The following is a 143,279-nucleotide window of genomic DNA, read 5'->3' as shown; positions in this document are numbered from 1 at the left end:
TCCCTGGAGCAGACTTTGAGATTATACAGTCTTGAGCCACTTCGGTTTGCTCTTCCCGTGAGCTTCCTGTTCCTGCTACCTCATCTGCTCTTGCTCTTATGCCTCCCTGCTGTGATTGGCCCTCATCCCTCCGGAACCCTAAGTTTCCAAATACGTTGTTCTTTCTATGAATGCCTTGCTCACGGTATTTCATCACAGCGGCAGAAAGGTAACCAACACCACCTTCATTTTATTAATCTCTGTCCTACTCTTTATTGCTTCTTTCTATCTTCTATTTTGAGTTTGGTCATAGCCTTTTCTTTATGGCCAGTAATTCAATAACTCCCCTAGAAACACAAATTGCCTTGCCTACTTTATGATGCAATCAGCTGTACACTTTTTACCTGCGCCTTGAACATTCCCAGCACTGATAAAAATATTTAAGTTGTTGCCCAAAACAACGAAAGGAATTAGACACAGACTTGGGACAATTTCCTTCAGTTTTTATATAAACCCCATGCACTGATAACCTTGCTATGAACACTTTGTATTGCTGTCTGCCGTGAATGTGCACCACAGACCCCTCTGTCTATAAGTTCTGATGGTAGATGCAAGAGTGTCCAACTCATGGGCCACAAGAGGTGGAACATAGCTATGAACGCAACCGAAAATTGGAAACTTACTTAAAACATGAGAGCCTCTGTGTGTGTGTGTGTGTGTGTGTGTGTGTGTGTGTGTGTGTGTGTGTTTTCGACTGTGTGGTTCTTGAGAAAGCAAACTTGTAGATTTGTAGATGACACTGTTATCTTATAATGTCAAGGAAAAAAAAGTCCCTTACAAAAACTCCCCAGCCATAGGTATGGATAAAATGAAACATCACACTACAGCCCACACCACCTGAACTGCTTCTCCAACATTTTCTCTATCTCAGAAAAGGAAATCACCAACTCCTGGGCATTTCCCTGTCCTCAGGAGACATCCCTGACCCATGGCTCCTTGACTTGTCCTCCCCCTCCCCATCACTAGGAAAGACCTAGTATTAATGTTACCACAAAGGAGCAGAAACTCTGTGCTGGGCAGGTAACACTTGGATGAATGGATGGGGGTACAGTCCTTTCCTCTAAACAGGGGCTCCTCAGCCTCTCCTGCCTGTGCCTACCCTGGGGAAAGGGAGCCAGGAAGCTCAGCTCCCAGCACCGAAGCCTCCTTAGTTGTTGTTGCCTGAGGCCTTGACAACTACTGCAGCCGCTAGAGGCCTGGTGGGGTCTGCAAACTCCTGGTCTTGGATGGTATTTCCCAGGTCATAACCTCCTGGATCAAGCAAAGCCACACAGAGAGCACCGTATCTATTGGCATACTTGTATGCTATGCTATGCTATGCTATGCTATGCTATGCTATGCTATGCTATACATACACACACACACATATATATCATACATTTGTGCATATATATCAGGATATACATATACACACATACACACACATACACACACACACACACACACACACACACACACACACACACACACACACACAGAGTATAGCTTTCCGTTGGGCCCTAGGACCAACTCTTCCTAGGAACTGCGATAAAATAAGTATGTCCCAATTGGCTAGCATTTTGGCTGAAGGTCAGAAGCAGAGGGCAGGCAATGTAACTGGAGTGAGGCCACCTAGTGGTGGCCACAAGCTATGAAACGGAGCTCATCTGTTACTTGGCAGATCCTTAGGAGCCTGCTAGGCCAGTTGAGGAAAGAAAAACCAAATGGGTGCCTGAAGCTCTCCTCTTCCACAGTCCCTGGACTAGTTCATCTGTGAAAAATGCCCGGAGATGGCTTTAAGCCACCTCTTAGCTACCTCCCACATGGAGCACTGCCACCAGGAACAGCAAAGCCAGCACAAACTAAGCTATCATTAGATATTTCAGGACTCTGAGGAGCTGTAATTACCCAGCAGATCTCCAGGAGGCCCCCAAAGTATAAATAATGAGCTTAGGTTTCAGCTTCCTCCTGCGCTCTGCCTCTATCCTGGTCAAAAGACTGCACACAGCAAACACCCAGAGAACCAGCTCTCTAGGGTGCTTACAAACACAGATTTTTAACATTTTTATTACATTTTATACGAGTGGGTGAGGAGCACACGTATGTCATAGCATACATGTGGAGACCAGAGGACAATTTTTAGGCGCTAAGTCTCTACTTTCTACCATTTGGGGTCTGGGTGATTGGACTCAGGTCATCGAGCTAAACAGCAAGCCATCTCGCTGGCCTCAAACACAGACGCTTCGATGTGTGTAATGTAATGAATGCTTCAAGATTATTACGGCAGCACACTAATTGCCCTGTCCCTCTATTTTCAACCCTGGGACCATATTGGGACTGGGTATTGGTAATGAGTGAGGGAGAGGTCGGGGACTGCAGGTAGCTACTGGACATCTGACTTAAATAGGACAGAAAAAAATTAGTGATTTTTCGAGCTTGGTCAGGAAGCCAGTAGACACGAGGAGGAAATCGGTAAGAGAGATAAAGCCACAAAGGTCAAGTGAGGTCATCTGGTGTCTTGTAAGCTGCAGAAAGTATTTGGGTGTAATGCCGAGGACAGACAGCTGTCACCCCAAAGGGAAGGCAGAGCAGGGAGCAGGTTTGAGTTTGAGGTTCAGGAAGACTATCTCGTCCTCTTGGGGGGTTGGGGTGGGGTAGACAAGGGTGAAGAAAGAGAAGAGCTTGACTTGAGCAAGGACAATACCAAGATAGGCCTGGGACGGCTGTGACAGCCTCACCTGGGGAATGGAAATGGCTAGAGAGAAAAATGCCGGGATAGGAGACTCACCCCCCCACTCAATAGCCAAAATGAGAGCAGCTAAGTTCCTCCCCTCTCTCACTGAATGTCCCCCACCCTGAGCAGAGTCCCATTTAAGCTCCACCACCTAGAGTCGGCCTCAATAAAGGAGAACTAACTACAATCCCCAGACAGCATAAGAATGAAGTCTGCAAAGCCAGCTAGCTCCAGAGAGCACAGCAGCCACCTGTGGCTGGCACGGGGGAGCCTAATCACAGGTCTGCTTTCCTCAACTGCAAGGCTCTTTCTTTGGGAAGAAAGACTTGAAGGTCCAGCCCTAATTCTCCCTGCCCTGCCCTTCCTCTCTGGTGCCTCTTTTTCCATTACTCTTTTTTAAATGAAAGCACTTCTCTGGACTCTAATGAAACCTATCTGTAAATCACCCTGCATCCTTTTGGAAGTGAGATTGATGTCAGTGACTCTACTTAGAAGTGACTCTAGCCCATTTGTGTAAACGGAATTCTACAGCAACCAGGGGTTTTCTTTCCCGCCACTTGATAGCTTTGCATATTCATGACTTCATAGAGTGGAGGCAGGCTGGGGCAGAACAGGTAGCTTAGGACTCTGTGACCCTATCTGGTTGGGGCAGTACACACCACCCATTTATAATCCTGCACAAGGAAGCCGACCGAGTTCCCTCGACTGCACACACACACACACACACACACTAAACAATGAACCTAAAAACCTCAGAACCCTCTTGTCCCCCACCCCTAACCCACATCAGGTACACATGCTCTCATCTCTGAACAATAGTATAAATTTCCTTGCCCCTTGTAACAAGCAAATTTAGACAGTATTCAGGTGTATTCCCAACATATTCCGCTATGAAATACAGAAGGACAAATCAGTCAATCCAGCTTGAACTGGTTTGTCGTGCATTCACAGTAAGACAAGTTGTGCCGTCTACAAAACTTTGAGGGTGAATCCTCTATTTACCATTGTATGACTATGTTATACATAATTAGGCATGCCTTTGGTTAAAATCAGATGCATTATGGGATAGGACATGTACGGTAGAAAAATACTGTATGATCTCATCTATCAATCAAAATAGAGAACTTCCCAAACTGCACCCTTTAATATCCAGCCTCTCCTCCTCTTGATCCCCTTAAAAGGAAACTCTTGAGTCTCTCATGCATGTGGCCTGCCTGCACTCCAGACAGAATATTCCTCTATAATCTGTGTCAATGCTTTGCTCCTGACAAACTTATTTTGATTCTTTGCAAATCCATGTGAGCCCTCGTTTTCAAGTCAATCAGAGGAACCCAGGGCACCAGTGTGACTGCGGCCTGTTCCCACCTATCCAAGCATCCTAACCCTGTGTGTGGCCCCTCTGCTGCCTCAACTGTCCTGCTGGGATCCGTTCTGGCCATAGCTCTCACCAAACTCTGATCCCTCAAGTAGAGACCCACTTCAGAGCTTAGTCACCAGGAACACCGCCCAAGTGCCTGACTCACTACAAGGAGGCCAAGGCCTTCTTCATTCCTCTGGAGTCTCTGACTGCCTCATACCACAGCAGACATATCCCAGAATCCTCGGATCCCATAAAAGCACGTTTTGTATTTAACCTTTTAAAAACATGGCTAAGCCATGTAGACTCGTTGCCGTATCAAAACGTTCTTTCTACTCACATACAATATTTGTGTTTTCTCTTTTTGTAATTTTCTGTATTTTTTTCACAACTTGGAAACTTGCACAAAACTCTGGAAAGCTTGCGTTTGAAAGGCAAGATGAAAGGAAGGGTAGATGAAAGGCTCTTGCTAAGCCAAAACATAGACATCGACTACTCACGTGAGCATGAACGCATACATGCGTGTGCACACACATACACTCACACACACACACACACACACACACACACAAGTGCACACACACCTATGCAAGCACACAGGGATTCACATATGTGCATGTGATGGTTTGTATATGCTTGGCCCGGGGAGTGGCACTATTAGAAAGTATTGGAATAAGTGTGGTCTTTTGTGAATGTGTCACTGTGGGTGTGGGCTTTAAGACCCTCATCCTAGGGTTGGGGATTTAGCTCAGTGGTAGAGCGCTTGCCTAGGAAGCGCAAGGCCCTGGGTTCGGTCCCCAGCTCCAAAAAAAAAAAAAAAAAAAGAACCAAAAAAAAAAAAAAAGACCCTCATCCTAGCTGCCTGGAGGCCAGTATTCTGCTAGCAGCCTTCAGATGAAGATGTAGAACTCTCAGCTCCTCCTGCACCATGCCTGCCTGGATGCTGCCATGTGCCTTGATGTAAGCCAGCTCCAATTCAATGCTGTCCTTATAAGACTTGCCTTGGTCATGGTGTCTGTTCACAGCAGTAAAACCCTAAGACAGTGCACAAGTTGGCTTTGTTCTCTCGAATGACAAGGTCAGGTTTGTTCTCTGTCCCCTGTCTTCTATCTCTTTCCTTGACTCTGGCCTTGAACTTGAATCTCTAAACTGGAATTGGAGTTTGCAGGTCATACAGAGACGGCTCAGCACTTAAGAACACTTGCTGCTCTGGCAGAGAACCCAACTCAGGTGCCCACATCCACATGACAGCCCATAACCCTCCAGTGGCCTCTTCTGAACTTTGTGGGCACCAGGTACACACGGTGCACATGCATACATACATGTAGGCAAAACACTCACACATGGATAAAAATAAATCTTTTTAAAAAAGTAAACCAGAATCTGACTTGTTCCTTATCCTGAACCAATCATCTTAGGGCCTCTGGCCCAGCAAACTATTTTCCTCCCCCATCTGCAGAATCCAGCACCCTGGGTGAGTTGGGACAGCTGGGAGAGTGTCCCTTCCTATCTGAAAAGTGCGTGATTCACATGGAAAGAGCAGAAGGGTGGCTTTCTCAAAGCAGGTACACTGTGGGACACTATGGCTGATGACAGCTGTCCAGGACTCACTCCATAGTCACTGACAGCCACAAGCCAGACTCACCCCTTTCCTCATCCCAACTGCACTTCCTCCTGCTCCATTTCAAAGTCCTAGCACAGGGCAATGTGCACAAGACAATGGCCTATGGGGTCCTTAGGAGAGAGGGACCTTTGAGCCCTGAAGTGTCATTCCAGCTCCGACTGCCCTATCTGCAAAAATAAAGATGGCCGCCAGGGGGTGTGTGAAACCCACTATGGGACACTCGGTTAAAGTGTCATCACTGGCCTTGCTCAAAGATCCTCCCTGATAGTCAATCCTCTACCCTGCCCTTCCATTCCCCCAGCTCCAGTTTAACCCTTCCTATTCCATTAACCCTCTAGATCACTGTGTTCTAGCTCTCCTCCCTGCCATGACTCCTGACTAATTTTCTGACCTCCGTGGGTCAGATCGGGCACACACATCTGAAGAAACAAAGCTAACACGCACACTTGAGAAAAAACATGCAACATTGACAAAACATGCAACATTTGTCTCTCTGGGTCTAGGCTACCTCATTCAGAATGTTATTTTTCCAGCTTACATATGTAGTCCATGCATGGTTTCCATTTACATATGAATTTCCTAATTTCATTCTTCTTAACAGCTGAGTGATAGTCCATTGTGTAGGTGCAGCACATTTTCATTATCCATCCATGGAGTGGTGGACATCCAGGTTGTTTCTCATTCCTAGCTCTCATGACTAGAACAGCGGTGACATGGATGTAGTTCTCTGTAGTAGGGTACAGAGTCCCTTGGGTCTATTCTATTTCTAGCTTTTTGAGGAACTGCCACACTGGTTTCCATGGTGCTTGTACCAGTTTTCACTCCTGTCAGCAATGAATGAAATGTTCCCCTTAGTCATTCTGACTGGGTAAGATAAACCCTCAAAGTAGTTTTAATCTCCCAGATGGCTAAAGATACTAACGAGTTTTATTGTTGTTTGTTTGTTTTTTGTTTGTTTCAAGACCATCTGAATTTTATCTTTTGAGAGCTCTCAGTTTAATTCCACGTCCCATTTTTAAAACTTGGGTTGTTTGGTTTTTTAATGTTTACTTTTCTCAAGTAACTAATTTTAAAGCCCCTCTGGAACAGAGTGAGTGTCCAGGTCTCCAATTTGGCAAGATTCTTCTAGGACCTTTGCTTACCACATCAGTATGCTCAGATAGAAGTGTTTTCCAGACCTTAGAGAGTAACTTCAGCCAGGGACTTCCAGGGAAGGGTGTTGGAAAAGTCTGCAAACCTCTGCCTGCCCTGTGAAAACCTCAGCAGCCAGCTAAGTTTACTTGCAGCCTTGGAGGCATACAGGGGTGTAGGAGCCTGTGGCTAAAATCAAGAACTAAGCATGAAGAAAGGTCAGGAAAGGGCATGGGAAGGCAATTGGCAGAATCCTGGACAAACCCAGAATACCCTGGTTCCTGATGAGGTGAACTCCTCAGGACTGCATCACTGCAGTCCTTATCTGCATCCCTGTCCTTATCTGGCATCATAGAATGCTCTGGGCTGCTTCTGTGGTTGGGCTGTGAGTTTATGAAACATTCTGTCATACTAAGCATAAGTAACACACGATAAACATGACCTGTGTTGGACAGTGTAGACACTGTGGTGGTCTGAATGAGAATGGACCCCATAGGCTCATATATTTGAATGTGTGATCCACAATTGGTGAAGCCATTTGGCAAGGATTAGATGTGACTTTGTTGGAGGATATGTATCACTGGGGTGGGTTTTGAGGTTTCAAAAGCCATTCCCAGTTGTATTCTCCTCTGTCTCTCTGTTTCTCTTTGTCTCTATGTCTCTCTCTCCTGTCTCTGTCTCTCTGTCTCTGTCTGTCTCTCTCTCCTGTCTCTGTCTCTCTGTCTCTCTCTCTCTCCTCTCTGTCACTCTGTCTCTCTCTGTCTCTTTCCCTCCTCTCTCTCCTTACTCTGTCTCTCTGTCTCTCTCTCCCTTCTCTCCTCTCTCTCCTGTCTCTGTCTCTGTCTCTCTGTCTCTCTCTCTCCCTCCTCTCTCCTTTCCCCTCTCTTCTCTCCCTGTCTCTCTGTCTGTCTGTGTCTCTGTCTCTGTCTGTATCTCTCTCTCTCTTTCTCTCTCTCTCTCTCTCTCTCTCTCTCTCTCTCTCTCTCTCGTCCTTTCTGGGGACTTAGATGCTCCCTCCCTCTTGGCATGCCAACAAGCTCCCCCCCTGACCTAGAATTCTAGTGTCTTCCTAGCACTCTGTGGCTGAAGTCATCTCCATTCTTTAATTTAGGGCTACTGTTTAAAATCAGAAAAATGAATCCAGAGGAATTTGTGTGTGATTGTTAGACAACATCTCTACCATTAGTTCCCTTCTAGAATCTTCCCCTGAAGTCCCAGCCTTTGGGGAATCCTTCAACTCTGACCTCTGTATCCAAAACTTGGTAAGGCTTTTTGTTGAGTCCCTTATCCACCCCCACCCACCCATGTAGGACAGAGTAAAATGCACTTGAGGAAAAGTGGGGAAAATGTGGGGTTTAGTGTGTAGTGTTTTGGTTCTCAAGGGTCACACCCCTCAGTCCTCCTCTGTACTGGTTGTCCTCTGTGCCTTCATAACTCACTATGTAGGTGAGCATCTCCATGAACTCCTGATCTTCCTGTCTCCACCTATGTGTCCACACCCACTTTATGTTCTGCTGGGATCAAACCCAGGGCCTCGCTCATGCTCACCAAGCAGTCTATATCTTCAGCTCTGTTTTATATATTCTGTCCACCTTTTCTTGTTGCTTTTGGCGAGAGGATTGGTCTGACATGGTTTACCCATCATGGCCACAATGGGAAGTTTTCTTCAGTCTACTTCCTGTGCCAAGTTAGATCTGGCAAGGTGTAGAACCAATGGACCTGACTTCCGGGCTTCTTTTCCTTTCTTTAGAGTTTTGACCTTTTCATGAGTTGCAACGGAGACAGAGTGGTAAACCAGTTATCCCTCCCCTCCCACACACACACACACGAGAAACTCCATAACTAGACAGAGTATTTACACAACTGACCGTGAAGTCATTCATGCTCACCCTTGAGCAGGGAAGCACACAAAGTAATGGCGATGCTCATCAACATTTTGCTTTTGTTTTTAGCAGAGCAGATGTTTGTTTGGTTTTGGTTTGTTTTTGTTGTCACCGTTGTTGTTGCTGCTGCTTTGCCTGGGACTCTTACCAAACCATGACAGAGGGAAGCAGCCAGAAAAGAGCAGGGGTCTCAGGGAGCAGATAGGAGAGAGAAGAAGGAGAGTGTGCAGGAGGTGGCTGAAATACATTGGCAGGGAATCAAAGCAGAAGGAGCCGCCCTAAGGAACCCCACAAAGCTATGGAGGTCCACTTCAGACTTTTGTCTATGCTGCACACATGCACGTGCAATGTTCTGTGAATCTGTAAACTAAATGGAGATTTCAGAGGTCACACTGTGCTGTACCTGTTTAGATGAGCCAGAGAGGAAAGTCCTCCCTAACTTGCTGAACAACCTGAATGTTCCATTAAGACCTTAGGATGGGCTAAGGAGACAGCTCAACTGCTAAAGTCCCTGTCTGAAAGACACAGGGACCTGGGATTCAGTTCCCAGAATCCACATTTTAAAGGCTAGGCATTGTGTGTGCTTATAATGTCAGAACTGAGGAAGCAAAGGCAGGTGGATCCTTGGGGCTCAATAGCTCGCCAACCTAGACTACATGGCAAGTTCCATGCCGGTGATAAAAAAAAAATCAAATCAAGGCGTATAGGCTGGGTAGCTGGTTCACTGGCTAAGTGTGCTGACTGGTCTTTCAGAGGCTTTTCAGGTTCGATTCCCACCATAACCAAGATGGTTCACAATCCTTTCTAACTCCAGCTGCATGGGATCCGATGCCTTTGCCTGATCTCCACAGGCGCTACACGCACATGATGTACAAACACATGTGCAGACAGACACTCTTACATAAAATAATATGAAGAACTCTAAATCAAAAATTTACAGATTTATTTGTAAAGAATCGAGGTGTGTTACACCTGAGGAATGACGCTTGAGGTTAACCTCTGGCCTCCATGTGCACACAAGCATACACACATACACAGACCTGCACACACATGAACACACACACACACACACACACACACACACACACACACACACTTAGAAAGCTTACTTCAGACCATGAGTACCCTACCTTACAGTACCTTAGGCCTGGCCTAATAAAGTCCACAAACCAAATCTCAGTGGAACTAAATGGAGCTCCTTGTAAATGTGCTGTTCAGTGAAACACTATTCCTTAGAGGAGACGATAAACCCTGAATATAACAATAGCATGCTTACAGTTCTCATTTCCTGATCGCATACTATCAGGCATGTGAAGACACAGAATACAACAGATAACTAAGAGAGGAGACAGTGCACATTAGGTCCAGAGAACCAGATATGGACGTGCACCTGCACCGCTCCCTCAGTACTCAGGGGTTGGAGCAGGACGATCGGAAGTGTAAGGCCAGCCTCGGCTGGCTCACATAGACCCTGCCTTAAAGAAACAGAGATGGGATAGACAGCTTAGTAAGTGACATGTCTTCTGTGTAAGCATGAGGGCCTGAGGTTGGATCTCCAGAACTCACCAAGAAGCCAAGCATGGTAGTGCAGGCCAACAGCCCCAGGTTGGTTAGAGAAACGCAATGGCTAGCCAGCCAACTGGTACGTGAAGCTCAGTGGCGAACCAGGCTAGCCACTGACGAGCTTCAAGGAATAGGGAGAGCCCTTGCCTCCTCAAACAAAAGGTGGAGGGACTTGAGTGATGGTTCAGTGGTTAAGGGAGCTTCCAGAGAATCTGGACTACAATGCCAACATGAAGGATTACGGCTGCCCACAACTCAGGTTCTGAGGAATCCAATACCCTGTTCTGGCTTCTGCAGGCACTGGGGATTCATGTGCTGCACAGATACACATACACGCAACACACCCATATACATAAAATTTTAAAAAGCTAGGTGTAAGCCCGTTTAAGCCAGTAAACTAAAGGTGTAGGGGTGGGAAAAGGAGGCTCACGTGGGGCTCGTGGCTGATGGTCTAGCTCCAGCATTCAGTAAAATTATCCTGTCTCACATACATAAGACAGAAAGAGTGATAGATCAGAACACCAACACCCAATGTCCTACTCTGGCCTCTGTGGCCCATAAACATCATACACATACTCATATGTGAACTACACACACTCATACAGCTCTCTCTCTCTCTCTCTCTCTCTCTCTCTCTCTCTCTCTCTGTGTGTGTGTGTGTGTGTGTGTGTGTGAGAGAGAGAGAGAGAGAGAGAGAGACAGAGACAGAGACAGAGACAGAGAGAGACAGAGACAGAGACAGAGAGAGACAGAGAGAGACAGAGAGAGACAGAGAGAGACAGAGAGAAAGAGAGAGACAGAGAGAGACAGACAAAAAGAGAGAGAGATACAGGCATTTGCTACTGAAAATAGAATGGCCGGCATTAGATTTCGTGGAACCAGAAATGTTAGAGAAAGCTCTTTAAACCAGAGGGAAAAGGTATCTGATGGAAACTCAGTCCTAAAGAAAAGAACACAGGCTGCTCATACATCTAACGAAAATAGAAGACAGGTCTGATAGTTAATCTTGTCAGTTTGACGGGATTCAGAATCACTGTGTCTGTGAAGGATTGTCTAGATCAGGCCATTTGAGGTTCGGTAGGGTCCACTCTCATGGGCTGGGGTTCCTGAATAAAGAACAAGGAGCAAATGAGCTGCGGACCTGGATTCATCTCTCTGCTTCCTGACGGCGGGTGCAGAGGGCTGGCTGCCTCTGTTCCTGCCACTACACACCTTCCGCACCTTGACAGCGGCACCTTCCAGCTGCGAGTCAGACTAAGCCCTCCCTCCACTAAGGTGCTTTTGTCACAAGTCTTAAGTTACAAACACAACAAAAAACACCAGCACCCAGATACCAGCTCCAGAAATCACAGCTGTCAGAGGCTGGAGAACTGGCTCAGCAGTTCAGAGCACTCGGTGCTCTTCCAGAGGACCCAGGTTCAATTCCCAGCACCCATACGATAGCTCACAACTATCTGTGACCACACAGGCACCTCCACAGGCACCAGAAATACCCATGTGCACAGACATATATGCAGGAAAAAGGATTCTCCTTCAAAGGGAAGAGGGGCTGGAGAGATGGCTCAGTGGTTAGTACTGACTGTTCTTCCAGAGGTCCTGAGTTCAATTCCCAGCAACCACATGGTGGCTCATAACCATCTGTAATGGGATCTGATGCCCTCTTCTGGGGTGTCTGAAGACAGTAACAGTGTACTTATCTATACATATATATATATATATATATGTGTGTGTGTGTGTGTGTGTGTATAAGACGTATTTATGTATATTTATATAATATATATAATTTATATAAATATATTATTTGCATATATTTATATATTATAATATATATAAATAATCTTTAAAAAAGAATTCTCACTACAAGACTAAAATCTGTTTACTTATGTATTCCATGAGTTCCTATTTTTGGTGTTTGATAGTAGTGAGTTTTTGGTTGGTTTGTCTTCGTTTTGTATTTTAAGACAGGATCTTACTCTGTAACCCACAGAAATCCTTCTGCCTTGGCCTCCTGAACGATGGGATCACAGGTGGGCGTCACCACACCCCATTTATTAACCTTTTGTTGAATGTAGGCACCTGAGCTGTTTAGGAAACTGTCCGTGTTGTAATAATGTAAATATACGGTTATGGTTTACATGGGGAAAGTTCTCACATTCAAATGTTTAAGCACTTGTCTCCCAGTCGGTAACGCTGCTTTGAGGAGCTGCGGAACCTTTAGGACTGTGGCCTAGCTAGCAGAAGTGGGTCACTGGGAGTAGGTCTTAAACGTGATGCCCATTTCTGATTCTTACTGAGGCTTTCTGCTTCCTGATCTATTTTAGAGGGAAACAGCCCAGATCATCTACTCCCACCAACAGTGGAGCATCCCTAGCCACCATGCCTTCTTTCTCAAATTGTTCCTGTCAGATGTTTTGCTACAGCTTCAAGAAAAGTGATCTAAAAGGGTGAATCTTACATATACATGCACACACACACACACACACCCATGTGAGGCTCATTTTATACTCTGGAAAACTATAGATTACAACCCTTGTTCCACTGCTGTATAAATAACAGCAAACGACTTTGTGACAATTTCATACATGTGTGGATGCACTTTGATCACATTCGTCCCTGCACATGTCTCCTGCCCCCTTCTCACTCCTGCTGAACTCCTTCTTTCTTGCCAACTAGTGTCTTTCCTGTGTGTGACTCCGTGATTTCAACAATGGCATGAGCACCAGTAACGGGTTTTTTACTGAAGCGTATGCAGCACATGCCAGTGGCTGCATCACTGAAGAACAAGCTCCCAGTATCACAGTATATGCATCACCATCCCAAAACATAGGAGAGGGAGCATAGTGAGGAAATACTCAAACCAAAAACCAAGCTGGAGAAACTCCGAACTCTGCATCTCTGTATCTGATGTCAAAGTGATCTTCAGATCTCCAGCTCCTTTCTTTCTCCTGGGCTGGTCCCACTCCCTGTCAGCAGCAGCCCTCAGCAGGTGTCCTAGAGCTCTGGCGTCTCTAGCATCTTGGGGTCTCCAAGGCAACTTCAACCTCACAAATTCTTGTTCCAATGTCTGGGATTCATACATGATTTTCTGGGCTCCTCTAAAGGACTTGGGACACTTCTCTAGCTCAGTCCTCTATACCACTCCTGGCTCTGGTTGACTCCACTCCACTGCTGCCACTGCTTGTGGTATTCATCCCATGATACTGGCATATCCAGGATGCCAGGATCTTCCACTGCAAATACACTTCACCAATAGCTCCTCATAGGCTCTCTTCATGGTGCCAGTCCTCAACTCCCTTACATGACCCCTTCAGTCCTGGGCCATCAACTGCAACTGAGGCTGCACCTTCACCAATGGCCTTCCCTGACTTCTCACAGTGCCAAGCTTCAGCTTCTCTTCATGACTCCTTCATCCCTTCATGCCTTCAAAACCAGTACTACCTGGGTAATTCTTACATATTACCAAATATGGCTGCCATCACAATGTCTATCTCTGGAACACAGCTTCTCTCTGCTCTCAGAAAATACTTCTCAGATTTCACCTCAGTGATGCTTGTCTCTTCTTTTTTTTTTTTTTTTTTTTTTTTTTTTTTCGGAGCTGGGGACCGAACCCAGGGCCTTGTGCTTCCTAGGCAAGCGCTCTACCACTGAGCTAAATCCCCAACCCCGCTTGTGTCTTCTTAATCACCACTAATTTCTTAGCTCCAGCTCACCAGCATCAATTGTTCCAGTAGTTCCTTCTACTCATGACTCTAAATCCAGAGCCGCATGGCCTAAGGTGCTAAGTTCTGCTGCTTACTGGGACTAGAACATGACCCCTTATTCTATTACGTCATTGCCAGCTTCCTGTTTTCCACGATCTCCTTTAATGCCTAAACTTGGCTGTCCTGAAACTTGCTCTGTAGCCTGACTTTGAACTCCTGTTGGATTGAGCCCTGTACCACCATGCCTGCACCTAAGCTTTTCTTTACCTTTCACAAGGTTTTTATAAGTTCTGGACTGTAGTACATTCCAGATATAGTCAAGTTGACAACCAAGAATATCCATCTCAATGCATTCCTTTTCAATTTGACACATAATCATATCTCCTTATGTCCAATTGGAAACAATAACCAGGTCATAATAATGCCTAGTGTGGTATAACTATCTCTTGTTCAACTGGAAATGCATTAACAATAAGCTTAGCTGAGTGGGATCTTGCTCCGAGGTCACCACTCCCTTAATTCCATTTAATATCCTTGAACACAGGATTTAGCTCTATTTCACTTCCCGGTGCCCCTGTAATACTTGAACCATATACTTCATAGCTTTCCTTTCTAAGCTTGCTACGCTTGATCAAAATGCTCCCCATGAGAGTGAGCCACAGGGCAGAGTCTAAACTGGACTGTTGCAAGACTTCCTTTGTCAATGCAATTAATCTGGATCCCTTCACCTTAGCCTCAGGCAGACTCTCCAGGCAAGAACAAAAAGCAACCACATTCTTCACCAAAATATCCCAAGAACAGTCTCTAGACAACATGCTCAAATTCTTCTCCTCTGAAACCCCCACAGTTCAAATTACCCTCAGCACCACCGTTTTCCATGCTTCTATGAGCACTGTCCATTAGGTCCCATTTAAACCATTCCATTGCTTTCCAAAATTCCAAAACCTACATTCCTCCAAATAAAAGCATGGTCAGGCTTATCACAGCAAAACAGCAGTACCTGGTACCAACTTGTCTTAGTTAGGGCTTCATTACTGAAAAGAGACACCATGACCAAGGTAACTCCTATAAAGGAAAACATTTAATTGGGGATGGCTTACAGTTTCAGAGGTTCAGATCATTATTATCATGGTGGGAAGCATGGTACTGCGAAGACAAACATAGTGTCAGAAGAGCCAAGAGTTCTGCATCCTGATCTGACTCTCTTCTACAGGCAGCTAGGAGGCGGTTCTCTTCCTCATTTTGTAGAGCTTGAGCATAGGAGCCCTCAAAGCCCCCTTACACAATGATAATCCTCCTCCTCTTCCTCCTCTTCCTCCTCTTCCTCCTCTTCCTCCTCTTCCTCCTCTTCCTCCTCTTCCTCCTCTTCCTCCTCTTCCTCCTCCTCCTCCTCCTCCTCCTCCTCCTCCTCCTCCTCCTCCTCCTCCTCCTCCTCCTCTTCTTCTTCTTCTTCTTCTTCTTCTTCTTCTTCTTCTTCTTCTTCTTCTTCTTCTTCTTCTTCTTAACAAGATTACACCTCCTCCAATAAACCCACACCTCCTAATAGTGCAACTTCCCATGGGCCAAGTATATTCAAACCACTACACTGACCCCAGTAAGTTTGACCAGTTATGAGTCTTTATGGTAACTTCTAACCACTACAAGAATAGCTTTTTCTGACTTAGGTTGAGAGCAGCACTAAACTATGAGTATAAACAAATATTTAGAGGGCATTCAATAAGTATATCATGTTTAATTTGTCAAAATAACAGTTATAGCTTCTCTCTTAGGGTCTGTGACCTCCCTAGTCTTAGCCTTTGACCAGCTGACAATTTCCTCCTGTGCACGGAGGAATGGAGTTGATGCCTCCTGTAACAGTAGTACCACAATTGCAACAGTGGGCTTATCTTTCCTGGCAGTTCGGGTATATAGCATGCTAGGTCCACATCTAGGCAAGACTGTTGGTGCCTTTTTCTCCCAGATGCCTGAATAACACCTTCCTTAACTATGTATGTTATCCAGCAGGGAGAAAGATTTTTATCTGAATTCAAGCTTGATTTCTCAATGTTTTCAGTAATAGAGTCTTATCATCTAGCTGTAGTGGGTAACCAAGAACAATAGCAATAATCTGTATTATTTTGTGGGGGGAGGGTGCTGTAGGGATCTCCCTGGCCAGCAATTTCTTGAGAGGTATCCGATCCCTGGCACTAGGATTTTCATTTTTTTATGTCTTCTAGACTCAGCAGTATCTCCCTATGAGATGCACCTCTCAGAGGGCTTCACAGATTGGTATTCATCCTTGCTCAGGGCCAATGCTAATCTGTATCATCCAATCTTAGCATATGGGTTGATGAGGAGAACCCCGTAAGATGATTTGTTGAGCGAACTTCACTCTTTTTAATTTTCTGAATTAAATTCATGCTTCATCACTTACTGTGGACTCTTATCTACTTAGACATGTATGTTAATTATTTTAGATGTGTTGAATGCATACCTTGGAATCTATAGCACATCTCTTATTTGCTTTTTTTGCCCCATATGTACCTTTTCTATTGATTTTAGAGTCATCTTGTTAATCTCTTCCTTCCAAGTAAATTTTCATTGGAATTTCATTGAACAAATCCATTAATAAGATTTAAAATGTTGGGCTTTTTAGGAGCATGGCTTATGTTCAATATATTCTGTTTTCTTTTCAATCTATACATGTCAACATTCCTAGGCCTTTCATGGTCTCTAATTCATTTCTATGTTCCACTGTTATTGTGAGTAGTAAATTGTTTTGTTACATTTAACACTTTACATTTAACGTGTTACATTTTAACGTTTAATATGCACTTGTTTTGTGTGTATGTCTGAGTGAATTTCTATGCATATATACCGAACCCCTTTGAGATCAGAGGAGTCTGCTGGGTTCTCTGGAGCTGGAGTTACAGGTGGTTATGAGCTGTCATGTGGGTGCCGGGAACCACACCTAATTCCTCCGTAAGAGCAGCAAATGCTCTTCACTGCTGAACCACCACTCTAGCCCCTAGTCTCATCCCACTTAACGCTATCTAGGACTTGACAGTTTAAGAAGGCTACTGATACCTACATACATGTATAAATGTATCTCATTCTCCTCCACTCTTACCGATTCCTCATTCTTCACAACGGTTTTTCAACTGATTCTCCTGGACATTGTAGCCAGACAAACATTAACCTCTGCACAGAATGACCCTTTGTCTCTCTCTACTATTTGCTACTTGTTTCCCTTACTTAATTTTTATTATCTTATTATCTCTTATTTCTTCTTTTTATCTTTTTCCTAGTCATGACCTCCAGAGAAACACTGACCAATAGTGGTGGGAAGAACATTGTTTGGAATCTTTCCTAATGGAATTTTATAGACTGTTAAACCCAACACTGGATTTAGGGTTCTGATATTTATTCTCTGTCTCTCTGTCTCTCTCTCTGTCTCTCTCTCTGTCTCTCTCTCCTCCCTCCCCCCCCCCCGAGAATTTTTCCTACTCTGTGGTTTGTGAATAACTGGTAAATTTTTATCAAACATCTTTTGTGATAATCACTGAAGTCTAATAAATTAATAATTAGATTTAATGAGGCCCAGGCAGTTTTATTAATTCCAGAAAAACAATTTCCATGATGACAATTGTGCTTCCCTCTTGGCTACAGTCAGCAATTAGCTGGGCCGCCATTTCCTACAGGGGCTGACTGGTATTAGGACAGATTCTCATGAGGTACTGTGGAAGTGGTCCATCTCTCTCTGGCACTGGAACACCATGCTTCTCTGAAAGAGAATGCTTGTTCTCCTTCACTGGGCCAGCAGTACTTCATGCTCAACGCTTGATGTCACAGCCATTTGTAATTAACTTGTCTCAGTCCTGGACACAGCCACTTCTCAGAACTTGTGAATCCCAGAGTACTGCTGAGCCAGGCACTTTCCACATCCCATGCTTGTCAAGCCCAGACCTGGCACCTTCCCTTCCTTTTCCCTGAGGAGCACTTTCTTCTTTTACCCTCCATTCGTGAGTTCTTCCTTTACATTCTCACATTCTCTGACTTCCCATGTAGGAGAGCTGGGTGTGGTCCCTCTATCCCATATACAGGTCTACAGGTCTACCGTCCCATTAGGACAGTGACTTCCCACAGAGCATCCCATGCAGCCGGGCATCCTCTAGGGTGGGTTCAGGGCAAGTGAATATATCACTGTCCATGTTGGTGGGTATGGGAGCTGCTTCCCACACTTCACTGTTGAGCCCAGATAGGTCCAGAAATAGAGTTAGCCTTGGGAAGGAAAAGAAATGAAGGACTGTGAAGCTTCTTAAGCAACCAAGAGAACAGCCACCAGGACATGAGGCTGACTGATGGCCCTGCTCTACTGCACTCCAGTGGCCTCAGTTAACTTCACCCTCACAGGCTGGATCTAGCCTTTGCTACTCTAATCCCCATAGCCCCTTGCACCTGGATTCCCAGACCTCTGGGCCAGCTGGCAGCTGCTAGCCTCCAGCAGAATGGCTCTGCCCCATTTGCTAGACAACATGGGAGGTCAGGCTCCCACCAGATGGTCACAGTTGGGGTGTCCAGTGGCCAGACCCGGAGGCGAGGTCAGCCTTGAATAGTCCTCACCAGCCTGTGACTCAGTCAATACTGGATACCCTTAGTCAGAACACTTGACCAAGACTGATCAGCTACAGAGACAGAAAGGATAGGGCAGATGGCTGGGGATACAGCTTAGTTAGGGATACAGTTGGTAGCATGCCTGTCTAGCACACTTAGAACCCTGGGTTTGAGGTCCAGCACCGTAGAACCGTCATGGAGGCACATCTGTGACTCCAGCATGTCGGGGGTACAGGGAGGAAGGAGGAGGAAGACCTGAAGGTCATCCTTGGCTGAGCTGAGGCCAGCTGGGGCAACAAGAAACTCTGCCTCAGAAAGCTTAAACAATGTAAAGAAGAAAAGATGGGGCTGAGAGGTATGCTGGCGGTAGGCCAATGTCCATCGACCCCTCTGCCCTGTTAGCATCATGGCTCCACAACCCCTCCGTGGCAGGAAATGGAGGCCTCAAATATGCTAGTGAGAAATTCGTGGGCAATGGGGGTGTGAGACTCCATCCTGAGAAGAAGAGCCAGGAATTTTAATCTTTGCAATACTTTTTTCCAAGTGAGGCAATACAGTTGTGTGTGTCACAAAGGCTTAATTGTTCAACCCTCAGCCCTAGAACAGTGCCTGACACAGAAGGCTCAAAAATACCCATTGACGAAACGGACAAATCCTAAATTTCCTGTGCCATAATTCCGGAAATGGTATTTTCACATATCTCGTTTTTATTTTACTGGACGGATAGAAATAGAGACATGGCTTATAACATCCCCAGCCAGCCAAGGAGCCCCGGATGTCAGCTCCAGAGGTTGAGAAGAGTCGGGGGGGGAGGGGTCCTTGGGCTTGAGAATAGGTGTTCCTGGTCAGGACATGGCTGAATGTGTCCATAAATGAGTCGACAGAACAAAGCCACAGCTGTACAGCTGTGCTAGAGTCCAAAACTCAGAACAGCCATGAAGAGCAAGCAATGTGTCAGGCAGGAGAGAGTCACCGTGGCGCCATTGCCAGAACCTCAGCCCCTATTTCTTTGGTTAGCTCTGTACTTTGGCACTACCACAGGCACCACATGACAGGGTCTCTCTTTACTGGGTGGGGAAAGGAAAGACCGTGAATCCTTGCTTTCACCTGGGCGTGGGGATGGAAAGGCCATGGCTTAAAACATGGAGGACGGGGTTGGGGATTTAGCTCAGTGATAGAGCGCTTGCCTAGCAAGTGCAAGGCCCTGGGTTCGGTCCCCAGCTCCGAAAAGAAGAAAAGAAAAAAAAAACATGGAGGACATGGGGTGAACACATACCCCAGCTGCTCACCCAGGAGTTGATTTGTATCAGGAAGCATTTTTTTCCTCTCGAGGGTCAATGTAACTGGACTGGCAGAGGCCCAGGGCAGCAAAATATCCAGAGCAACTTGTCTGGGGTTGTTTCAAAATACCACAATTGCCTTTCATTATCAGCTTGACTAGATTTGGAACCACCCAGGAGACACACCTCCGGGCATGTCTGCAAGGGCAATTCCAGAGAGGTGGACCCCAGGGAGAGGAAAACACAGCTTGAGTGTGAGTCGCAGCGTCTCAGCGGCCAGGTGGAGTATGGAAAGGAACAGAGAGGAAGAAACAAGAATTTGAGGTGCAAGGTGAGCACCCGTGTTCATCCCTCCCTGCTTCATGACTGCTGAGGCATCAGGGCTGGTCCACCTCACCCTCCTGCCTTTCCACCTTCCTCGCCATGGTGTTCCGTAACCTCAGACTATGGTTTGGTTTGGTTTGTTTTCTTTTTTGGGAGGTGGGCAGGTTGTCAGGTATTTTATCATAGTAACGAAAGCAAACACAAAGCTAATACAGGGAGAATTATTGCCTTTGGAGCTGGGAGAGGCTGGGTGATCCCAGGCAGGGCGCCTGCATCCTTTGGTCTGAGTGACAATTGAACATACAAAAATGAGGGTCACCCTAAGGCAAGGGTGGAGCCTAGCGTCTTTTAAGACTCCTACCTCAAGTTCTCCGTTGCACAACATCCAATCACATGGGTTCCACCGCTGTGACTGACTGGCTGTGTTGTCACCTCCCTGTCAGGGCTGGCCTACCTCTGCCTTTCCCACCTGGTGCCACCCCTGTGTGAGATGCTATCCACCCCACACCCTTCTTCTCCCAGGCCTCAGGGCTGGGGCCTCATGGGCTCAGCTGGGTACACCTGTCCCCGCCCTGCCACCCAAGAGTCTCTTTGTTGGGTCCCAAAGCAGGCTGTTTTCCTCTGTGAAAACAGAATCAGAGCAGGTCTGACAAGGGTGACGGAGGTGCAGGTGGTGACTATAAGGACAGCTGAGACCCAGCTATATGTCAGCAGAACAGCTATTGGTAGGAAGGTCTATCCAGTGTCTGTGCTCCAAATCAACCACTTGAAACTATGTGAGCTTGGGGTGGCCCCTCACACCTCCCCCTAAATCTGTTTCCTGAAGAGCTTTGTATCTGTTTTTGCATCTGTCCTGGAACCTGGCTGGGGGCCAGTCACTCAGCCCCTGTTGGCAAAATCAGCTCCATTCCTGTTTGGCCCCTGGGAGACTGAGCCCCTCCAGAGCCTCCAAGATCTCAAACTCCTTAGAGATGGTACCTGGTACCTTAAACCCTAGCCTCTTGAGTTCCACTGACTGGGTCAAGGCTGGACACACAGGCCTGCTAAGTTGTTATTGAGGGATTGAATGGCACAAAACTGGAGCTGGAAAAGTCCCTTTGCCGAGGCCACGCCCTCCTCTGTGTTCTGTGGAACCAAACACAGCTTAAAGGCCAACTGAGCTGCACTCTCGGTAGAGCTGCGTTCCCCTTGGGCTTGCTGGGCGTAGATCCCAGCCCAGCTTACAGGCTGGATCTCTCCAGCCCTCCTTCATTTTTCATGTTTTCTGGCCCATCACTCTGGCTATGTCTACCCTGTGCAGTGTCCCCAGTTCCTGCCTAGGGCCTGACTTGGCTCCCTATCCCCATAATACTGACCTCCAATCCCTCGGAAGGTCCAAAGGGCCCTCCTGGGTGTGGCCTCCTGTCCTAGATGTGCACGGACTCACCAGCACCTGACCTCAATCACAGGTTACTGAGAGAACATGTCTTTGAGTGGCCAGAGGAAATATGTCCTGGAGCTGGAACAGACAGGACACAGAAATGGGACTTTTCCAGTTCTCTCCTCTGGTCACTGTCTGTGATCCTGCTGTGATCGGAATTGTGGATAGGGCATAACAAGGGGGGAAGACAAGCTACCAAGGATGCAGACCTAGGCTAACAACTCACAGCAGCTGGGGCTGTTGTGGGGAGGGTTCAAGGGGGAAAGGAAGAACTGGCTCTTGAAAGAGGGACATACTGGCTCTGAGGAGCTGAGCAGGAGTAGAGCAGGCTCTGTGAACAGACCTATGGCCACTGGACCACTGCAGCTCAGTCTATTAGTCCTCTGCTAGCACCGTGGTCACCTGAGAAGGTACTTTGTATGAGCTGGCCCATCAACTTTAGTCTGAGCTAAGCATTCCCTAGGCCTGAAGTCGTTCGTGCTCGGCTCTCCCCTTCACCCTAGGCTCAGGTCCAAGGGCATCTCCCAAGGGTGTCTGCTCATACTGGAGCCTGCCAACTTTACCAACCCATCAAGGAAAGAGTGCTGTGGTTTCCTCTGGCCTTGGACAGCCCTGGCCACACATAGAGGGCCTGGGCATCATGCCCTAAGCTACTTGGGGCTCCTTTGAAGGACAAGGCCACTATGTGTGGTCTCTAAGACAGCAGAGGCAGAAGTCTTCATCCTGCTAAGCCCCTTCATACCCTCCTTGGCTCTTGCTGAATCATGGCCAAGGTCTAAGCTAAGATTGTGACTCCCGTAACTCTTATGACATTGCTAATAGCAAATATTAATACCCAAGTTCTCTGTTAGGTAATGGAGAAAATGAGATAGACACAGTTCTTGCCCTCATGGTGCCTCAACCCTAAACCTTGGCAGCCCCAAGCCTTGGCATATGGAGGCCACTCAATACATTTTTGATGGATGAATGGGAAATGCTTGAAATGAGCAGTCTGGTTACATTCAGCAGTCCAGACGCCTGAGGACACATGAAGGCCACTAGAGTAGAGGTGAGCTGTGACCAGCCACCACTCATCCCCACCTTAAGAAAGCCTCTAGCCTTCACAGCGGCCTTGTGACTTGAAACATCACCACCATAAGGATTCAGCAACACAGCAATCCTCTGCGTTGGGACCAAGGCCACCAAGACAAGAAGGAAACTACAGGGTCTTCGTGGAGGGAGTCTTAGGACCTGTTGGAGAAGCCATATGACCTGACACTTAGTTGACCTACTGCTCCAACCTCAAGTTAACTCAGAAGTAGCCACGCAGTATGTCTACTGTTTAAGAACTACCCCTACCCTCCAGGACCGCAAACTACCCAGTCCTTTCTCCCACAGGAAAATATTTTTAAAGGTGGCTTCTGGTGCCTTCAGGTCAGGAATGTCACCAAGAGCCCATGTGGATGATGACAGCACAGGCCTGGATTTCATGCCCCTTTTAAACTGCCTGGACTCTGCACAATATTTATAGCAGATTCTAGAACCACCTTTCCCACTTCACCTTCATCTCCTGTCCTGTGAGAGAAGCTTCTAAAGAAAGATGCTGGCAAGGTCATCCTTGGGAAGTCTATGGCTATGACCTGTCCCTCCCACAAAGAAGGCAATGTGATTCAGGATGGGGAGAGCGCAAGTCTTGGGGATGTGTAAATCAATAGAGAGAAACAAGAACATCTGGTAAAAAGTTCCCAGAATCCACTATGAGGTGCACTGGGAAGGGAGTTCCCACAGATTCCTGAAGACCCACCTGTTCTCCTCGCCACTCATCACCCAACCCCCAGCAAGGTTCATCACTGTCACATTTGCTGTGGCTCTTAGGGGTCCAGAGGAGAGGCCTCTGACCACGGCCCTTGTTGCACATTCAACCCTAAGGACAACCAGTGGTTGATGATGGTTGTTTGATCCAATTGCTGGAAGCTTCTGGTCAACAGTCCCCAGAGACCATTCAGAGACCCTTCTGTCGTTCCTTCCCATATGCCTGTCAACGTGGGACCTGTGTTTGCAGGAAGCCAAGCGCAAATCTCTGCTACACAGTACTGTGAGCCCAGCATCTGTGTGCCCCCCTCACTCTCCACCTACTCAAACATGTGGCAGTGTCACACACTCAATCCCTGTCACTCCTCTCCCAGTTGAGAAGATAGCAGCACCGTCCCTACCAGGAGGACATCCCTGCATGGGACATTCCTGCTTTGTACCTCTCAATCAGTCACACTTTTTGCCACCAGGAAGACATTCTGGATGGACATTCCTACATTGTAGCCCTAGAGCGGTTCTTCTCTTTGCCAGGTGTTGGAGATCTAGTGGTTCCTCTCATCTGCTACCCTGTGAGCATCGCCGTCACACACGCAGTCCGTGTCACTCACATGTCACATGTCACAACAGGGTAAGAGAGAACACGGGTTTGCCAAGAATACTGACTAAACTAGGAGCCTCCTCTGGGTCTGGAGAAGCGATTGCTGGCTGATGTGGTCAGTCTGTGGTACCCAGGGAGGAGTCTGGCTAAACCATTGCACCTCCAGAAGCTGTTAAAGGACATCCTGGCGCACAGTGGTTGCAAGTGTAGACTGGGGGAGAAGAACCCTGGGGGGAAGAGCGCCAAGTACTTCCACTCCTCCACCTCCACAGGGAGACAGGAACTGCTCCAGTCACTCTCCTTTCCAGAAAGCTAAGAGACACAACACTCCTGGCAGACAAGATGACCTGAAGGGAGATGGCAACAATACAAAGCCCAAGAAGCAGGGGCACCTGGAAAAAAACATGCGCCTTGCTTCTAGATGCCAGAGAGAGGTCAAATCCTCTAGGAAATCAGCCTGGCCTTTGCAAACTAGTTTGGGCACCTTTCTGTTTCTACTCCGCCCACGCCTACCCGTAGGATCCCCCCCCCCCCCTAGACCCATGGCTTGCTGCTGTCTTGGGTCTGTGTCCCTAGTCCAGGGCTCCTCAAGTCCAAGGTTCCAAGTGCGCTGGTGTTCAGAGAGCTCCACACGCTGAGCGGTGGGGAGGCAGGTTGGCCCGCCAGAACGGAGAAGTGGTTTGGGAACAAGGCGCTGCCCCATCCCCCATCAGAGCCACCGCAGCCCTGCATCCCTCCCCGGGCTAGAGCACCAGCCCGTAAAAGCGACTTCAAAGGGCCGGTGCCTAGTGTCTGAGTTTCCACAAATTGCTCGGCTCCGCAGCTAGGCAGAACTCAGACATCGGAGCGGACTCTATTCTGGGGGCTTCAATAAGCGGGTGGGGGGTGCGGGGTTTAGCCTGGGAAAGTGAGGGGCGGGTCCTCGGAGCCCCCAAAGTGGGAGGGTCGGGAGTCCGCGGGACCAATCGGTGTGCGCGCGGGGCGCGGGCACGGACGGAGGGGGGGCTCGGGGGCGGGCAGCCCGGGGGCGGGGCGGGGCGGCCAGGCGGCGGCAACGGCGGCGGCGACTCCTCCGTGTCCGGCTCCAGCTCCGGCTGCAGCTCCGGCCCGCGATGACCCACTCGGTGACCCTGCGCGGCCCTTCACCCTGGGGCTTCCGCCTGGTGGGCGGCCGTGACTTCAGTGCCCCCCTCACCATCTCGCGGGTGAGTCCGACCCCCGCGGGGCAGCGGGGTGGTCCCGGGACTTAGACCTTGTCCTTGTAGTAGACCCAGGACCCAGATCCTCGATGTGTTGGAACCTTGAAAGCAGAGGGTTGGTCTGGGTGACCCCCATGCTGTGGAGGGGGGTTCCAGCAGGGCAACACAATCCCACCCACCCCCCACATTCCCGCACAGCCTGCCTGTCCCGTTTAGTGGTGAGAGTCCCCAAGAGTTCATACACCAGCTTCCCGCTGCTAAGTTTCTTTAGGGGAAGTTGCTGGGGGCCAGGGAAGAACAGTCAGACATGGGCCTTGAGTCTGGACAGCTCTATAGAGGCCCAGAAACTCCTGAGACCCAACCCTGCCTGAAGTTTTGGGGCAAAGTAACTGAAAACCACTTCCCCTATTAAAGGTCTGGGTGGCCTTAGGAGGGTCTTGCTGTCCTCAGAAGTCCACATGCCGCTTCCCCACTCTGAACTTCAGTTTCTCCTCTCCGGGCCTCAGTCATTCTGGGGGAAGTGACCAAGAGGGGCTGTTGAATTCCAGGCAAGGGGGAGACAATGAGGCTTGATCCCTCTCCTTACAAACCAGCACAAAGCCAGGGACCAGGACAACCTCAGCCCAGCTCCTCACGGGTCCCAGGACCATACCCTGTTCCTAGACCTTGGGCAGAGAAGAGAAGGGGGCATAACCCGGGAGAGGGAGTTGGTCTGAAGATAGAGCAGGGAGGGGCTCTGGGCCTGAGGCAGGGATTCCCCAGCCTTGGAGCCAAAAGAGAGAACCCAGGCTCTTCCCTTGGTGGCTCTGGGTCCAGAGGGAGGGGACATATATGGACATCCCTTCACCCCACAGAGGCTGCTTAAGTCTGTGGGGACTTGTGTCAGGGAAAACCACTTTGCTGCTTCCTCTGGCCCTGAAGGCCGGGACAAGCTTTAGAGACTTCTTTTCAGTTCTTGGGAAGCGGTAGGCACTAGGTGGGTGTGGAATCGCAGAATTCTCACTACCGGGCCTGGGTGACAGGCAGGACCAGCTGTCCTAGGAGGCTTCCCACATCTGTCTTTACCACTAGGTCCCTGGGGCCAAGTGAGGTATGCCTTAGCACACCCGTGTGACTTTCATCTCCTTGTTCTCCCTAGAGATCCCTGCTGGGGGCGGGGATTGGAGGGGGGACGACAGAGCATCTATGCCTGGTGGATCATGCTATGTATCTACAAAGAAGGAATGGTGAGGGTGTTAGGCCAGCCGGCAGGCCAGGCACCCTGGGTGTGAGGCCGCTGACAGGCTGACAGGCTCAGTGGCCACGGCTGACTGCCGGAGGCGGCTAAGAGCTAAGACATCTGTTGCCCACGCGGCTGCCTGTCCAACAGGGAAAGGCCTTCACTCGTCAGCAGAGGCTGCCCAGGCCTTGTTTGGCATTGATGGGGACTTGGTGGGAGGAGATGCAGGTCCCTGATAGACTATTTGGGAGAGAGGAATCCCCTTTATCCTCCAAAATCATGTAGTAGTAGCTCAGACATAAGGAGCCATGGTAACTGAGCCTGGGTTAGGGTGGGATTTGGGAGATTTACAGAGCCGGGGAGGTGCAGGCCATAACTTGCCTAGCAGGTACCTCAGGGGCAACACTAAAGGGGTTGGTGATATGTGGGAGTGTCCTCACTAAAGGGCTTCTAGATCCTTCCTGTGTCCTTTTAGAGCCCCTCCTATGTTTTCAGAGTCTCCTTTACCCGGAGTCCAGTAGAAACGGACAGCCTCATGCAGACAGTGGGGTGGCTGATTGTTTAGCTGGACTGGGAGCTTACAGTTTAGGCCCAGAAATCATCTAGGATCCCCAAGAATAATGTTTAGGGCTCCATCCTTATAGACAGACTGTAATGACCACAGGTCTTTTCCAAGTGTCAATGTGCCAGGTCCCACCCTATCGGGTGCTGGAACCAGGACTTCCCCAACAACCAGTCCTTGGGAGGAGCACTGATGCATGCCTAGCCTCTTGCACAGATGTTATATGCCACGACTGTCACTGGAAGTCCCCAAAATAATCCTTAAACCCTGGCCTCATACTGTAGATCAGGAGGCTGGGGCACAGAGACGTTAAAGTACACAGAGAAAGGGGCTGTGAGCAGGAGTCCAGGTCTGTTTGGAAGTTGCTGTGACTGTCTGTGAGAATGATATGACCCTCTGTGGCTCCCACCCACCACAGGCTTCTGTAGTGGGCACAGCGGGGGCTGGAATGCAGCAGGTGAGGGACTGATTCATACCCCACATTCCCATCTGACCTCACTGTTCCCTCCCGTCTTTCTTCTGTCTGGTTATCTAGTACTGCACAGCTAGACAACTGACCAAATCCCACTCCTTCCTGTGATGTCCTTGTTTAGAACATTCCACGGTCCCCAACCCCACAAGAAATTCCAGCGTCTCTCACCCCAGGACCCACACACCCTGCAAAACCTAGTGCCTGCAACTTTTCTGCCTTGGTCACTCCCACGATCCCTTCACCAGTGATGCTATAAGCCACACAAGCCTCCTTCCTTCTCACCTGGATAAGCCATTGTAATGCCAGGTTCCCACCTGGAATGCTATCCTTACTGGTGACACACTCTTCCTTTTGCAGAAAAGCACAGTGGTTAACAGTGTAAGCTCTGCTTTGGACCCACCTGACCTAGGTTAGAATTCAGACTCAGCCATCTATTCACTAAACATGTCTTTGTCTTCTTTGGACCTCGGTTGCCTAGTCTAGGAAATGGGCTTGCCTTGAGAACTCGGGAGACAATGCTTCTAAAGGGCGGCTGGGAGTCACGGTTTCCTGGCTTCGAGCCCTCTTTGACCAGAACTCCCCAAGCTCAATGTAGCTGGCCACATCCCAGACACCTCTGCTTCCAGGAACTTCCTCCACCTACAGGGACCTGAATGTACCCCTTGTGCTGGCTGAGTCATCTTGTAGCAAACTAGCCCTAAGGAAGAAGACTCTTGTCCAGTGGGGGGGACTGGGCCAAAGTGTCCTTGCTCCAACCCCCTCTTTATTCATCTGTAGGTAGGCATGAGAACAGCTTTAGCCTCACCTAGTGACTGAGATGTTGCCCTGTGCCAGATATGGTAAAGCGTTGGCAGAGATCAGGTATCATGAAGAGCAGGGAGCTCTGAGCGAAAGCTTGACAGGAGAATGGGATCAGATGGTGCCAAGTGGGCACCTGCCCCAAGGGGACAGGCTCGTGCAAGTGCCTCATGCCCAAGCCCAGAGAATGAATATTTATGGTGGACCTGTTGGCTAGGGGATCATGCTTTTGAAGAGAACTTTCCTTGAGGGAGATGGGGAGATAACTCAGTCAGTAAAGAGTTTGCCATGTAAACACATGGATGAATTTAATCTCCAGCCCCCACATAAAAAGCCAGGTGCAGGGCTGGGGAGATGGCTCCATAGGCAGAACGATTGCATAAGGACCTGTGTTTGGATCCCCAGGACTCAAGCAAAAGCTGAATGTGGCAGAGCCTGCCCATAACCAGCACTGGGGTAGGTGGTGACAGATAGAAGCTCACTGGCCAGGTAGTCTAGCCAAAAATGGTGAACTCCAGGTTCAGCAAGAGTGCAGGCAGGGGTGCTGCATGCCTTTCAACCCAGCACTCCGGAGGCAGAGACAGGCAGATCTCTGAGTTCAAGGCCAGCCTGGTCTACAGAGCAAGTTCCTGGACAGCCAAGACTACACAGAGAAACCCTGTCTCAAAAACAAAAACAAAAACAAAAACAACAACAACAACAATAACAACAAACTCCACCATCACAACCAACAAAAAACCTGTCTCAGTAAAGAGAGAGAGAAAGACACTGGGTGCCAACTCTGGCTTCTACACATGCACACACAGGTGAGTGAGTGTATACACACACACACACACACACACACACACACACACACTCATACTCACATATATGCATACCTCATGTGGGGGAGTGGGGGAAAATAATATTTCTTGAGGCAGCCTATTTTAGGGCAAGGCAGCTTGGGCAGTGCCCACATGAAGCTTCTAGCCAAGGAACTGCCAGCACCCGGCTTTGTCCACTCTCTATTAGAAACTGACTGAGCTGAGTCTGAGTTGCCAAGAGCTCCCACCCCCAGCCACACTGATAGGAACAAGGTCATTAGTAATTCTTAAGCCACAGAGAGGTGCTGGCTGCTGATACTGGGCAAGAATGAGGACTCCTTGTCTGTTCTCTATTTGTTTCCAGGGTGCCCGGGCGCCTCAGTCCCCAGGTTCTTATTTAAATGTTGCTGAGCCTTTCCCTACCCCCAACCCATGGCCTTCATCAGATGACCGGAAGTGCTTGAGTCTGTTGGGTCAAATAGAGGATCCAGCAGAGGAAGCAGAGATGGGGTTATAACCTCGGAGTGCGGGCTGGTGGTTGGAACTGGATGGCTTTGAACTTGCCTAAGGAGGGGGATATACACACCTCCTCCTTTCAGTGGTAATGATGCATTAGCAGTGTGGGGTGGCAGATAATGGGGGACACAGGGAGTTGCTCTCAGAGTAACTGGGCCTGAGGGAGGAGTAGACTAGGTGATAAGCAGAGTTAAGGAGTCAGGAGATTATACCAACGTATGGGCCCATAAAGATGTCAGTGCTGTCTGGTGCCTTTAAGTGCCCTACAGGTGTTTCTATGGGGTAGCCATAGCAATGGTGGAGCAGGCAAAAAATGTGTGGCAGGCCTGAGAGGTGAGATCCAATAAGTAAGGTCGGGGGCTGCCTGAGTAGAGCATTGTCAGTGTGAAATACTTATGATGTGCCCGTGCTCTGTGTATGTCTGGGCATAAATGTCCTTGAGTGTCTGAGTGTCCCTTGTATGTCGTGCTGTGCCTACATTCTGCTTGGCCCAGGCTAGAGGAAGGCCCTCATATATCCTTACATCTAACAAGGTCTGCAGGGGCTCCAGACTGAGGTTTTGAAATCAGAGGCCACGAGGGGACCTCAGCCAGCCTCTTAGCTTGCCCACCTACAGGTCACACTGGCACAAGGCCACACTGGTCAGGTTCAGAGGTTGATGGAAATCTAGTGGAGAAGGCCGTATAGTAACTGTGCCAACCATGTGATTTTTTTTTCTAACCACAGGTTCATGCTGGGAGCAAAGCGGCCCTGGCTGCCCTGTGCCCAGGTGACTTGATCCAAGCCATCAACGGTGAGAGCACTGAGCTCATGACACACCTGGAGGCCCAGAACCGCATTAAAGGCTGCCACGATCACCTTACACTCTCAGTAAGCAGGTGTGTATGGGCAGACTGGGCTGGAGAAGTGATAGGAGATAGGAGGGGTGCTAGCCAGTCTGGTGAGCTGAGCCAACACAGCCTTTCTGCCTCATCCAGGCCCAAACTAAGCCTTGGAGCAGTCATGGTACCTAAATAGCACTGGTTAGGGCTGGGAGCAGCCTTTGCAACTCAGGGCTTGGATCGTTTTGCTGCCCTTGTGGCAGCAGAAATAAGATCGTAAGCTGGGTGGCGCAAACCTGTAGTCCCAGAACTTAGATGACTGTGCTAGGAGAAGCAAAAGTTCAAGGTTAGCCTGAGCTGTGCAGTGAGACCTTATCTCGAAACAAAAACAACCCCCTAACCTCCACCCTGCACCTCTCATCCATCCTTTCCCCTCCTCCAGAGAACCAGTTTGACAGCTCATCTTCAAACTAACTTAAAAATGTAAAACCTAGTGTAGGCCCCACTTTGCAGATGAAACTAGCCAGGTAGAGGATACTTACATGACCAGGCAATAGAGAGTAAGTGAGCATGTGCCCTCTTCTCTCTCCTCTCTCCTTTCTCTCTCCCCCTCCCTCTTTCCTTCTCCCCAACCCCACTCCTCCTCTTCCTTCCCTCCCTCCCTCTCTCTTCTTTTAGTGGCTGCCAACCATTCTGACCAATCCCACAGCTGTTCTGCCTCAACAGCTGTCTTTACCAGGGTCTATGACTATGTCTGGTTAAATCTGGATTTGGAACATGCTCTCCTTCCACGGACCATGTCACGCTGTGCATCCCATCATGAAAGTGCTGTGGTGAACACTCAGGCCTCTGCTGGGCTCTGGCCCTGGCTTTTTAATTGGTTCCCACCAGCAGTTGGCTTAATTCTAGCTGAGTGAGGTCTCCATTTGCCTTCCCTGCCTGGGTCCAGAGGACATAACTCAGTTTTGCCACATTTCCTGCTAACAGGGGCTTTCCATGACCCCCTGTAGCTCTGTGTGGGCAGAACCATCCCCAAACCACAACACAGTTAACCCATGCCTGATTGATCCATGGGCTCAGTGCCTTCAAACATGATGAAAAGAGTTATAAGGTAGCCTCTGTCCGTGCCTGGCCCGTAACCAGGTCCCCGTTGGGCTCAGGAATCTTGGACGTGCCCTCGGCTCTGAGCAGCCCAGCTGCAAGTCTGTACTCCATTGGGCACACAGCAAGGACTCCTCAGCGTCATCTAGACCCTTCTATCTTGCTACCCACAAGAGCTCTATAAGCCCGGGTTTCTTTTCCCATACATCTAGTTCCTTGCTCTCTGCCAGACTGTGGCATGTCTAGTTAAGGAAAGCTTTGCCCACAAGTAGCCTCTGAGGCCTCTCAGCTTGGCTGGGTTCCTGGGCCCTGACTCACCTCTGGCTTTGTTCTCCAGCTGAATGAGGGCAGCCCTAGAGATGGCAGAGCTGTGGGGAGGCTCAAAGGGTCCTGAGTCAGGAGATTCCCAGAGAGAATGATGTCAGGGATGGTAGCAGGGTGGAGGTCCCCCTTCCTTCCTTCCTTCCCTGGTCATTTCTTCCAATCTAGGCATGGTTGGAGCCAGAAGGCCACTGCAGTGTTGCATTCTGGGAATTACAGCTCCAGAATGCCGGGTGGCCACGGGACAGATGAGAATGCATGGTCCATGTCACAGTGCCATCTGCCTTCCAACAAGTACTTTACCCCTGGCCCCAAACTTCTCCAGTCCTAAATCAGAGTCTGTCTTGTGATCATGACACTGAGTAGCAAAGAGGTGCCAGGCTCTCTCTCAGCCAGAATGAAACCCCAAGGCTCTCCCTCCACCATCTCCAGTCCTCCCCTCACACTCTAGACTTGGAGGAATTTGACCATGTGGTCACCCAGACTAGACCCTCAACCCAACCCTCTTTCTACTGGGCCCACTTACAAGGCCTCTGGCCCTTATGCCTGGGCCATCTTCCACCTCTTTAATAGGCTTTGCAGAGGGCCAGCCGAATGACCTGGCTAGAGTAAGGGACTTGGCATTCTTAAAACAGCTTCCCCGCCTCTGGTGCCCCCGCTGACTCTCCCGCCACCTGAGCTATGCAGGAAAGGCCTTGTTTCCCTCTAGACTTATTTTCCATGGAGCCAAAGTCAGGCATCCAATAATTCAAGTCAGACCACATCGCACTACAGATCAGGACCGTCCTCATTATCGACTCCAACCACTGCCACAGACAGTCTTAACTGCCATCGCTTGGTGCTTTGCATAGCCCAACCTTTGCTTCTCCTGTTGTTTAACCGTGGGCAAACTTACTACTCATCTCAGAGTCTGAAGTGGGGCTCACTGTGTGACTAAGCCCTCCATTCTTGTCTGACACCTTGGGCCACTCTCATGGCACTGGGCGCTTTATGCCCTCTGACCCTTAGACTACAGGTTTGTGCCATTCTGGGCAGGTATTTAGAAAACAATAAGGCAAAACAGCCCGAAGAGGGCATCCCTGGTGTGTCATACTGGAAGTCAGAGCAGGTATTAGAGCAGGTTAGAGATATTTTAAAGGGCTCACTCGGAAACCTAGCTGAGCGGCTAGAGCCAAGGCTGCGAGGAAAGGATTGGGACCCAGGAGACTATGGGCAGCGTGGACAGAGATGAAAACACAGAGTCCGCATGGACACAGTGTTAAATCACTGAGCTATTGAGCTGGGTATGGTAGCAAACACTTTTAATCCCAGCCCTGGGGAGCAGAGGTTGGTGGATCTCTGCTAAGTTCAAGGCCAACCTGGCCTACATAGTGAGTTCCAGGACATCCAGGGCTACATAGAAAGACCTTGTCTCAGAAGGAAGAAGAAAAAAAAAAAGTTCCTTGACCCAACCAAGGAAAAGAGGCATGAGCGGGCTTCTACCCCAGTCATGAGACTGTGAGAGGCCCCAGGAGGCCTCTTGGTTGAGGAACATTATTTCCACACTCTAACCAGCCTTACTGTACATTGCCTGCCAACCCGGGGTCCACACACCCTCCTGGCTTGCCTCTCACAGAGCTACTGAGTGGCAGGGCTGGGCCCGTAGCCTTTAGGCCTGCTTGTCCTGCTTGTGGCAGGTTTACGATGTTTTTCCCCCTCCTGAGTGGTGTTTGGCTTTTGGTTTCTATGGTGAAGCAGGAATTTCCTAATGGCCTGTTTCCCATCTGGGCTGGGCAGACATCAGTGATGACTCTGCCTGAGTGGGTGGAGGCGGCAGAAGAGGAGGGTGCTCCCTCACAGCCTCCATTTCACCTCCCTGAGAGCCACCCAGGCCTGGGCCAGAGGCTATGGAGGTCAGAGGATAAACGGACCGGATCCCACTGGCTGCCGGCTAACCCATGTGTGAGGCCTGGCTTGCCTTGCTGTGATCTGAGCCTCCTGGAGTGGAGTTTCTGCAGGCCACTGTGAGGGAGGAAAGTGTCTGAGCTGCAAGGCCTCTCCTGCAAACTCTTCAGGAATGAGACCAGAAAGGCACAAGGCCACAGGCAGGGAAGGGAGGAAGGCGGCGACCTGAGCTTGTGGCTTCTGCTTCAGCAGACACCACTATGCTAACGGGGGAGGAGGGAAGAGTGTTGGACATTGCTCTTCTCCCCCAGCTCTGAGCCCCAGGCCTAACCCCTCCTGTCCCTGGTTCCAGGCATGGGATGGGGGCTGATAAGCAGACATATCTCACCATCCCAATTCCTGCTACAGGCCTGAGAACAAGAACTGGCCCAGTTCCCCTGATGACAAGGCCCAAGCGCATAGGATCCACATTGACCCTGAGGCCCAGGTAAGCATAGACATTGCTCTAGCTGGCTCAGAGTGAACCCAGGAAAGAGGTGGCAGGCATGGCCCACAGACTTCATCTGTACCCTTGCAATTCTCACACTGATAGTCAGACAGCCAGGGCATGCTGAGGTAGACAGCTCCTCTGTGATATGCCTGCCTCTACTCCTTACCCTGGAAGAGGTAAGCACCTGCAATGTGCTTGACTCAATTCCAGACTATCCTGCATTCTTGGCTAGGGTGCCTGGGATGGGATGGGGCTGGGCTAGGTCTTGGCTCAGGATTTCTGCACAGAGCTGAGGTTTACTCCCATACCCAGAGATACCCGATCAAACAGGCTTAGAGAGAGATGGGGGCAAGCAGGTGGCAGCCTCAAGCTTCGAGGAATCTTAGGCTGTGGCCACTCCTGTCTTGCACTACCCTTATGCTTTCTGAGACTGGAGAGGTCCCTTTTTGTGTCACAAAGAAGTTGCAGCTGTCACTCTGTCCTCGAGAAGAGTGAGCAAACCGGGCTGCTGTAAGTTCTCATGAGAGAAGTAGCCAAGTGCACCAGATTCAGTTGCCTAGACCTTGCTCCACACCCCTGGACAAGGTCAATCCTGGGCTAATCTGTGATGTAGCTTGATCTAGAGCACTCAACGTGAGAGGTGTGGCTTCTGGGCCTGCTTTTGTCTGCTCTCTCTGTAGGGAAGAAAAGAGACCAGGGCAGAGAGAAATTTCAATAAGAAATCGGAGGGCTCCCCAGAGGAAGGGTATTCAAGCCCAAACCTAAGGACCTAGACAGAAGGGGGTAGGAAGAGGACAGGTATTCCTCGAGCACCTGCAAGCCTAGCGGTGTGTGCCCCGGGGTCAGAGATCTGCGCAGTGACAGGTTAGGGCTGGTGAAGGCAGAGCGTGAGGTGAGGCACAGCTACCAAGAGGGTCTTAGGTTATTTGTCCGGACTTAAGCTCATTCTGGGAAACATCTGTATCTTAGAAGCTTGCATCACTTTGTCTGAGGCCCTTCAGGCAGGGAGAAGAGGACAGATTTGGCAGAAAACACAGGCAACAGGGGGCAGAAGGCGGGCGGTTCCTGTGAGACCCCTGGTTCCTCTCAGTACCAGTGAGGAAAGGACAGGGCAGACATAGTTGGGAGCGAAGGGAGTCATAGGGGCTGAAGGCCAGTGGGCTCCAAGCGACTCCCTAATGGGGTTTGAAAGCTGGCATGGCAGAATGGCTTCCCTTCGGGGTTGGGAGGCTAGAACTGAGAGTGGCTTCCAATAGGGCTGCAGATCGGCTTCTCCTGCCAACCCTCCAACCCCCCAGTTCTTTTTCTCACAGTTCCTCTTCAAAGGCCAGCAGCGACGATGTGATGGCCCTTACTGTAAGGGGAGTGAATTTCCACAAACAACAGAGCAGTCCCCCAGCTGCTGCCCCCCTTTTGTATTTAAAAGGTCGTAGGCTCCATGGGTGGCGACAAAAACACCCTACCCACCCCTGCAGGGCTGTGTCCCCAGGAGCACAGACACAGAGCTCATTGTCCCCACACTGCCCCCACCTCTGAGTGTGGGGGTGGGGCTGGCTCGAACCATCTGGGGAGAAGAAAACTACACTTAGCCCTAGGCCAACACCGGGCACCCCTGGCAGGCATCCTCAAGTGGGATGGGTAACTGCAGCCTTAGAACCACACTCTTTGCAACGCCACAGAGGACCCTCTTCTCTCAAGGCCCACAAAGGACAGAAAGCACATGGACCACCCAGGCTGGGAGACACAGACCTCTAAGGAAAGCTTTCTGGAGTAGGTGGGCCTTGAACACCCAGACTGCTGCAAGCTCAGGCTCGGCCTAGAAGAGAACCACCTGTTCCTTTGGGTTTGGCGATCGCTCCCCCTCACGTTGTGTATCCTATGTCTAGTCGCCCCTTTTGTTGGCATTCTTCTGACACTAGTGCCAGGCTGTCATCCAGGGCAGGGAGCATAAGGTTGTGTGGTACACTGCCACCCAAAGAGAGGAAGAAGAGGAATTCCCACCAACAGCCATCCAGCAAAGCCTTGGTGTGATCAGGTCATCTTACTTCCTCCCCTCCTGAGGAGCCCTGATAGCCAGACCATCGCATTCTGCAGGGTAGGGGAAGAAACAGGTTCAGAGAGATGAAAGTCACCAGTGAGTGATAGAACTGCCACTCAAACACACGCTGAGGTCATCACTGAGTTCAGACCTAGAGGAACTGCTGCATGGGTGGTCAGAGGAGGGGCCATGGCTCACCAATGACCCTGCAGTCAGCTCCCACACCCTGCTGGGTGGGGGGTGAGTGAGGACCTCAGTCCTCCCAGTCTCTGGTTCCTGACTCCCATTCCTGTTTTGCCATTGAAGTTTCACGCAGAGCCCAGCCCCACCCCCTCCCCAACCCCACCCCTACCGACCACAACCCATCTGGTCCCCATTAGAGGCCAGCCCTGCCTGTGTTCTACCCTGCAGACACATGTGTGAGTGCTCAGGTTTCTAGGGGCTCTCACTGGGCCTGATGGGGGACTGGGGTCCTGCTGCTGCCGCCAGCCACTGCAGCAGCATTGATGGGGCCCCACTTGGCCAACAAGCCTCTTGATTTTGTTTGGATTTGTAGGGCAAAATGGTACCTTAATCAGGAGTGGTGGGTGATCAAGGCAGAGCCTTAAAGCTTGACTGTACTAGAAGCTGCCTGAGCCCAAGCTGGTCTCTTTCCTGCTAGGAAAGGTTCTTTCCATTGCAGAGTAGAAAGGGGTGTGTGTGTGTGTGTGTGTGTGTGTGTGTGTGTGTGTGTGTGTGTGTGTGTGCATTTATATACGCATTTATATATGTGATATTTGTGTGTATATATACACATATATACACATACAGTCACACACATATACATGTCTATCAATCACATCCCCCAGACTGAGACACACCCATGGCCTAAACTTGAGTCTTATCCCTTAAATGAGACGTTCTCATGCCAACCCAGGTTTAGCCACATGGCCTTCCCCAGGATGACTGACTAGCACTGGCTCCCAGTGTGTGCGTAAGACCCTGCATACATGGATAGAAATATGTAAGCAGATTGGCTGGTGTGTGTGCATTGTCCTTACCCATGTGTGTGTGTCTTTAAATGCACCCGAGAGAGTACGTGTGCTCCTGTTCACACTGCTGTGTGTGCTTGTGTGCTGGTGGGCTGAGGTCAGCACAGTTTTGGACTCTGCATGGACACAGGCATCCAGAACCTGGTGTCCAGTCTCTGCTCCTTGTTTGCTTTGTCCCAGGAAAGCTACCTTTTGTTGCTTTCCTGGGGACCAGGAATAGAATGCAGGCCCAGAAGAATTGACCCCACAGTAATACCCCTGAACCTCAGTCTTATCCCGGAAGGGCCTTTAAGAAAGCACTAAGGGAGGGTTGGGGATTTAGCTCAGTGGTAGAGCGCTTGCCTAGGAACCGCAAGGCCCTGGGTTCGGTCCCCAGCTCCAAAAAAAAAACAAAAAAAAAACAAAAAAAACAAAAAAACAAAAGAAAGCACTAAGGGTCCTTTCTGACTATAGGAGAAGAGTTCCTTTTAGTATTTCCAACCATTAACCCCTTTGCTGGCTGGACACAATAGCCTGGAAATGTCCGAACAGAGGTAGCTAGTCAACATAGAGGCCTGGCATAGCTGGGTGAAGGAGGACAGTCAACAAGAGAGGGCAAAGGTCAGAGGGCCTCCCAGTGCCTCCAGGCCTCACTCTTGCAGGATGGCAGCCCAGCCACCAGCAGGCGGTCCTCAATCTCTGGAATTAGTCTGGAGGACAACAGATCGGGCCTGGGATCTCCGTATGGCCAGCCACCTCGCCTTCCAGTTCCTCACAATGGCAGCAGCAATGAGGTCACCCTGCCATCCCAGATGAGCGCTCTGCATGTGTCTCCACCCCCCAGGTAGGAAAGAGGCCAAGCCTTTGATACCACACCCAGATCAATCTTAAATCCTTCAGATCTCCGCAGTTCCCACCTTGGTTGCTGTCAATTGATCTAAGAGCCTCACGTCCGTTAGAGTTTGACTTATAAGGCTCCCAGAACCAAGGCTGGAATCACCATGCTAGCCCTCCGTCTCTCCCCTCCCCAGTGCTGACACACCCAGGATTCTCCCTCGGAACCGGGACTGCAGGGTGGACCTGGGTTCAGAGGTATACAGGATGTTAAGGGAGCCAGCAGAGCCAGCAGCCTCAGAGCCCAAACAGTCTGGATCCTTCCGCTACTTGCAAGGCATGCTAGAGGCTGGCGAAGGCGGTAAGACTCCCAACACCTTACCTTCCCTGTTGCCCCCCTCCCTGCAGTGCCCAGCTCATCCTCCAACCTTCTAACCATCCACCCCTCCTCAACTCCTTTCTGTGCCTTTACCATGACTGCCTTCACCCTCTATTTCCACTCCACCACCCCGTGGCTCTCCCTTACCTCATACAAACCAAGAATGTCTCTAGGCTTCTGGTCATCAGGGTCCAGAACTAACATCCTACTGAAATGGGGTTCTTATCCTACCTACCCCATCCATACCACCTGCACTCTGGATTTCAGGGGATCGGCCTGGGTCTGGTGGTTCCCGGAACCTCAAGCCAGCAGCCAGCAAGCTGGGTGCTCCACTGAGTGGCCTGCAGGGGTTACCAGAGTGCACACGCTGTGGCCACGGGATCGTGTGAGTACCCAGTCTGACCGCCTGCCCTACCTCGACTTCCCTTCTGTTTTCCAAGGCCATGGGGTAGAGGCTTGTCCTAGAATCTGTCAGTCACCTGTCCCTCTGTTCCCCACCACAGGGGAACCATCGTCAAGGCGAGGGACAAACTCTACCATCCCGAGTGCTTCATGTGTAGCGACTGTGGCCTGAATCTCAAGCAGCGTGGGTACTTCTTCCTAGACGAACGGCTGTACTGCGAGAACCATGCCAAGGCTCGAGTCAAGCCACCGGAGGGATATGACGTGGTGGCTGTATATCCCAATGCCAAGGTGGAACTTGTCTGAGCTGGGAAATCTTGTCTTGCCTCTGCTTCATTTAATGTCCCCCCTCCCCACCCCCGTGGCCTGTGTAAATATATGTCCTCCTGGCCTTTCTAATAAAGTCCCTCTGCTTGTCCTGGATGGTGTCTGGCCTGATAACCTCCAGTACAGGCCATAGCTCCAGTGTGCTGTAAGATCAGTTCAGGTACTAGGCCTGTTCTAGACACTAGGTTCAGTGGTGAGCCAGACAGGTTTCATGTTGTGCCCACAGCCCGGGTTGGATGGCAGAGTATGGTCTGGTCCTGTAATGTAACAAGGAATCTGGCCTGGGAGAGGTCAAGAAAGCTGATAGCTGAGAATCAAGTGTGCCTGTTGTCTACATAAGTGGTCAGGGGTGGTCCCTAGCCTCCATGGGTGGTGCCTGCTTCCTGGTATTCTCTTCCTAGGTCCCTCTAAGTCCGCACATACCTTCACCACTATTTTTCTCCTCCTCTCCCTTCTTCCGCCCACTAGGGGGCAAGCTTGACTTTTCCTTGAGACAAAAGGCAGCGTTTTAGAACCAACACTGCTTTTCCTTCTAAGAAGCTTGGTCCTTTCCTCCACCGGCAGTAGAAATTCTACACTCCTTGGATGCGCACCAGTTCACTCGAAGTGAGGTCTGCCTTGCACCTTTTGGTTACGTAAACCTATTCAGACTCTCACTTTTAAAACCATAAAAAGTTACAGGGTTGATGAATGACTGTTGATAGCTGCGTTCCACACAGGCTGGAGAACGATCTACCATTTCGGTTTTGGATGAGTGAGCTTATTAAACACACAGTAAGGTAAAGTTAAAAGAATAAATGGCAGATGGATGGATGGATGGATGGATGGATGGATGGATGGTTAGAAGCAAAACAGAATCAACTTGGCACTCAAAATGTCCAATAGGAATCAGCTAGGGAAGCCCTTTTAAGGCAGTCAGCTGGAGTTTTTTTTTTTTTTATTAATTTTTTTTATATGAGTACACTGTAGCTGTCTTCAGACACACCAGAAGAGGGCATTGTATTCCATTACAGATGGTTGTAAGCCACCAAGTGATTGCTGGGAATTGAACTCAGGACCTCTGGAAGAGCAGCCAGTGCTCTTAACCACTGAGCCATCTCTCCAGCCCTCAGCTGGAGTTTCTAATGAAGAGGATTCCCTCTAGTAGGGGTTCCAAATAAAAGGACAATAGCAACAGATAGAGATGACATCATCAAAGAGACAACCACAACATCTGGGAGAAACTGACTGGGGAAGCTGAGCCAGACACTAAAGTTTCTTGAGTGAACTTTGTGAGCGTCAGCGTCTCCTGATGCAAGCTCTTTCATATCATGGGGTAAATGGTAGCAACGTCCGGTTTGGTGGAGGTGCACTGCTAGTGGCTCTCACCTCTCTGTCACAGAATTAGAGGGGCAGCCCATTCACAGGGGGCCTTAGACAGGGTCTGGAGAGATAGCTCCACGGTTAGCACTGACTGCTCTTCTAGAGGACCTGGCAGCTCACAACTGTCTGCAACTCCAGCTCCAGGGCATCTGACGCCCTCACACAGACATACAGGCCAAACACTAAGCTGGGAGAGCAGCCCTTACTACCCTGACTCCAGAGTCGGCTTCTCAATGAACTCAAACAGCACACAGCACACAGCACTGCACCACTACGACATGCATTTCGACCCCACAGCTGTCCTGGATCCTAAACCCGTGGACCCACCCCACTGCTTGCTCTGGGTGAGGCACTGCCTCAGCTCCTGTGCTTAATGAGCCTGAATGATGACCGTTTGTGCCGTGTTTTCCACCAGAGGGCTGTTATCAGTTCACATTCTAACCATCTGCGAATGACAAGACCCACCTGCTTCCTCCCTCTCTCTGACACTGAGCGTTTTCACACATTTTTATGTGGTAAATAAAATGCAGCAGGTAGGAGTCCACTGTGATCTCCCGTGTGCTTGCTGAGTGCCCGGTGCTGAAGTGTCCTTCCCTCACTTCTTTAGAGAATTTCTCACAGGAATTACCCTAAACTTTCTGCCCACTTACCCTGGATTTATTTAACTTCTTATCAATAACTGGGAGGAATTTTCCATACTTCACCGTGTGTGTGTGTGTGTGTGTGTGTGTGTGTGTGTGTGTGTTTTACTAACTTTTGTCCCTGTGTGTGCACAGGTATGTGGGGACCTGAGGCTGACGTTGGATGTCTTCCTCTGTTGCTTTCCACCTAAATTCTCAGACAGGGTCTCTCACTGGTTCAGTGAGGCCAGGCTGCAGGTCAGCTCTCAGGCTTCTCTCCCCACCTCCCTAGCACTGGGATTATAGGTGTGTGCCACCACGCGGGGCTTTTTACATGGGTTCTGGGGATCTGAACTCAGGTCCCCTTTACCGAGTGAGCACCTCCCCAACTGCTTTCCATACTTTTATAAGACTCTCAGCAGCTGGATTTTACCCCCCACTCCACCCATTTGCCGTTCCCGCGACATCACGTGGCTCTCATTATGACTGTGCTGGAGTTTAGCAGCTACTCTTTTTCCACTTTATTCTTCCTTCACAAACATGTCAGAGGTGTTCTCAGTCACTTCCAGTAGTTGGTGACTAGGTGTGTTGAGCTCTGGGAAAACAAATGTCTCTGAACCATGACTGGGGCGCCCCCTGGATCTAGAGCTGGCATAGAAGTCTTTCCTCCAGAGATGCCCGTCCCATGTCTGGAAAGTCAGTAGTTCTATCTATGAGGCCTCTACCCGCTTCTTTCTATTCCTGTGCTTCCGGGGCTACCTGCCTTCTCCATGACCCCAGCCTGGAGCTACCTCTGTCCTACCCAGACCCAGAGGGTGTGGGAGCTCTAGGGCCAGCGCCTACTCTAGCACGGATATGTGCGCTTTTATGTGCATGGGCATACATTCAGGGGTGTGTGTGCACACGCGCGTGCACACACACACACACACTGCTGTCTTCATCCTCACTCCAATTCCTGTAGGCTTTAAGTTCTGGGGAACAGCTGCCCAACTCTTGCATCCCCAACCTCAGTTCTTGCATTCCACTAATTATTGACCCGATGTATTATTAGAAAAACATTCTGAGGGGTTGGGGATTTAGCTCAGTGGTAGAGCGCTTGCCTAGGAAGCGCAAGGCCCTGGGTTCGCTCCCCAGCTCCGAAAAAAAGAAAAAAGAAAACAAAAGTGGAGGCTGGAGGTGTAGCTCCACTGGTAGGGTGCTTGCCTAGCATGTACAAAGTTCTGGGTTCAATTCCCAGCACTGCATAAAGTGGGAGTAATGGTTCACAACTGTAATTCCTGGATGGGGCAGGACTTGGGGGGGGGGGGAAGGAATGCTGGTAGAATCAGATGCACAAGGCCATCCTTGGTTATGTTGCAAGTTCTAGGCCAACCAGGGCTATGGTAAGATCATATCTCACACACACGAAAGTACAAACCATGGACAGTAGTAAGGAGAAAATGAGGCTGCTTAGTGGAAATGTATATAATTTGCTAGAGTATGAGGGGTCTGAAAAGCTCTCACAGAGCAGGCGGCATGAGCAGGCACCTGAGGTGGTGGGGAGTGCTTGTTGGTTGGCTGGGGAAGGAGCAAGAAGTGCAAAGGGCTCCCATGGGCAGGGAAGAGGCTGCGTTCTCAGGTTCTAAGAACAGTGAGTGGTGTCTGGAGAGGTGTGAGTGAGGTGGCTGAATAGCAGTGAGGTCAGGTGACGGGCGATGTGGGGTGAATATCCTTGTCAGCTGTGTTGACCTTGTAGACACAGGGAAGGAGTTTTGGCCAGTACCCCAGAGGGCTGGCATAATCTGGACTTACAGTTTAAACAGGATGGCTCTGGCTACTGTGGGAAGACTCTACTAAGGGGCAAAGGTGGGAGCAGGAAGCGTGACTGTGTCCATCCCTGACTAATTGCTAACTAGCCCGTGTCCCTCCACCTCTGGGGCTGCCCCAGTTGAGGTCCTCTGCATGGCCTGCCCATGCTTTGTAACTGCCTGGCCTCCCTTTCTCCAGGAATAACAACAGGAAGTTTGAAAATGACAGTGCTGATACTTCTGTCTGTTAAATCTTCCATGGTTCCTCACTGCTCATAGACAAAGTCTAAAACCCCAGGGCCTGATCGGAAGGCTTGGTGCAGTCATCCCTCCTACCCACTACTCACACCCCCAGAACTCCAGTGATCTATCTCTGTGCTCAGCATCAAGCTCTCTACAGATTCTCCCATGATTCCTTGCTCTTCCTTCTGCTTCGCTGAATGTCCAGCAAGCTTTATCTCCCCTTACTCCCCAAGAACCAGAGAAAGGGGCATGGGCAGGAAGTACCCACACACTTCCATGTGCTAGCATCCTCCAAACAAAGACCCTGCCAGGCTGGCTGGCCTACATAAGATCGGCTGTGTAGTCAAGGGTGTCCTTGAACTCCTGATCCACCTGAGTGGGATGCTGGTGTTACAGCCATGTACCACCACACCCAACTCCCTCCAAGTTACTTAATGGACTCAGAGCCTATAAAATGTTTGAGGGTAGTCAAGAGGTGTCAAGATTAAGCAAGAACTGTCCTATATCCCTTTGCTACTATGGAGAGCTATGTCTGGGTCCCGAATGAAATCAGACCTCATCTTCACTAGTGTCTGACCTGGACCCATTTGAGACTGTAAGACTGAGGTCTCAATGATTCCCTACAGTGTCCGGCATTGGCCTCAGCCACGTGTACTCAGAAACCCCATTAGCCAGGTATTGAGTATGTCTGTCTCCCCAGCCACTCGGAGACTGGGACTCAGAGGCACTCACACTATGCGCCAACTTCTTTACCAGCAGAAGCATCAGTGGGTGGACTGACACTCCACTGCTTTCTGGGCTGTTTCTCTCCTGTAGGCACATGGGAAGCCAACCCAGCCAGACTCAGAGGAAGGAATTATACTGAATGGTATCTATAATGGGGTTGAAGTGCCTCAGGCCTTCCAGCTCTCCGGTTTAGTAGATCTTATCCTTCTGTATTCCCTGCATCAACTTGAAAGGAAGCAAGATGACTCTTGTCTTGTGTACCAACTCAGAAAGGCCAATGGACTTGCTAATCTCAGCAGCAAGGAAAATTAGGGCATGTATTTGTTTCCTCCCTGAAGAGTGATACTTGTTCCACCAACGGCCTAGTGGCTCTGACCAGCCTGCTTCAAACAGGGGAGTGAGCTGTCTCTGATTAGCAAGAGTAGCAGGATAGCCCAGAGCCCAGACTTTCTCACTGATTCAGCTTAGACCTGGACCCCCAACCTGCCTGGAACACAGAACAGCGGAAGCTAGGCCTAAGTCAAGGGTGGGGTCTTGTATCTGTCAATTTTCAGCTGCTATGACAACAAAATATGAATACAGGAAATATGAACTTAAAGGGGAGAGGGGAGTATTTCTTTTGGTTCATAGTTTCCATCCATGGTTGATTGGCTACATTTTTTTGGGCCTTCTGCAATATTGTAGATCTTGGCTGAGTAGTGAAGGGGGCCTGTTCACTTTATGGTGTCTGGGGGTGGGGGGGGGGAAGCAGAGAAACTGAGTCCCTTCAAAATTCCCTTCAAATGCATGCCTCTAATGAGCTAAGGTCTTCCTTCCCACCTCCTAAAGGTTTTACTACTTCCTACTAGACAGATGACTTACTGGTTCAGAGAAATGGCTGTTCCCCCAAAAGCCTCAGCTTTGATTCCCAGCACCCACGTGTCTGTAACTCTAATTCCAGGGGATTCAATGCCTTCTTCTGGCCTTTGTGAGAACCAAGAGTGTAAAGGCAAACACGCAGGCAGAACATGTGGGTGCACAAAAATAATAATTTCTAATTTTAAAAAAAGGATCTCACTATGCAGTCCAGGTCGACCAGGAATTGACTATATAGCCTGGGGCTACAGGAATGTGTCACCAAGTCAGGCTGTTCCATCTCCCCTTCTTGCAGTATATACTATATTTTATATTACACATGCTTGGAAAGGTACCTGCCCTAGAGTACTTCCCCATATGAGTACTGTTCAGGCTCCCCAGATAAAATTTCTGCAACCCCCAAGAGGGTGTCCCTGGAGCATTAACTCTGCCTGCTGCAGGGGATAAATCCCTCTATGGTTAACTCCTGGACGTGCTTATTTTACTCCATAGTCAACAAGTTGTGAACAAAATGACATCCCAGGTGTGATGTTGCCTCTTCAAGGCTGTCTTAGGGTTTCTGTGGCTGTGAAGAGACCATGACCACTGCAACTCCTATGAAGGAAAACATGCAACTGGGGCTGGCTTGCAGTTCAGAGGCTTGGTCCATCATCCTCATGACAGAAAGCATGGTGGCACACAGGCAGTCATGGTGTTGCCGAGGTAGCTGACAGTTCTGCATCTGGATTTGCAAGCAGCAGGAAGAGAGAGGGAGCCATTAGGCCTGACTGGAGCTTCTGAGATCTCAAAGCCCAGTCCTGGTGACACACTTTCTCTAACAAGGTCACACCTCTAAAAATGCCACTACCTATGAGCCTACGGGGGCCATTTTCATTCAGACCACCACACACTCATGGACTTGTTTTTCTGCTCCCAACAAAAGAGGAAATGAGCTGAGGGAACTTCCCTAAGGCCAACACCCCACACTACTGGAAATGAGGCCCAAGCCAGGGAGGGGAACATCTTTTTGAGGCTCTGACTCAGTGCTCTTGCATGGCCATCATGTTCCTCCATGAGTTTTGTGGCTTCTCAGAGTAGTAATTTGGAAATATCCTCAAGCCAGAGAATGACACCTGAGTCACATAGCAGAGTCTTGGTAAAGGAATAAAGAGACAGACTGAGCAGAACACTACATAATACTCAGCCATAGTCTGAGACGGCCTCTGCACTGGGAGGTCACATTATCTCTGGGCTGACACCAGTGGCTCAGGAGATTAAAAGCTCTCTCAGTCCTGATGAGAGGCCTATCAGGGATGTCGAAATAGAGAAAGCCTCTGAAGAGGTCAGAAACAACGAAGAAAGATTTTCCTCAGTTCTAACAACCTTCTGAGTTAAGGTTGGAAGATTCAGAAAGTATTTCTGTCTATTCAAAGAGGCTCCACAGGAAGAGCGTGGTTTCTATGCTTGGTTTTAAGAAACATACTCACATATGTACTGTATTAGCTGCTTTTCTATTGCTGTGGTGATTCTTATAATTACCGTGACCAAGGCAATTAGAAGGAAAAAGTGTTTAAATGGGCTTATGCTTTCAGAGGGTTAGAGTCCTTGAAAGCAAAACAAAGGCTTGGTGGTAGGAAGACTTGAGAGCTCACATCTGCAGGAGGCAGAGAGATGGTGGGAGACTGACTCCATGACACGCCTCCTCCAAGAGAGCCACACCCCCTAATTCTTCCCAATCAGTCCCACCAACTGAAGACCAAGTGCTCAAACACATGAGCTTTTGGGCGCCATTTCTCATTCAAACCACCATACAAATGTTTTCTTAGTAAAGCCCAAGTGTGGCTACATAATTTCATAATTTCAGTGTCCTAAAATAGTGATGAAAGTGTAGCTATGTAAAAAATTGTGGAATTTGTACTTTGTATCTCTCGATCTCTGTCTCCCCATCTCTCCCCCACCCCACCTATCTCTCTCTGTCTCTCTGTCTCTGTCTCTGTCTCTCTCTCTTCCTCTCTCTCGCACACACACAAACACACACACACACACACACACACACGCAGACACAATTAAAATAATTTTTAAAAGGAAAACAAAGTGGCACATTGGTGGATTCAACTCTCTCTGATTTCTGTCTACAGCAGAATGCCCCATGCCTTCCCCTCCATGATGGGCCAAATCTCCTAAACCATGAGCTAAAGTGACCCCTTATTTCCTCGGGTTGCTTTAGTCAGGCGTCCTATAGTAGCAAAGAGAAAAGTCACCAACACAGTTCTCAAAGGGATGCAAGAATAGCTACAAGCTAGTAAGCCTAGTGTTAGGGGGAATAAATGGAGGGTGGGGTTAGGGATCAGCAGAGGCCAGATGAGCATCCTTTAGCATTCATGCAGAGGGCAAGGGAGCATCTTCAAAAACACACTTCTTGTGAGGATAGTGGGATGACTCTGTGGGTGAGGGGGCTTGCTGAGTGAGCATAAGGACCTGACTTCAAATCTCAGTACCCAGATTTGGTTTTGTTTGGTTTTGTTTTTAAGTCAAGTGTGGCTCTGGTCTTATGCAAGTTTCCTTCCCCAATACTGTATAAGGTAGGGAGGATCGATGAGATTACTAGTCACCAACTTAAGATCCTGTCTCCAAGAAATTTAGTGGAGAGTGACAGAGTGGGACATTAGATCTCTTCCTCTGATCTCCACATGCACAGACACATATGCACTGCACACTTAACACATGCACATAACGACCTTCACAAACGCACCATATGCACACAAAAGCCACACACACACACACACACACACACACACACACACACAATTATATATTATATGTGTTATATATTCTAGCCCTTGGAATTCTTAAGGGAATAGCAGCCAGATAATATTGGGCATCGACTTCATCTCTAAAGAACGTCACACATTTAGAGGAAGTTTCAGAAATTGTCTATAGTTCAAGAACTAACCTTTCTCAACAGGTAGAAACTGCTATTAGGGTTTTGAACTGAAATGTGGCTAATCGGGAGAGAGAAAAGAGGGTTTGTCAAGAAACCTTCCTATTGGCAGCTTCCCTGCAAAACCCAGGAGGAAGAAAGGAGCCATCTTCAGCCAGAACCCATGGTGTCCACCCTGTGACTTGTCACCCAGTAAAGCTGGGGACTGAAACAGTGTACATTCTGCCAGCAGAAGGGACACTGGCAAAGGGATTACCCAGAATGTCGTCATGGGGGAAGGTAGGAACCAAACCACTCCATTTTAGTCTCTCCTGAAAAGATAAAGACTAACCTGGCAGTGGTGGTACACGCCTTTGATCCCACCACTCAGGAGGTGAGGCAGGTGGATCTCTGAGTTCAAGGCCAGCCTCATCTATGGAGCGAGTTCTAGGATAGCCAGGGCTACACAGAGAAACCCTATCTAAACTAATGGGGCCAAGTGGCTCTCAGCCTGGCTCCCTTTAGTGCCATCCAGGTGTGCACCAAGAAGTCCTGGGTGACCTGGGAAATAGCTGGCAGGAATGCTGAACTCTTATTGGACACTCCAGGTGTGGTATCCAAGAACATGTGACAGGGACTGGGGAGAGGAGAAACTAAAATTCTTCGCAAGCTTCTGACTCACGGCATCTGTTCCTTTTTTAAAAATAAAGATTAAGGGGTTGGGGTTCTAGCTCAGTGGGTTCGGTCCCCAGCTCCAGAAAAAATAAATAAAATAAAATAAAAATAAAGATTAATTACATTGGTTTATTATTTGGGAAAGGGGCATATGAAGGTCAAAGCATACATGTGAAGGCCAAAGGACAACTTGTGGGAGTCTCTCCACTGTGTTCGTCCCAAGGATCAAACTCAGGCTGTCCAACTTGGCAGCAGGCCCCCCCTTCTCGTCAACCCTAGAGTGGGCTCTTTCAGCACTTGTTTCTGACTGTTCTTGGGTATCCCAACCCCTCTTAGGGAAGTGTCCTAGTTAGGTTTTTGTTGTTATGATAAATCAAAAGAAACTTGAGGAGGAAAGGATTTGATTATCCTACACATCCAGATTATAGTCTGTCACTGAGGGAAGCCAGGTCAGGAACTAAAGCAGGACCATGGAGGAGTGCTGCTTATTGGCTTGCTCCCCATGGCTTGTAAAATTTGCTTCCTTATACCACTCAGGACCACCTGCCCAGGGGTGGCACTGATCACAACAGTTTAGACCTTCCCACATCAATCAATAATCAAGGAAATTCCCCTGTCGGCCCCACCCCCCCACACCACACACACACCATACATACCACACACACATACCACACACACACACACACACACATACCACACACACACACACAACACACACAACACACATACCACACACACACACACCACACATACCACACACACACACAACACACACACACAACACACACAACACACATACCACACACACACACACCACATACACACACATACCACACACACACCACACATACACATACCACACACACACCACACACACACATACCACACACACACACACCACACATACCACACACACACACATACCACACACACACACAACACACACACATAACACACACAACACACATACCACACACACACCACACATACCACACACACACACACCACACACACCACACGCACACACACCACACATACCACACACACACACCACACCACACACACACATCACACATCACACATACCACACACACACACCACACCACACACACCACACACACACACACACTACACACATACCACACACACACACACACACACACACACACACACACACACACACACCCCTGCAGACCTATCTCAATGGAGACATTTTCTTTTCTCAAATGAGGCATCTTCTTCCCAGATGCTTCTAGCTTGCAACAAGTTGACAAAAAACTAACATGGGAGGGGTATGAACCAAACCAGGGGCAACTCCAACCAGAAGTCATGCTGCTGAGCTCGTGGTGTTTCTCCACGAAACACCATCAGTCCCTGAAGCTAAGCTCTGAACACATCTTAGCTTAAGTCATGTGAAGCCAAAACACAAGGGCGAGTGGGACAGACTCTAAGCTTAAGCGTCAGCTTGGAACAAGCTAACAGGTAAACGCTTCTGCTTAAAACATGAAACCAGAACTGGTGTCAGGCTGCGGCTCATCAGCCTTTAAAGCAAGGCTGGAGAAACACCATCATGGACAAGAGCAATGGCTGCTCTTGCAGAGGACCCAGGTTGAGTTCCCAGCACCCGCATGACAGCTCACAATCATCTGCAACTCCAGTTCTGAGGAATCTGATGCCCTCTTCTGATTTCCATGAGCATCAGACATGCGGATGGTATACATGTAAACATGCATGAAAAACTCACACACGTAGAGGCAAATAAATCTTCAAAGTAAGGCTGAATATGCTTCTTTGGGTTTCCTGATAATATTGCCATCTTAAGAAACCAGGGATAGAGGGCTGGAGAGATGACTCAGTGGTTAAGAGCACTGACTGCTCTTCCAGAGTTCCTGAGTTCAATTCCCAGTAATCACATGGTGGCTCACAACCATCTGTAATGGGATCCGATGCCCTCTTCTGGTGTGTCTGAAGACAGCTACATTGTACTCATATACATAAAATAAATAAATCTTTTTAAAAAAGAAAGAAACCAGGGGCAGAAAAATGTAGACTCCTACAAGGTCTGTGGGTGAGTGACAAATGAAATTACATAAAATATTCATCCTATTTTTTCTAATCCCTATGCTTTACTGGCAAATCATCCTGGGGTAATAATTACAAAGCTGTCCTGGATTTAAGGGGCTCCTGTGTCCCACTGGACTCGAGTTATTTGCCTTCAAGTCGGAGGATCTGAGACACTGCAGGATCATGTTTCAACAGGGGTTCAAATTCTCCCAATAAAGGACACATCGTATTCCCTCCTCTCAAGCTCAGGGAACACCAAAGGGAAGAGGGCAGAAACATTGTTAAGAGCCAGATGTTGAGGAGGACAGCTGCAAAACTGTCTCCTGGACATGGGAGGACTTCTGCACACCTCACCTCATAGCTGCTGTGGCTGCTTTCACAAAACCTGTTCTGGATCAAGCCAGTTAACATTCCAGCACAGATGAGGGAGGGGCTCACAAGCCCTGCCCCTAGCTGAGGAGCTTCTGGGCACTTGGTCTACTAAGGAAGGGAAGGTGAGTTTTCTTCAGGAATGTGGCTGCTGGCAGATTGTCTGTGCTTCCAATGGATGGGCCTATATTCAGGAACGTAGAGGTGGCGCTGCTTAGACTTAGTGAGTTATCCAAAGATAAAAGGAGGACATAAGGTTGGAAGGGGAATGTGATGAGGGGTCTGGGAGGAGTTGGAAGAGGGTAGAGGAATGGATATGGTTAAAATACCTTACATACAAACTGGACGGTAGTGGTGCACACCATACTGAGGAGGCAGAGGCAGGTGGATCTCTTTGCCTTTGAGACCAGCCTGGTCTAGAGTTCCAGGACAGCCAGGGCTACACAAAAAAATCTGTCTTGAAAAACCAAACAAGAACAAACAAACAAACAATACAGGGAAAAAAAAACCATTGCACACATGTATGAAGTTCTCAAAGGATAAGTTACATTTTAAAAAGAACTGAAGATAATTCAGTCTAGAAGATGAACCTTGTTACCATATGTAGACGAAATAGAGTGAAAGCCAATCTAAGGAGACCTTGGATAGAGACATAGTAACAGTCTTTAACCTGTTGATTGTAAAGGGCTCAAAGATCTCCAAGGGGAAAGCACAAGTGTCTAAAAATAGATGGTAAAACACCTGATCTAGTTCGTTTTCTATTGCTGTCATAAGCACCATGACGACGACAGCAACTTGGGGAGTTTGATTTATTTCAGCTTGCAGGTTCATAGCAGCCATGTTAGGAAGTCTTTAATTAACTCAAGAGGTCCTAGTGAGTGACACTGCATTCAGTCTGCCAGACAAAAACAAGCCACTTGATTGATACGTTCATGAACAAGAGATTGCAACAAGTGTATCAGAGCAGTTGTGGGGTTCCTTAAAAAGGATAGTAATTTCTTTAAACCATTAGTTCCTGTGTGATAGGGCTAGCCACCTTGTTTGAGGACAGTTGCTACAACTTCTCTTTTCATTAAAGAGGCATCTCGAAACAAAAGGCCATCTCTGTCTGAAAAGCAGCTGAAGGTTATAGACAAGGTTCTTTCCATCTGAATTCCAAGACCCTCAACCCAGTCATTCTGCAGCCTTTATCACAAGAGCTCCTGGTGGTTCTCAACCTGTGGGTCATGACCCCAGTGACCTGACCCTTTTTCAGGGGTCACCTAAGACCATCAGAAAACATAGATGTCTACATTATGATTCGTAACAGTAGCAAAATTGCAGATGTGAAGTAGCAACAAGAGTGATTTCATGGTTGGGGGTCGCCTCAACCTGAGGAACTGTATTAAAGGGTTCCAGCTTTAGGAAGGTTGAGAACCACTGCTGTAGTACGTGTCTGTCTGGAAGGGAATGGCTTACCATATTCCAGCAGATAAGACCTGCAGGCAGCCTTTTTGAGATGCTGGAAAGTGTGGTCTGTAGGTAGAAGCAGCAGTGTGACGACAGAGTCTATCTTCGGCATCAGCTTCTAGACCACGGTGTGCCTAGTTCAGTGAATCAGCAGGTGACCAGGTAGTATCTGGCATTTGCTCATCAGTCTGCCAGATCTAGGCCAGTTCCCTGACCTAGAACCTATTTTTTTAAGGCAAAGCCAAGTCTTTCTGGAAGAACCAATCAATGAAGCCAAGAGTGTATACTCTTATGGTTTTCCCTGGTAGCTTACCGTAGGGGTCTAAGGCTTTTCATCACAGCAACTATGATGGGGTGGGAGTAGGGGTGAGGTGAGGGTAGGGGTAGGGATGGGAGTAAGGGGAGAACCAGTCTTCTTGAGGAGTGCGGAGTAGAGTAGGAGCTGGTGTCTAGACTGGAGTAGGAAACATCATGTTCTCTTAATATTTGCATGGGAAATGTCCCTCACAGGCTCATATCTTTGAACATATGGTCTCCAGTTTGTGGTGCTGTTTGGGAAAGTTTTGAAAACTTTTAGACAGGAGGCATAGTAGAGGTGGGTCCTTGGGGGTAGTTCCTCTGAGGACTCTAGTTTGGTTTTACTTCCAGTCTGTCTTTCTTCTTCCCACTGCCTCACATTCCTGCCTGTTCTCTCACTTGTGAGTAAAAATAAACCTGTTTCTCTGTGTCTCTGTGTCTCTGTGTCTCTGTGTCTCTGTGTCTCTGTGTCTCTGTGTCTCTCTGTCTCTATCTATCTATCTATCTATCTATCTATCTATCTATCTATCTCTTTCTCTCTATCTATCGATCTTGGGTTCTCTGTGTAGTCCTGGCTGTCCTGAAACTCACTCTATACACCAGATTGGCCTTGAATTCAAAGAGCAGCCTCCCTTTGCCTCCTGAGTACTGGGATTGAAAATGTTAACCACCACTGCCCAGGGTAAATAAACCTCTCTGAAGCTACTTCAAACAGGTGTTTGATCACGGTGGCACAAAGAAACCAGTAAGCTCCAATGATGAGAACTAGACGATAAATGGAGTTCTTCAGCAAATGAGTGCAATGAGTCCCTATAAAAAGAAAGTTTCTGAGGTATCCAAAATGTAATGGCAAAGTCTAGGGGATGGAGGGGTGTACCAGATAGCTTTCCATCCCTATAACAAAGCATCTGAGATGGTTTACAAAGAGAAAGGGTTATCTAGGCTCACAGTTTGCAGGGTTCCGTCCATGCTGGTTCGCCTTAACGTTTTGGGTCTGTAGTAACAAAGTATCTCATTGTGTGGGTGTGTGGCAGAGCAATCATATTTACATCAGGCAAAGGAACAAAAGAGATGCAGGAAAGAGCATGGGTCTCCTTGAGAGCATCTCTCCAATAACCTAAGGATCTCCTGTAAGGCCCATCTCCTAAAGGCCCCACCATCTTTTAACAAGACTATCCTGGGGACACACAGCCTGTGGGAAATGTCTGGGATCTAAACTATAGCAAGGTGGGGGAGAGATCATGGAAATCAGTACTACAGGTAAAGCCAATAAAAAGACTACAGGGCTAGAGGGATGGTTCAATGGTTAAGAGCACTTGCTGCTCTTGCAGAGGACCAAAGTTCAGTTCCAGTCAGGAGGCTGATACATTGAATATAATTTCAGCTTCAGGGAATCCAGAGCCCTCTTCTGGTCTCGCCCAGACACCCACACATATGTGCACAGCATCATATTCTCTCTCTCTCTCTCTCTCTCTCTCTCTCTCTCTCTCTCACACACACACACACACACACACACACACACACACACACACTCACACACACAAAATGAAATAATTTTTTTAAAGGTCATGTAAAAATTTGACTTAGCCCCCATCCTGGGCAACCCCCAGGGCCACTTTGCCCTGTTGCGTGCAATCATTCTGGTCTGCAAGGTCTGTGTGTATTTGTAATTGTCTGGCCTGTTAGCCCTGCTTCTCCCTATATACTACCCTCCCATCCCAGAACAATTTTTTCCCCTTCCTGTTATCCCACTCCCCATATCTACAACCAGTGTTGGCTCTCAGTCTTGGGTGAAACCCTGAGCAGGAGAGAGCTACACAGTGTGTCCAAGCATAGCACTACCTCCCCCTCTTGGTCCATATAACCAGTGCTTTCCTTCCTTCCTAAAAGTTAAAACAAAAACACTCTTCTTCTCTGTAGACCCCGTGAACATGTTTCCAACCTCTCCCTAACACTATTGATAGTGTGGTGTGGGGGTCTCTATGACCACCACAGCCCACAGAGTTACAGTCTATGGGAGGCAAGAAGGTAGTAATTGAGTAGCTAGTGTTGGTGTGTTTAAAAGCACAGCACAACTTGGTGAAGTTTTTCCTAAAGATAATTAACAATCCATGTGTACAATGAAGCTTAAGACATGAGTACATCAAAACTCTTTGTAAAGTTCATGTGACATCTTCCATCAAGATAGGTTCTGTAGATTTACAAACTCATGTTAAGGGTCTGAAGAAAGATCTGGTATAGTATCAACCACACAGGCCATTAAACATGTTCACTCCCAACCTTCTGGGTAAATAACAGGCTGTGGATCCCTCCCTTGGAAGGGACAATCCTGTGGTTTAACTTTCCTGGTTCCCCCAGTGTTTATCTGTGAGCCTGAGAACCTTGTACACATTATTCCAGTCCATTTTCTAGCTAAGATCTTGTGATAATTAGCTTTGTCAATTTGACATAGCCTAGAATTGCTTGGGAAGAAAGTCTCAGTGCAGAATCAACTATACTGGGTTGGCCTGTGAGCGTGCCTGTAGGGGACTGTCTTAAGTTAGTTTGTGTGGAAAGGCCCACCCCAGTGTGGGCGACACCATTCCCTAGGCAGGGCATCCAGAACTGTATATGCCCAGAACTGTATAGGAGTAGGGAAATCCACTGAGCATAGGTGAGGAAGCACACATTCATTTCTTTCTGCTCTTGACTGTGGATATGACTAATTGTTTGAAGTTTCTGCCTCGACCTTCCCCACAATGAGAGACTTCACCCTGATATTGTAAGCTGAAATAAACCCCTTTCTCCATTGAGTTGCTTTTGGTTGGAGTATTGTAGCACAACAACATAAATGAAAGAACAGAAGGCCTATAATTTATTCCTCAAGAAACCTTTTCTATGACAGATCTCTTGGTCTCAAGAACATTAGCCAAGTGAGATCCCAAAACTTAACCCTACCTTTCTGGCCAACTTATTAAATCATAAATAAAACCGTATTTGGTAGAATTGACAACAACGTGAAAGCCATTCTTCTCTTCTCAGTGTCGCTTACTAGCAATGGCTACGGTTGAATGCCTGCTCTCCAAAAGAAATATTATACTGGAATTCAATTGCATCAGGATTGTCACAGGAGGGGAAACTTTAAGGGAACAATAGGTCACGGCGTTTTGTTTTGTTGTAACTTTCTTGTCACGCTTACAAAATACCTGACATAATAACCTTAAAGAGGGAAAAATTGATTTCTAGCTCACTGAGTCAGAAGAGTCAGGAGATAGCATATGATTTTCCTGGAGAAATGTGAAGAAATATCTTTTTACCCAAGATAGGACACTGCTAACAGACCAAAGATATTTCTATCCAAGTCCCTCTTGAGGTACGAACAAAAAACTGGCAACAGGTCCAAGGGCCACCCAAGGATTGTGTAGTAGAGCTAGCCACAGATGAGCAGGGTAGGATGAGATTCTAAGTTGTGTTAGCATTCTGAGTGTTAGCATGCTGATCAGCAGTCCACCTTAGGAGAGAAGCTCATGTTTAAGCAGGTCTGCAGGGCATGTGCATGTATATCGGCCATGCAGGTGTCAGTTACCCGCTCAGATGTACCACCATTCCTCCCTCAGCTCAGACCTGCCGTCTCATGAAGTAGTTCTCTGTGAGCGAGTGGCTGATGGGAGCAAAATACTCACTCAGCCTTTACTCCCAGCTTCCTGTGCTGATACTAGGTAGCCAAAACTCACTGCCAACACATATAGAGGTGAAGGGACTCCTCCTAGCATTCCAAGATCTACCCACTTTGGATTCCTTTTGTATAGGGGGGAAATGGACTGATTTACATATCCTTGTCAACACCTGGTAAACAGTTGAGTGATGGAACCTTGTTTAGCTGTCACAGGGTGTGGGGGGGGGGGAGTGGGTTTCAGTGGAGGTGGAACCATGATATTCAGCCTTCTTTACCCAGAGGGACCAAGCTCCATTCTCCCTCAGCAAGGACGGTGAGGTGAAACTGAGGCATGTGAAAAGGGTGAGGCAGTTGCTCCTGCTGGTGAGACACAGAAAGGGACACTAAGAAACGTGGTAATCAAAGACAATGGTTTGAGCTGGTCACAGAGGTGTGTGCCTGTAATCCCTGGTATTTGGGAGGCTGGAGTGGGAGGATCCCTTGGGCCCAGAGGCGGTTAAGACCAGCCTAGACATCTTAGCAAGATCTGTATCTAAGTTGGTAGAATGCTTACCCAGCACCCACAAAGACAAGCATTGCATAAGTCAGACGTGTGGGTGCACAGCAATAATGCTTTAGTAGTGTTACTATTTTAATGCCAGTCAAATAATATTTTTGGTTGGTTAATATTAGTGTTTGGCCATTGCAATGATATGTTTAGTGTCATTAAAAATGCCAAAAATGTTTTTTGACGCAGGGTCTTACCATAGCTCAGGTTGGCCTGGAACTCACGATTGTCCTACTCTGGCTGACTCATTGCTGGGATTATAGGTATACACTACACGCTTGACAACAGCACCAACGTTTTAAGGCAGGATGGTATTGCTCAGTCATTCAACCTCAGGTTCCCAGGGGCTCCTGTGCTCGGTGCGGGCACAGATCCTGCGGGCCGCCAAGGCCTAGCTCAATTCTGTGTCTTGTGGTGACTTCACCTCCATTGCTCACCATCCTCAGTCTTTCAGTCTTGTTCTTTGGGAATCATTATTCAAAAAAAAAAAATCAATGGCTAGTTCCTGTGTCTGGTTATGTCTTGTTAGTAATTTGAGGCAGAAGGGCAGAACCTAAGTGAGATTCCAACCACAACACACCACTCACGCATTTCAGTGGTGAAGAAGCCCTGCGAGTTCCCTCACTGGGTTAATGATCACAGGTTCAGGCACACCCTCAATCCCAGCACTCGGGAGGCAGGAACTCTGTGAATCAAGGGCAGCCTGGTTTACATAGCAAGTTTCAGGACATCCAGGGCTACATACAAAGACCCTGTCTCAAACAAACAAAAGTAAAAGGCGCGAGCTAGAGTTGCCTTAGCATATGAGGAGGCCTGTCCTATATGGCAGGAAAAGAAATTTAGGTTTTCAAGTGGTGGCCTCGCCTAATGGTTAGGGGTCAGACTGGAAACTACCAAAAACAAACAAACAAACAAACAAACAAACAAAGCAGAAATCCCCTTCAGTCCCTTGCCAGAGTCTGAAGAGACAAGCCAGTTTGTGCAAAGTGTTGGTCTACTCTGCCTGTCAGTCTCACCAGACCTGTGGAGTCCAGCACCAGCCTGGGCTAGTTAGTACACAGTGCTCCCAGGATCTTAGTAATCATGACCAAAGTGGACACTGACCAAAGAGGGGAAAAGGCAATCCCACCTTTGGTCACCCTGCCAGGTCTGAGGGCCAGATCTCACAAGTTTGTCCTCTCTGCGTCCCTTCCTCCCTCAGTTAGTAGACTAGAACGAGCCTTTCTGCAAATAGAAGGGCTTTCAGTCCAAGGCTTTGGCACCGTGCCGCAATAAAGGGCTCTGGGTGCCCCGAGAGTGCCAAAGGACAAACACCAGAGCCCAGGCGTGACTCCTTCTCTCTGCTCCCTCAGTGGGCCAGCTTCCCTCTGGTGTCTCTTACAGAAGCCACAGAGAATCTTCTGAAAGGACACTAGGACGATTCAGAGGCCCGTGATTCCGCCCTTTTAATCCAGGGCGGGTCCCTGACTCAGCATGACCTCGCACATCCTTTGCTGGCTCCGGGGCCACAGTTGTCTCCTTGCAAGGTGAGAATCCTGTTTTCCAAGGACGCTTCTCCGGCCCCCGCTGTCCTGTGATGGACTACAGCGATGTTAAGGTTCATAAGTGAGCTCCCACGCAGGTGTGTGTGACGAGGTGGCGCTCCTGTCCCCCACAGAAGTCTCCTGCGAACACGGACTTGATTAACTGACCACCTGTCTGACCTCAGACTCCAGGCTGGGATCGGGGAGCAACGGACTCCTGCCCCGGGCTAGGTCTGGCTCTAGGGACGCGGCTACTCCCTGTCGCTCACCCTCCCACGTAGGGCCGAGAAAGCCGGTGCTCCCGGCTGCACGCGCCTTGTCAGGCCGATTCCGGGTAGGAGGCCTGCGTAGAAGGCCGCTGGGTGCAGGGAACGGAGCAGGAGGCTGAGCCCGCCCGAGAGCTCCGCCCAGATCAGTGGAGAGCAGCGGCCTTTCGGTGCCTCGCCACACGGGGGTGTGGTCCAGAGGACTCGGCTCCCCTGCGCTCCCCGGCAACCCTAGGGAGTTTTGTAGCACCCACTGCGCGTTTGCACGCAACCACCCGGGAAGACTCCTGCAATCGCCGGACCCCTTTCTCCCAACCCACCTCCCTCGTGCAAGTTGAGGAGAGGCGGGAAGCATGAGGGACTATGACGAGGTGATAGCCTTCCTGGGCGATTGGGGGCCCTTCCAGCGCCTTATCTTCTTCCTGCTCAGCGCCAGCATCATCCCCAATGGCTTCAATGGTATGTCAGTCGTGTTCCTGGCGGGGACCCCGGAGCATCGTTGCCTTGTGCCTCACACCGTGAACTTGAGCAGCGCGTGGCGCAACCACAGCATCCCCTTGGAAACGAAGGACGGACGACAGGTGCCTCAAAGCTGCCGCCGCTACCGACTGGCCACCATCGCCAACTTCTCTGCGCTGGGGCTGGAGCCCGGACTGGATGTAGATCTGGAGCAGCTGGAGCAAGAGAGCTGCCTGGATGGCTGGGAGTACAGCAAGGACGTCTTCCTGTCCACCATCGTGACAGAGGTAGGTGATAGTGCCTTGCTGGAGCCAGACATTGGGAATGGAGACTCCATTGCGTCCGTGTCCCCAACAGCCCCTGGCAGTGCCTGGGTCAATGTTACACACTATCTCGAACCTTCCAGGCACAGAGTGGGGTTATGAGTGCATTCTCAGCACAGACTGAGAGCTGATGAATTTCTGTGTGACATGGAGGGGATAAAAAAAGGGAGTGTTGTCACCAACTGCCTTTTCCTTCCCAAGTTTCACAACAGATAGAGTTTCCCAAGAGCCTCGATGCTTCCCTGGGCAGGCCAAACCAGACTGTCTTGATTTATAGTCATAGCTATTTCCTTGCCACAGAGAAGGGCTACGGTGGTCTGTTAATCTCAAGTACGGACACGGAGAAAGATCTTGAGACAGAAGTGCCTCTGTGCTGAGGCCCCACTTCCTCCAAAAGGAGGCAGCAGCCCCTTGACACTGGTTGGATGCAAGGAGCCAAAACTAAAACCTAACCTTTGGACACTCAAGGAGAGACCAGTACTTCTGTGGGAAGTGTAGGCTGGTGAGCAGGGTCCAGCTGAGACCACTTGCTTACCTCTAAGTGATCTGGGAACAGGTTCCCTAAGTCACCAGAATCTGAATGTGGACCTATTCCCTCTTCGTTACCTGCTGCATATTTGCTAAGGACCAGGTCATAATAGATCAAGACACAGTTTCTGGGAAGAGCGTCACCTAGAACGGACTTCCTACTGTTGGTCAGGCAGGTAGAATATCTGCTTTCCTGCCACCTGCTGCTTCTGTCTTGTCTCTTTCCCAAGGTGGGTAAAACAAACAAACTAGGTTCCTCCCAATGAGTTCTCTGGGAAGAACGGCCTCAGTTTCTTATCTCTTTCCCTCACCACTATGGAGCTGTCAACAGAAAATGTATCTGGCCCCAGCGTGCAGAAGGCTAGGGTGTGGGTCCCACCTGCAGAGCTCTGATGCCTGTGGGCATACCAGCTGTGTTGTTAAGAGGGCTGATGTTAGCCCTACTTATCTGTTGGCCTTCAGGAGCCAGAATTCAAATCATAGCTTGTTTTCTGTGTGACTTTGGGAAAATAAACTCCCTTCTCTCCGTGGAGTAGCTAGATCTGGATATACTGCAGGAAGGAGTGGCAAATGCGAAGCGAATCTGGAACTAAGGGACGGTCTAGTCTAGCAAGAAATGTGTCTGATTCTGGGTCTAAGAGCCCTGCTGATAGGATATGGTAGGTGGCACTCAGGGGAGGGTAAGAGGCTAGAGCTGCCTCGAGGACCAGCTTGTGGGTATTCTGAAAAGCTGACTATATTCTGAGGGCTGTGGAAATAGCAAATCTAGGGTTTATGTTTTGATTTTCTTCTTTTGAGACAAGGCCACGGGATATAGTCTTGTCTAACCTGTAACTCGCTGCATAACCAAAGCAGGATGGCTTTGAACTCACAGGGATCCTCTAGCCTCTGTCTCCTAAAGAGACTTACAGATGAGTCTCAACTCTCCAAGCCATTGGTTCTTAGAGTTTGATCTAACTGTTATAAGATTAGGAGAAAGCTGTGGAAGTCACCATTACAAGAGAATGCCCAGGTCAAGGGTGGCAGCTGTGAAGGATGCATGGAGAGTGACAGTCTCTGGTTTTCCTCGGGGTCCCTCACACAAGCACCCTGAATGTCTTGTGTCCTATTGTCCATGCCTCTCCAGCTGTGATCCCCTAGCAAGGACTCATAACACTTACCCTGGCCCTGGGCATCTAAGACTGGGAGTCTGTCCTTTGGGTCTAAAATTATTCTCTGTATCTAAGTTGGGAGGTAGGTAGGACCCATTGGCTGCAACCTTCACAAACAGAGAGTCTAACCTGGATGCTGTCCTCCTCCTGGATGATTTTGTTTGCCTGGGGATATAAAAGGCAGGGGAACTCCAGCTCCTGAGTCCATAGGTGTCCCAACATGCTATACCTAGGGGCCTATGGGCACACCTAGTGACTCCTATCTCAAAGGCTCATGTGTGCACACTGTAACTTGCTTTATTTAGCGTCCTTTCTCTCCCTTGCTTACTTTTGGGGTTGGTGGGAGTTAAAAGGCAAGGGGCACTGGTAGCTGAAAAGAGAAGGGAAGGAAGCTAGAGTGGGATGAGTAGAGTGGGGTGGCTCTCTAGGGGGAGGGGGCAGTCACTCAGAGTCTGGGTAGCAAAAAAGCAAAACAAGTCTTAAGGAGAATGTGGAGAAGATGGTCACTCAGTTTCAGTAACTGCAACAAATGCCCGACACGAGCAGTTTACAAAGAGACAAGGGTCTGTGACCAACTGGCCCTGTTGCTTTGGATCCTGTTGTGAGGCCGCACATCCTGACAGGGAGTGTGTGCTAGAGCAAAGTAGCTTCTCTCATGTGAGAGAAAGAGGAAGAGGCCAGGGTCCTAAAATCCCCTTCAAAAGACCTAGCTTCCTTCTAGTGGGGCCTTACCTCTTAAAGTGCCCACCAGCCCACAACAGCTTTATAAGAAGCTGGGAGCCAAGCCTTCAGTAAATGCCTTTAGGTGACGCTATTTGCTGGATGAAAGCTGAGTCCCTGTCCCCACAGATGCATTACCTGGACTCTGAGAATAAGATATGAGTCAGAACCCTTAGCCAGTGACAATGAACAAAACGACCTCATCCTTACACGCTGAGCCCCGGGCCCCCACAGGTCCCTACATCCTGGCTGACAAGGATGGAAGCCATCCTCAGAATATACCTCTGCTTAGTCCTCCAGCACCCTGACATCCTCCAGAAGGCAAAAAACCCATCCAAACTGTCCCAGGATCCCTCCACAGGAGGACAGGGTCAGTCCAGAGAAACGCCTGTCATGGATGCCAGGAGATAGGAATCTGGTATCTGGATTGTGACTCGCATGCATATATACCTGTTCCTGTGTGCTGTGTTCTGCACATAAGGCCATTTCCTTCCTCAGGGTCTGTGTGTGAGGCACAAACCATTCATCCCGTGTAGTCACCTAGTTTCTTATCCTTATTTTAAAATAACTTCTCAGGGTGTTAACACACGCACCCTTCATCTAGCCTTCTCTGACTTCAGCAGTGTATCTGTTGCTCCTTCTGAAACACTTTCACTCTTCAGTTCATGCTGGCTCGGAACTCACTGTGTCGTCCAGGTTGGACTCCTCTTGACTCTGGCCCTCAGGGTGGCATGTGCCACCACACCCAGCCCTGATGTTATCAATCTAAATTACCCACAATGCACTTATCAGAACCAGGAAATTAACATTGGTCAAAGTACCCCTGGTGTCCTTTCTCTGTTTTCGGATCCAGTCCATTATCCCACTACACTTTGGTGTCGAGTCTCGGTCTCCAGCGTGAGACAGCTTTTCCGCCTTTCCTGACCCTTCCTGAACATGCGTTTTGTGTGTCATTTGGATGGATGTCTGTCGGCTTGAGTTTATGTAATTTTCCTTATGATCAGATTGTGCTACGCAGTTTTGGATAAGAATGTAACAGAAGTGTTTATGTATTTCAGGGCATCAAACCAAGTACACGATGCTGGTAATATGTGATTGCTAGTGATATGAACATCAGTCATGCAGTTAAATTGGTGTGTGCTGGATTTTTCCACCATTATTGTTATTATTTTCCCCTTCATAGTTAATAAATATTTGAGGGGAGATACTTGGGGATAATGCAAATGTTTACCCCCTGAGTTTGGTTTAGATGTCTAGACACTGACTTAGATGACTAATGTTGTAGTAGTTGCCTAGTGGCAACCTGAGATTATTCTGGAAGTAAATGCTTCCCCTGGGTAGCCATTTGTTCTTGAGTACATTTATTTATTCATATATTTCACTCATATATATATATACATATATATATTCATGTAGGCTCACACCTACTTATTCCATCTAATAGTTAAGTCTAAGGCCATCCTCAATGTTCTGTAGCTCTGCCTGTCTGACCTTGGACCAAATTACTTTTCACGGTAAGGAAAAAGAATGTAAAAACACAAGGTGGGCGTTTTCTGTCTCTAGACTCTGGGCTAGAAATATTTGAGATCACCCCGCGGAGAAGAGCATGAACCCTGTCTAGTAGCTAAGTTATCCATAGGGCGGTGCCTGGGCAAGAACAGAGAGAGGCAAGGATGTGTGGGAATTGTGATGGGGAGGTTCTGTTGGGCAAGGTGACCCACTACAAAGCTTGGTCTCTAGAGTCCTGAGCTCACCTTTCAATGTTATACCTGGGTAAACTCAGATGCCTCTTGCCCTGAGGCTGAAGGAGCCGGGAGGACAGGCAAGGGCAGGGCCTGAACATGTGCTTCTCTTGCATGGCTTCTTTCCTCACAGAACACCGCTAGGCATCCTTGGCCTTAGTCCACAAATAAGAAGTGCTTAGGTAGCCTGCAGCTGCCTATATCCCCAGAAGCCTGGGGACGAGGTAGCTCAGGGTGTAACCACTCATCCAGATAGAACCTGCAGCAAAGAGTCTGAGCTCCTGGAGGCACCAGCCTTGTCCCACCCCTCCTGGGACCAGGACACTCATACTTCCAAGGAAGGCTAAGTTTCCAGAGGAATATGGTGGGCCCCATTCCAAGCTCATAGGGAGTTTCTGGGAACGGGAAGTAAACAGGGACACTGACTCAGCCAGTATGGGGTTGGCCACTCCAAAGACTTCATCTTGTAGCTGGTCTTAATGCAGACTATTTCCACTGGGGTCTAGGTGGGCCTGGCCAAGGGATAGACCTGGGGAAACAGGCAGTTTGCTTCGTTCTTCCCTAGTTACTGGAGTTGTTCAGGTCGGAGCCTGGGCCCTGGTAGTCCTATCGAGCTGTGCTCAGCCACTCATCCTGATAAGCAAGTAAATCAGAAGGTACTGAGGAAAAGCAGGAAAAGGAGATTATTCAGTGAGGCCATACTGGGAAGAGGAACAAGAAGTCCTGTGATAGCCAGGTGCATACCTTTAATCCCAGCACTTGGGAGGCAAAGGCAGGCAGATCTCTGTGAGTTAGAGGCCAGCCTGGTTTACCGAGCAAGTTCCAGGACAGCCAGGACTACACAGAGAAACTCTATCTCGAAAAACCAAGGGGAGGGGGGAGAAGTTCTGTGACACCTCCCCCTCAAAAGTTTACCACTGCCTTGAGGCCCAGGTCTAAACAGAGGGCAAGAGGTCTGCTCAGCTAAAGAGTCCTGGTTAAGGTGTGGTCCTGTCTGTCTGTCATCACTGTCTGGACCCCAGACTCTCCGGCAGAGTGGACTGACAGCTTGTCAGAACTGTGAGAGACTTAGTTCCAGAAGACAAGTAGACCCTCTGGCTGGCACCAGCATCCCAGTCTTTTTCTTCTCCTGGGAACTCCTAGGAAAATTACAATTTCTTCAGGTCCACTGTTTCAATAGTCTACTATTCTCTTCTGTACTATGGTTACACCACAATACTGCTGGTGACCAGGATGAGACACTTGTATTCTCCCTTGAGTCATTAGACTAAAATAATGGGCCCCAAGACATCATAATGACAACTTGGCTTTCAAGATGGCTTGAATATTAACTAAGTCTCTCAGTACTCAGATTTGTACTCATGGTTCGAAAGACAGTGTGCCAGTCAGTCCCAAGGAGACTTTATTTCTAGTCAGTCTTCAGAAAGTGTGCTTTCTGAATAAACAGAGGAAGACTCAGGGGCCAGCCCTGGCCCTAGCATGCGCGTGTGCGTGCATGTGTTTTGTGTGTGTGTGTGTGTGTGTGTGTGTGTGTGTGTGTGTGTGCATGTGTTTCCTTGTTTATAAGCTACTTCGTCACCTTGGAACACACCTTGTGGCTGTGTTCCTCTGACAACTGGCTCTGGCATGTTAGAACACACCTTTGTTCTCAGGCTGTTTTACCTGCACCTGCTGCCAAGACCCAGGATAAACAGACTTTGTCCATTCCTCTCAGTGGGTCACAGAAGCCAAAGACAGAGTCCAGGGTAGAACAGTGACAAATCAGGCCAGATGGTCAGGAACAGGCTGGCAAATGGCACGGGCCTCAGGGACCACCGCCATTTCTCCCTATTGCCAGCCATTTTCTTACGGATAAGGGCTGTGCTGGTACCTGGTATATGTCTTCAGAGCCCCAGAGAAAGACAAGAACCTAGTCAGTGTGGAGAGAGATTGGGTGGAGGAGGATCTGCAGAAAGGGTGGATTTACTTTTATTATACCCACAGGTTCCCCCAACCACTCTGCTCCTCTAAGAAATATGGGTAGCCCAAGCTGGCAGCTCCTGCTTGGTGTTTGCAAGTTAAGGGGCAGGCAGGTAGAGCAGCCTATGCCTGCAATCCTAGCACTGAGGAAGCAGGAAGCAGGTCCCAAGTTTGAAGTCAGTCTGGACTACAAAAAGAGAACCTTTCTCAAAAATAAATAACTAAATAAATCACTGGGCATGGGGCCAGGCTCAGACTGAAACCTTTGAGTGGTCTACCTGAGCAGGTGCCACTACAAACCCGTCTGTTCATAGGCCCAGGGGAGGGCCTGGGAGAGCCATGGCAGACCCTGACCCCAAAGGGACAGCTGTTTGCATACCCTCATGACCCGTGTCTGTTGCTCTAGCCCAGAACTTGCAAGACCCAAGTCAGTAAAAGAATGGTTTTCTTTAAAATTTTGGGCCCAAAAAGAGAAAAATTCTTACCTTATATCCACCTTGGCTATAGCGGTATTGTAATTTTTCAGAAAGAATTAAACAAAAACCTCCATAGAAAGCTGGTGCTGTCGACAGTTGAGGTGTTGGAGTGCTTGGTTTAAACCCCGACATTGCATAAACTGGGTGTGTTAACCCACGCCTGAAATCCCAGAACTCAGTGGGCAGAGGCAGGATGGCCCAGGCATCTTGCCTACTAGGTAAGTGCTAGAACAACAAAATGGATCTCCAGCCCAAAACTTCTTTTAGTTGTGGGCCAGTCTCAGGTGACCACAGAACTCCTCACTGGCACCTCTCCACCCACTGTTGTTTTTTCTTTAACCCAATCAAAAGGAAGGAAGACTTTGCAAATATGGTTAGGTTCAGCAGTCTCTTGTCTATGTTGTTTATAAAGTAAAATATGACCTGGGCGTGGTCGCACACACTATTAATCCCTGCACTTGGGAGGCAGAGGCAGGCACATTTCTGAGTTCAAGACCAGCGTGGTTTACAGGGCAAGTTCCAGGACAGCCAGGGCTACACAGAGAAACCTGTCTCAGAAAAACTAGAAGAGGAGGGGGAGGAAAAGGAGGAGGAGGTGGAGGAGGAAGAGGAAGAGTAGGAGGAGGAAGAGAAAGAAACGGAAGATGAGGAAGAGAGGAAGAAGAGGAGGAGGAGAAGGAAGAAGAGGAGAGGAGAGGAGGAGGAAGAAGAGGAGGAGGAGGAAGAAGAGGAGGAGGAGGAAGAAGAGGAGGAGGAGGAAGAAGAGGAGGAAGAGGAAGAGGGAGAGGGAGAAAAGGAGGAGGAGAACCAAAATATTTGTAACATCCAGCTCCAGGAGATCTGAAGCCTCCCTCTAAGCCACTATGATTTGGAAGTTGTGATGGAGAGGTGGGAGAGAAAGAGAAACAGAGCAGCTTGAGCAAAGAGAGTTGGAACTAGAGGCTGGGGTGGGGGTGGGGAGGAATAGACCTGCCCTGCCACCTGAGGCCTTGGTGAAGTCCCAGTCCATGCTGCTACTGAGGGCCATGTCTGGGTCCGTGACCATGTACCCGCAGGGGTCTGTGTCAGTGTCCGTGGCTCATATTACCACTAAGGACCATGCAGAGGTCCCTGGTCTGGGCTGTGCAGAGCTGGTCCCACCCTTCACTGGCTGTGTCACTCTGGAGAGCTGGCCCCCACTCGAATTGGCTGCAGCAGTCCCTGCACCTCTCCTAGGCAGCACAGTAGAACTGGCTCTGGTGGCATAGGTTCAAGAGAGCTTTCCCTGAGGGCTTGAGAGCAGGAGAGGTGGCCCTTCCCCTTGCTGGCTGAGATGGCGGGTGAGCTAGCCAGGGCAGCCCTAGAGAGTTTGCCCTGGTGGTGTGGGTGTAGGGGAGTTACCATCCAGTCCCAGATCCAGGACTTTGAGTTGGCTCACCTCAACGCCTACCTCATCTAGGAATGGCTGGAGTTCATGAAGACGCCAGCCCTGTAGATGCAAACATGCAGGGTCTCCGTGACACAGGGCAACAACAGGACATCTGAGAGGAGTCCCAGTGAGATTCTGGTATGGATAGTGTAGCAGAAGGCAGAGGCCTCAAACTAGACTGATGACTCACTGCAGTGAACATTTGCAAATAAAGACGTGTGAACAAAAAGAGTTTACTGTAGGACGCACTGTGACACACTACAGAGTCCACGACGAGACTTTTTTATGTTTTGTTTTGTTGCTTTTGTTCGTTTTTATTTCCTTTTGAGGGGGAGATTGCAAGGGCAGAGGGCGGATATGAAGGGACTGGGAGAGGAGATTGGGGTGGTGCATGATGCAAAACTCACAAAGAATCAATAAAGAGTTAAGGATAGATAAATAAACAAACCTTCATGTAAAAACATATGTGATAAAGGACTTGTATCCAGAATGTGGGAAAAAAATTCTTACTATTTAATAATGAAAAGACAAGGACAACTTTCCAAAAGAAGAAATTTTCATTTGGTCATTTTGGAAAATGGGTTTTTCTCCACGCCAAATAGGATTTACAGATCAGTAAGTAAATGAAAAGATTATCAGACTTTCCAAACAGCAGTGTTTGGAAATACCACACAGGTCTGCTTCTTGATGAAGCAGACATGACCGGTTGTTTTAATCTCAATGTCAATCTCTCTCTCTCTCTCTCTCTCTCTCTCTCTCTCTCTCTCTCTCTCTCTCTCAACCGAAAGAAAAGTTGGAGTCACAACCCATTTTCTCAGTCACACCCTGGCACAGACAGATGGATGCAGCCAAGAAAACAGGGCTCTTATTCCCTGTGACTCACGCTCATAGATACATTGTGCCATCAGGAAAGGCCACCGATGCCTGTCTCACCTCATCCCTACATCCCATGAGCTCTGGGTTGCAGTGACTAAAATCCTGGTGAAGTCAGCCAGGAAGTCAGAGGCTGCCATCCTTTTCCACCCAGCCCCTCTGCAAACAGTGGCGGCTCTGTCTACCAGCCATTAGGTTTAGAATCCCAGGGCCTTGGTTGCTTTTCCCCTTGCTAGTTTCTGGGTCACAGGTTCTATGCAAGAGAAGCAAAGCAAGCCAGAAAGCAAGCCAAGCAAGAACCCCCGTCTTGGGGTTGGGGGAGGCGAGAGGGGGTGGAGGTAAGCCAGCTGCACACACACTTAGCATTTTCCTCATGAAGAGGCATCACCCTGGGAGAAACAGGCCACCTTCCCTGCCTACTGCTCTTAAGGGGGTCGGAAATGGCTCAAAGAACACAGAGCACTGAGACTGTACATAGGATGGCTCAGGAAACATGGAGATGCTGTGATACTGCAAAAGTATTTCTAATAGAGCCACAGCTATTCCACAGAGCGCCTCATCACCAGGAAACAGCCAACCAGAAAAACGCAGCTGAGAGCAGCCTTCCGGAGGTCAGAGCAAACCTCAAAACAACTCCACCCAGTATCCTAACCAGAGGTGACCCAGCTTAGTGGTAAACATCAGCAAAATCTGCATTCATTCCATCAGGAAGTGACGCAGCCTTGTAAAGCTAAAGGGGAGACTTCGACCCGGCCTCCGCTTCTTTGCTTTTTAAAAATTTACGATCACTTATTTAGTGTGCTATACGCATGTGTGCAGCGGAAGCATGTAGAATTCCGAAGAACAACCTGCGGGACTCAGTTCTCCCTTCCACTCTGAGGTACCGGGGATCAGTCTGGACATCTGCCTGTACCCGTGCAGCCATCTTGCCAGCCCCTGCTTCTTCAACTTTAAATGAATAAGTTGAATGGTAAACTCCAAAAATATTTACCTATTTACATTGTTTCACACTTTAATAACGCCTTAAGTGCTCCTTTAAGTCTCATCTGAATCTTTGTCTATGTTTATTGATGCCCACTCGTGAGATGAGAAGAAACTGAAAACTGCGACTCCCACAGTGGGGAGAGGAAAGGAGGCGACATGGGCTGAGCTGAAGGATCTACCTGTCGGATTTAATCAAAGATGCTGATATATATATATGTTCAAAGAGCTAAGGAAACTGTGACTCTAAAATAAAAGGAGGCATGGAGACCATTCTCATCAAGTAAAGAATACCAGAAAAGAAACGATATATTTAGATAGATAGATAGATAGATAGATAGATAGATAGATAGATAGATAGATAGATAGATGGATGGATGGATGGATGGATGGATGGATAGATGGATAGATGGATAGATGGATAGATGGATAGATGGATAGATGGATAGATAGCAACAAAAATAAGCAAGAACTGAAAATAAAAATCCCGAAAGAGTATTGGTGAAGAATTGGACTGGCAAAAGGAAAAGCCATCAAACCTGCTGTTGGAAATTATATAATTCAAAGAACAAAGTAGGAGGAAGGAATCACAAGTGCACAGAGTCTTGGGGAAACACAGGATGCCTTTAAGCACACCCGTATATGCACAATGGGACTATCAGAGGAAGACGAGAAAAGACTGAGGGAAAAGGTACTCTAAGAAGGGGCTAGAGACATGGCTCAGTGGTTTAGAGCATTGACTGCTCTTCCAGAGGTCCTGAGTTCAATTCCCAGCAACCACATGGTGGCTCACAACCATCTGTAATGGGATCTGATGCCCTCTTTTGGTGTGTCTGAAGACATCGACAGTGCACTCATGTACATAAAATAAATAGATAATTCTTGATAAAAATACTCCAAGAAATGGCTAAAAACCCTTACAAATTTGATGAAAAGTATTACGTTCTGCATCTCAGAGGCTCAAACTCCAAGGTAGAATAAAACAAAGAAATCTGCACTTTTATACGTTATTATAAAAAATACGAAAAGAGAAACACGAAGGGGAAAGTTTGAAAGCAGCAAAAAAATATGACTTGTCACATGCAAGAGAAGTCAAATGTATCTAATTAGCTTCTCACCTCAGTAAATAAGAAAAGACGAGGTGATGGCGGCGATGGAGTGACAGCCTAATTGCTGAGAGAGAATAGCTTTCAACCAGGCTTCCTATGTTAGGCAAAGATATCTTTTTTTTTTGGTTCTTTTTTTTTTTTCGGAGCTGGGGACCGAAGCCAGGGCCTTGCGCTTCCTAGGCAAGCGCTCTACCACTGAGCTAAATCCCCAACCCCCAAAGATATCTTTTAAAACTGAAATAAAGGGGCCAAAGAAATGGCTCGGTGGTTTGGAGTACACGCTGCTCTTGCCCAAGACTAGGGTCTGATTCCCAGCACCCATGTTTGGCAGCTTATAAATTCCCATACCTCCAATCTCAGGAGATCCAACATCCTCTTCTGACCTCCATGTCCCTGCACTCACACAGGCACATGCATGTAAATAAAAATAAATTAAAACAGCGTTCCTGGCAGTGCTACAGTTAAAGAAATCTGTTAGGAATAAGTATCACCCAAAAAAAATTATTTTCAAAATGTATACTCTGAAAACTACAGGACGTCGTTAAGAAAAATTAAAGATATAAATAAAAAAAAAAACTGTGTTCTGATCATGAAGCAGAAAACACGTGGTCAAGATGCCAATAGTCCCCAAATTGATCAGCATATGCAATGCAAAAAAAAAATTCAACACTGAGAATCATTAGAAAAATGCCCATCAAAACCATGACGAGAGACCTCCTTACATCTACTTGGTCAAAATTAAAGAGGTACACACCAGCAAGTGCTGTAGAGAATCTGAAAGCCTAATTCACTGTCAGTGGGGTTGTAAAATGAAATTTCCATTGTGGGAAACTGAGAGCTCCCCTAGGGCTACACACAGATTTATCATATAACCCAACTATTACATTACTATTGGAAGTACATTACAATTCCTAAGGGAAATTAAAACATATGTCTACACAAAATCTTCTACATAAAAACATATGATGGCATTACACACAGTAGCCTAAAACAGTGCGATATCTATACACTTAGATAGGACCATGCTGTATCAAAACTATGAATATTATCCACCAATAAAAAGGGATGAAGCAGTAACCCAAGCTTCCACAGTGTGATGAACCTTGAAAGCATCACACCATATGAAAAAGACAGCATGTCAGGTTAAGACTGTAGCTCAGGGTCAGAGTGCTTGCCCAGCATGGACAAGGCCTTCAATTCTGTCCCTAGGGCTATAAAACAAAACAAAAGCAATTAGATTCAAGACTATGTTGTATGACCCATCCCCAGGAAAGAAATCCACGTGGTGAGATCCTGGATGAGTGTCTAGGCTGGGAAGAGAATTGATCAGGGTTGCCTGCTGTTAATGGGCTTGAGCGCTAGTTCAAGAGTGATGAAATATGGGGTTGGGGATTTGGCTCAGTGGTAGAGCGCTTGCCTAGAAAGCGCAAGGCCCTGGGTTCAGTCCCCAGCTCTGAAAAAAAAAGAAAAAAGAAAAAAAAAGAAGAGTGATGAAATAGTCAAAAGTAGAAGATGTTGGACTGGGGAGCTGGCTCAGTGAGTAAAGTGCTGGCAGCACAAACATGAGGGCCTGAGTTCGGATCTCCAGAACCCATGTAAAGCCAGATAACTATTATGTGTCTGTGGCACTGCTCCTAGGGCAAGAGGGGAGGTGGAAACGGGAATCCCTGGAAGGGCCATTTAATCAGACAGACACAATGGCAACGAAAAGAGACCCTACCTCAATCAAGGCAGGATGCCCCAGGTTCTCCTCTGACTTCCACACAGGACCATGGCAATCAGGCACCAGCACTATTACACAGAAACACACACACATATTCATACATGCACATGCATACACACACACAAACTATCACTATCAAACAGAAACACACACATACATACATGCACATGCATACACGCTATTACTATTAAACAGAAACACAAACATACACACACATACATACATGCATACACATGCACAGATACACAAACTATCACTATCACACAGAAACACACACACATACATACATACATGCACATCCACACATACTCACTCACTATCAAACAGAAACACACACATACACACATGCATATGCACACACACATACAAGCTCACAAAAGCTTGAAGACACCATGCACTCAATTCTGTGGCTACATCAAGAACTGCAGAACTGCACAATTCACAAGTGTGATTTCTGTTATGTAAAAGTATATCTCAACAAATCTATCATTAACAAAAAGGAATTAAACACCCGGGGTCTTTGTTTCTGTTTCTCTATTTTGCAGATGGTCAAGAAATTTCACAGTCAAGTTATAAGGAAAGAGCTGGGGTGGATGCCTATGTTGTTAACTGTTGCCTCTTCCTTTCCTCCCGGGAGGAGGCTAACCTGAGAGGACACTCTAGAGACCCGTTGCTCATTCTTAAATGGACCGATGCTAATTTCTTATTCACAGTCACCTCTGGGATTAAAGTCTGTTTATAGAAGGATTTTAGACCTTGTGGTAAGAACTTTTCTAGCTTTTTTTCATACTTGGATGGAAGAAGTTTTATTTGTAGGAATCTCTTTTCCTCAAGTCAGGTTCACAAGTAAACACTTTATTACCTGCATGACATTAAGTCGTGGCTTTAGCACAAAGGTATGGGATGTTTGAGAGGGAACCTTTCCTGAAAGAAGTTTGCTTGCACTTGCACTCCTGTCTCAGGAGGGACTTGGGTCTCATCTTTAAAGATGATGAAGCAGGTGGACTGGAGAGGCAACTCCATCAGTAAGATGGCTGCCTTGAAATCAGGGGGACCGGGTTGAGATCCCCCAAAAGCCTGATATGATAGCGTGGTGCTATATAACCCCAGCGCTGAGGGCATGGAAACAAGCAGATCCCACTGGCCCAGCCAGATGGCGAACTCTTGGTGAGAGTTTGGTGAGAGACCTTGTCTCCCAATATACACAGTGGAGGAAGACCTCCATATATATGCACACAGCCACGCAGACCTCTGGCCTCCACATGCATAGGTGTGTGTACCTGTGTACCTACATAAAACACATGCATATACCCCACATACACACAACTAATTTTTTTTAATAAGGAAGCAGGCTGATAAGAGTGGACGAGAGGTGAGGTCACACGTCAGAAGTGCCAGAATCCCAGAAAGCCTGTGCCCTTTGCTCAGCGTCAGACTGCCCTGCAGGATTTTCGGCTTTGCGTAGGACTTATCTTTATGGTCTTTTATGACTTTTGAGCAAGCTGAAACTGCCAGGCTTGACTACAGGGAGAGTTCAGAATCAGACGCATCTTTCAAGTATAGAAAACATAGGTACTCCTCAGCCCCAGAACCACACTTAGCTGTTACTCCAAATTTGGTCTGTCTTCACTCCTCAACTGTTTTGGTATGTACCAGGTGCCCAGCCCTGTGCTGTTCTAGCATCTAAAACACAATTGTACTAATTATTCAGGCATGAGAGCATAATCCTTTGATGAAGGCTAAGGGAGGTTGCCATGTTCTTTCCCTCTAGCTCGAGAGCAAGGAAGATGTAGCTCAGGGTAGAGCCTACTAATGAGGATGTGGGCCTCGTGCAGACACACATGCATAGCTGGTCTGTCTTGCTCGACCTTGAGCTTTTATGGAGGAAAGAACTATGTCCTATTCCTAACACATACCCTGGCCTGGGGCAGGTATTTAATGTTAGCTGAACAAATGATTAATTAATTCCTTTGATCAGTCCAGTAAAAAAAAAAAAAAAGAATTTGGACGGGTCCCTTCATTGCTCCAATGCCTTCATTTATTCATTTATGAAATGAGGAAAAAAAAAAGGAGTAACCATCCTGTAGGACAACATTGAGAGCTCTTGAAGCAACACAGCATGTACACTAAGCACCCAGGACACTACAGTCACTGGGTGTGGAAGCACAGGTCTGTAATCTCAGCCCTTGAGAAGAGCTGAAGTTCAAGGTCATCCACAGATACATAACAAGTTCAAAGCCAGCCTGGGCTATTTGAGACCTCATCTTGAAAAACAAAAACAAAAAACAAAACAAAACAAAACAAAAAACCCACTATGGTTGTTACTCTTATGATGATAATGTCAGGAGGCACAGGAAGCCAAGAGTGACCTTTCACCTCTTCTTCTTGTTTGTTTGTTCTCCTCACAGCAGTGTAAGATTGGATCCAGGGCTTGTGTTTGTTGGGCAGGCACTCTGCCATTGACCTACATCCTCAGACTGTTCCTCATCACCTTCTGAAACATCTACTGAAACAGATCTGAAGGGCCTATGATCCAGCTAGGTAGATTGCACCCTGCTCTGTTGTAGGAACCTTGGTCTTAGACCCTGAGGAGCTGGGGTTGCACATCCAGTACCCTTCCCCTGCATGGCTTGAGCCAGCTGGTTACCACATTTCACTCTTTCACCGGAGAGGAGATGGGGAGCCTGTTTTGGAAACATAATGTTTGGTTTAAAAGAACATTTCCCAATGTGATGCCAGCCATCTGAAGCTTTCACCTTTAGGTTCTGATTCTCTAACTGGAAGCTTGTCTGCGTGGTGTGTTCATGTGTGATTCACAGGTAGGGAGCAGCTTGGTCCCATCAGAAGAAGTCGGTCTTCCAACAGGTACGCTACAGCAGCACTGCTACACAGGAAGTGGCTTCCCCAACAACACGCCTTAGGGTGGAAGGGCTTCTCTCTGGACTATTGCTTGGTTTACTAGACCATAGCCCCACAAGCCGCAGTGAAGATTTGTCTGCCAACCAACCCAACCCCTCCCTCAGGGCTTTCTAAAGAGACTCCCAGGACACAAAAGCCCTCAAAAGAAACTAGAGTCCCAGGCCCAACCATGGGCAGCCGTGTTGTTTAACCTTGACCAAGGTTCCAAAAGACATGTAGTGCCCCATATGGAACTGGGACAAATGGCTACTGTGTGTTCATGGCTGGTCAGGACACTTTGTTGGGTACCTCTTCCTTCTCCTGGAGGGAAAGAGACCCACAGCCATGGTCTTCAGGAAAGAGAGTTGCAAGGAGCTGGTTCAATCTTACCCCCAACCCCAGCATCCATCCTTCTGACCAGAGAGAACAGGTTTGATCCCCATTCCCTGAGGCTAGCTTCATGGTGTGCAACCTGTAGTAGCCACACAGGGCCACACTTGATTATATTGTTCTGCTGTGTGTTTCGAGTTTTTTCTTTCTTTAAAAGCTTTTGTTTATTTTTTAGCCAAGGGATTGCTCTACAACACAGGCTAACCCCAAAACTCTTGCTCCTCTAGACTTGCACCGCCATGCCTGGCTAGAAACCCTTCATTTCAGAGGCAAGGAAGATGTCTCAGTCAATAAAGTGTTTGCCATGCAAGAGAGCCCCCGTGAAAAAGCTCAGTGTGCAGAAGTACATCTGTGATACCAGCACTGGGAAGGGGTGGACAGAGATCCCTGGGGCTTTCCTGGCCAACCGGCCTTGCCTATAGTGAGCCTCAGGTCCCCTGAGTCACCCTGTCTCAAAAAGTAAAGTGGATGGATCCTGAAGTGCAATATTTGATGGACCTCTGACGTGTGTGTGTGTGAGGGAGAAGAAAGGGAGAGAGAGGGAAGGAGAAAGAAAAGTAAAGAGAGAGGAAGAGGTGAGGAGGTCATCTAAATTTTGTACTTGCAGGTTTTGAATCATGGGTCCAAGAAAGTTCAGGTTGCACTGGGCCTACATGTTACATAGAATTTCCACCTTGTTTTTGCTCACTCTGGGTCTGGGTCCACCTCCAACTGCCTTTCTCTTTCCTTTCTGTCTCAGTCCTTTTATTTGATTGGTTGCTTGGTTGGTTGGCTTGAGTTTTTGAGACAGGGTTTCTCTGGTAGCCCTGGCTGTTCTGGAACTCACTCTGTAGACCAGGCTGGCCTTGAACTCAGAGATCTGTCTGCCTCTGCCTTCCTAAAGGTGTGTGCCACCATGCCTGTCACGAAGTCCTTTCTTTGCCTCTCAATTAAGTCCTGACAGAGAAACAGTTAAAAGCAAAACAAACAAAGAAACAAAAACCCTCAAAGCAGAGGACATCCTACTTGGAAGCGCTTTGCTGCCTTTAAGTAGCTGGAATAGTGACGGCTGGTGGCTGGTATGGGAACACCTCTGCTGGCATAAGATTTATCGGGTGCCATACATGGCTGAACTCAGTGACGGCAGCCTTCTCCCCATAGTCCTAAGCAATTGTCTCCTTGTGTCACATTCCTGGAAGAAGATCAGGAGTTCTAAGCCCTGCCCTTGGAGATAGAGTGATGTGTCTCTCTGTCAGAGTTAGAACTCTAAGCTGTCTTCCATGCGTTGGCCAACTAGTTTTGGGAGAAGGTACCCATTCATTCAGGTGCATCTCACCTACTACTTCTGGTCCATAGGCTGACAAAACACTGGAGCCTGGCTGGACAGCAGTAGAAGGCTTGTGGTCTGTCTTCTCTCCCAGAGTTCATTCGGGGACCTCAGGTCCATTTTTATTTCTGAGTAATTACTTTTCAACTTCATTTAATTTATTACTATTCGAGCGGGTGGTTAATGAGGGGGCTGTACCACAGAGTGCAGGTGAAGGTGAGGGAACAACTTTGCTCAGTTGGTTCTCTCCTTCCACCTTTACATGAGCTCCACGAATTGAACTTGGGTGGCCAGGCTAACTATGCTAGCACCTTAGCACTCTGAGCCATCTCACTGGCCCCATTTCTGGGTAGTTTATAAAGAATGAAGGTTTGGACTGGCAAGATGGCTCAGTGAGGAAGAGTACTTGCTGTGTGGATGCTTATGCAGCTGAGTTCAAATCCCCAGGAATCATGTAAAAGGAACGCCAGGCATGGCTGCACTTGTCTGTAACCCCAGCGTTAAGGGTTGGAGACAGGCAGATCCTGGGAGTGCACTGGTCAGCTATCCTATCTAAATTGGGAACTTCCAGTTCGATGACAGACCTGGAATTTCAAAGGAATAAGGCAGAAAGTGATAGCAGAAGACACCTGATGTATTCCTCTCCCCTTCTCAATATGTGTGGATGCACACTCACATGTATGTAGCACGCATATATAAATATATATATTAAAAATCATATACACATGTCAACACACATATAGAATAAAGGCTTATTCAACTGCAGGTTATGAAGGCAGAGGAATTCAATGTATCTGGTGTGAACCTTCTTGCACAGGGTATCGGTGAGACAGAAAATTGTTACCCTAGATCTATCCTCTTCCAAAGCTGCTGTCGCTTTGGATTAAGCCCCACCCTCATTACCTCAGTTAACCTTAATCACCACTCCAAATTCTTACTCCAAATGCCATCATTAGATTAAGTCTGTTTACTTGTTTAATACCTTACAGTGGGGATTAAATTTCACCATGAGTGAACAGTCACGCCATAGCATGAGGTGAGGCAAAACCTCAGTCTAAGTAGCCTCGCACTGATCCTTGGGTTGTTTCTGGGGGGTTAGAGAATTACTTCCTGGTCCATGATCTTCTTCTGCAGAGCCATACTTTGACACCTCAACCAGCATCAGAGGTCTAGAGTGACCCCTTATGGAAGGAAGTCTCAAGGACTAATTAATTCTTGAGTCTCAGGACTTAGGCAAGCAGAAGGCTTAAGCAAGCTGTCGTTCTGCAGAGGGCTTGATCACTGTGCAGGCCCTTCTAAAACTGAGCTGCTAGAAAAAGGTTCTAAAGCCAGCTCTCAAACCCCATTGCCAAAAGCAAACCCTTGAGCAGGACAGTCCAGTGTGACTTCTGGCCTGAGTTTTTATAACCTCCCTGACTTTGTTTGCCCTGATTGCCTTAGCTTTTTTTTTGGCCTAAGCTTTTTTGATTGTTTGTTCGTATTTCTAGAAAGACCTCTCTGTACTACAGGATGAGATATGGAATGATGCATATACATGAATTAATTTAACTCAACTTTACTTTGAGGGCAGCAGCTATGAGGAATAAGAACAGAATTACTTCACAAACCCCATGGGTGCCAGGTACCCATTCAGAGGAGCAAGGGATAGGCTGGAGGCAAGGGTCCTTCTCAGTCAGATCGTCTTGTGACGCACTGTCCCCATACATACTTCAAGTCCAAAATACATAAACGGAGGTCATGAAACACAGTTTGAAATCTCTGCAGCCTCCCTTGAGACTGGGCTGAATTGACTTTAGAGGAAATCTGGGAACAGAAACTCTAGCTGAAACTGGTTTTATGGATCCACCAGCAGGAACTTGTTAGCTTGGTAGCAGCCCACAGGGCTTTGTGGATGGGAGGAACCATACTGTTGGGAAGGCTGACTGAAAAGGAGGGGAGAGCTCAGACAACTCCTGAAAAGGGTGGGTAGGACTAGCACAGCAGTTTCTGGAATGGGTCACGTGCTCCATCTACGTTTTAGGGGATTAGAGAGCCAACACTCTTCAGAGAAGTCTGGTTAAAAAAATAAACTCACACAGCACTGGGCTATTTTCAATGTTCAGCAAAGGAGATGACATTTTATTCTTGGACCAGATGGCCATGCCTTACTTTCCTGGCTTTTCAAATCTCTCCCCCTGTGCTAGGCTGCCTCAGAGGGACAAGGGCTCCTTTGCTTCATACTGCTTTGTGGTTAAGGGTTCGTTGGCCTTCTTGATACAGATATATATATATATATGCAGGTCAAAGCCATCTCCTTCCTCTTGAAGGGGAAGCTGCATCTCAGTGAGGGACAGTGGCACACCCCAAGGTACTTGTCACATTGAATGACAGAGTCAAACCCAGAGTTATACAGCCTGTACCCTTTGCACGGAACCAGCAGGCCAGCACAAGGGAGGGCAGTGCACCTGGCATCCATCTGGCGCTCCTTGGCGTGGGGCACGGGTGGGTCCTGCTGGAGGACTGGGCTCACACTGCATGCTGTCTTGTTGGCAGTGGAATCTGGTGTGTGAGGATGACTGGAAGACACCCCTCACCACCTCCCTGTTCTTCGTAGGCGTTCTCTGTGGCTCCTTCGTGTCTGGGCAGCTGTCAGACAGGTAAGGACACTGGATGGGGAGTGACGGGATGTAGCAATTTATTATGTCAGCCTATCTTGACATAAGCCCAAATTCATGGGCTTTCTACACAGAGAAGAACCCTCTGGGCACTGGGTAAATTATAGGAGGAGCCTAGCGTTTGGGGTGCTAGGGCTTGAGAAGAGGATTACAAGTTCAGTGTCAGCATGGACTGTATAGCAAGACCCTATCTGACTAGTTAAATAAATCTTTCCCAGTTAAGTCTTCTGTGCAACCTTGACTGCATCACCCCTACATGACAAGACCTTGCCTACCTACTAACTGTCAAACTAGCAAAGTCAATAAATAAGTCTTTCACACGTGGTGCTAACACGTAACCCTAGCCTCGGCACCCTGCCAAGACCCACTCCTCTCATGCTTCCAGACTGAACTCACGGGGCTTTGGCCAAAGAGATGGCAGTATCAACCTCACCAGAAAGCAGAGCCCTTGGACCACAAGCCCCTTCACAGGGCAGGATGCTGCTGCCATCACTGCCCCACACTCTGCCCCACAACTTGTCAGGGTAGTGGCTAGGTGACTCCCCATTGCTGCACAAACAGCCGGAAGCTAGAGTCAGGCCAAGCGGCCCCTACTATGCACTCTCTGAGCCTGGGAGCTGAGCCACGGCTGGGCCTGCAGCCACAGAACTGACCCATGCTGGCTTTCAGCCACCAGAGCTTGTGGGCTTCATGGAGACAAGATTTCTGTATCCCTGAGTCATGTTTACCTGCTCTAGATGTTTTCCTGTGGCCAAGGTAGGTAGGAGTGCTAACTGGCAGTGATGGGGGTTTCCTGGGGATTTTACCCTCCCCATGGCTTTAAAGCCCAGTGGGAATGAGGCAGGAAGCTCCCACCCTTGCCCATCCTCCGCCTGCCCATGGGGCATCACGAGAATGAAATTCTAAAGCTTAAATTGACCAGTGATACAACAGACATGGCTGAGAACGACGTCTTCCCACAAAGCAGTTGTTCTCAATGTTAAGACACATAGACACACCTGGGAAACTTCATAACGCCCCAATATTCACTGCACTGCAAATAAATGCGACCTGGGCAGAGTGGGGTGCTGGCATGAGAGGGGATGCTCCTTCACTTTCCCTAAGGCCTGTCCCGATAAGTCCATCCTAAACTGAAGAGATGTTAGATCGAAAAAATGTCTTTACACACCTAATACCACATGCTAGCTCAGCAAACAGCCAACTGTAGAGGGCCAGTTGTCTGCCTTCACTGGTCTGTCAGCTGTGTCACTCACTCTTAATGCTCAGCCTGGATAGAGAGGCCCACAGGCCATACCTCTGTGCAGCAGGGAGAGTGGAGAGAATCCAAGGACAGAATTCAAAGCAGGTGTTCTAACCCAGTGTACAGCACTTACCCACCACTGTCAAGTCATGACGTCCTGAGCTGAACCATTGTAAATCAAGAACTGTCTTGTCGTTTTTTAAAAGCTCTCTGGTGGTTCCAAGTGCAGCCAAGGTTAAGAAGTAACAGCCCTTGAGGGAGTTTCTAAACTTACAGAACTCCCATGTGGGGATAGAAGTCTTTTCAAACTGCACTTTGAAGGGTTGTTTTCTTTGAGACAGGCCCAGGATGGTTAAGGATGGTCTCAGAATGGCTATGGTGGCCTTGAGCTTCTGTCCCTCCTGCCTCAACCTCTCAAGTGCTTCGATTACAGATATGCCCCACCACAGCCAGTTTACCCCATTCTGGGGATCAAAGCCGGAGCTTCATTCATGCTAAGTCAAGCACTCTGTTCACTAAGCCACAGCCCACCACCCCGCTCTCCGGCCCTCCCTCAGCTCCTTCTAAAGATCAGATTTGTCGACGAGATCCTCACAGAAGATGCCCCGTGTTTGCCAGAAGCGAGGCTTGGTACCTTGGAAGGTAGTTCCTGGGCAGATGGGTGCTCCTCCAGGGAGGAGGCTGACAGAATGTCATGGGGAAGGGGAAGAGAGAACCAAACGTGCATCTGTCTGCCTTCATCCTGACAGAGGACAGAACCTCCAGGGAAGCCAGGCTTAGTTTCACCACTGACCCTGAACTATGCTTTGTTCTACAGGTTCGGCAGGAAGAAAGTCCTCTTTGCCACCATGGCTGTGCAGACTGGATTCAGCTTCGTGCAGATTTTCTCAACCAACTGGGAGATGTTTACTGTGTTATTTGCCATCGTGGGCATGGGCCAAATCTCCAACTATGTGGTGGCCTTCATACTCGGTAGGAACAACTTTAAGGTTCAGGGCACCTTCATGCAGTCAGCCCTGTGAAAGGCCAGGGAGGAGGGAGACACTGAGTGTGCGTCTACACCGTCCTCAAACTTGGACACGTGTGTGGTGGAGGGCGCTGCGGCTTTGGGGCACCTTGTGCCTGTCACAGCAGGACAGGGGCTCACAGAGGGGGATGGGGTATACAGGAGCTGAGTCACATTCTCGGGAGCAAGGGGCTAGGGACAGGAGGTTCTGGGCAGGGAGACAGCAGGGATATGAAGTCCGTGGTCTGGGCTATTAAGGTGGAAGGCTGGTGGTCTAGAAAGGGACTTAGTGGGGTTGATGTGGCATATATAGAGGAAGGAAAGGCACCTGCTAGGTGGCAGGATTCTGTCCCACCTGGGCAGATCTGCTTTGGCCTGAGTCTGAGCCCACACCCAGAGCATATGAGCTCCGCACGGGACAGCTGTGCCTCTCTGATAACAGTCCTACTGTAGGAAAGCCAGGCTGAGGGAGGGCAAGCCATCAGTTCCTAGGCCTCGGGGAGGCCCTGGACACTGTCCAGCTTTTCTGGGGGAGGAGATGAGGTGAGTTTCATGGAAATTGTTCAGGGTGTTCTCAAAAGTGTGATCCCCACCACCAATATACTCTCTAACACCCCCTTATTCATTGAGAGGGGGTGAGAGGGAGCACCCACAGCACAATAAACAAAACATCCTATAATATTTAACACGATCATTCTAGTTGGCCCGGAATTATCCCAGTTTCTCCCCATTGTTCCAGCATAACTATTGTTTGTGCCCTGTGATAGGAGTCGAGTGGGCTTTCCCGCACCTGGCTATGTGGTTCTGATCGCTCTCAGGAGCCTGTGACTCACTGGCCTTGGCCGTGGTATGTTCTGTTAGCCAAATACATGCGCGCCCTCTGTCAGGTTGCCAAGGTGGAATTGTCCAAATTCCATTCCTTTAATTATTGGTGAAGGGCCTCTTGCCACAGGCCCAGCCTCATGTTGGAGGAGAGAGGCCTCACGGGAAGAGATAGAGCAAGCGGGAGCCCCACGGTCCCATGTGCCTCAATAGATAGCCCTCTCTTAAGCAGGCCATGGCATGAAGAGAGGGGTTCTCGGCCTTCCAAGGATGAGGGGTGGAACAGGAGTCTTTCCGAGGTTATCTGTGAGGATGTACATGTGGTTTCAGGAGACAGAGACAGGAGAATGTTCAGTTTTAGGACAGCCTGGACTATGTAGCAAGACCATGTCTCATAAAAGAACAACGACAACAGCAACAACACCTTACCATAACAAATACTATTATTTCTGTAGAAGGCAGAGAAGTTTGCGTAGAAAGAAAAGAGCTGCAAGCAACGAGTGATGTAAGACCTGGGACGGGTGGGATGTGGAAGGCCCTCTGGAAGGAAAGACAAAGGCAGAGCAGCCCAGGCTGGGAGCAAGGAGTGGTGTGTGTGTGTGTGTGTGTGTGTGTGTGTGTGTGTGTGTGTGTGTGTCTGTCTGTCTGTCTGTCTGTCTGTCCATCTCTGCCTGTCCGTCTGTGTGTATGTATGCATAATTATGAGCACAGGAGTGTAGGTAGGTTGAGGCAGAGGGAAACACTGGGTGCCCTTCACAGTTGCTCTCTGCCTAGTTTTTTTTTAATTAATGTTGATTTTGTATGTGGAAGGGGGTGTACACAAGCCATAGCACATGTGTGAAGAGCAGAGAACAAGTTGTGAAAGTTCATTTTCTCCTTCCACCATGCTGGGTTCTGGGAATCAACTCAGCTGATCAGGACTGGCACTGAGCCAACCAGCTAGCATTCACCTTACTTTTTGGCACAAGCTCTTACATTATACTTGGAGCTCTCGGGCTAACTTACCCCAGAGGGCCTCCTGTCTCTGTCCCACCAGCACTGGGGTTTCAGGCGTGTTCCATAGTGCCCAGCTCTGTTAGGCAGGTCCTGGGCATTTGAGCTCACTTCCTCATCTTTGTGCGGCAAGCACTTTATCCACAGGTTCAGCCACCCAGCCGCAGCCACAGCCCCCTCACGTCCCACAGCTCTGGCACTGCCTTCCCCAGCCCTCCCTTCTCCCCACGTGACCATGGCCTCACATGCAGGGTAGAGAAGAAGAGGGCCAGGTCAAGGGTAGTTTGGAGCTTAGGTGTGTCTACAGACACAGGGCTCCCTGTCTACCTGGGCCCATCCTTCTCATTCTAGTGGGCTCAGAGGGAAACTGATAACATTAGGTTCTGGGATAACACTTGTGTTAAGATCTGAAGGCCTAAGACTGTCACTGATCTGTCCCAGAACAGACGGAGTCCCAGGCAGCTCCTGCAAAGGAGGACTTGGTGGAAGGACAGACATGGTGGCTGCTGGTTTTCCTGTGGCGCAGCAGCGCCCCCTGGTGTTTCAGGAATAAAATAGCTACTTTCCAGGCTTTGGGGGGTTTTTTTTGTTTTTTGTTTTCCCTCGAAGCCAGATTTGAACCCAACAGATTGTTGTTATTTGAGAATTTCCCTGACCTTTGATTCCCCCCTTCTCTGGAAATCTGAATGCTTGAGATGGCAAAAGTTCATCCTGAAGATTAATCTTTGCATTGATTCCAGAGCCCAAATTGTTCCCAAAGCAGCACAGAAATGAGCCTTCTTCTGAGCTGCTCTTAAAAACTTCACCAGGCTTGCAAACGTCTCGGGGTAATACAAAAGGCAAGCCAAACTCAAGCTCCTCAAAGCAACACAGGGTGGATGCACCTCCCAGAGCCGGGGAAGTGGGACTCAAAATCAGGGTCAATGACCTTCTCACACCCCAGCTTTCTAGACCCCGTGACAATCTCAGGCATAGTACCCTCAACCTGCCTATAGACTTCTGGGTAAAATGCTAGAGTGGTTTTCCTTCATCCCCTGGGTAATGAACCGCTTCTCTGTAAGGGAGGACTTGGTGGAAGGACAGACTTGGTAGCTGCTGGTTTTCCTGCAGCGCAGCAGCGCCCCCTGGTGCTCTATCTACAGAAAACCTCCTGCCTTGATTGATCCACTAATTTAGTATTTTCCCCGCACTTCTAACGTCAACACCCAGCCACTACCCTGCCCCACCCCTGCTGTCCTTGCTGTAGCATCTCTTTACACATGTTTAAATCTTGCTTCCTCCAGACCATATGTTTCCCTTTCAATAAGCACGCGCCTGATTACGTGTGCTCTGTAATTCTGGCTCCAGGGACCTCAGACACATTTGAAATTTAACCGCATTAGTTACACAGCTTTTATCAGCCACATACTTATTTTGTATAGCTTTTCGCTAAAGTATTAATGTACTTTTTATACTAAGGATCGATCCAAGGGTTTCTTGCACACACTATCTAACTGATCTACACTCCAGCCCTTAAATGCTTTAAACTTGAAAAATAAATGTCCTGATCTATTTGAATGGAAGGACATAGCCATATACCACAGGCTAGCTTATCTCAAAAACCCGGATTTCGTTTTCTGTGTCACGACAGAGGAAGCCCCCTGAGCACATTGCTCCCCCAGTCACAGGAAGCAGAGAGAGATAGATGCTTGTGCCCACCTGGACTTCTCCTTTCTATTCAGCCCAGCACCCTATCCCACACCCTGCGCCCACCCACATTTATGGTGGGCCTTTCTCCTCAGTTAACCCAATAGAAGCCTGATGAGGTAAATTGTCAAAGCTGCTCCATCTCCTGGCACGTGCACACACACCTCTTGCCACCCACCCTTATGTTCTGGATCCCAGATGGAAAGCACTCACACAGGCACGCGCACACACACAACCTGTATATTTTAGTAAGCCTTAATTAGTTCAATAGTTAAGCCACTCCTGAACCTTCGTGTGGCTAATACACCCCACTCTGATATTCCTGAGTTAATGCTTACTAAATCTTTATTTTATCCTTGCTGCCCTGGACTCTTCTGGTGCCCTCCTGAGGCCGTTTTCCCCTTCGCACCTACATTTTGGCCGTCTCTCCCTCCTGCACCTTCCCAGTGTGGTCCATCTCCTACACCCTTGTCATGGAGGAGTCCTTCTTCCTTCTCTCCTGAATTTCTTGCCAGGGATCCTAAAAGTCCCGCCTCTGTCTTCCTGCCCAGCCGTTGCCTGATGGCAACTTTATGTCCCATTCAGAGACAACTAGGGGCAGGGACTCTCAGCACAGACATGTGGGTTCTGGAGTGATTTCAGGAGCCCATTAACACAAATAGCATTAGAACCAATCCACAACAGAAACCCCTCACAAACATACCAGGGATTTGTCTCCTAGGTGATTCTAGATCCCATCAAATTAACAAGGAGTATTATCCATCACAGGGGACTTAGCATAGAGGAGCCCACGCTCTCTCCCCATTGTAATGCAGGACACTCCTCCCTTAATCCATCTGAGCACATCTATTTCCCAAGTTTGTTCCCTGAGCTAGAATCGCCATAGGTTTCAGTTGCATTGTGTTGCCTGTCCTGCTGCCTCATGGAGAGTGCCTAGTGCTTCCTGGGGCTGGATGACAACATTTTGGTGCAAAGGGAAGGCAGCCTGCCAGGTAGAGGGACCAACTAGTGGCATAATCTCCTAGAGCTGCCGTGGCCTCATCAGAACCAGGGCATGCCCTTTGATTGGGATGTGAGAATTTTGTTCTCCAGAGACATTGAGAAGCCAGACTTTGCCTAGGATCAGGAGCCCATGAGGCAGAGGAGGACAGAGATCTGGGTCAGCAAATCCAGAAGTCATCTCTGCCATGAGTCTTTTCCCCAGGTGAGCACACAGAGAGTTCCTTGCATCTGCCAGGCTTGGGGCCCTTTCCTGGTGTTCCTTACAGAGAACTGCTTGTCTCTTAGCCAGTTTAATGATCAGCCCAGGAAGGACTGAAAGACATTCCACCTCACAAGGCAGGAAAGACACATCTCTTGTTATCTCCACTAGCAGCCCAGCTGAAGGACTGGTTCATAAGACAAAGGGCCTGCCCGGGGAATTTTCTCCTTGAAGACTAGACACGCATAGTTGAGAGATACGCCTTACATCCTGGCTTTATCACTGTGTTTGGGTTCATTTGTTTGCTCTGGGATTTTGATTTGTTTGTGTTCTGTTCATGTGTGAATGTGCATGCGTGATGTTCAAGTGTGTGTATGTACATGTGTGATGTTCATGTGTGAATGTGCATGCGTGATGTTCAAGTGTGTGTATGTACATGTGTGATGTTCATGTGTGAATGTGCATATGTGATGTTCAAGTGTGTGTCTGTGTATGTGTGGAGAGCAGAGGTTAATATCTTATGTCTTCCTCTATCACTGAATCTGGAATTTACCGGTTCAGCTAGACTGACTGGCCAGCAAGCTCTTGGGATCTTCCTGTTCCCATCCCCAAGTGCTGGAATTCCAAACATGTGCAGTCCATCCAATTTTCATACAGGCCTTGGGGATCTAAATGCAGGTCCTTACTTGATCAGCCAACACTTGACCCACCGAGCCGCCTCTCTAGCCCCTTCGTTTGTGGTTTTGAGACATGGTCTCTTATAGCCCAAGCTGACGTTGAGCTTAGAATTTATGCCACCAAAAAGCTCCTGGCCTTCTTCCTTCCACTTGGTGAGTTCTGGGATTTTTAACTATGAGCTGCCACTTCCAGTTTGTATCACTGTCACAGATAAATGATTGTAGGCAAGTGACTTCAGCACCTTATGTCTCAGCTGAATGTAAGATAATGGTCAAAGGCATCATTTATATAAGCGCTTACCCTGAAGTCGGGCTTAAAGAACTGGCCAGAAAAGTTTTGGCTGTGAAGACGATGGTGATGGAAATGATGGCAGTAGTGATGATGGTGGTGGTGGTGATGGTGATGATGATGGTGGTGATGGTGATGATGGTGGTGGTGATGGTGACAATGGTGGTGATGATGGTAATGATGATAATGATGATGGTGGTGGTGATGGTGGTGATGATGGTGGTGGTGATGGTGGTGATGGTGGTGATGGTGGTGATGGTGGTGATGTAGTGATGTTGATAATGGTAGTGATGGTGATGGTGGTGGTGATGATGGTGATGGTGGTAGTGATGGTAATAAAGACAATGACCTTGACAATGTTGGTGATTATTCACATCTTGGTTGCTGCTCTGTGGTTGTGTTATAATACCCTGACAACAGGCACCTTAGGGGAAAGAAATGTTTATTGTGGCTTACAGTTCCAGGGGGCTACAGTCCGTCATGGTGGGGAAGGCATGGCAGCAGGATCATGAGGTGGACATGACAGTCAAGAAAAAAAGTGACAACATTTTCTCCCTACGTAGGAAGCACAGTGAGAAAAGCAGGGGGAGTCAGACTATAAAACCGAAAAGCCTACTCCTAGATGTATTTCCTCTAGCAAGGCTTCACCTCCTAAAGGCTCCATCACTTTCCCCAGTGGTGCCATGAGCTGAGGCTATGCGGTCAAATGCATGAGCCTATGGGGGACATTTCTGACTCAAATGACAGCAATGTGTAAGGAAGGGAGAGGTCCTCAAAGTTAGAGAGCAGTGGGGCTTTTAAGGAGCTGTTTGCACAGTCCACTGTGGTCCACAGGCTGCAGAGCTCTGTCCTTGCCTGGGACCTGGTGCAAGGCAAAGCATGCTGAGTCTGCTACGGTCTGCTCTTCGCTATGGTTTCTCCCAGTGCTACGGTTTCTCTCCCTGACCTCAGGCACAAATGGGTCCCATGTGTGTTTCTTTTCCATGATCAAATTCTCAGCTTCTGGATTTTTTTTCTTAGGAAACACACACACACACACACACACACACACACACACACACACACACACACCATACCCGTTCATTGTCATATTATAATCCCAGCCAGAGACCCAAAGACAGCCAGGTCATGGCAGAGTGCATTCATTCACAGAGTAAGGAAACATCTGGAAATGACACTCATGAAACTTGGAGCAATCAGACGGCGTCCTTCGGAATGAGTGTACAGGCTGACAGATGCCCCTGTGCTGTGAGGATCATGAGATACCCAGCCTCAGCTCTCTCAAGAAACTGAAAGAAATGCATCAGGAGGGGAACCACTGAGGAGTGTGACTTACTCTCTCCTTTTCTATTCAGTAGAGGACCCCATGCCATACACCAGTGCTGTCCACATTTATGAAGGGTGTTCCTGGATCAGTTAACCCAATCCAGAAACTCCCGCAGACATGTTCAAAGTCTCTTCCGAGTGATTCTAGACTCTTCAAGTTGACCATCAATATTATCAGTGTTTTGTAGTGTGGGCAAGTCCTATACAAAAAATAAAGCTCTTGCTGTCGGCTATATCCTTGCCTTCAGGTCAGAAGGCCAAGACTAAGGCTCCATGACAGAGGCTGTGCTAGACTCCTAACCTAGGTGACACCATCTCTGAAGACCTGCTGCTGACTGATCTGCTGTGTGCTTGCTGCACAGGACAGAAACCCACTGCCAGTTTAGCTTTCCCTGAAACAATGCCAACTGCATGTGGCTTTGAGCGTTTGCTCTAGTCACTGAGTGTGTGCCTGTCACCTGGGATGTCACTTTCAGGGACATTAGAACACTGTCTGCCTGGGGAACATCAGCTCCAGTACAGGCTGCCAGCTCTGGGAAACTCCAGAGGCAGCTGGCTTCTGAGTGTCATGTCTCAGGGTTCAAGGACAAGGGGTGTCCGACAGCTGGGGGAGCCACTGTTGTCTCATGGGCCAGTGAGTGAGTTTTCACATACAGATGAGAGTTGTGGACAAACCTCCCACAGCCTGACTCCCTGCAGCGTCTTGAAAGAGCCACTTCCTGTCTCCTGGGCAAGACAGTCTCCGTGTCTCACACTGGCCTCTTACTCTGAGAACACAGCATTGCCAGAAGGCAGTAGTTTCATTGGTAGAACCCTTGCCAGACATTCATGGGTTCAATCCCCAGCATTGGAAAGAGACCCCCGTCTCCAAAAGCAGATGTCGAAGAGAGCAGAAATGCTAATACTGCCTGCCCATCGTCTTGAACAGGGACCGAAATCCTGAGCAAGTCGGTTCGCATCCTCTTCTCCACGTTGGGAGTCTGTACATTTTTTGCCATCGGCTACATGGTGCTGCCGCTGTTTGCATACTTCATCCGAGACTGGAGGATGCTGCTGCTGGCACTGACACTGCCTGGGCTGTTCTGTGTCCCCCTGTGGTGGTGAGTCCAACGGCCAGCCCTCTGCTGTGTGGCAGGCAGCCCCCTCACCCAAAGATAAGCTGCTCACTTAGCTGCTTCTGCATGTTCTCTGCTGCAGCTTGCCCTGGTGCCTCCAAACTGCCAGCACTTTCTGCATCTCAGTGAGGGGGCAGGTGCACTGTAGGAAGCCTGGGTCTCAGGAATGCTAGCCTTCTTCCAGAAGCTTCCCACTCCAGTCTCCTGCCCATTTATTTCCATGCTGACTGTGGAGCTGGTACTGTTGGATTGTGTTTTTAACTTTGTGCTCAGTTTAGGGCACTTTCCTTTTTTCTTTCATTTAAAAAATCATTACATTTTTTTAAAAAAAATTATTCACTTTACATCTTGATCACTGCCTCCCCCACAGTCCACCCCCCCCACTCACCCTCCTTTTCTTCTCTTATAGCATGACCCCACCCCATCCCAGGTATCTCCCCACCCTGGCACATCAAGTCTCTGCAGGGGTGAGGTGGTGCTTCTCCCACTGAGGCCAGAGAAGACAGCCAAGTTAGGGGAATGGATTCCACAGATAGGCAGCAGCTTTAGGGATAGCCCCTGCTCCAGTTGTTTGGGACCCACATGCAGACTGAGCTGTACATCTGCTACATATGTGCAGGGGGCCTCCGTCTAGCCCATGTATGCTCTTGCTTGGTGGTTCAGACCCAAGGGGTCTAGGTTACTTGACTTTGTTGGTCTTCCTGTGAAGTTCCTATCCCCTTTAGGCCCCTCAATCCTTTCCCCAACTCTTCCATAAGAGTCCCCCCCGCCCCGCTCCAACTGATGTTTGACTCTGGGTCTCTGCCTCTATCTGAGTCAGCTGCTGGGTGGAACTTCTCAGAGGACAGTCAGGCCCCTGTCTGCAAGCATAACAGAGTTTCATTAATAGTGTCAGGGATTGGTGCTTGCCCACGGGACGGGTCTCAGGTTGGATCGGTTATTGCTTGACCATTCTCTCAGTCTCTGCTCTATCCCCTGTTCTTGCGTTTCTTGTAGGCAGGATAAATTTTGGGTGGAAAGCTTGGTGGGTAGGTTGGTGTTCCTACAGCTCTGCCACTGATTAACGATAAATATATATGTGTATCTATAATTTATTTATTTTAAACCATATAGAGTATTTGCAACATTAAGATGGCCTGGGACATTTTTCCATGTATGTTTGCTAACCTCCAATCCTGTGCTTATAAAAGGTTATGAACCCTTGCAAATGCATTCCAGGTTTATTCCAGAGTCTCCCCGGTGGCTGATATCCCAGAGGAGATTTGAAGAGGCAGAACAGATCATCCAGAAAGCCGCAAAGATGAATGGCATCATGGCACCAGCGGTGATATTCGATCCTCTGGAGGTGAGTGAGCACCTGTGCACAGACATCCCTCTTGAGAGGAGCTCTGCAGACTTTCTTTTACGGAGTTTAATGTAACTCGCTATCTGTCAGGTGCCCACAATGCACTGGGCACTGCGCTAGGTATCAGGATGGAATCACGGTCACATTCTCAGGTAAAATGTTAGGAGGCATGGTGCTGCACACCTGCATGTCAGCCGTGTACAGAATGAGAGCAGGGCAGCCAAAGCCTGAGGAAGCAGGTTCACCCTTGGAGGACAGCAAGATTAACACAGGTGAGTAGAGGCCAGGGTACTGCTGGCCAGGATGAGGGAAAGGACCCTCAGGACACCTGAAGAAGATCCTCGTAGCTGCATCTGTGGTTTGCATGTGTGCTAGGTAGGGCTGCACATGTGCTACAGATGTGGGTGCAGGCGTAGGTCCAGTCCGTGTATGCTCTTTGGTTGGTGGTTCAGTCTCTGAGAGCCCCAAGAGTCCAGGTTGGGACAAAGCATTCTTAATCCTTTGCTGTTTGAATTCAAAAGTTCATCCCGGTCCTAGTAAACGTAACTGGGTACAAGAAGGACATTGGCCACAACTAATGCTTCTGCCATTTAAGGCTATTAGTGTGTTTTATTTATCAGACGGAAAGCTTCATTCCTATCTTTAAGAAATATACAGTGTGCCAGTGTGATCGTGGAGAAAGGTTGACACAGAAGGAAGCATCAGAAAATTGACACGGACAAGTCAGACTACAGCCCAGAAACACAAGCCCTCGTGGGACCGTGTTTCTGTTTGCTGTGCATCTATCTTGAACTCAATACCCTCATTAGAAGAAATGGAAGCCTTAGTTTCCCCAGCCGTGTCCTCTCCCCTTCTCACCACCCTCTAGCACCCCATGTAGGAGAATCTGCAGCAGCCTGCAGCAGCCAATACGCCCTGTTTAGAATGTCAGTAAAGACACTACTCGGTGCCAGGTAGCCGCTCTGACTCACACGATGCTCACGTTAGCCACTGGGAGGAGGTCTGTGAGCTTCATTTTACGAGAAAGAACGTGTAAGCATGGGGACATGACTTCCAGAGATCACACTGCTTCCAAGCTGTGATTTTCCAGGATTCTCTGGAACCAAGTGTGTGTTCTAATAAACTGAAATTTTTACTTTGTATCAGGGGCTGTGATATTAATTCAGACACGATGCCATTCGAATAGCATCGTCTTGAAGGATAAACCTAACCGTTCCCTAGCTTTGGAAGCCCCTTCAACCTAGTCATGTATCTAATCCAGAAACATTTGGGTGACTCTCCCAGACCAGAGACAACCACTGGATTTAAGAACATAGTTGCCCTGATGTTTCTGTACCTGAATTATATTATACTATATTATATTATATTATATATTGCTAGAGGCAAGTCCTCCATACACTGTGCAGAAAAAAGGCACCATGAGTGCAGAGAAGATGGTTCAGTGGTAAAAGTGCTTGCCGTGCAAGTGTGAGGTCCCCAGAGCCCATGTGAATGCCCAGTAGGAATGGCGGCCCACTTGTAATTCCAGCCCTGGAAGGTGGAGACAGAGTGTCCTAGTTACAGTTACTTTTTCATTGCTGTGACAAAACACCATGACCAAGGCAACTTACATCATTTTGTTGATCTTACAGGTTTCAGAGGGTTAGTCTAGGACAGCAGAGTAAAGACACGATATCAGGATCAGCCGAGAACTCACCTGTTGATCCGCAATTAGGAGGCAGAGAGCGCACCCTGGCACGAATGTGCCCTTTGAAACCTCAAACCTGTCCCCGGTGACACACCTTCACCACCGAAGCCGTGCCTTCTAATCCTTCCCAAGCATTTCCAGAACCTGGAGGCTAAGCACTCAAATACATGACCCTACGTGGGCCATTCTCAAACCACCAAACATGGAATCCCCAGAACAATCAGGCTAGCAATATTAGCTATGTGAGACACCCTAGGTTTGATTGAGAGAACCAGTTTCAGCAAACAAGACTGAAGTGATTAAAGACAATTCCCGGCATCAACCTTGGGCCTGCACATGCACACAATACACACACTCCACACATATATGAAAATGGAAGGAGCGGGGAAAGCATCATGGCTGAGAGCTATGCAAACACACGCCTAATTAACTGGAAGACTGATGTTGACACTGCAACAAAGGGCCATCTTACTCCCTCCCAACTGAAATGCCTTCCTTAAGTCTCTTACAGCACACATGTCATGGGGTCACAAGACTGCTACTTTACCCCCAGGAGATCCCCTACCTCCCAGCCTTATACCGTTTTTAGCCTCAACCTTAGTCAGCTCGGCTATCTAAATTCATAGCTTGTGGTAAATGAGCATCTGTTAATTAGCAGTGGAGAAGTGAAGATGGACATTGGGGGCAGGAAAGGATTATCATTAACCATGGATGAATAGCCTCTCTTTTCCATGAGGCCGTGATAACAATAACAGTTAAGATGTGCTGAGCATTTATGATGCTGGGCATTTATATATTATTTAACTTCCTCAACTCCCAGTTAAGCTGAGTCTCCGAGAAGACAAACAGTAATTTGCCCAAGTCCTTAGCTACCCTGAGTCTGATAGTTTTGTTGTTGTTTGCTGTTTAAAGGCAGGGTCTCATGTGGCTCAAGCTATCCCTGAACTCTCTATGTCGCTAAGGCTGGCTCTGAACTCCCTAGGTAGCTAAGGCCGGTTTTGAACTTCCTATGTACCTAAGACTGGTCTTGAACTCTCAATTCTGCCTTCACCTGAGTTTCTGAGAAGGTATCACCAAGCCTAGCATATACAAGGCCCAAGACCCTTAAATCTCTCCCTCCCTCCTGTGGAGCTGCATGGCCCTCTCAACTCAATAGGCTTTAAGGATCCCAGCTCAGTGGCTACCCATGTTAAGGTTGAGTGAAGGAAAAGCTGGTCAGCAAGCATCAGTGAGGTTGATGCCATTTATCTTGAAGGCTTCTGCATAAAATGGGCTATATTCAACAGTTTAAAGCATGACAGGTTCAGGAAACAACAAGGAAGAGAGAGCAGAAAGACTGTGAGAACCGGATGATGAGGAGAAAGTATGTGAAATGTTATCCTTTGGACATAGCATAGCCCTGGCACTAAGGAGCTCTCAGCAGCTGTGGTTACCTCCAAGGTCCAGCCCTTCAACAGACCAGCATGAAGCAGGAGAGCTGCATCGATTCTTGGTCCCAGTGGTGGGGTAATGGCTGCCTCAAAGAGGGGGAAGAGGGTGTCATTCTCCTTCATGAGTATAACTAGATATGAAATTAGGAGGAGAGTATGCTGGGAATAAAAAAAGATTCCAAGGGAAAGGGAGGGGAATATGATCAAAATCCATTAGAGGCATGTATGAAATGGTCAAGAATGAATTTAAAATTGTGTACATATTTAAATAAAGAGTTAGTTAGAATGAGCGTCATATTTGGAGATGTCCTTACGGCTCCTGATTTCTGGACTTGGAAGCGAATCAAATGTTCTGTAAGAGTTGAGTGGATGGACTAAGGAGCAGTTCAGTGCATGGAGTGCTCACCCGGTATACACAAAGCTTCAGGCCCCAGCATCAGACCTGGCATAGAAATGCAGTCCCAACACTGGAGAGTGAAGGAAGGAGGTCCGAAGTTCAAGATGATGTCATATCAACATAGTGAGTTAAAGGCCAGCCCGAAGTACATGAGACCCCATCTTAAAATAATAATAGTAATAATAATATTAATGAGAAGAATAATAATAAAGTAAAATTTTAAAAAAGGGTTGTATGCCCATAGGTCCTTCCTTCTTATCTCTTTAATCTCGCGTTTCATTAATGTTGTTTTAGCTACAGGAGCTAAACTCCTTGAAGCAGCAGAAAGTCTTCATTCTGGACCTGTTCAAGACTCGGAACATTGCCACAATAACAGTGATGTCTGTGATGCTGTGGTAAGCCATGAGTGCTCTGGGAACGCAGACGTGTAACACACAAGGGTGCAACTGATTTTCTCTAGTTCAAAGGGATGTGACAAAGCCTAGGCTTCCCCTACAGCAAAAGGAGAGCTGTGCAATTCTTAGGTCTCAGACCTGTCTCCGGTTGATAGACTGTCTGGACCAAATAGGGGAAATTTTATAGGTTAACAGTAAGTCTGCAGTATGGGGACCCCATCAGGGAAAGTGATGGGCTTGAGGCTGCGGCTGCCCCTGAGGACCAAAGCAGAAGTGTTAGGTCTCCACCTGCTGTCTGAACTGATGGGTTGAGTTACTGTAACCTGCCTCCCCAGTAGCAAATGAACATATGAAGACACAGAAGTAATGATCTGAATTTATTAACTAGATTTAGTAACAAATCTTCAGAGATAAGGAAGGAAAAATAATAACAACCTTCCTGTTCCAGAGATAACAATACACATACACGCGTGCACACACGCATGCACTCCCAACACCCCCCCCCAACACACACACAAGAGACTGCATACCAGAACTGGCATGTACTCACAAACCCCCCACGCCTCCCACACACAGAGACTGAGAACCAGAACTGGCAAACTATATTTTCGAACCATGGGTTTTGCAATTAGAAAAGTATCAGTGTGAAATATCCCGGACCACAGCCTCTGTCAGATGCCTTCCTTCTTAGCTGTCCAATATATCACTCATGCAATGTATTTCAACCAATAGCACCAGGGAGCCAACAATCACCAAGACTGAGCCCCATCCAAGCTGTTCTTACACCACGTGTGTCACTGAATCTCTGCAGTGGTAGAGTTAACTTCTTCGTGTTTTGGATTAGTCTTATGCTCCCAGCTGGTCTAGTAGCTAGAGACCCAGCATGTTTCTGAAAGCCTTCCTCAGAGATGTGTGTTCTTCATACTCAGATGTCCTCACAGGGGCATCTGCACTGTTGACCAGTGGTTTACTGAGAATGGCATTGTTCCACAGTACTTTCTGAAGAGACAGAAAAAGCTTGAGATCTGTGTTGTCTGTTGTCATGGTTTGAAAGTGCTTGGCCTGGGGAGTGGCACTATTTGGAGGTGTGGCCTTGTTGGAGTAGCTGTGTCACTGTGGACAGAGGCTTTAAGACCTTCACCCTAGCTGCCTGGAAGTCAGTCTTCCACTAGCAGCCTTCAGATGAAGATGTAGAACTCTCAGCTCCTCCTGTTCCATGCCTACCTGGATGCTGCCATGTTCTTGCCTTGAAAAATAATGGACTGAACCTCTGAACCTATAAGCCAGCCCCAATTAAATGTTGTCTTTATAAGACTTGCCTTGGTCATGGTGTCTGTTCACAGCAGTAAAACCCTAAGACACCCGTCATAGTAGCCACCAGACTCATGCAGGTACTAAGCACATGAAGTGTCATTTCAACTGAAAAACTGAACTTTGAATCTCAGTTTAATGTACTTTCATTCAAATAGTCCAACATGACTAGCGGACTGCCTAGAGGACATGGGACCTAGATCAACTCATGACCATCACAAAAGTTTAGGGAGCCAAGGACCATCTTTCTATGATTTTATCATTGGTCTGTCTTTCAGGATGCTAACCTCAGTGGGTTACTTTGCTCTGTCTCTCAATGTTCCTAATTTGCACGGAGATGTCTACCTGAACTGCTTCCTCTCTGGCCTGATTGAAGTTCCAGCTTATTTCACAGCCTGGCTGCTACTGCGAACCCTGCCTCGGAGATATATTATAGCTGGGGTGCTGTTCTGGGGAGGTGGTGTGCTTCTCTTGGTCCAAGTGGTACCTGAAGGTAAGAAGTTAGCCTAGGCTAACATCATCCTAGAAAACAGAGATGCATTAATGGCCTAGATTATTAATGGGTGACCACACACACACTCTCTCTCTCTCTCTCTCTCTCTCTCTCTCTCTCTCTCTCTCTCTTTTTTTTTTTTTTTTTTTTTTTTGGAGTTGGGGACTGAACCCAGGACCTTGCGCTTGCTAGGCAAGCGCTCTACCACTGAGCTAAATCCCCAACCCGGGTGACCACTCTCAAATGAGTCACCACTCCCCCATAACACAGCCTTGACATCACCAAACGTTCATCAGTCGAATAGGCAGATTGACTATGACATGTTCCCAACAACTGTCCCAGCAAGGTATGGTGGCCCATCCCTATACTCTCAGCATTTGGGAGGTAGAGCCAGCCTCAGCTGCATAGCTAATTTGAGACCAGCTCAGGCTGCATGAATCACCGTCTGAAAACACAAACAAAAACAGTGAGACAGCGTGAACAGAACGGTTCAAAGTGGGCAGGGGTGCGCTTGGCCAATCTGACTTCCGTCTTTGGAACCCACACAGAGGAAGGAGAAGACTGTATCCAGCATCTCTTCATCTTACACACACACTTCCTCGAAAGAAGAAAGAAAGAAAGAAAGAAAGAAAGAAAGAAAGAAAGAAAGAAAGAAAGAAAGAAAGAAAGGAGGAAAGGAAGGAAGGAAGGAAGGAAGAAGGGAGGGAGGGAGGGAGGCGGAGGGGAGGGAAGGAGGGAGGGAAGAAAGAGGGGGAGTGGTACAGTAAGACTAAACAATGACAAAAAAAATCTAATGTTAAGAATAATGTATTTCCTTTTCTTAGTGTGTCTAGCTTTCTCCTTTTGTTAAACTACAAGTTGATATATTTTTGATACATTGTAACCTGCAAATAATACTGTTTGGTTTTGTCTTTAATTTTTTAACCTCTGCAGTACTAAGGATTGAACCCAGGGTCTTGCACTAGCCACACACTCTACCATAGAGCCACATGCCCCATCTTTTATTTCTACGTAGAGGCAAGATCTTGCCAAGCGACCCTTCCTGACCTTGAACTCAATTCATAGCCTAGGCTAGCCTTGAATCTGTAATTCTCCTGCCTCGACCAGTGAAGTATTAATAGCTGGGATTATTAGCATGCACGGGTGTGGAGGAATGGCTCAATAATTAAAACGCATGAGGCCCAGAGTTCAGACCCCAGAACCCACATAAATGCTGCCAAGCATGATGGTTCATCTGTAATTCTGGTCTTTCATGACTACACGTGCAAAATCATGCAAATATATGTGCACACTACACCAAAAAAAATGGAAAAAGTTTTTTAAAGCACACATCACTGAACCCAACTAGATCTATATTTCTCAATAATTAAAAATCAGGAGGGAAAGAAACTGGGCCCTCTTTTTATAGACTAAATTTAATTGTATTTAACATCTAATAACTCACTAGGAAACTGTTATAGCAAATAAAAAGTACTAGGACAAAATGCATTCTTCATCCAAAATAAGAGTAGTTCAAAGTCCGAGGTCACCCATCGCCTCCCATCTTTACCCATCTGGGGGTTAGGACATTTGAGGACAGTCATGTGGGAGCCATTGTATGGCAGCTAAAGGAATAATAAAACAGTTAGGTGTTGATTCCAGGGGCACCCCATCTGAAATGAGCCTCTTTTCCAGATTACAACTTTGTGTCCATTGGCCTGGTGATGCTGGGGAAATTTGGGGTCACCTCTGCCTTCTCCATGCTGTACGTCTTCACAGCGGAGCTCTACCCAACCCTGGTCAGGAACATGGCTGTGGGCATCACCTCCATGGCCTCGAGGGTGGGCAGCATCATTGCCCCCTATTTCGTGTACCTGGGTGAGATGCATCTTGCTCTGTCCTTAGCTTGCTTTTTTTTAAAAAAAAAAAAGTGTGTATTTTGCATGTGGGGTTTGTGTGCATTGTGTGCATGAACAGGGCCTTCTTTGGGCAGTCTCTTCACAGGAGGAGTTGGTTTGGGTCTCGTGCTGCTCATACTATAACTGAGTCACTCTCCATAGTCTGGCTGCTGGGTTTTACAGCCCCACTGCACGCACACTGCATCTTAAGGCCCTCACTGGTTTCTTCCTTCCTTCCTTCCTTCCTTCCTTCCTTCCTTCCTTCCTTCCTTCCTTCCTTTCTCTCTCTCTCTCTCTCTTTCTTTCTTTCTTTCTTTCTTTCAGATTTATTTATTTCATGTATATGAGTACATTGTCGCTGTCTTCAGACACACCAGAAGAGGGCATCAGACCCCATTGCAGATGGTTGTGAGCCACCATGTGGTTGCTGGGACTTGAACTGGGGACCTCTGGAAGAGCAATCAGTGCTCTTAACCACTGAGCCATCTCTCCTGCCCCATCGCCAGTTTCTTTTCAGGATGACTCTCAGTGACCCCTTGGACTGTAGTAGTAAAGAAGTAGTAAGGGTCTTCCTGCTGTATCTCTGTTGGTATCCCTTCCCCCTCCACTTCTCTCTCGTTAGACTTAACGAAGTTCCTACTTTGTGTGTATGACGTTTTTATCCAAATGTAAGTGGTGCACTTGTGTACCTGGTGTCCAGGAACTGGAGTGAAGGGAACTATGAGCCACCAGGTGGGTACTGGAAAGGGAACTGGGACCCTTTGTGAGAGCAACAAGAGGTCTTAACCGCTGAGCTGTCTCTCCAGGCCTGAATCCTTCTGTGGATAACCTCCTCAGTGCGAGCAGGAAGCAAGCAAAGGGAGTCAAAGAACAGAGATTCTAACTAGCGGACATGAGCTGTGATTCTTTATTCTTGGTGGAACCTGACTTTGGAAGGGCTGTGAGAGCGGAGGCAGACAGACACATGGTGTAAGGATGAATGGGACTCAGGGGCAGCTGTTGAGTCCTCCCCAGTAATTCAGTGGAGTATATGAGTTTTGTTTTGTTTTTTTTTTAATAATGTAAGGAGTTAGCCTTCTGTCTACATTTTATAAATATTTCCCTGGGTGATCACTTACACTTTATGATTTTTCTGCAAGGCAAGCATATTTACTTTCTGTATAATCAAATATACCAGGCTGGAATAACACACAAAGGAGCTTTTAGTGGGAGGTTGTTCAGTGCTCTGAGCCTGGCCTTTATTAGGACTTGACTGGCATAGGCGTGCCTCCTTATTTTTCTTGCTCACATGTTGGTTACCTACCGGTTTAAACACACACACACACACACACACACACACACACACACACACACACACCCCACAGATGAATTCTCAGAAAGGGGGCACTATAAATCTACACAGTGAATGAAACATAGTTTCCTAACTTTAACATACCCTGCACAGCTGCTTTGAGTACAGGAGCCCTGAGCATACTGTGAGGCCATTTTCCTTACACTTCTCAACTCTGCTTAGATGATCCAGTGCTGGGCCACTGGTGCACAAGAAGCAGAGGCCAAGAAAGAGTGTTTAGTATAAGGAGCTATTCCTGTTAGCAACACAAGGCCACTGAAAAGCCTTGAGAGCAGGGTTTATCTTAACAGCCAAAACCAAAAACAAAAAACAAAAAACAAAAAAACAAAAAAAACAAAAAAAAAACAAAAAAAATCCATAAACAAAAACAAACAAACAAACTACACGCATGGGTGTTTGTTTTTCTATTCTCTCTGTGGGTAAGGAGCAGATGAGGGGTTTTATTCTCCTACCTCAGTAGCCCCATACAGAGAAGCAGAAAAGGGCTAGGTGTGTGGCCCAGTCAGTACAGTCGTTGCCTACAAAGAAGCACAAAGTCCTGGGTTTGATCCCCAGCAGTGCCTCAACCACAAATGGAGTCCTAGAGGTGAGGGTAAGAGAATGAGATGTTCAAAGCCATCCTCTGCTACCTCACCACCCATCCCAAGTCTCCTCCACCCTAAGGAAGCTTTGATAGTGAAGACTTCTATGTAAGGAGCACGTCATGCAGGGCTGGGCAGTGGTTGAGAACCTAACAGCATGCTAATGTACAGCCAGGGCTAGATAACTGTAGAAGTCTGGGGAACCCAATGGAACAACCGAGATTATTATGCTGGTTTTCCTTCTTCTGAAATGTATGGACTAAGTCTGCTGTCATAGCCTGTCTGCACCTTGATAAAACGTCTCCCAGGAGCATGCTCACATCTAATTAATCTTCTCATGTCTGGTTCTTTACAGGTGCTTATAACCGACTCCTGCCCTACATCCTCATGGGCAGTCTGACTGTCCTCATTGGAATCATCACACTTTTTTTCCCTGAGAGTTTTGGAGTGACTCTACCAGAGAACTTGGAGCAGATGCAGAAAGTCAGAGGGTAAGTAGCAAAATGATTGGAAGAAAATAATGTTTGGAAGAACAAGCACGGGGGAATATCCACCATGATATAAAAAGGAAGAGTGCTGAGTAGAGGATGCTGGAGAAAACCGTTGAGCAGTGCTAGTTAGAGCGCCACAGCCACAGCCACAGGGCAGGAACAGGAAGCAGTGGAGCAAGACAGAGCTGAGGATGAGGCCTGAGAAAAGAAGAGAATTCAGAATATGGTTTTAAAAAACAAGACACAAAAAAATGTATCAACTTAAAATCCACTGGGAAGAGTAGGGCACACACCTGTAGCCCAAGCTACAAGAGAGGGTAAGGGGGGGGGGGGTCACATGAGTCCAGGAGTTCAAGACCAGCCTGAGTCACATAATGAACCCTCAGTGTCACTTCATCCATCTATCCATACATACATACACACATATGTACATACCTATGCACATAATACACACATACAAACATGCACACATATGTACATGCATACACACATATACGTACATACATACACACATGCACATACATACAAACATATATACACACATACACACAATACATACACACACATATATACACACATATACACACAATACATACACGCACATATATACACACGTATACACACAATACATACACACGTACATATGCACACGTATACACATACATACACATGTAAAAATAATCAATGAGAGAATTCAGTAAAAAGTTGTTGGAATATTCAGCTAGATATTTTTGAATAAAGAAAAAGTAGAATCCTTCCAAAAACATCAAAGTAAATTCTAGAAAGAAAAAGTAGGACTAAAAACACAAAATCATGAATCTGTAAGAACAAATGTGAACTGAGCAAGGAAAGGGATACCATAAGATTCAAAGTTCAAGGTCATTCTACCCAGTGAGAACCAGTTCCAAACAAACCAGCCAGCAAACAAGAACACAGTAACACAATCAAAATCAAATGTCAGCAAGTCAGGGGAAACGTCTGCAGCACAAAGGTAGACATAGGCTGATACACCAATACATACATACACACATACACATATACATACATACACACATATGCACACACATATGTACACACATACATGCACATACATACATACATACATACATACATACATACACACACACATACAAGTTCCTGCAATCTATGGGGAAAGGAGACCTCCAGAGAAGGAAAGGAAAATCTACTTAAAGAAGATAAAAAAAAGTATACAATGTATGCATGAAAAACAAACTACTCATCCATTGTGTAAATAAATGCAGGAGCCTGTGGGATGCTCAGTGGGTAAGGACACTTACCACCAACTCTGCGAGTTCCATTCCTTGAACCCACAGAGTGGAAGGAGAGAACTGATCTCCTCAAGTCATCCTCTGTATTCAATACTTTTCTGTGGCTGTGATTAAATGTCATGATCAAGAGCAGCTCATACAGAAAGAATTTATTCAATGCCACGGTTCCCGAGCATCCAAGTACCATCCAGTATTTCATCTATAATCCCAGCGTCAGAACAGTAATGGCAGGTCGACCGTGAAACATGCTGCCCAGCCAATCTGATCAAATCAGTGAGCTCCAGGTTCAGAGAGAGACACTGCCTCAAACACTAGCTGAAGAGCAATGGTGAATGACACGGAACATGCACCTACATGCACATTCATGCACCCACACATGTATGCACACATGCACAAAAATTTTTAAATCCAGATTGTCTTTTGGGCACTACGTGATTCATGTGTTTTTCATCTTTCTGAGACTATCTGGGCACCCTAGGATCTGGTTCAATTTTGACCCCACAGGCATAAGGGCCCAATCCTGTACCTTTCAGTCACAAGTCAATCTCATTCCTGTCTCATCTGGCTACAAAGTCTGGGGTCCCCACAGCTCCCACCCATGTGTTCAATCATTTGCTAGAAAGCCTCCCAGACCCTAGGGAAACACTTGCCTTGCTGTCAGCACCGCCTTGGGGAAGATACGGGCAGGTGTGTGTGCTGGAAGGACCCTAAGTGTGGGGCATCTGCTCCTCTGGGTTGGGGTTGCACTACTCTCCTGACAGTGAGACGTCAGTGATTCAGAAGATTCAAACCACATTTCAGATCCTCCATCCTGTGGGCTTGATTGGTCATTAGCTGTACCCCCATCCTGTTCTCTGCAGAGGTTAGGAGAGCAGAGCCAAACAGGTCTGTGCTTCTAGATCAAGGCTCTTCCTTCTGGCAACCAGTCCCCATGCTCAAGCCAGCTGGGTGCCACCTCAGAGAATCAAAACAACACAGTTGCCCTCAAAACAACGCAGGAAACCACAAGAGAGTTAGGAGCTCTGTACCAAGACCCAGAGGCAAAGACCAAACATTTGACAGCTCAGTTTGAAGGTTTAAAAGCTCAGTGACACGACGGAGAAATTGAGATTCTGGGCTGCACTGATCTGGCTTTAAATTTCAAATTTCTGACACAAAGTTGGGGAACTATATTAAGTTTTCTCGACCCTCACTTTTCCTATTTATTACGTGGGAATATTTCACATGGCTGTCTGGGGGTTCTGTTTTATAAAGTGTTAGCCATGGTTGGCCATAATAAAGCTAGGTCTATGTGTGTACTGATCTGTCACAGAATTTTACAGGTGCCTGTGTTCGATAAGAATTTATCTAATCACTGAGTGGTGGTGGCACAAACCTTTAATCCAAGCAATTAGGAGGCAGAAGCAGGCAAATCTCTGGTTTCCAGGCCAGCCTGGTCTAGAAAATGAGTTCCAGGACAGCCAAGATTGCACAGAGAAACCCGGTCTTGAAAAACAACAACAAAAGAGTTTACCTAATCATTACAATTCTTCTCTATCAACTCATATCAAGAACTTCCTGCTACCCCTCTATCCTTTCTTCGGGGAAACTGAAGAGCTTAAATTTAAGCTTTGTGTTTAATCAAGAAAGTAACTCTTAGTCTCTTGAAATCATAAAATACAAGGTCTGCACCCATGAGGTTCTATGATTAGAGTTCACGTGCTTTTTCATGGGTTGAATGGGGAAGTGTTTCTGGATGTCACTTTGGTGTTTGAGGGAGGGGAGTTCCAACTGTTTAATTTTCTTCAGCTGTTCTTTTCTTTTCAGGTTCAGATGTGGGAAAAAATCAACAGTCTCCATGGACAGAGAAGAAAACCCCAAGGTTCTAATAACTGCATTCTGACAAGGTTTCCAAGGCACGTGGCAAACTGAAAAACAGGTGGGGTACAATGAGCAGGGTGTGCTGGAGCCAGCCTGAAAGCCTGCCCTCTTGGTATGGGGACAGGAGGATCGAGAAGTCAAGGTCATCATTGACTATGTCAGGAGTGTGAGACCAGCCTGTCTCACCACAAGCAGCCCTGTCTGAACAAAACAAAACAAAACAAAACAAAACAAAACAAAACAAAACAAAACAAAACAAAAGCCTTTCCGCTGAAAGGTACTAATAGAAACAATGAGCACCAAACTGGACTTGTGGAGAAATACACAATATCTCATAAATTCTGGGCCACTCTTCCAGATGGTCTTGTTTTTAAGAACCAACGTTTCTAAACAGTCTTGACTGCTAACTATTCCATGAAATAGATTTGTAAGAATTTTTTTTTTGAAAATGTGTTAGTCAAGGACTGGCAAAATCCATATGAAGATGATCACACATTTTCAAACGTATAAATGCTGTCCAAATAAAATTCATTGTATTATGACGACTGTTAGATGGTAACAGTGCTTGTGTGTGTGTGTGCATGTGGTGTGTATGTGTGTGCATGTGGTGTGTATGTGTGTATGTGTGTGCATGTGGTGTGTGTGTGTATGTGTGTGCATGTGGTGTGTGTGTGTATGTGTGTGCATGTGGTGTATGTGTGTATGTGTGTGCATGTGGTGTGTGTGTATGTGTGTGCATGTGGTGTGTGTGTGTGCATGTGGTGTGTGTGTGTATGTGTGTGCATGTGGTGTGTGTGTGTGTGCATGTGGTGTGTGTGTGAATGTGGTGTGTGTGTGTGTGTGTGTGTGTGTGTGTGTATGATCCAGCACATTCAAAATGAGGGTAGGTTTTTAATTGAACTCATATGGGGCTGTAGCAAAATGATCATCTGGACTGCAGGGCCTGAGTCTTTGATGGGTAGCTGCCACCCTGTGCTAGAGACTCTGAAAGCCACATCAAGTAGCTGCATTGTTAGTCCACTGATGCTCTGCAGGCCCCGCTGTGTCACATGATCATACCACCAACTGGCAAAGAACTCTTGCTAGGTCTGGGGAGATGGCTCAGTTAGTAAGGTGATGACGGAGAATAGGATGTGATCTAAAAACCTAAGGAGGCTGAATATACGATCTTAATTAAGTAAAATCATAACAATTATTTTTATTTTTTTAAAAAGCAAACTAGCATGCCTGGGTCCTGGGTTAAATCCTCAAAACCACAAAAAAAGAAAAAAGAAAGAAAAGAAAAACCCACGGGAGAAAACAAACAAACGAACAAAAACCATTGAAATGCACTTTCATAAGATAGAAACATCATGTAATGCTCAAATTATTAGTAACAACCCAAAATTTAAAGGCCTTAAAAAATGCCAACCAACAAGGTAACCACTAACTAGAAGTAGCTGCTGAGTATTTAAATGTGCTTCACTAGATTCAACTGAAATGTCCTCTAAACTACACACTGAAGTCTTAAGACTTAGTATGAAAGACAGGGATTAGTGGTTTTTAATAAGAATTGAATTCATTTCAATGCTTTCATGCCAATTTTATAATAAAACAATAACATTGTTACAGTTAATTGCATACTTTTTAAAGAAAAGCCTTTCTTACCAGACTGGGATCCCATCCAGGGCCTGGTGCATGTGAGGTAAGCACTCTCCCACTGAGCCACACCCCAGCGCTAACGGATAGGCAGCCCTGCCAGGGAGAACACAGGACAGCCACTTCCATCTCGACTTCACATGTCCCCGCACATGTGAATCTGTAACTATACTTCAAACTCTTAGTTCTTTATGCAACATTTGAATCTGACCACGTAAAACTTTTAGTTACTAAATCTGGAAATTGTTGTTAATACAGTTGTGATAATGATTGTTGTCAACTTGACAGGGTCTAGAATCACCTAAGAGGGAAATCTCTAGGCATATCTGTGAGGAAGTTTCTAGATCAGGTTAGTTGAAGTGGGAAGAGTATCCCTAACAGTGGGTGGCATCCGGTCCATGGCCTGGGGTCCAGGACTAAATAAAGAGGAGAAGCAAGCTAAGCACCAGCATTTATCACTCCTGGCTTCCTGGCTGAGGATAGACTGTGACAAGCTGACTCCTGCCACCATGCCTTCCCAGAGTGACTGACTCCACCCTCTGACCTGGAGCCCAAACAAACCCTTTCTCCCTTAAGTTGCTTTTGTCTATGTAACAAGAAAAGCTACTAATACAATAGGTATCAAGACAATTTTAATGATAATGCTGTTTATGCCTGTTGTCCCTGCTACTGGAGAGGATGAGGTAGGTTATCATTTATGATCAAAGTTGCAGATAAAGCCAGGAAAATATAGTAGGACCCATCTCATAAATAAATAAATAAATAAATAAATAAATAAATAAATAGTAAAATTATAAATGTAACTTCTCATTTCACTTGACAATATTACTTTAGAATCACACAGTTGCTATTTTTTATACCTTATCTTTTTTTTAATTCTAGAAAGTAGTATTTGCACAAAATAATGGGTTTCATTGTGAGACTGTGTGTTTGTTGTGAGACAGGGTTTCACTGTGCAGCCCTGGCTGGCCTGAAACTAACTATGTAGATCATCGCCAGTCTGCTCTTAATTAACTGTGAAAATAACTAATCTGAGAGTTTAATCCTAGTCGAAGATCCTGAATCTTGAAGTTAAATTTTAATATTTACGTAAGTCAGTGTGATGAACGACTGCCCACAGCCTCATGACCACAGTCTCAAAATCTGTCTCGATCTTTTAATGATTATTATGTGAGTGGGCGTTTTGCCTGCATGTATGCCTGTGCACTTAATGTATGCCTGGTGTCCTGGAGACCAGAGAAGGGCACTAATTTACTGGAGTTACAGAAGGTTGTAAGCCACCAACGCATGCTGGGAATTGAACTCAGGTCCTCTGAAGGAGCAGATTTCCGGTGGGATACAATCCCTTCCTGACCTATAACAAAAAGTTGAGAGAGTATTTCATACTGAAATCCTAAACTTTTCTCCAAGTCAACACCCAATTTGGTCACCACTTCCCCCAAAGGAGGCTTGGGGACCTGCTCTGGGGTGTGGCTTGAGAAGACATAAATGTCCCCCAAGCATCAGCTTCTTCGGGGCGGGGACTACAGAGGCCCCGCCCCCAGCCCTACTTGCCTACACTCTGGGCTGGACGCCGAGGGACTTCACCTCAGGGCTTTCCTCAAGGAACAGCTCGGGTACTGGGCAAGGGACTCCAAGCCTCCCTCTGAATTCTGAAGCCAGGCCATTTCGGTCCGGGACCAGGTCCGCCTCACGTACAGGCGCGTCCAGTGCCTACTAATGATCACGCCGGCCCCGCCCACCTCAAGTTTCGTCTCAGGGCTGCACTGCCCACCTTGGAGTCTAGGCCAGAAGCGGAGTCCAACATGGCCTCACGCCCTGGGTGTCTTTGGCACTGGCGGAGTCTGAGGCGGCGGGAGGAACTCACGAGCTTGTTCGTGTGGAAAACGTCTCCCGACGCTTTCTCGCACTCCTCTTGGACCAGTGACTGGGGTTCCGGGCGCACGCGCATAGCCAAACCGTGCGTCTCCCACTGCGCCCAAGTGTCTTCAGATTCCCAGCGGGACCCGGTGGACTGCCTACTATATGCCTGACTACGACGAGTTGACCGCCTTTCTGGGCGAGTGGGGGCCCTTCCAGCGCCTCATCTTCTTCCTGCTCAGTGCCAGCATCATCCCCAATGGCTTTACTGGGTTGTCAGCCGTGTTCCTGACGGCGAGTCCGGAGCACCGTTGCCTGGTACCAGACACCGTGAACCTGAGCAGCGCGTGGCGCAACCACAGCATCCCGTTGGAGATGAAGGACGGACGGCAGGTGCCTCATAAATGCCGCCGCTACCGACTGGCCACCATCGCCAACTTCTCTGCTCTGGGACTGGAGCCAGGAGAGGATGTGGACCTGAAGCAGCTGGAACTGGAGAACTGCCTGGATGGCTGGGAATACAGCAAGGAGGTCTTCCTGTCCACCATCGTGACAGAGGTAGGTGGCAGCCCCCTGTCAGGGTCTGGTGACATCGAGGGCGATGGTTGTTGCCTTCATCCAACCCACAAGCTCTCTGGTGATGAGCATCTTCCAGGAACATTTTATGAGATGATTTCTAACCACAGTACACCCCTCGGTGTACAAGTGTCAGGCTGGCCATCGGTCCATAGGTCGCATTGAAAATAGAGTCCGGAAGGTGCTGCCCCTAGGAGATGCCCTGAGACCTTGAGTGGTGGGACTTTTCCAAGATACTGGTGTGTTTCAGAGGCGTGGAATTAGGACTTGCTCCAGAGAAGTGGCCACAGTTTTAGCCTCTGTTCAGAAAGGAAATACTCTTTGCAGAACTTTTTTTTTTTTTTTCCGGAGCTGGGGACCCAACCCAGGGCCTTGTGCTTGTTTGCAGAACTTTTTAAAGTTAAAGAAACATGTATTTCAAACTCTACTCTTTCTCTAGTTACTCTTCCTTCCCTCACCTATCCTCACCCCAAAATGAAGTCTTGTCGTGCCCCAGGAGAAACTGTCTTCCATTTGCCCTCGATTGTTATTTCTTAAGGACCCATGTGGCTGCAGATCTATCCAGGGTGACTTGTTGATATGGAGTCTTCTCCACAGTATTCTGAGACAAGATCACTGGAAAGTTAAATTAAGGCATATAACCTTCTCTAATGAGTGGTGGAAACCAAATTCTTCATCCCCTCATATTCTTGGGTGACTTTGACACTTCTCTGTCACTCAGCTGGGTATGTGACTGACATGCTGCTTATTGGTGCATGTGGATGTGTTTGGGGTACTTGGGCACCAATTGTAATTTCCTGGGATCTGTACCCAACCCTCTCTCCCCATAATAGAAAAATAATCCTTATTATATATGAGGTCAAGAGGTACTTTTTGGGGCTAGAGAGATAACTCAGTGGGTAAGAGTGCTTGCTACTCGATCATAAAGAGACCTGATTTTGAATACAAGCCCCTATACTAGAAAGAAAGGAAGAAAGAAAGAAAGGAAGAAAGGAAGGAAGAAAGAAAGGAAGGAAGCAAGCAGGCCCTCATGCAGAAGACTCAAGTTCAGTTCCTAGAACCCCCATCGGGCCGCTCAGAACCACCTGGAACTTCAGTTTCAGATAATCCAGCATCCTCTTCTCAGCACATGTGGCATACACTCACATAGACAGATATTCATACACCAAAAATAATTTTTTAATACTCTTTTGTAAAAGCAGGGAAAGAAGCAGGGAAAGCCAGGCACAGCAACACAGTTCAGTGAGAGACCCTTTCTCAGAGGAATAAAGCAGAACATCCACTTTATTCCTCTGGTCTCCATGTCGGCATTCATGTCTATTCATAGGAGTCTTATCTCAATGAACGGTTTGAGAATACTTGACAGCTATATTAATATATCATTGAACCCAGAGAACCTGAGTCAAATGTACTAGAGAGGCACATTTCTGACTAGAAAGAAGTGCAGACCCTTGGTCATAGCTGTTCTAGAGTCTCCAAGTTTGGTTCCCCTTACAGCTTTCCAGCCATGAAGCTTGACTCGTGGCCAAGTCCATCATCCACCCACCAAGTAGAAGAGAAGCACTGATGGTCTGGGCTTCCAGAGCTTTAGGTATATAACTGAGTAGCCAGATGAGTACAGGAGTACTAGGTTCAAGGGTAAGCTCATCATCTTAGTTAGGGTTTCATTGCTATAAAGAGACACCGTGACCAAGGCAACTCTTATAAAGGACATTTAATTGAGACTGACTTACAGTTTCAGAGGTTCAGTCCATTATCATCATGGAAGGAAGCATGGTAGCAGGCAAATAGACATGGTGCTGGAGGAGTTGCTGAGAGTTTTACATCTTGATCTAGAGGCAGCTAGAATGAAACTTTCTTTTGCACTAGGCAGAGCTTGAGCGTAGGACCTCAAAATCCACCCCTACAGTGACATACTTCCTTCAACAAGGTTACACCTACTCCAACAGGGCCACACCTCCTAATAGTGCCACTTCCCATGGGTCAAGCATATTGAAACCACCATATTCCACTCTGTGATGGCTATTCCTGATCTTCAACTTGACTACATCTGAATGAACAACAATTCAGAAATGAAGGATACATCTGTGGTCCAGATCTTGAAGCATTGTGGCCATGAAAAGCTTAGTCTCAGGCAAGATACTACATGCCTTTAATCCTAGGAGACAGTGGCAAACAGATCTCTGAGTTCAAGGCCAGCATGGGGCAAAGCAAGTTCCAAATCCAGGCCTGGTGGTACACACTTTTAATCTGGGTCATGCCTTATGCTGGGGGCCTATGTAAGGACAATGGAAAAAGGAAGTGTTTATTCTTCGTCTGTTTGCACTTACTTGCCAGCACATCTGCTGGAACCTACTTCTTCAGGATTCCAGCTTTAGAGAAGACTATCTGAAATACCCAGCCTCATGGGACTGAGTAATTCATCAGTACCTTGAACTACTGAAAGCTCTCCAAACACTCTGGGAGCTTGGAGAATATTGAAGGCTATGGTGGAAATTATATTTCAAACTTAAAGAGGTAAATACCTTTGACTATCTTGATCCATCAATTGTGACTGGCAATGGATTAGGTGACATAGTATACGAAAATTTCTACAGTTTGTGGGAAAATAAGGAAAATGATTTTGCTGGCTCGTTGCTCTTAGCATCTCTGAATAAATTGATAATGGAAAGCAATGAGCTGCATGATAAAATTGACCGACTGCAGATGCAGGAAAACAATCTAAAGATTTCTAAGACTCCCCTGAAGAGAATCTTCCCTCCAGCAGCCATAGAGCTCAAGTTGCAGAACAATCAAACTGAAGTATTTGTTATAAGGTTGGCTGAATTACAGTGAAAATTCAAGTTTCAGCCTCAGACAGTGTCAGCAGTTAAAATAAGGGCATTAATTGGCAAAGAATGAAATCCTATAACCTGGGGTGGGGATGTGTGGCTGAGAACTTTAAATCCTCATATTCTCATGGGGAGTCTCACCTCACCTGAGGAAGTAGTACCCACAGCCCCACCTCTTGAAATATTACCCTTTTTACCTGCAGAAATTGCTCCTTCATTGTTTGATAAACCAGCAGTGACTTTCTCTGAAAAAATTGCCAGGAAAGTCAATACTGATGTTCTTCAAGGTCTATAGGTTTCCACTAGACCTGTAAGCAAACTTAATGTAAAGAAGGCCCCTAGAGGAAAAGTTAGAAAGTCTAGTCCATGAGGAAGTGTGCTTCACTATTAAGGAAATTAATGAGTTTGCTAATTCATTCAAGCAGAAGTCTGGGGAATATGTGTGAGAATGGACTTTAAGGGTGTAGGATAATGGTTGAAGAAACAAAACTAGATCAGGCTGAGTTTATTGATATGAGCCCTCTGAGTGGAGATTCTAGGTTTAATATGGAAGCTCGCAAGTTACAAAAAGGTGTCAAAAGTTTGTTTGAATGGTTGACTGAAGCGTTTCTCAAAAGATGGGCCTACTGAAAAGGAGTTGTAGTTGCCTGATATTCTTTGACTTAGTGTTGATGAAGGGATTTTAAGGGTGAGGGAAATTGCAATGACAGAGTAGATACACTGTGTGAAACCTAATGCTCCACAATGGAAAGGCCCAGAAAACAAGCCCTTCATGAATCCTTTAAGATGCAAAATGGTGATAGAAAAAGAGATCAGCATCACTGAGGTGAAATCTTCTGTGAAGTGTTTTCTGAGAGCAGAAAAAAAAAAAACTGTTCCAAAGATAGCCAAGGTTGTACGTCATGCTTCAGCTGGGCTTGGTAATATGTAAGAACCACCCAAGTGGTACTGGTTTTGAAGACATGAAGGGTTATGGAGAGCAGCTGAGGCTTGGCACTGCAAGAGGCCAGGAAAAGTCATTGGTAAGAAGCTGCAGCCTCAGTTGCAGTTGATAGCCCAGGAATGAAGGGGTCATGCAAAGAAGTTGAGGCTTGGCACCATGAAGAGAGCCTATGAGAGGCTATTGGTGAAGCCTAGTTGCAGCAGGAAACCCTAGCATATTGGAGATGCCAGAACTATGGGATGACCACCAAGAACAGTAGAGGAAGTGGAGTGGAGTCAACCAGAGCCTAGAGTGCTACAGAGGGCAGAGCTGGAGAAGTGACCCAAGCCCTTTGGAGGAGCTCCAAGCATGTGTGGATCGCAGACATTGGAACAAGAAGGTATAAAGTTTAAGTTGCCTTGGATACCCCAAGGTGCTAGAGATATCAGAGCCATGGGATACCTTCCGAGGAAAGCTGCTAAAGGAGTGGAACCAGCCCAAGAGAGAGAAGTTTGTTGCAGTCAACAAAGATGAAGAGTTGGAGATATGAAAGCACTTTAATATCAGACATGGAGATGCAGCTTGGAGTTTGCCCAGCAGGTTTGGTCTTGCTTTGGTCCAATATTCCTACTATAACATTTTGTAATGGTAATGTATATCCTGTGATGTTGGAAGTATATAATCTGCTTTTTAATTTTTGAGATTACAATTCAGTGATTAGGTGAATCTCAGAAGAGACTTTGGACTTTTAACATTGTTGAGACTGTTATAGACTATGGGACTTTTGAAGTTGGACTGAATGTATTTTGCATTATGCTATGATGACAATTTTGTGTTTTCCTATACTTAGCTGATGACAGTTCATCTACTCTCTATTCTTATACTTAGAATTATTTACTCTTTATTTATAACCTTGTCTTTTCATGGTGCACAACAAAACCTGTGGTCATATCTATAGATCACAAGATCCAGGAACTCAGGCCCAACACAGAATGAAATGTTTTCTTTGACCATTTAACTGGTCCCAAGTCTACTTTTCTCTCTGGTACAATTACATGCTTGTAACACATAAATGCTCACTGTCCTCCTTTTGTAACCCTCACTATTCTATAAGGGAGGAGGCACATTCTGCTCTTAATTCTAACTTTTTTTATATCTTTCTGGCAAAACAACTTAAACCATCTCCTTAAACTTTCTATCAACTATCTAACTTCCTAAAACTATTTAAATCAAATCTGGAATCACAGAATCATTAATTGATCTAAACAGCATTATCTCAGGAAAGTTTATATTTATTTTGATCTGTAGGAAACTTGGCTCAACATAGTGGATTATCACCCAGGAAGTAATCACACCAGGCTATGGGCAATAAGGATCTCTCTGTGCCAGATGTATGAGGAATATAGCAATGACAAACATGAGAAGGCACATTGGTAGCAAGAAGCGATCCTGGGATGAAGCTCCTAGAGCTGTGCCTCTCCAGAATTCACCCATTGCAGCTGTACAAAACAGTGGGGCATCACCCACCAGAGATAATGGAAAAGAAAGGATATGGGAGAAGTGGACCTGTTTAGAAAGATTCTTTGAAGCAATTCCCATCTGTGTTGTCTGGAAATTAGCAATTCAGTTCTCTGGTTAGCAGGCAGCAGCAGCTTGATCCACTCACAAACACTTCACAGATACACCAACAGTCCAGTTCGGTAGAGTCTGGTTAGCAACAGCAGGGACATGACCTAGCAGAAACAGGCAGGCCTCAGCTTCGGCTCGAGTCAGCAGGAGGGACCAACAGTAACACCAGGAGAAGTTCTCAGCTGTGCCTCTCTCTCGGGGAAGCAAAGATCAGCGAAGACACAAGACCCACAAGCATAGCTAGCTGTACCAGCAAGCCAAGCTCTGTGTCCTTCACTCCATTGAGTCCTATTTATACCCTACAAACATCATGTGTCCTCCACAAGCCTTGCCTCAGCACAGGTCTTGCCTCAGAATGTGCATCCAGTCAGCCGGAGTCCTTGCAAGCAGCAACAAACTGCAGCACAGCACCAGAAGTTTTTTGGTGTGTTTCTCTCTATGGAGTCCCAACAAATGCAGCTCAACTACACAATGTAAGACAAACCAATATATACATGTCATTAGCAAAGAATCCTTCATTCCATGTCCTTTTACATGCTTACTTTAGCAGAGCATCCTCTCTCCTGTGTCTACTTCAGTGAAACATTCCTTCATGAGTCTGCCTTAGCCTTTCACATCTGTCCACTTTAACAAAATGTTCCTTCACATGTTTGCCCCAGCAAAAACGCCATCCAACCAACTTTCCAAAGAACAGTTACGTTTCCACCCCAGGGACTACACAGATGAACCACCAATGCTGTGCAGAATCTGCTGGCCTTTGTAGTGTCCTCGAACAACCTGAACATCATCATCCTTTAGAATGGGCATAGATTGAACATTATAATTCTCTCTCAGCTCTTTGGAAAGAGGGGGAAACATGATGTTCCTCCGAATGTGAGAAGGTGCATTGAAATGCCATCTATAGTTCTTGCTTTGGTCAGAAGTCACGAAGGAATTGAACTTCATTTTGGTGGTTGTGATCCCCACATTCTATTCTTGATTCTAACTTTATTATATCTTTCTGGCAAAACAACTAAAGCCATCTCCTTAAACTTTCTACCAATTATTCTAACTTGCTAAAATTATTTGAATCAAATCAGGAATTCTATAAAATCATTAGTACATCTAAACAGCATTAAATCAGTGAAAGTTCATCTTTATGTTGATCTGCAGGAAATTTGCCCAATAGAGTGGACTGATACCTAGGAATCATTAGGCTATGTAATATTGGCAGGAAAGGCAAATCAGCTGCAATGAGCAATCCTGGAGTGAAGTCTCTAGGGTTCACGCCTCTCCAGAGCATACCTATCACAGCCATACAAAACAGTAGGGCATCCCCCGTGCATGGCTTTGCCAAGCTCTGCAAAATTTAAAGTTTCCTTCTATACACAGTCTATGACCAAGCAACATCTTCCTGGGAACCACTAAAGTCCCTGTTTGGACTGTTTGCTAGTCTTACAGCTCCATATTGGGCTGAGACCTCAAAATATCTAAGTGTCACTGTTTCCCCATGTACCCCACTCTCCCCTGCACAGATCACTTCCTGGTTGTGGTAACTGTAATGGAACCATATTTTGAATGGTGGAAATGCGAGCAGAGAAGCCTATTTTTTTTTTTTGCCCCATCTCTGTTTTCTAGACAAGGAAATTAAGGCACTGTTCAGTGTGATGGGTAGGGCCTTATGTGAGGTTAGAAAACCAGGTAACACTGAAGTAGCAGTTAACACCCAGCTTCCAGACTCCCAGTTCATAGCTCCAAGGCATTCTGGGTTTAGTCAGATGTGTGGGGCAGTGTGGTATCAGATGTTCCAGCATAGAATACTACAGGTACTGAAGGGACCATTGACTTGATGGGAGCCCAAAGACAGTTGATGGAACAAGTCTAGACAGAGCGCTGTCAGCCCTTTGGCCTCAATCTTTTGCTGGATGCTTTGCCTCTTAGACTCCCCACAAGAGTACCTTGCCTCTTCCACATTCCTTGGCATCACAAAAGCATTGCTGACCAGAGGTCAGTATCTGGCTTGGTAGAATGCTGTTACTTGCTCCTCTCCCCCTCCTTAAGTTAAACCGTGACATGGGAGCCTACAATATGAAAGACAAGATGGAGAGGGAGAGGCCACCTGCTTTCTCTGCTTTCCTGCTCAGGTGAGTCATTGCGTAGATCATTGAGCTCCTATAGTCAGAACATTCGGGATGTAGGGTATGCCAGTTCATTTTCCAAGAAGCCTTAAATTTCAGAAAAGGAGTGAGTGATGCATCCCTTTGCTCCTCCTACAGTGGAACCTGGTGTGTAACGATGCCTGGAAAGCCCCACTCACCACCTCCATGTTTTACGTGGGTGTGCTCTTAGGCTCCTTCATTTCGGGACAGCTCTCAGACAGGTAAGGTGTCCAGCACTAATCAAGGAGTATATACCTGGACTTGACTTCAAATGATGATGTTCTCTTAGCCCAGGGCCATTTGTTTCAGAAGCAACAGTATCTATGTCTAGCATAGACTCCATATCAAGTAAAACAGGCCAACAACCTCCCACAGTATTTTCTAATCCTTACTAAACAGAGAAAACTGAGCTAGTCAAGCCATGTGTGCCCATGGTCCAATGACTGGTTACTTTGTCATGAGTCACATCTATACTAGTCTGGATTACTTTCCTTAGGAGATTATACCATTCTCCCATCCCTGAAGAGGAGAGAGATTGACATTACACATGTGTGGATGCACTGTGTTGTACATTAGTCAACACCATGGTGGCCACTTCTGTATTTGCAAGAAGACCAGCTTACTCTCTGAGCAACGTTAGAAAAGTGTTGTGAGAAGCAGAACTCGGCTGTCCTTTAGCAAAGTGGCCTGTGGTTATGGCACTTACTGTGTGACCAAGAGAGTGAATGTTATTTGTTACAAGCATAGTATTGTCCAATTTTAAAGCTTTTATCTGAGGTCCATTAATGGCTCAGAAAATCAAAATGCCCTTGAAATTTAAGTAATGGGTGGGGGTACACACCTCTCATCTTAGTACTCAGATGACTGAGAGCAGAGGGTTGAGAGTTCAAGGTCATCTTGGGCTACTTAGGGAGAATCTGCCTCAGCAACCAAAGGCAACAATAAAATCGGGGATTGTTGAGGAAGGGTCGCTGTCTTTATTGTTATTTCATCAAGGTCCACAGCTTTTGTGAAATTCTCAGATTCATTATGCTAAGTTCCTTTAGTTGGAGCTTTGGGATCTATCACAGACAGCTGAGGTCAGCAGAGAGGACTTCAACAGATCCTTAGCTATGGTGACACTAACAGGATACTCCTAGACCCAGGAGAGCAGGGTTCTCAACTTGTGGGTCGCAACCCCCTTTACAGATATCCCATATCAGATATCCTGCATGTCAGATATTTACATTACAGTTCTCAGGAGTAACAAAATAATATTTATGTAGTAGCAATGAAAATAATTTTATAGCTGAGGGGTCGCCAGCATTTGAGGGGGATCCCAGCATTAGGAAGCTGAGAACCTCTGCAGTAAAGGGTGCTCAGCATCTTCCTGGCCAGCTAGGAAGCTCACAGAGAAGTCCAGGCTGAGACAGAATGTCATCTTGCCTGGGAAGCAAAGCTACTTGCTCTCTCACATGCTCTGTCACATGCTCTGTCACATGCTCCTGAAGCTGCATGATTTCATGTGTACATCTACGGATCAGTCTCCCATCATTTCTCAAAGTTTTTTGGGTCTTGTTTGTTGTTTTTTAAATTTGTATTTGTGATTTGTGTACAAATGTACAGTGGGGGAGAGGTATGTGAACAAAAACTTTCATTTAGAGGTCAGGAGAAAATAGAGGAATCCTACTTTTGATATTAGTTCTAGGGATCCAACCGAATTCATGATGCTCACACAGCCTGCTGAGCCATCTTGCTGGCCCTTGGCTTTGTGAGTGTTTTTTTTTTCTCCAGACAAGAAACTAGCTGACCTAGTACTTGCTGTGTAAGCCAGGCTGACATTAAATGTATGGCAGTCCTCCTGAATCAGGATGTACACCACTCTCGGCTAATGAAAACTTACAAACTGCATATCTCATTAGATTTATTTTTCAAAAGTCACTTAGTGATTAAATATAAAATACTGAACTGCTACAGGGTACACTACAGGCATCACTAAGATGTCGTGTCTAGAGGCACACTGCTTTAGGACCAGTACTCAGGAAGCAGAGGCAGGTGGTTCTCTCAGTTTGAAAATAGTCTGGTATATACAGAGCTACACAGAGAAACCCTGTTTCAAAAACAAAAACTAATTTTTTTTTAAATAGAGATGTCAGTAGGCTGTGACCATGATTGCAAGTTTTGGCTGAGCCTGAGGCCCCTCCCTGTTGGGAATGACACTTCTCTTAATCTAGTAACAAGCATTGATTGATTGCTCTTGTCTATTTAGCAAATATGTAGTATGTGCCAGGCACTGTTCCAAGTACAGCACACCTTAAAAACCAAATAGGTGACCATATCTTCACCCCCTGTGACAGGAACTGTTATTCCCACTTTGTAAGTGGGGCAAGTAAAACACTGTGGCTAATTTATGTGCCAGGGTATGTGGTTGGCAAGTGGTAGTTTCTACTGAGGCCCAGGGCTCCTTGCTCCTCTGGCTTTCTGGACTATCTCTGCTCATCCAGAACGCGCCTTTACAGAGCAGATAGATGGATTCAACTTACTGAAGAAGCGATTATTTTCCTTGGCCATGGGAAATGATACCAGGGAAGGTCAGAGTGCCATGAAAGTGTCCATCAGGGGTCAGGAGGATTTACTGGGAAGCAAAGCATGAGCTGAAAGTTGAAAGATGAGTAGACATTTGGTGTCAAAGAGGTGGAGAGAAGAAGGGCACTCTGGGCAGGAAAACCCATCATGTGTTAAAGTCTAGACAAGAGGCTTAGGAACAGAAAAAAGTCCACTGTGGTTGAGGTCTGGAAACTCAGATGGAGACAAGGACCACGAAGCAGGCAGAGGCCAGAGCTGATGGGCAAACGTGGCTTAGCTCAGATCACAGTGAAGCATTTGGATTGGAGAAGTGAGGAGCCTTGAGAGTTGTTTTTTAAACCAGAGTGTGACTATCAGACATGCATTTTGAAAAAGGATTTGATAGGATTGTATTGATGGAAGGAAAATGAGAAGCGTGTGTGTGTGTGTGTGTGTGTGTGTGTGTGTGTGTGTGTGTGTGTGTGTGTGTGTGTGTGTGTAGCCAGGGCTACCCTGGAACTTGATCTGTAAACCAGGCTGTCTTTGAATTTATAGATGTGCCTGCCTGGGATTAAAGGTATGTGCCACCACCACTTGGCACGTTGTCATGAGTTTTTGAGATTACTAAACTAGCTTTCTGGATTATGAGAGGTTCAACACAGAATAAGTAGACTGGTATTTCCTGGTTTTGTAAATATGTGTGTTTGCCATTTTGTTGCCAGTCTTTAAAAGTGACCGGACCAGGTCTGTGAGTGGGAGACATTGCTCTGAGTAAAGCTCAACCACCTGAGTTCTGTCATCAGGACCCACATGGTAGGAGAGAACCAACCCCAGCAAGTTGTCCTCTGACTACCACATGCACTCCTCTAGTTCACATGCACCCCACCATCCTACACCCTAACCTCTCACCCCTCACCCAAAATATAACAAATGAAAAGGTAAAGTTCAAAATGAAGTTTTCTACTCTAAGCATGGTTATGCGTACCTATAATCCAGGCACTAGAAGCTAAACAGAAGGATAGACTTTGAGGCCAGCCTAGCTATATGTAAGACACTGTTTAAAAACAAAAGTGAGGGGGCTGGGGATTTAGCTCAGTGGTAAGGCCCTGGGTTTGGTCCTCAGCTCCAAAATAAATAAATAAATAAATAAATAAATAAATAAATAAATAAATAAATAAATAAATAAAAAGTGAACACATTAAATAAACATAAAAAATAAAAAACGAGGATTTTTTTCTTTACAACTTCCAGCTGCCAGAAAGTAGTGATGTAAAGTATTCCCTAGATCTCTGTCGTCCTGAGCAGCGTTTGGAAGGAAGGAGGATAGAGCTTACACTAGTCTGTCTTGTACTTGTAGTATACCCTCCTTACAAACAATCAGAGTCTCCTCCTTTACCAATCGATAGCCATAGAGTCTTTTGCAGTTTGGCTCCTTTCTTCCTCCAAAGCCCTGTTGGGCAGCTAATGCCTTTCTGAGTTAATCACGTACTCATATGCATGCTCAGCAGCCACAGCACCTGTACTGAGAGTCTGAATCCTCCTTCCATTTAATGCTGTCTCTTGGCCATACGAATGGCTCAAGGTGGCAGTTTCCATTACCTCAGTTCCTGGATTTCATGGCACTGAAGAGAAATTAGTGAATGAAAAGTGATGTCACAGGATCAATAATGGTCTCTCATTCTAGACTGAATACTTCCCCGTTGGCATCTGTTACCTTTTCTTTGGACCTCATCAGTGCTCCATCGTCAGGAAGATCATCCCATAGTGCACAATACCTGCCCTTGGAGTCTGAGTTCCTTAATGTGTCTCTGTGGACCTGTAGACCGTTTCCTTTATGCACTTGTCTCAGTGTATCATGGCATGTCCAGTAGCATGGTTAATTAAAGTGTGGTTAATATTGCCTCACCAACCAGACAGTACCTTCTTAAGGGCAACCACATTGCCAGTTTTTAATATAAGAGAGTAAGCACTCCTGAATGCACATGGTGCGAGCCAGCTGAGACCAGTCTCAAGCAGAAGCGCTACTTTCCTTCAGGTTGATTGTGGGTGGAGATTATTAAAATAGCTTACATCATAGGCTAGACAATAGCAGCACAGCAAGACCTGAGAGAAGACTTCAGGCCCGTGTGGTGTGGCACAGTAGTGTCCCTTCCACACTTCATAACAATCTCAGTGCAATCCCATAGTCTGGGAAGGAGATTGAAAAGTTTCCTGTTTGGCCCATATTTGGCTGTTACTAGGAGTAATCAGGGAGTGATAAATTCAAGAATGCAGGTGATGGAGAAATATCTCTCTTGATGAGTCATGACTGAGGAAATCTTTAAGGTTGGGGAGGATAAGAATCTAGAGAAACAAGTTTACTTTAGATCTGGAAACCAAATTACTTTCGATTCCATCATCATGACAATTCAACCAAAATGGAGGTGGCCTGAGAACAACTGCAAGTCAGGTAGGAGAACTTCAAGGCCTCAGAAGCCCATCCAGTGTTTGCCCATCCAAGTTAGCACCCATGAGTAACCACTTCCGTGTCAGTGCCAATCATAATTGATAGAGGGATAGTTCAAAGCAACAAACCCTGAAGCCTAAAACTGCCCCGAATCACAAAGAGAAACTTCAAACTCTGAATCCTGAACCTGGGGAATTAGCACAGTGAAGGGCTGCCCCACAACCATGAAGTTCCATACTCAGTCCCCAGCACCCATGTAATATCAGGGTGGCATGGCATGCCTTTATTGTCCCAGTGACTGAAGGACAGGAGCAGCAGGCTCCCTGGAGATTATTGGCAAGTCACCCTAGCCTAGGAGTGAGTTCTAGATGCCCGTGAGAAACCGGTCTTAAAATGGTGTTCTGCATAATAACACCGAGATTGACCTCTGGTCTCCACATGCATATACACACATGTGCACAGGAGAACACACACTCACACATATGCACAAAATGCACATGTACACACACACACACACACACACACACACACACACACACCAAGGAAAGCCTCCAAAAAGAGATTCTCACTGTAAGGAAGGATGTAAAGAAAATAGAAGGCTATGTCCCGGGAAGGGATTGATGCATGCTTTGATAGCACTCAGGAAAACTGCAACACGTTAGTCAGAACAGATGCCTAGAACACCAGAGGAAGCATTGTGTCAGGTGTATCAAAGAGTGCTTCCCTAAGAGATCAGTGTGTGAGTCTGCATGGACTTAGGAGAAGGCCCACCATGTAGACGGTGCATGTGAATGTATTCTCCAGAAAGAACCATGACCAAAAGAAAACAAGCGTGCTAACTTAGCAAAGACAGCAGCAGTCTACACTGTAGGTGATGGTGCCAGTCTTCTGCTCCTCTGCTGCCTTTGTGCAGTTGCCCGTAATCTATCCCATAATATACAGTTTTGAGTGCTGGGTCTTCTTTTTGCAGTTGCTTTTGTTTCCATTTCATTTGTGATGGAAATTTAACCCAGGACCTTGTGTGTGCTCAGCATGCACTTGCCTCTGAGCTATACCCGTCTCCTCTGGGTACTCTGATGTACAAGTATTTTTTTCTATAATTCACTATGCTATAGATGTCATATTTGCATAATTTCCAGTTCTAGACATATAGATAGATAGATAGATAGATAGATAGATAGATAGATAGATAGATAGATAGATAGATAGATAGATTATATATAGGCTTTTTTATTTTGTGCATTTCATGAATATTTGATTTCATGAAAAATACATTATCCCAACATCAATTTCGAATGTAACTATTGTGCTGATATGTTGAAACATCCTCAGTCAATGAAGAGATGTGCTTTTTTGTGCCTCTATCCTTGTGAAAGATGACCATTTCTCCAGATCCTTGGGTGACAGATGGAGGGGTGGTGGTTGTTGTGTTTCTTTGGTTTTTGTTGGTTTTTTTTGATCCCCAAGAGTTAGATTGGGGATCAGAGAGACCACCCAGATGTTGAGAGAACTGGCGCTCTTGAAGGACCTGGGTTCAATTTCCAGCTCCTGCTTAGATGCCTAGAACCCCCAGTTCTAGGGGGTCTAATCCCCTCTTCTGGCCTCTGAGGGCCCCAAGCATGCATATAGTGTGCCCAGTCATATGTGCAGGGAAAACTCCTGTACACATAAGATAAAATTAAAAATTTTTAACTCAAAAAAAAAAAGATATATTGCTTGGCTGGCGACCTTCTCAACAGGTAACTGCTTGTTGCCCATAATGACCTGAGTTTAGTCCACAGTATTCAACTGGTTGATGGAAAGAATCAACTCCCATAAGTTGTCCTCTGACCTCCACATGGATGTACCCCAGTAAATAAAAATGAAAGAAAATTTAAAACAAGAAATTAGAATTGTGAATTGGGGTAGACCACAACGGTAGAACACGAGCCTAGAACTAGGTTTTCAGCCCTGATAAAGCAGAAGAAAGACATTGTGGTTGCTTCAGCTGACTTCGGGAATAAAATAATGCACACAGTTACCAGACATGTTTGTTAACACACTTCTTTATAAATATTTTGCTCCTGAACGCTACCAACATGTGACTGTTTTATGCTTATCAAAATATATGTGCCATTGTCTATTTGATTGTGTAAAGAATATGAAATATTCTGTCATATTATTTCTCAAACCCTCCTAAAAATGTAAATAAGTGTAGTTAATGTTTTAATTTGTAAGGCATTATACTGTTTTAAAAGTCATATTGTTACACAATGATGCATTTAAGGTTTTTATGTGTATTTGTCTGTAAAGCTTATTATGAACATGTGGATTTACACATAACAAATGTCTTTCCATCCCCTGCAGTCATTAGCCCCATTGTGGCACTGCCATTGAGGCAGCCTGAGTGTCCAGGCTACACATTCATCCTGGAAAGTATGGAATTCAATGTTCGCATGGAGAGTGAGAGGGAGGGAACTACCCTGGTGCCAGTCCCTGTGTCAGGAGACAGCCCCTCTGTGGAGCCAGTGGCTGCTGCCTCTCCCAGCTGCTTCTCTGTGATCCTCCTTTCCTCTCCAGGTTTGGTCGCAAGCCTGTGCTGTTTTGGACCATGGGCATGCATACTGGCTTCAGCTTCCTGCAGGTCTTCTCTGTGAACTTCGAGATGTTTACTCTGCTCTTTGCCCTTGTTGGCATGGGACATATATCCAACTACGTGGCAGCATTTGTTCTGGGTATGGACATCAGGTTGGAGTTTAGTTCTAGATCCTGCATTTCACTTTACTGGAGACAAGTTGTGATGTCCCTCACTAGAATTCCCTAGTAAATAAACCTACTTCACCACATGGGAAGTTGAGCCTGACAAGGGTTCTGACTTCTGATGTCCTGTTCTTCTGGCCTCTGACTTGTGGCCTCTTGGCCTTATTAGTACTTCAGTCATTAACTAGGATTCCCTTTTTAAAGGCTTGCATGGAAAGAAGGAGGCACACCAAGGGGAGATGGGCCATGATGGGCAGGCTCCCCAGGAAAGGGATGCTGCAGAGCATTGCTGCCTATCAGTGTCTGCCCAGGAGAGTGAGTTGAGCAGTGCAGTTCAGGTTTGGGTCAGAGTCTATCCTTCAATGCTATGACTTAGACAAGCCACCTTGTTCCCACTGGAAAGCTTCTAGTCTCCCTGTTTAGAAGAGCCTTGCTCTAACCAATCAGATCACTGGGTTCCTTTGGCTGTATACTGGGAAGGATGATTATTTTCTTTTCTCAGTTACTAGGTCATTTTTTCTACAAAGGATAATAGTTAGCATGTGTGGCTTTAGTGGTGATTTTGCCTTTGGTTAATTCTTCCTTGCGTAAGGATTTACAGGGGTGTAACGCTCTTTAGCATGTGTCTGAGGGTGGTGATGATGTTTTCATAAGAGAACTGTTGCCTAGGGACCTCAGAGAAATACCCCAGGAGCAAATCAGAGCAGACTTAGTCAGTTCAGATGTAGCCCCCTCCCAGAGACTCTGAGCACACAGCTACTTCTGGCTCCCTCTTGTCTCTATGTTAAAAATGATATCACAGAAGATTTATAGGAAATAACCCTAATTAATGATTAACTTGACTCTTCCTTGTTTTGAACAGGAACAGAAATTCTTTCCAAGTCAATTCGAATTATATTCGCCACCTTAGGAATTTGCATATTTTTTGCATTTGGCTTCATGGTGCTGCCTCTGTTTGCATACTTCATCAGAGACTGGAGGATGCTGCTGATGGCAATTACTTTACCAGGGGTGCTGTGTGGGGCTCTCTGGTGGTAAGTGTGGCCCTGGCCCTTGGGCTGCCTACCCTGGGGGTGGCTTCTGTGTCACGTCCAGTAGAGGGCAGCAGTAGGCCTAAAATTTCAATTCTAGATCCCACAAAAGGGGGGTGCATATTATTTATGTCAGTTCACAAAATCTCCCCATACTCAGAAAAGTCAAAAGAACACAGAATCCCAAGACATTAGCAGGTATCTCCTCTGCCCTGTTCTACGTCGAAGTAAGAATTTGCTGCAAGCAGATAGAGACCAGCCAAACCTCTGGGAAGTCCCCAGGTCCCAGCAAGACCTAGACTATAGCTGCTTGATGCTGAGGCCCCAGACCGGGGGGGTTGGAAAGTAAAGAGAGGGAGAGCTCCACATTGAGCTTCCTCCAGTGGCTGTGCAGAGGAAGGCAGGTCCAGCTGTGCTGCCACAGAGGAAGATTGGGCAGGGAAAGCAACAGCTATTCCAAGCCAAGAATGGATCCTGGCAGGTAGACTAGACTAAGTTGAGATCCTCACCCCTTGCACAGTGGAGAGCATCCTGGAGAGAATGGGAGCAGAAAAAACAATGTATCGTGGCTCCTGGTTATGAGAGGAGAGAGGGCTGCCTGGTCACAAGCATAAGGAAAATACTCACCAGTCTCCGGCCCTAATAACAAGGCTGTTTTGTGTAGAGAGACCGACAAGTCTATTGAGTAAATCAGAGGTGGAGTAGGAAGAAGTGGATGTTAAGTGATCTCTGCAGAAGATCCTGTGCCTCTCTCGGACAGAGTAGAATAGAGCAGGATCTAGGTGGGCCTGACTCTCAGCAGAAGCCAGGCATCAGGAGCCCATCTTGTACCTGTCTCCTTAAAGCCCAGAAGGGGGCACCACCATTGCAGACATGCAGATGCCAGCCAGAGTGGGGATCCCCTTGGGATGTACAGGAGGATGCTTCAGGGTTTGCTCATTCCACTCAGAGCTCACACCTCAGGTAGTTACTGGACCATTTCTATTTCTGCCTTATGAATACTGCACATTCCACGCTCCTGCCTCTCTGTCTGAAACCTCACTTCCCGTATGCAGTTGAGCCATGTCCAGCCTCTAGAGAGCAGGAGGCCTCACTAGATTGTGCTGTACTTCCAGGTTCATCCCTGAGTCCCCCCGATGGCTCATCTCTCAAGGCCGAGTTAAAGAGGCAGAGGTGATCATCCGCAAAGCTGCCAAATTCAATGGGATTGTTGCGCCTTCCACTATCTTCGATCCCAGTGAGGTAAACACCATGTGGAAGCCACTGGGGAGGCTCCCACTGACCGTTTGAGGTCAGCAGCATGCAGCACAGCTCACAGGAACTTAGCCCTTGCCTTCCCTAAGCCATGGGCACCCCTAAGGCAAGGGTTGTTAAATGTAGAAGTTGGAGGAATAGAAGGATGGATGATTCAGTCTGTAAAGTGCTCGCCACACAAGCATCAGGGCCCAAGTTCAGATCCCCAACAACAGACTGAATGTCAGGCATGGCTGAGTGTGGCTGTAATCCCAGTACTGGGGGAGCAGAGACAGCAGGACCCCTGGAGCTTACTGGACAGAAGGACAATCAGTCAATGAGAGACCCTGCGTCAAAGATAAGCTAGAAAAGTGATTGGTGGTGACATCCCAGGTCAACCTGTAGTCTTCATTCACATACACACAGATACACACATCCATGTGGTGCATACACATATACACTCATGAGTACACACAGACCTCAGAGGATGAGAGGGATGTGTTCTAACTCCCATGATTTTTTTCTTGCCATGTTTCCTTTCCTATTCCAGTAATCATACTTTTTACACATTGCTTGCTTTCCTGCCTCCTTGCTTGCTTTTTTTTAACATAGATTCTTACTGTGTAACCCTGACTGGTCTGGAACTCTCTGTGTAGACCAGGCTTATCTCAAACAATGATCTGACTCTTCTGCCTCCCAAGAGCTGAAATTAAAGAGATATGCCACCAAGTCTGGCTTAACCATCACTTTTTAATAGTAAACACCCTTCATGAGAAAGGGGCTTCCTTTGACTTTAGTGTTTTGGGAAGTCCTTGTTTCTTACATCTTGGGGACCGCTGTCTGAAGATAGAATACTGTAGATTCGCACCCAGCAGTGTTCTGTGTCTGACAGGCTTTACTCATCAAGTACCATCCATGTCCTTTCTCACAGCCACCTCTTTCCTGTTCTCATAAACCATGAGGAATTCCTTACAGTGTAGCAACAAGCATGTTTGAAATGTTCTGGGCTTATGAGGACGTGGGCCTTGGTTATAGGAAACCAAGATGCTGATAGCCACTGAGAGTCCTTAAATGGTGGCCTAGGAGCAGCTGTGACTCAGCATGCTCTGGACGGACTCTGAAGCACAGAAGTGAGGCCTGGAATGTGCCTGAGGACATCTTAAGTCAGGGTGCTTTGCTGGCATTTAAGTAAGGGATAGGTGTGGGTAAACCCATAGCCTCATTGGCATCACTTAGGAAATTGAGGCTGTTTCAGAGGATTTGAGTCCCAAGTTGACCTTTTGCTGAACAGCTGAGCTGGGTTAACTAAGAAAGCAGTGACAGTGTGTTTAGGCATGACGGCCTTGGCTCTGCTGGATCTCATAGGAAGTTACTCTGGGTGAAGGGTGGCTCAGTTTTCCTGCTTTCAATTAGATTTTTTTTTCTGGAAGAAGACCAGTAACTATATGGTATGAGGACCCCAAACATTCGTTCCATTTAAATGTCAGTTCAGTAAAATACACAGTCTTACTTTTCTCTGACTGAAAGCAAGGAGTCAGCCTACCATAGGAATCCCAAAAGCCTCCCTGGGAGGCGACCAGTGAGGATGGACGGGGTAATGCAAGCAGCTGTCTGCTTGGGCCTCTGCCTTTGCTGTACACCTCTCTTAATCCCTCATTGTCCTTTATTCTAGTTTGTTCTTGACTAAGGCTGCAGGGACCTTAGACATTCCCTTGAGTCATTGTACTTCTGTCTTTTCAAGGAAGAACCTTGGAATGTTCCCTAACTCTTGAGAAGTAGATAGCGAAAATGATGGGGGCTAGGTGTATGTCTATATGAGGCACGTCTTCAACCTGTTCTCCTTCCTAGACCACTAACTTACAAGATGGAAATGCCAAAAATACTCAGTCGCACCACATTTATGATCTGGTCCGAACACGGAATATCAGGATCCTCACCATCATGTCCATAATCCTGTGGTGCGTAAGTGAGACCTGCCTAAACCACACCCACTGTCAGGACTCTTGTCTACAGACACACTTCAGACCAAAGCTGTCATCACATGACACAAGGGTTCTTCCTTGGGATGGATGGCAGCCATGGGGACATAACAGTTTTTAATGTAATGGAAACCCAGAAAAGGAGAAAATGATCATGGTGGCTGAGATCTCGGGGTCCCACAAGGGAATCCCATAGGTCCTTCCTTGATTGTTCTGTCTCTTGTCCCCTCCCTCAGTAGATTATCTGTGGTAAATAGTCAGGAAGGAGCTGACAGAAATTCTACTGTGCTCATGGAGACAGAAGGACTGGCCCTACATTGAGGCCACATTGTCTGTCATTTACACACACCCTACAACAACCCCCAGCTCCATTTCTGTCTGTTCTTCCTAAAAAGTTCTCTATTGGTGACACACACACTCTGGCTAGGACAGTTGGGGGTTTGAAGAAGGGATTTAGTGAAGACACTTCATGCTTTATGCTCCTGAGGCTGCTAAGAGCTTTCTGGAAACATGAAAGCATTATAGGGCCCTTCTGGGATTTTCATAGAGCAGTGGTTCTCAAATTTTCTAATGCTGTGAAACTTTAATACTGTTCCTCATGTTATAGTAAACTCCAGTCTTGCTACTTCATACTGTAATTTTCTGACTGCCGTGAATCATAATGTATGGTTTGTTTGTTTGTTTGTTTTTGGTTTTGGGGTGGTTTTTTTTTTTTTTTTTTTTTTTTTTGAAGATAGAGGTTTGCCAAAGGGATTGGGAAATTGGGCTTTTGTAAACCGAGTGTTTGGTGTAAGATTCTAATGTTGAAATGCACATTGGGACTTTCTCTAGTAATTAAGTCATTGTGAATTATATGAAGCATTATGCTAAGACACTTTCTTTATGGGATGATCTGAGCTATAAATCAGGAATGGAGTCTGCTACTGCCCTCCCATTCCCCTGCACCAAAGGCAGTTTAGGACTTGTCAGGATGAAAGTTTGTCGAGGTGTGTGGGTCTGGAGAGATGGATGTTGCTTCTCCAGCTCTCTTCTGCACCCTCTTTCAGGCTGACCATATCAGTGGGCTACTTCGGACTTTCTCTTGACACTCCTAACTTGAATGGGAACATCTACGTGAATGGCTTCCTACTGGCAGCTGTTGAAGTCCCTGCCTATGTGTTGGCCTGGCTATTGCTACAGCATGTGACCCGGCGTTATTCCATGGCTGGTTCCCTTTTCTTGGGTGGCAGTGTCCTTCTCATATTGCAACTTGTGCCTTCAGGTATGGGCCACATTAATTTACAATCCTGAGTCTCCTGTGTTTCCCTTTCTTTTTTTTTTTTTTTTTTTTTTTGGTTCTTTTTTTTTCGGAGCAGGGGACTGAACCCAGGGCCTTGCGCTTCCTAGGTAAGTGCTCTACCACTGAGCTAAATCCCCAGCCCCGTGTTTCCCTTTCTTGAACCAGGCTATTAATGGCGTGAAGAAAGTAAAGACTCTTATACGTGTGCTGCATGTATACAATGTTCACTTAAAAATCAAGAGATGGTGTCATAAAACAAGAGTGTTCTTCATGGCCTGGGCTTGTTTGGTGGGAAGAAAGCATCCGGCTGTTGATTAAGCCCTAGGCCCAAGTTAATATATTCATATGTATTTTCCTCTAGAATAAAGAAAAAAGAGAGTCATCCCACTAGTTCTGTCATATTACTTATTCAATCAATAGCTGGAGTGGCTCTGCATGGAGTCTGTTTCTAGTGGAGAAGACAAGGTAGATGCTGGTCCTTCACAGATGTTAGTAACATCTGTGAACAGAAATAAAGGAAATTCAACTCATCTAAAGAGCAGTCATGGGTAGCACCCTGAACAAGAGGTATTGAGTAAAGTTTACATGAGGTAACAGAACACCTTCGGAAGGTCAGGAGAATATTACAGATTTGATAGTGAAGACAGAGCCTGAGACATGGGTAACACCTGTAATCCAAGAACAGGAGGAGGATGCAGGAGAATCAGTTCAAAGTCAACCTTGGCCATTTGGGGCATCTGACATTGGCCTGGGCTACATTATTGCTCTGATATTCTAATAGAAATGAGTCCATCATGATTATAAAAAGAAAGAAAAGAAAGGTCTCAGAGACTGTACATAGGACTTTTCTGGTAAAACTGCCTTGGTACCCCACTGGAGGGCAGAAGGAGTACATTCTGACCAGAAGACAAGTTAATTTGTCCATTTTTTTGCCAGAATCATTCATGCCCCTTTGGTTTGGGAACCTCTGGTCATTACTTTGAGAACCGTGATACTGAGACCCCCACCCCTACAGAGGACTACACCATTATGTGGCAGAAGGAACCTAGGAGCGGCTCTCACCTGAGCTCACAGTGATCTGTGGGACACTTAGTTATACCCATTAGGAGTGAAGTCAATTGGAGGGTCATCCCCAAGTTCAGATGGTTTTATTACACTTATTTATTTGGAGAAGGGAGACATGTTTCCAGCACACATGTAAAGGTCAGAGGACAACTTGCAGGATGTGGGAAGTGTTGGATCTCTCCTTCCAGTGTGCAGATCCTGGGGATGAAACTCAAGTTTTGGGCTTGGCTGAAAGCTCTGTTGCCCACTGGGCCACCTCGAAAGCCCAGATCTATGAACTCCTTGAGTAGACTGCACACACGACCTGAGTTAGAACTGACCTCCCCCATTCACACACAAGTCCTGAGTTAGATGCACCGTGCCCTCAGTGTGAGGACCAGGTGAAGCAGCTCACTTTAACACGGATTAAGGTAGGCGGGCTAGGCCGATAGGGCGCTTATGTCGGTGCCTCCGGGTTGAGGGACATGTACCCTCACATGAAGTGCCCTGTCTCCTTTACTAATCTCCTTTGAGGAATCTTAGCCATAGTGTTTTCTTCCAACAGGAAGTTACAGAAACTGACCAACCCTCTCCACCCCAAATCAGGGAGAAAAGGGAAAAGAACGCCTCAAGGCAACCCTTACACTGACGCTCTTGACTGTGCTCTTTTTCTGTCTCTCCAGATTTACTTTACTTGTCCACTGCCCTGGTGATGGTGGGCAAGTTTGGAATCACCTCTGCCTATTCCATGGTCTATGTGTACACGGCCGAGCTGTACCCCACTGTGGTCAGAAACATGGGTGTGGGGGTCAGCTCCACAGCATCCCGCCTTGGCAGCATCCTGTCTCCCTACTTTGTCTACCTTGGTAAGTTCCACAGTGCACTGGAGCGATGGGACAGAAGCTCTAAGTAGCCTTAATGTGAGCTGGAGAACAAGCACCCAGGTTAGCAGGATGCTTCAGTTCCTGGATCCCTGACTGGAGAAGGTCCTTTGCAAGTGTAGTGTGGAGAAGGCCCTCATTTGCAAATGGAAAACAGCTCACAGAGCAGCTAGATGGGAATGAGAAAGTGTGGGAGTTTCTACTTCAGTCTCCCCAGACCTTCCATCACAAAGTACAATTTCTTTATCATGCTTTAGGGAGCTAGTGTGCTTTACTGGAGGAATATCATTTTAGAGTTAGGAACATGAAGAGAATCCTGTCCATTCAAGAGATCTGATAGACAGACAGTTGCCATAACTTAAACACTTCATTCATTCAGTGTATCTGTGGAGGTCAGAGAACAATTTAGGGAGTCAGTTCTTTTCTTCTACCATGTGTATCCTGGGGATGGAACCCCAGACTCCACGCTTAGCAGCAAGTATTTTAAGCAGCTGAGCCATCTCCCTGGCCCTCAGTTTACTTTCCAAGACAATAGTCGACTAAGTTGTACAAGCTGGGCTTGAACTTGCTCTGCAGCCCCAGCAGCCCTTGAACTTTTGCTCCTCTTGCCTCAGCCTGCTGACCGGGTGGCATACAGGCCTGCATGGCACCCTTGACAGGGTGTTGTATGCCCTGTAAAGATGTGCCTTTTGACATTTTATGTAGCAGGACACCAATCTCTGTGGTTCAGAGAAGTCCTCCCTCCTGGCAGGGCTCCTCCTCTGCATAGCTCCAGCTCAGGAGAGGACTCGCCAGTGTCCAGAGAGCAGCAAGTCCCTTGCAAGCTCCATGGCTCTACTTAGGCGGCCCCTGGTCTAACCTGAGTGCAAATAGACTGTGACCGATCTACAGAGGTGGAAATTTGTTCCTGTCCTGGACAAGCCCCTTGTGTTGCCTGGAAAGCCTGCAGCTGTCCTGTCTCTGTTCCCCTAGACCTCTCTCTTGTCTAGTATAAACACTGCTGGACCTCGGGCACATGTGTTCCAGGTCTGGGTTCTGACTCTTTAGATGCCAGACTCACTCTGGCAGCCCAGGCTTTAGGAACACTGTCGCCAACAGGACAGCAAGCCCTCTCTAGAGTCCTGAGAGAATGAAAGGCCCAACCAAGATCAAGTCTCACTGTAACCTGGGTCCTCTGCTCAACCACAGGTGCCTATGATCGCCACCTGCCTTATATCGTCATGGGAAGTCTGACCATCCTGACAGCTATCATCACTTTCTTCTTCCCAGAGAGCTCTGGAGTTTCACTTCCAGACACCATTGACGAGATGCAAAAGGTCAAGCGGTAAGAGACTTCACTCCCCACACTGTGGGTATATTGAGTCAGATCCTGGCCAAGTCTTAAAGCTGCAACCCTTTGAAGTAGTGCTCTCTGCATACCTTCTCTCACAAACACCTGGACTACTTTGACCACGCTGCTATCGAGGGCAATGGTTTGCTCCTGTATGACCATGGGCACGCCCAGGAAAGCAACAGCTTGATTTTAGAAAAGAGATCTCAGGGAACTTCAGAATCCACCAGGGGTTTTTCCCCCAAACCTGGCTTGCTTGTTTTGCAACTGATGGGTATCTTTAGAAGATTTGTAATTAACATTTGTTTTTCTTGTTTTAATAGAATAAGACGAGTGTCAGCCATGAGTAAGAAAGGGTCTGCACCAGATTCTAAAAGAAAAGTCTCCACATCCTAAAGGCTTTTAACACCTGGTTCAGAAGCTAAAAAACTGAACTGAAAACCTGCATGCTGTCAGAAATACTGTGAGTGACCCAGGGCTTTCTGTTCTGTTGACCTTGTGTCTAACAAGCATCTGTCCTGAAGAGCCACCTTCCTCCAGGGCCACCAAGGCTAACGACACACAGCTTGCACATCCCATCACAGTGTGGTCTGGGGCCTCCCAGAGAAGTTACTGAGTCTCTTGAAGCCGTGGGACTTGGAAGACTGAGAAACATCTGCTAGACATGCTTTGTTATCCTGGAAGACCTGATAGTCACAGACAGAACAGCAGGTCTGTTTCCCCTCCTTTCACTAACTGAAGAACTTACAGGAAAGGAATAAAAGTGACTCAGTGGTGGTGTGCTTGTTTGGATGGCACAGGGCCCTGGACATGATCAAATGCACCAAAAAGAAACAAAAAAAAAGTCTTTTCAGAAAATAAATGATTTCATGGATAGTTTGATTTCTTGTCTTTTCTCAGTTAAAAAGTTTTAACTGTGATGCTCTTAACTCATGACAGAACACAAGACCAAGGGAACCTAAAGGAAACTGAGGTGAGGCTGGTACATAAAGCAGACAGTGTGTGGACTGTGGCTGCTCTGCCCCTCAGCCAGCTGTACTGTGTGTGTCTGGTCAGGGTCCTGCCTTGCCCAGACCCTGTGAGAAACCTACTGTTGAGGCCAGGCTTGGCCTCCACTGCTGTGTAAATCAGAACTCAGGCTGCCAGACACTTGGCTGTGTCTTGAGGGAAATGTATGGATAACAGAGTGTCCCTTCCTTCTTCCAGCACTGTCATGGGAGTTTGTCATCTGCTGTTGTGTCTCAAGCTATTTGTCCTTTAGCAGAAACTGCCTGTGTTTCCCAGCTCAGGGTTACCCTGACTGGTGTGCAGTTGCCAACATACATGGCCTTCCCAGTCTTAAGCCACTAGAGCTGCCCTGAGTGCCAAAAATACTAACACCATGCTTCTTCCTTTTACAATGCGTAATCATGAGGAAAATTACAAGAAAGAAATGTAAATTGTGTTCACAGTCTCTCAGTCGCTGACTGCGGTCACGTCACATCGGTGGGGATTTCATGTTCAGTGGTTGTCTTCTCTTCTGATTATGTTGCCATGGTGCTCCAAAAGCACACGCTTCACACTCTTAAAATGCAAAACAAACACAAAAACCCGTATTTTGTGAAAACTACTGAAGTGCCTTGGGCAATGAAATGGTTTTAATAAACTGATTTTTTAAAAAAAATAATAATAACTGACTATGGTCTTTATCCCTAGGATTGGTAGGCTCTTTTGTGATGACAAATCTTAATTGTCAACTTGATGACATCTGAAATTAACAAAAAACCCAAGCATCTAGCCACACCTGTGAGGGATGTTTTCTTGCTTAGATTATTTGATGCGGAAGATCTATTTTAAATCCCTAATCACTGGTCAGAAAACACACCCTAAGTCTGGTCCATGCCTTCTGGTGATAGCTCACAGAGAAAAAGGTAAGTTTTTACTTTCCGCCTCTTTGCCCTCTCACTAGCTAGTTCATCTATCCTGTTCCTTACGCATTCCCGCACTGGTGTTAGAACCCACATCTGGATTCCAACATGGACTGAAAACTGACAGTTCTCTAGGACCTCCTTGGGACTCCAGCCCCAGATGAAACTGCTGAGACATCCAGTTTTGCAGAATGAACAACTCCAGAATTGTTAGTCTTTCCGTTAGGAAACAGCCATTGTTGAATTACTCAGGTCAGAGCCTCTAATAAAACACTGTAGTAGCCCCCCTTTTAGTATATTTGAGTTCATTCTATCATTTCTGTTCTTTCAGAGAACCCTGACTGACCCACCTCAACACAGTATATGCAACTCTTCTGTAAGCTAATTGTAGCAGTTGTTTGGGCTTAAGATTTCGCTAGTATGGTGTGGTTATCTACTTAATACTAACCTCATTCCACTAGCCTGGGACACTTAGCCTGGTCTCCCTGGAAACAGCCTAAGCACAGAGCTTCTGCACAGTTACATATTTTACATAAATGACTCTGAGGAGCAGGAATACAGAACAGGGAAGGAGGGAGACCCAGTACCAGGATGCCTTCTTGGGGAGGACAGCACTAAGGAAAGAGCCCTACAGTGCCATGAGTCTCTGAGAAAGCCTGGGAAATACATCCCCAAACCACCTGCACCGTGGAGAAAAATGGGGAGCAGTTGCCTATCATCACCCATTCAAAAAGACAACATGGAGGGCATCTGTCCCCCACATTCTTAGTTACACAGGTATCAGTCACACGTAGATCCTGTCTCTTGGATGGAGAGCAGGCAACTATACACTACAGACCCAAGTGAGGCCCTTCAGGCTGTAGCTCTGCGAAGCTGGCCTGAAGCTGCTTGAACCCTGTCCTTGGAGCTACTGAGGAAGTGGTAGGGTAGCATTGTGCTGGGGGTGTACAAGACACATACAGTGTTGGTGAAGAGTTTGTCACAAAGTCATCTGTGCTTCCAGTATGAATGGATCAGCTGTTACTGACAATGTGGCACATGACAAACAGGCCTCTGGCTCAGGAGTAATACAGAGAAGCACATCTAGAAGATTCATTCGGTTTCCAGTCCCCTCAAACCAGGTCCTGAGCTGGGTTCCTGACGGCCTGCCTTCTCAGGGGAGATTTCCCCTGGTAGCACGTATTCCCCTGGTGCACACACATCCATGAAACCAGACTTTGGCTTTGCCCTTGGGAATCCTTCCCTCTCTCTTCATGACTGTGCTAGTCTAGTTTCTCTTGCTGTAATGAGACGCTGGTCAAAATCAACCAGGGAAGAGTTTATTACAGCTCACAGCCCATCTCTGAGGGATGTTGAGGAGGAACCTGGAGTCAGAAACTGACCTGCAGGGCATGGAGGATGCTTGCTAGCTACCCCATGGCTTGCTCAGTTTGCTTTTTTATAACCTAGGACCACCTAACCAGGACTGTCACCTCCTCCAGTGAGCTGATCCCTCCCACATCAGCCTTCAGTCAAGAAGATGGCCCTCTCCCCAAACAGGTCTACAGGTCAGTCTGATGGAGGAAACTCTTCAACTGAGAGTCCTCTTCCCAGGGGACTCTAGTTTCTGTTTAGTTGAGGAAAACTAAGCAGCTTTCTGACTAAACCTCCCCAGACTTTGTTTATACAAAAGTGGCCAGAGCTCCACTCTGCTCCCTTGAGTCAGAACTGCCCTACAGGAGGAAGAGGCCTGCAGGGCTTGCCCTGGATTTCTAATGCTTCCCATTTCCCCATGCTGCAGACAGAAAACACCTTCTGCAGGAGAGATGTGAGATGCTGTTTCCTTAACACCACCCCTGGGGCTGTCGGGCTTTCCCTCGAGCTCCCCAGCAAACACTGAAATCTCCTGCATAGCGTATAGACAGAGGCCTCATCCTGCAGGACACATGCAAGGTACAGAAACAGAAAGCAAGTGACTCAGTCATTACATGGTTCATTTGGGTTCTCACTTCAGATTTACGACTGCTCTCTCTGGGCTCTGTAATAAAATCTTTTACACTTGTTCTCTCTCTGTGTGTGTCTCTGTCTCTGTCTCCCTCCCTCCCTCCCTCTGTCTCTCTCTCACTCACACACACACACACATACACACACACACACACACATACACACACACATACACACATATATGCTCATAGCCACTCACAAAAGGAGAAACACACACAGAGAAAGAGAGAGAGCTAACTGTATTTGTCCTGTCTTTCCTAACAGCAAGAGTTTAAAATGCTTGTAGCTGTCAGGAACTGATGTTGAACAGAGCTTAAAGCATTTGGGCAAACTTTATGGTAGTTTCTGCCAGGGCAAAATTTGTTCCAGTGAGTTAACTACAGCGAACTGTGGGACTCAGTGTTAGAAGCCCTCAACAAATACTGCAGTGCATTCTTAGTGTCCTGTGTGCAGATGACAGGTACTTAAAACTGTCTTGCCTTCATGGAGATGCCACAAGCCAAGTGCAGCCCCTGCTACTGGAGTACTTGTCCTTGTGGAGCAGGCACCAAGCCCCGGGGAGGGGGGGGTTCTGCGACAGGAAAGACCCAAAATGTGACACAGCTAGGGTCCACACTCCCAGGTCAGCCTGGAGGATCTGGGAAGCCTTAGATGCTTCCAATCTAGCACCCCAGGGTCCCGATAGTGCTTTGGCCACCTAAGTCCTTATTGATGTTCCCATTCATACATTCTTTTGTATGCTCTTTTTTAAAAAGATTTATTATTTATTTATTCATTTATTTATTCATATATTATATATAAGTACACTGTAGCTGTCTTCAGACACACAAGAAGAGGGCACCAAATCTCATTACAGATGGTTGTGAGCCACCATGTGGTTGCTGGGATTTGAACTCAGGACCTCTGCAAAAGCAGTCAGTGCTTTTAACTGCTGAGCCATCTCTCCAGCCCTTATACACTCTTTTCATAGAGTAGATTTTTCTCAAGACTCTTTACTAAGAGAACTCCTTGATTCTGCAACAGTAGTGTGCCAAGTGATATCTTATTTTGTCACGTTATTGTTGTACAGGACTGAAGTGGAAACTTCTACTTCTTTGGAAAGATAGTTGTATCAAATGATGTCTTGCTGGAGCACACAGGTGAAAGGATGTCTTGCTATAGCAAACACATAAAAGGACACTTGATGAAGGAGAATAAATATGACCCCACAATCTGTGGGAGACGAGCACTGAGCCTTGCTATTCATCCCTAAAGACGTACAGGTATTGGTTTGCCTTGAGCTCAATTTGTGATGATGCTGCCATTGAAACTCTCCCAAGAACTGCTCCTGGGGCTCCTGGGGTTTCTGCAGCAGTTTGCTGCTTCCACAGCCTCGCCTCAGGCCAATTGGTGAGCCTGGCAGCTTCTTCAGAATTGAACTATAGCTGCCTGGTGTGTTTGCTGTAAGGACTGGAATGTAGCTGCTGGTTCGTGCCTGGTGTCTGCCTGGAGGACTGGTCTGAAGCTGCTGAGTCGTGTTTGGTGTTTGCTACAGGACTCAACTGCAGCCAAAGAAGATCGAGCTCTCCCCCAGAGAACTGTTGCTGAACAGGTCCACTTCTCCCCTATCCTACTAACTTTTCTCTTCTTCAACCTCTGCTGGGTGGTGGGCTAGAGGGAAAGTTGAACCCTTATTGAAAGTAGGTTGCAGAAAATGTGTGCCTACACTGGACTGTGATCCAAACCACACCTTTTTGAGGTGTTCCTATGCTTGGTTACAAAAGGCCCATCCTATCTGGGTTGTAGCTGTTCCTATCCCCTCACAGAAGTCCATGGGAGGTGGTGGGGCACCAGAGAATCCACCTACTCCCGGCCACCTGTCCTATGCAACTCATCCCTACCTGCATATGGCCTCAGAGAGGACTCGAGTTTATAGATCAGGAAGACATGGGGAATGGGGAGAAGCTTTCATCCATAGTGTGTAAAGACTTTCCAGTCTGACTCTTGTGTGGGGAATAGAGCACCCACCCTCCAGTAAGTAAGCCCTTCTTTATCTATGCTCTAAAAGTCCAATAAACTCATGGTTTCCCAAGGAGAACTGCGGCAGAACTGTACCTAAGTTTGTCTTTAGTACCTTGGGTGGAGGGATAGACTTGATAGTGTTTTTTTATTATGTTTCCCCTGGGGAAGGAGTTTAGCAACAATTGTTGATTATAGGTCTTTCCCATGCTGACTTAGTTGCTAGTTTGTAACGAGATTAAAGGCAGTCAATTGTTCTTAGTTTTGGTCTCAGGTCTTCCCACCTTCCCAGTCGCTTCTATTCTGACAATTTGTCTGTTGATGATCTTGAGACTCAGGTGTAGATGATTAGGCCAGTTGTGAAGAGTGGTTGCTTTTGCCTCCTCCTTTTGTTTTCCTTACTCTCTTGTGGTGGCCTCTCCTGCCTCTGTAATTCTACGGCATAATAGGGAGAGTGGACACCTCATCTTGTCCCGTTTCTTAAGAGCACAGTTTCTTGGTTAAGATGTTAGCTGTGGAGTTGTAGAAGGTGGCCTTTATCCAGCAAAAGAAACCCCTTTCTTTAGGCCCTGGAAGCCCACTGAAAACAGTCAAAAAACAAAAAACAAAAACAAAAACAAAAACAGCTTCCTTCTTCAGTGTCCTTCTATGTGGGCTGCCACCAGAAGGCATGGCCCGGATTTAATGTGTCTTCCCTCTTCAAATAATCCAATCAAGAAAATGTCTTATAGCTCTTGACTTTCAGTTGATTCTAGATGCAGTTCTATTGGCAACCAAGATTGGCAATCATGTGTAGCAAGTCTCCTAACTGCTAAATCATTGGTCATTTATGTAACAATTTTATAACTTTTAAAATGACAGTTGTAGTTCTCATTTCCTCCTTTTCTGTATAGACCCTTTAAAATTTTAAATTAATTCTGTATGTATACTGGGGGTGCACTCATATGAATTAGCACACACATGAAAGACACAGGACAGCTTACAGAAGATGATTTTTGCATTCTACCATAGGAGTCCCTGGGGTTAAACTCAGGTTGCCAGGCTTGGCAGCAAGCTCCTGTACCTTCTAAGCCATCTCACCAGCCCATCATCATCATCGTCATCATCGTCGTCATCATCGTTGTCATCATCATCATCATCATCATCATCATCATCATCATCATCACAGCACTGGGAGCTGCCTTAGGGTTTCTATTGCTGTGATAAAACACCATCCAAAAGCAAGTTAGGAAAAAGGGGGTATATTTGGCTTTCACTTCCGTATCCCTGTTCATCATCACTGAAGGAAGTCAGAACAGGAACTCAAACAAAGCAGAAACCTGCGACCAGGGAGGGACGCTCCTTACTGACTTGCTCTCTATGGCTTCTTCAGTCTGCTTTATTATAGAACCCAGGACCACCTGCCTAGAAGTGGCCACAGGCAACATGGGAGGGGCCCTTTCACGTCAATCACTAATTAGAGAGTACTCGACAAGCCTGCCTACAGCCCCATCCTATTAAGGCGATTTTCTCAATTGAGGCCCTGTTGCTGTAAAATTATTATTTTTTTTTTTAAAAAAAGCTGTTTTTTACCCTCCACTAGATCCAGCACCGTAGTGCCCCAAGATATCTGGTAGACATCTTCATCTCAGTCAGCAAAGCCTCTCACCCGCTCTGCTCTATCCCATATCACACTGCCGATGACCTCTCTCTGAGCCTGGCAGCAATCTCTCTACCCATCTAGTTCCCAAGGCAGGTTGCTACCATGCCAGAAATATACATCCCAATTCCGTGGAGGCCCAGTGTCTCCAGCTACCACATACTTTCTTGAATTCAACTAAATCACCACATGAAAGAACACACAACACAATAACCTCTGGTCTAATTGATAAGATACAATTGCCCACCTAGACATACAAAGCCCTGTACACATCCATCCCTTAAAAATATTCATAACAACCTCTAAATGTACACAGAATTTTAACATCCGTCTCCATGTTCTCTTGGCTGCTTCTCTCTCTCCTCAGTTCCAGTCTCCTCCTCACTAAAAGTTTTCTCCCGCCCATCCTTCCTTCTTGCCAATGACAGGCCTCGTTCTGTCTTGTACCTGCCTTCACCTATGTAATGACATCATCCTACAAGGCCCCTTTCTCTCCAGTGACTCTAATTTGTGTTGAGTTGACATAAAATTAGCCAGTGCAAGAATTAAGCTCAGAACCTCATGCATGTTGAGAAAATTCTCTCCAGCCACTGGTAACACATGCCTTTGATCCCACCCAGCACTAGGGAGGCAGAGGCAGGTGGATCTCTGAGTTTGAGGACAGCCTGGTCTACAGAGCTAGGTCCAAGACTTTCAGGGCTACACAGAGAAACCTTGTCTCAAGAAACCAGAGGTGAGGGTACACTGTAGCCTGACTCACACATTGTATTTTAATGCCTGAGAGAAAGGACAGTTGCCCAGTGATCTTAAAGTCCTCCTGGGGTGGCGGTCCACACATTCTCAGGAGCCAGGAGCTTCAGACAGGGGATCCTGGGGAGAGACAACAGGGAAATGAAGTCCTTGATCTAGGCTATGAAGGCAGAAGGTTGGTGGCCTACAAAGGGAGAAGCCAGAGCAGTCCAGTTAGGAGCAATGACAGATGTGCCAGGCAGTTGGTCCTCAGATAACTTTTACGTTACATGTTTCTTTGTTTCCTGTGTGTGTGTTTGCTCACAGGCACATGCACGAATGTATGTAACCATGAGCACAGGAGTGTGGGCATGTGCAGGCCAGAGGGAACCACCAAGGCATATTTCACAATTGTTCCTCAAACTGTTTTTTATGTCAGTGGAGGAAGGGTGCACGGGTGTGAAGAACAGAGAACTTGTGAAAGTTCATTTTCTCTTTCCACCATGCTGGGTTCTGAGAATCAACTCAGATTATTAAGCTTGGCACTGAGCCAACCAGCTAGCATTCACCTTACTTTTTGGCACAAGCTCTTACATTACACTTGGAGCTCTCAGGCTAACTTACCCCAGAGGGCCTCCTGTCTCTGTCCCACCAGCACTGGGGTTTCAGGCGTGTTCCATAGTGCCCAGCTCTGTTAGGCAGGTCCTGGGCATTTGAGCTCACTTCCTCATCTTTGTGCGGCAAGCACTTTATCCACAGGTTCAGCCACCCAGCCGCAGCCACAGCCCCCTCACGTCCCACAGCTCTGGCACTGCCTTCCCCAGCCCTCCCTTCTCCCCACGTGACCATGGCCTCACATGCAGGGTAGAGAAGAAGAGGGCCAGGTCAAGGGTAGTTTGGAGCTTAGGTGTGTCTACAGACACAGGGCTCCCTGTCTACCTGGGCCCACCCTTCTCATTCTAGTGGGCTCAGAGGGAAACTGATAACATTAGGTTCTGGGATAACACTTGTGTTAAGATCTGAAGGCCTAAGACTGTCACTGATCTGTCCCAGAACAGACGGAGTCCCAGGCAGCTCCTGCAAAGGAGGACTTGGTGGAAGGACAGACATGGTGGCTGCTGGTTTTCCTGTGGCGCAGCAGCGCCCCCTGGTGTTTCAGGAATAAAATAGCTACTTTCCAGGCCTTTTTTTTTTTTTTTTTTTTTTGGTGGGGGTGGTGTGGGGTGGAGTGGGGGAATGAGGTCCTCAAAGCCAGATTTGAACCCAGCAGATTTTCACTTGAGAAGTTCTGCCTGTCCCTGCACTTTTATCCTCCCCGCTCTGGGTAAGAATGCTTGGAATGGTAAATGTTCAATCTTGGGAATTAACCTTTTCATTGATTCTAGAACCTGAATGTTTTCCCAAAGCAGTACAGAAACAAGCCTTCTGAGCTGCTCCAGTGCTGGCTGACAGCTCTGGGAAACTCCAGAGGCAGCTGGTTTCCGAGTGTCATGTCTCAGAGTTCAAGGACAGGGGGTGTCCTGAAAGCTGGGAGAGCCACTGTTGTCTTATGGGCCAGTGAGTGTTCACATACAGATGAGAGTTGTGGACAAGCCTTCCACAGCCTGACTCCACACAGTGTCTTAAAAGAGCCACTTCTTGTTTCCTGGACAAGACAGTCTCCATGTCTCACACTTCCTCTGAAAGTACAGCATTGTCAGAAGGTAGCTGTGTTAGTTACTTCCCATTGCTGTGATAAAACACCATGACCAAGGCAACTTATAAAAGAAAGAGTGTCATTGGGCTTTCACGTGGGGGTCCCTTCCAGCATCATTGCAAACAGGGAAGGGAACCTTGAAAAGGCGAAAAGAAAACTCAGTTCAGCTGGGGATTTAGCTCAGTGGTAATGTGGGGTTTGGTCCCCAGCTCCGAAAAATAAAAAAAAGAAAAAGAAAACTCAGTTCAGCTAGACTTACGGCGAATCAAACTTCAGGAGCCTGCTGTGAGGTGGCTCATTGTAAGCATATTTCAACAAAGTACGATTTGGAAAAGTTTCCAGGCAATAGTCATTCTAATTTCAGGGATACAATAACCCTCCATGTATAACTGCATAGAATTTCCTTTGCAAAGTACATGGGACTATGAAGATGGGTTCTAGAGCTTAAGGGTCTAGGCGTGGTCTCTGACTGAAATAGCACAGAAGTCAGAGGTTATAAAGTACATGTGACATCTCACCTAAGGATGTGCTCTCCTGACTGGGAGAGATCTAGGATAAACATTCTGGGGCGAGGTCCGGCTCTACAGATAACAAAGGTCACTGGATCAGTAACAACATCCTCTCCCAGGCTTCTAGGTGGAAAACAGGTATTTATTTCCTACACTGAAGAGACACCCCTGGGTGATTAACATTCCTGGTTCTCCGGTGTTTATCTGTGAGCATGAAGACCTCATGCCCTCTACACTTAGAGCTCCATAGAGTTAGAGTTTGTGATGGTTGACCAAAGGCATGCTGGCAGGAACAGCTCTGGGCTCTCTTCTTTTTTTTTTTTTTTTTATTCTTTTTTTTTCGGAGCTGGGGACCGAACCCAGGGCCTCACGCTTGCTAGGCAAGTGCTCTACCACTGAGCTAAATCCCCAACCCCTTGGGCTCTCTTCTTGATCCATAAGCAAGAGGCAGAGGGCCCACTAGCGATGATGCAAGTCTTTTGGAAGCTCAGTCCCGATGCCCTTTTACACACCTCTAACCCTCTGGACCTTCCCAAACAGCTCCACCGACTGGAGACAATGTATTCAAATATATGAACGTACAGGAGTCACTCTTATTCAAACCATGGCGGCTGGCCTGACTGTCC

At 47.1% G+C, this 143,279-nt stretch overlaps 3 protein-coding genes across 18 annotated transcripts; all 3 read left to right on the top strand.

The window, feature by feature from the left end:
• The first annotated feature begins 25,036 nt into the window (after positions 1-25,036).
• On the top strand, positions 25,037-39,289 carry Pdlim4 (PDZ and LIM domain 4). 5 transcript variants are annotated; one of them, NM_001393872.1, is made up of 7 exons: positions 25,074-25,222; positions 30,313-30,464; positions 34,122-34,200; positions 37,914-38,095; positions 38,283-38,446; positions 38,732-38,847; positions 38,968-39,289. In NM_001393872.1, the coding sequence occupies exons 1-7, from the start codon at positions 25,130-25,132 to the stop codon at positions 39,022-39,024; spliced, it is 843 nt and encodes a 280-aa protein (NP_001380801.1). In that variant the 5' UTR covers positions 25,074-25,129; the 3' UTR covers positions 39,025-39,289. The 5 variants fall into 5 exon arrangements, with proteins under 5 accessions (XP_038941169.1, NP_001380801.1, NP_058758.2 ...); NM_017062.3 differs by having other exon boundaries at positions 38,732-38,849; NM_001393871.1 differs by having other exon boundaries at positions 37,899-38,095; positions 38,732-38,849.
• Positions 39,290-51,323: 12,034 nt separating this feature from the next.
• Positions 51,324-104,635, top strand: Slc22a4 (solute carrier family 22 member 4). Of its 7 annotated transcripts, none has more exons than NM_022270.2 (10): positions 58,813-59,276; positions 79,109-79,212; positions 81,288-81,442; positions 89,399-89,570; positions 90,804-90,930; positions 94,739-94,839; positions 96,429-96,643; positions 98,318-98,500; positions 100,808-100,943; positions 104,039-104,635. In NM_022270.2, the coding sequence occupies exons 1-10, from the start codon at positions 58,884-58,886 to the stop codon at positions 104,112-104,114; spliced, it is 1,662 nt and encodes a 553-aa protein (NP_071606.1). In that variant the 5' UTR covers positions 58,813-58,883; the 3' UTR covers positions 104,115-104,635. The 7 variants fall into 7 exon arrangements, with proteins under 7 accessions (XP_038942700.1, XP_038942701.1, NP_071606.1 ...); XM_039086775.2 differs by having other exon boundaries at positions 59,151-59,276; positions 79,170-79,212; positions 104,039-104,634; XM_063269796.1 differs by lacking the exon at positions 58,813-59,276 and adding an exon at positions 72,534-72,743 and having other exon boundaries at positions 104,039-104,634.
• A 721-nt stretch (positions 104,636-105,356) lies between these two features.
• Slc22a21 (solute carrier family 22 (organic cation transporter), member 21) lies at positions 105,357-133,068 on the top strand. Of its 6 annotated transcripts, XM_008767743.4 has the most exons (10): positions 105,357-108,148; positions 115,804-115,907; positions 123,236-123,390; positions 124,278-124,449; positions 125,562-125,688; positions 127,528-127,637; positions 128,705-128,919; positions 130,665-130,847; positions 132,051-132,186; positions 132,516-133,068. In XM_008767743.4, exons 1-10 carry the CDS (start codon positions 107,756-107,758, stop codon positions 132,586-132,588), a joined length of 1,668 nt encoding a protein of 555 aa, XP_008765965.1. In that variant the 5' UTR covers positions 105,357-107,755; the 3' UTR covers positions 132,589-133,068. The 6 variants fall into 6 exon arrangements, with proteins under 6 accessions (XP_008765965.1, XP_038943122.1, XP_038943124.1 ...); XM_039087195.2 differs by lacking the exon at positions 115,804-115,907 and having other exon boundaries at positions 108,031-108,148; XM_039087194.2 differs by lacking the exons at positions 115,804-115,907; positions 123,236-123,390.
• Positions 133,069-143,279: the final 10,211 nt, after the last annotated feature.

Source organism: Rattus norvegicus, chromosome 10 (genome assembly GCF_036323735.1).
Source record: "Rattus norvegicus strain BN/NHsdMcwi chromosome 10, GRCr8, whole genome shotgun sequence".
Classification (NCBI taxonomy): domain Eukaryota; kingdom Metazoa; phylum Chordata; class Mammalia; order Rodentia; family Muridae; genus Rattus; species Rattus norvegicus.
The sequence above is the reverse complement of the archived record's forward strand: the minus strand, read 5'-3'. Positions and strand labels throughout refer to the sequence as shown.

What these genes read in the sequence shown, in the direction of transcription:
- Slc22a4 (NM_022270.2), top strand. Translation starts at nt 58,884, where the DNA reads ATGAGGGACTATGACGAGGTGATAGCCTTCCTGGGCGATTGGGGGCCC. An exon ending in TGATATTCGATCCTCTGGAG is followed by an intron (nt 90,931 to 94,738) that starts GTGAGTGAGCAC and finishes ATGTTGTTTTAG; the next exon opens with CTACAGGAGCTAAACTCCTT. An exon ending in GGTCCAAGTGGTACCTGAAG is followed by an intron (nt 96,644 to 98,317) that starts GTAAGAAGTTAG and finishes CCTCTTTTCCAG; the next exon opens with ATTACAACTTTGTGTCCATT.
- Pdlim4 (NM_001393871.1), top strand. Translation starts at nt 25,130, where the DNA reads ATGACCCACTCGGTGACCCTGCGCGGCCCTTCACCCTGGGGCTTCCGC. An exon ending in ACATTGACCCTGAGGCCCAG is followed by an intron (nt 34,201 to 37,898) that starts GTAAGCATAGAC and finishes CAGTGCCTCCAG; the next exon opens with GCCTCACTCTTGCAGGATGG. An exon ending in GCTAGAGGCTGGCGAAGGCG is followed by an intron (nt 38,447 to 38,731) that starts GTAAGACTCCCA and finishes TCTGGATTTCAG; the next exon opens with GGGATCGGCCTGGGTCTGGT.
- Slc22a21 (XM_008767743.4), top strand. Translation starts at nt 107,756, where the DNA reads ATGCCTGACTACGACGAGTTGACCGCCTTTCTGGGCGAGTGGGGGCCC. An exon ending in TCGGGACAGCTCTCAGACAG is followed by an intron (nt 115,908 to 123,235) that starts GTAAGGTGTCCA and finishes TTTCCTCTCCAG; the next exon opens with GTTTGGTCGCAAGCCTGTGC. An exon ending in CTATCTTCGATCCCAGTGAG is followed by an intron (nt 125,689 to 127,527) that starts GTAAACACCATG and finishes TCTCCTTCCTAG; the next exon opens with ACCACTAACTTACAAGATGG.